The following is a 144,179-nucleotide window of genomic DNA, read 5'->3' as shown; positions in this document are numbered from 1 at the left end:
AGCAAATAAATAAATAAATAAATAAATAAATAAATAAATAAATAAATAAATAAATAAATAAATAAATAAATAAATAAATAAATAAATCCCCAAAAAGAAAAAGAAAGTAAAAAGACAATCCCCCAATCACAAAAACAAACAAAAAACACAAACAAACAAACAAACAAAACAACAACAACAAAAAACAAAAAAAAACACAATAAAAAAACACAAAAACAAACAAACAACAAACAAAACAAAACAAAAACAAAAAACAGTAACAACAAACAAACTAAAAAAACACACAGGGGTAAAGTCAATCAAAAAAAATCAGTCTGAGTTTTGACTGAAGTTTTCACTCAGATTTGAGAAGACGCAGGAAAATATACATTTCTCAGAATGGACTGGAATCGATAATAGCGACATTTGGGACGCTCCGAAACCAGGCTTACAATATTGACTTGGGCACGGTCTCGTTACTGCACTAGAATAATCAAGAGGAGCCCACGGCCGACTGGAACCCCGTGACGTCAGAACAGGTGATGATGACGTCATGACCATTGTACCAGAACCTTGGTGCGGTGGCCGGTAAGAGCATAACTTTGTGTGAACAAATTTCAGACGCGAGGCACGCATTTATATAGACACGAGGTGATTGACTTGCGTGGTCCTGAATCTGCGTACGGCAATAAAATTACACAGAAATGTATAATTTGGAGATAAACCTACTGTGTTTGAAAATCAGAGATATGCTGTACTGAATTGATGGCGACTAAACTTCAATTGGAACCGAAGCGCCGTGAAATCAGACGCATGTTCAATCCAAAAATTTCGAACTGCATAGATCTATGTGTCAAATTCCAGAGTCAGCGTCAAAATCGATAGAGTTGTTGTTGTGACCCACCATCATTGTGATGAAATGGAAGTATTTCTCACAATAAGACTTGTTAATGCGCCGTGAAACGGCCTCAAATCAGATGGCGTCAATGCAGAATTGATGCCGTCTCAATTTTCTGAACAACCAATCAGAATCCAATATTTTCTGGAGTCATGGTAGAATATGCAATGGACGATATGAAGAGTAACTCATGTTGGTTGACACATGTCGTCGGTTCCCCACGCAGATCGATGTCCATGTAGTTGATCACTGTATTGTCTGGCCCAGACTAGATTATTTACCGAGCCTGTCGCGATGTAGCTGGAATGTTGCTGGGCGCGGCATAAAACTAAACCCCTTCATCCATTGAATTAATACTATAGTTGTGACGTTAAATATTAACTCACTCACTCACTCACTCACTTACACTATAGCTGCAATGAGATACCGTTAAAACGCCGCCGTAAAACCAACGCTCTCACATTGGTTAATAACAACTGAAATTATATATATCAACCTCAATGACAAACGTAAGCCCTGGAATGCCCCCCATACCGTCAGGATTTTGAAGCATAAAAGGAAAAATTAATCTACTAAATTTCACTTATAATTGTTTTTTTTTTCAATATTTAATTCAGTTCACACGTGTGTTGTTTACTGAAGTGGATTCTTCAAGGAGATTAGATTCAATTTCCATTGCAATAATGACACCAAGAAATAACCAAAACACCGTTATAAGTAAAGGGAGCAGATGGTCGTAATAAGCACGTTGAATTTAGCTAAAGAATAAGTCGACGACAAAAACAAAATTAAGACAATTTGGACAATAATTGAGTAGTCATACCTTTTTTGTAATATTACCGATGTAAAATACAACTTTGCAACCATGTACATGCAGCTATAAATCACATTATATTTTCAATGTTCAAACGCCGAGACCCGTGAAGGTTCCGGGGTAGAATAGGCCTTCAGCAACCCATGTAAGAGGCGACTAACGGGATCGGGTGGTCAGACTCGATGACTTGGTTGACACATGTCATCGATTCCCAAAATCGATGCTCATGTTGTTAATCACTCGATTGTCTGGTCCAGACTCAATTATTTACCGAGCCTTTACGATATAGCTGGAATGATGTTGCGTACGGCGTAAAAATGAACTCACTCACTCACTGAAACGCCGACTCGTGCAAACTTATACCTCCAACGGAACCATGGTCAGATCAAACGCAGTGTGAACTCAGTTAAGGTGTGATGAAAGGAGTCCAAAGAAACGCACGTAAAATATTGCCTAGTGGCGCCTTCCTCAGTCTCGTTTGAAGTTTTTGAAGCTGCATTTTTAAGAGGTTGTGCCGGCAAAGTGGTGCCTTTATGGAGCATCTTAATACTTTCAGTTTGAGGTTTTTGTTGTAAACAGTCTGTAAGTCCAACAGTCAGCACGTAATAAATAAAGGTTTTAAACCATAACATGAAAGAACAAAAACCGTGAAATTTAAGACAATTTTGTCAGTATCTCAATCTGTGATCGACCACGTGGTCACTTTAATTACCGGTAGCCTTAACAACATGTGTCTATTTCCTATGCTAATATCATCTAAACAATCAAAACCTTTCAAAGAATAAAAACGCATACCCTATAAGTAGTATAGGGAATAGGGGTTCTGGACCACTTTCAAGAAATGTCTCTACAAAGCCTTATTTACTAAATAAGGCTTTGGTTGGGCCCTTAGCTCTTGCTACTATTACCCCTACTACAAAAAAGTTGGCGGTAATTACTATGCCTACTTTGTGTTGGTAGGAGGTAACACTGTGCCGTACGGTACGATCAATAATTCTTCTCTTACAAATCCCCTACCCGGCCCATCCCTCAAGTAGTACAAGTTAGGTTCGTCGGCTTTTATATCCACTTTATCTATGTTGTAAGTTTTGACTGACCATATAGGATCGGTGGCTCGCTTACGGCTATCGCCCTCGTGTTCCCCCGGCTGGTATAGATACCTCACTTTGGCGGCCTATGTCATGTTTATATCGATGAAACAGTTTAACGTGAACCGCCTACGATCTCTTTGGTGTTCATAATAAAGGCTTGCTGGGCTTTTTGTATCCCCTGTTCTATGTACTTTTTTTTCTCGTCCTCGCTGATAGCAGACTTACGAGACTTGGATCGAATATCTTGTTTCATTCCGTTATATTTTTTGAGTTCAGATAGGATTGAACGAAACTCCTCTTCTGAGATCTTACTGTCAGAGAGTGCCGTGGAAATTCGCTCACTCACTGTGTTCAGCTTTGCTTTGGCCAGGACCCTGATCTCGTCGTGTTTCAATGCCTTACGATTAAGTCTGTGTGATACTAACTTAAGCGCCAACCCTGCCAACCCTGCCACCCCAGCCGTTATTTCAATACCTAGCACTATAGGTGCGGCCACGATGGTAGCTAACAACCCAATGCCTGCCGCCCCTAGTCCCATGCTGGTTGCCATAAGGGTAGTGTCAACCCCGTCCACGATATTGAAAGTTCTATTGTACTTTTTACATAGTGCTTTCCGCGTGTCACGGTCTTGTTCTAGTTGACGTTTCACATCACATAACTGCCTCAAGCGGAACCCATCTACGGTTTCCAGCGTCTTCGCTACTTCCTCTACGACTGGGTACAGACCCATCTATAATATATATTTTGAAAAATATTTTAATTGGGTTTCAGTTAATATTTCACGAATGAATTTGAAGCCTACAAGGGATAGATCATAATTAAGGATAATAGGTGTGAAGCCAATAGACTTTTCTGTTGTAATAAAAACCCCAGGGAGGCTTATTAAGCGGTTTATAGGACCCGTGGGGGTATCCCGTTGTATAACAATACAGCAATATTGACCTACGTGTTCGTTATACCAGTGTATTGTCAACCCGGGTAAAATTTGGCGTCCTTTCGAGGAGTTTTCCTGGTTAAAATACGTAAAGACGACTTCTATGATGATTGTGTAGAGGTAGTTTATTTGATCAAGATGCTCCTTGGGTAAAAAAAACTTACTGCTAAATGTTAATTTACTTTCTGTGTCAGAACTTAACCTACTTTTTTCTCCAATATAATAATCTATCGAGACTGTTGCGTTATTCTCCATAATGAAATCCCCGGGCAAGATACCGTTATTCCTAATCTTAGAGATGTACCCCCCCTTTTCTTCTTTTAATGTGATATAAGGTGAGGTGATTGTTAAGTTGATCAGCCATTTAGGCTCTTTTAAATCTGATAACGACACCCGTCTGTACACGTTGTCTTTGAAGTGCAGGATGTATAATTCATCTTCCTCACCAGGCTGATCGAATCCCTCTGTATCTCCTAGGTCGTTAAGCGTAGCGTTGGGATGATGACTGGTCATTATTATACTATTACGATATAATTTCCAACTGGTTTTCTAATAATAATTCAGGGGTTAACTTCATACCTATGAAGTGTATGTTGTCAGGCAGGAAGATATTGGTTAGTGATATCTTATTTTCCACGATCACGTTGACCCCCTGCAGACTGGTCTTGGAGTCGACACCCGTCCGCACGTAAACATTGCAAACTTGAAACTGATGTTGTTTGCCCCACCCGAGTTTGATCCCCTTCACGATCTCGACATCATTCCCCGATGGTTCCCCTAGGTAGACTTTGATGATCAGTGTTCCGTTTGCCGGTAGACTCTCTAGTGCCTTGACCACGCCTTCGAATTCAGACACCAACTGCAATTTCACGTTTTGTATGGCCGGTTTACTCGATAGCATGTGGGCTGCTATAGTGTTGACTGGGCTGACGACTACGCTACGTCTCTGAGTTGGGACGTAAGCCACGAGCAGGGTTCCATTGTTCACGACTTTGTTTAGGTGGTTGTCTTTGTTATCCGTGAACACGTAAGGGGAGACGAGTCTAATATTGAGAAACCAGTCGTCTTTATCGGGTAACAACACCCACTTGTCATCTTCGGTGAAGACGAGCATATATGGCTTGTTTCGGGCGACGGTAGTGCTCTCAACATCGTCTAAGTCGAACAGTTTACCACCGAACGATGGGTATATTACCCAATTATTATTACCGGTGTTGACAAGGGCGTACTTAGTGTTGACTGTTGCTCTTGTGGTATCTATCATATCACTTAGGGTTCCACCGGAGGGGATTTCAACGCGTTTGTAAATGTTGTTTTTCAGTTGCAAGGCGTACGATTTACCATCTACTCCGGGAGCGTCGAAACCGCGCGTGTCTCCGAGGTCGGAGATCCCGATATTGACGCATTTTTTCACTCCGGGCCCTTGTGTGCTGGTCATTTTACATGAAGCGTTAAGCTGAGGTATCCTATATTTACAGGATTATGATTTATATCTAACACCGATATTGTCAGCTCAGGTATGTTGCCCTGGGTTAATCTCTTATACTGCCGTGGTGAAAACGACTCGGTTCTACCGTCGTTGAATTTCTCAGTTTTCACCGGCACTGCTCTCAGTATAGTGGAAGGGTGACCTCCTTGAATGTTATACGTTGTGCTCACCTGACCGAGATGAATGTACAGCTCTCGGTACGGTACTAGGTCGGGTAACTTCGTGCCTGTGACGGTTGTTGTTGGTTTTATCTCGTCAGGAGACATACCGAGTATCCTCGCTAATGGTCGGCCGAGCCTCAAGGAGGTTCTTCCGTTGTTGATTAACACCACTGTGCCGTTTGAGTCGTTCATCTTGAGTTCGGCTCCCAGGGGTTTGAAGACCTCGTCGTTTAGAGAGCACACGCTGTAGTAGCCGTCAGTTATCTGGCTGCGAGTTCCACTGACGAACAGCTTATTGTTGCTGATATTAATGTTAGTCCATTGCGGTAGGTAGGTGATATCGCAGAGTGCGACTTCGAGTTGACCTGACGTGTTATCGATCGCGTGCGTCAGCTGAACGGCTTCACCGCTCGTTATTCCTGGAAGTGTTATGTACATATTATAATATATAAATTATATATTATAATATGGATTTAGCACACTTGAAAATCGTGGTGAATGCAGATGGTACGGGGCTTAAAACAACCTTTATTGATATCTTTGAAAACTATATCGTGTCCGTTAATAACGCGCAGGCGGTGGTAAACTGGAATCAAAACCCAATGCAGTTTTGGCAGAACCAACTCAACTTTGCTGTGTGGTGTGCGATGACAGGGTCGGGTGTGACACCAGACTACGGTATAGACGAACTGAGTAAGGCGGTTATTTTGTTTCATATTTATTATCAAACGAGACGAATATTGAAGGAAATAAGTGCTCCTCTTCCCCAAGATAAAGCGTGGAGTATGACGAATAACCCCTATGATAGACGCGCTTATGAACGTGTTTGTGGGGAGTTTGAGATTCCAACGAATAAAGACTTTCGCCTTCCTGGTGTGAACCATGGTCTCGGTATAGTTCTCGTGTACTTCTACAGGTCCGGAACATATTATGCCGGTTCTAAAGATGGTTCATACAACCCAAACCGACATACATTTACAGGCCCCACAACGAATGAAAAGATCCATGTCAGCTGTATAAAGCAAACCAATCCTGATGCAGCCACAGCCTGGACTAAAATGATTTCAAAAACATCGAAAGGATTCACTCGTGCTGGTACAATACGCTTGAACGACTCGATTCGAACGTACGTGTGGGCGCTGTTGGGTGCGCAGTCGATGACGCGTTCCAACATCCTCGGTAAGGGAACTGCTTACGACGCTCAGACACAATTCGTTTCCAACGTTGAGGATGCTATCAATTCTCCAGTTGATCTCCCGAGGGCCATCGACCGTTACCAAAACGTGTTAGAATACGCCAGATCGAAAGTCAATTACGTGTTCGGCGTGGGGTTGTACATGGCTCCCAGTGATATGCAACTGAGAATAAAAAAAGTGGTGGGTTATAACAACAAAATAGTCATAGCCACGGCGGACCAAAAGTTGGGTATCAACCCCGATATTAACACCCCCTATATCCCACACATCCCACCACGTGAAACGGGTATAGTGGCGCCACCCCCGGAGTCTAAAGTTCATGTGCCCCCCACACACCCCCATATTCAGGCCTCCAATCATATTGATAATAAAACGGCCCTAGTGGTTGGTGGGGTAACTTTGGGACTTATTTGGTTAAAGATTTCTTAGCCGCTACGTACACCAGACCCGCCACGGCGACGATGGCTGCCCACAGGTTTTGACTGAGCCACATGGCAGTTTTAGACAGAGCGCTCAACAACCACGAGACGATGCTACCCAGGATGCCGGGAAGGGCTTCGGCGGCTTTACCAGCCAGTTTAGCTAGGCCTTCCCCGAGTTTTTTTTATCCAGTCTTTAACACCCCCACCGCCACTTGGAGTTCCCCCGCCGGCAGGTGTGGGGGTTCCTCCCACCAGTGACACCACCAGGGTTGATATAATGAAACCCAATGCAGTCAGAATGCTGGCGATGGTGATCCCTTGCTCCCGGAACAATATCTGAATCCTGTTGGCTAAAGTTGTATCCTCGTTCAGTATTCTATCGATTGTTTCCCGAATACGACTGATCTGGGATCGAAGCTGTTCACGATTCGAGGAAGCGGATTCCAATCGTGTACGTCTCTCGTCTTCTAAATCACGTAGTCGTTCATTGATACGACGCTTCATATCATCGTTTTCAGTTTCGTTGAGTTTGGTTTTTTCCCTAGCGATGTGCTCGTCGATTTCGTTCAGTTTCCCCATGTTGTTCACGAGTTCTCCACGCACGCGTTTCACGGCTTCGTCTAAGCCGCGCAGTTCCCTTACCGGAAAGTCAAACCCCGGTAACGGTTTGTCCCAGTAGGTGCTCAACAGTTTTTCTATGCTGTCCGAGGCTTCTGTAGCACGCTGTGGTGTCATTTCATCTCTAATGGTGAGGTGGGATCTGGTAGCTTGCAGATCTTCAACAACAGCCTTAGGTATTGCACCACCGTAATCATGCATGTTTAGATTTTTACGGATAAATTCGACACCATGGCGGCTGGCTAGAGTTGACAAGGCCAGTGGTTTTTTATTGCTCTTGTTAAAGAGGTCAACCCCTGGGTCAGACTTAAGGCGTAGAACACCCTTTGTATCAATAAAAAAATTCTTATGGTATCGACCCTGTGGTTCAACGTAGTTTTTATCTCTTCTTAAACTTTCGTAATAATCATTTACCGTTGTTTCCAAGAGTTCTTGGTTCAATGGTGAACTAGTAAATGAGGTCTCCTGCTCATCATCGAATGCCTGGGCACTAGCGCCCGGCATCTCCGTCATATCTATGTCTTCGTCCATTAGTATTAAAAATATATTTCTTTTATATAACAATGTACGGCAGAAAATTAGATCCTTTCAGAAGATTGAGAGAGCCATTAGGAGCCAGAGCCGTGCGCCAGTCGGTGACCATCACCAACAATCCCAGCAAGATAGACCAGAATCAAACTCTGCTGGTTAGATTTCCAAACCTTGGTGAGAATGACCTCATTGTACCAGGCACTGTTCGACTGGCGTTCAATATCACGTTGACCTCCGACAACGACAAACGCGAGCTAGTGCGGAACGTGGGTTGAGCTATCATCAAGAAAACGACCGTCAAGATCAGCGGTAACGAGGTGCTGAGCATCGACGACAGCGACGTGTTTCACTGCTACAGGGATCTCTGGAAAAGCAAGAGAGAACGAGTCAATGATGTGTACCAGGGTATCAGCAAATCAACCCGGGCGCGCATAGGATACGTCTTCACGCAAGACCAGCAAGACAAGCTATCGGACGGTGAAAAGGCCATCGCTCTAGCATACGGGAATCGATTCTGCGTGCCGCTCGACTTCGAGTTGCTCACGGGACACGCGCCGTTTTACCAGGCCGCGCTGGGTGATAGGCTCGAATACGAGCTCACGTTTAACGACTATAGCAAAGTAGTGCGTACGCCGAACGGTGATGAGGCCAGTTATACCATAGACAACATCTCTCTGGAGTTCGACATGGTCACTAGCCCGGAGCTGGCCAGGCAGGTTCGAAACCAGTACTCTGGGAAGATGGCCATTCTGTACGATCGCGTACTGAGACATAGATCAGTCGTGCGAGATAAGAGCGACACTGTGTGGAATATCAACCTGAACGTGCCGGCGCGATCGATGAAAGGTATCCTGGTCGTCCCCGTGGAGGATTACGATCCATTCCGGAGGGACAACGAGAAGTTTTTCAACCCCGAGATTGAAAAGGTGGAAGTGACCATCGAGGGCGTGCCCAACCAGCTGTTCAGTCATGGTATGAGACCACACCAGCAGTGGGATGAGATAAAAAAGCTACCAGTGGGGGATTATATAACAAAGGACCTGGACCTCGGCTCCGTGCAGATCGGTGAATACTTGACCACCAAGTACGCCCTATGGTTCGACATGCGATCCACGGATGATGATAAACTGCACGGTAGCGGGCGTCGTATAGATAACGGCAGCGAAGGGATAACCATCCAGATTACTAAGAAGGCTCAAACCGCTGGTAAGTTGAAATTATATCTGTACGTTATTATGGACGCGCAACTTAATATAGACAATGGGAGATTCGTGCAAGCCATCTACTGATGGGGGAGACCCCCACACCCCCCAGGGGTACCCACAACTACCCACTGACCCACACTGCGCTATCATATGCGGGCAGACTGGCTGTGGGAAGACCGTTTTCGTGTTGGATATGTTGGAGGGTTACTACAAGGATGTGTTCGATAACATCGTTATCATGTGCCCTACTCTGAGCATGAATAAAACGTACGCGCGACCTTGGGTGATGACGGACCCGGACGTACACAAAATCGACCCTGGAACACGCCTGCAGGACTGGTTGAAAGCTCTTCACGAGAAATTTAAAGGGAACCGACGCTGTTCATACTGGACGACTGCAGCGCTAATCGCGAGATAACAAAAAAGAGAGACATGCTATTGTACTTGGCCTTCTCCGGCCGGCATGCAAATCACAGCGTCTGGGTGCTAACGCAGAAGTTCAACTCGGTGTTGAAAGACCTCAGGGAGCAGACGCGATGGGTGGCCTTATTTCACTGCAAGGACAGGGATTCGTTCGAGGAGTGTTTGAGAGAGAACGATGTGATGAGCAAATTAGAACGGGAACGGGTGAAGAAACAACTCGCTGAAACTAAACACGCTAAACTCGTGCTAAAGACCGACCAACCAGTAGCATATATAGTATGCTAAGCAAAGCTAAGCAAAGCTAAGCAAAGCTAAGCAAAGCTATGATATTTGAAGTATTTGTCGTGTGCAACTTAACCTTCATTTCTCTGTGTTTTGTCTGCATCGGGTATTATATAGTTAAAACTAAATCTTACTTGTTATATTATAAGATGGAGTGTGAGGAATTGCTCGAACAGTTGGGGGTCTCCCCAACGCCACCGGCAGGCCCCACTGGGGGTGTGGGGGATTCCCCCAAGCGAGAGAAACTGGTGGCGTTGGCTGTTGGCGGAAAAGCCAAACATTACTTTGGAGACTACACTCCGGATAAAATTCACAAAATGTCAGCCGAAGAAATCGATAAGCTGTACGCTAGATACGAGTCCCGGCTCGGAGCAGAAATGACAAAGACAATAGGATCGGCTATGACCCAGATATACACCGGTATTGTGTCACATTTCCTTCCCATTCCACCAGAGCGCCGACTTTACCTGTGGGAGGACCTCGAGAAAGACCCTTTTATCGAACACGCCGTGAGCTCTATCAGCTGCGGGCTGTACCACAAATATGGTATGTTGTTGGCTCCAGTGACGGCGGCGATTATCACGGCAAAACATTGTCAATTTGAGAGAAAGAATAATAATAATAGTATAGATGGATGCTGCACAGGAGGTACCCCCAACAGTGGAGGAGACCCCTTCACAGGAACCAGTGAGGGAAGTGACCAGGCAGAAAAATCCTAAGAGAGTAGCTGCCGGTAAAAAACGGTGGTGTAACCAACATAAAGTGACCAACCCAACCCGACTGTTGTTGGCTGTAGGCGTAACTGCTGCCGTGGTTATAACATGGTTATACGTGGGGGTACCCTCCCACAGTGAGCCACCACCCAACAGTGAGGTAACCCCCAACAGTGGGGGTGTGGGGGTATCCCCCACTATTGACCCGCATATCATGTTATAATTTTAATATTTTATATCATATACATAATGTCTGAGGGGAAAACGTTCGTCAACGACGCATACCACGCCACAGTGGTCGCCAGTCTAGCAGTAGGGTACGCTCGGTTGACTAAAATGGTGCTTAAACAACCAACTATCAAGCTAGATTTCAACCTGCAGGATATGGGTATGCTCATAATGAACCTTGGTATGGCGATGGCCACAAAAGACATCCTAGTAAAACAAGGAATAATACCTGATAATATAATGAAATAAATATAGGGATGGCCACGATAGCTATGATGGTCGGTGGGGCGTTAGTGAATGCCCTGGCATTTTCCGGGAGTAATTTCCTCTTCTCTAAACTACGAGATGATCACGCGGCTGAAATACAGGAAGAAAGGAAGCGACACGATCTCTCTACTGAGAAATTACAAAGAGCACAGGACGAGTACGTTAAAAAACGCCTCCAGAGGATCGATTTTATTAATGAACAACTCAAGCGTGAAAACCATGCCATTAAAACATTCTACGATGTCGATGAAGCAATGAAAGAATACTACCTACTAACTGGTAAACAATTGGAACCGCTCAATAAACCCACACTCGCTCAGTACTACACACCATCCAAGGGACAAATGAATCGTGAACTGGGCTTCATAGTGTTGGGTATAGCAGCTACTGCGTTGGTTGCGAAGCAATTAAATTAAAATACCTATATAAGTAAACATGAGACCCGCTCCATACCGATGCGAATATATACTTATGGGGAAGACCGAGGCCTGTGGTAGGAAATGCAGGAATCAGGGGTTCTGTTGTTTCCATATGGGAAGTCCTAACTACACGTGTTCTGTGTGTGGTATCGGGGTTAAAGGACACTACTGTCTATGTAAAGCTCACGGAGCGAACGTAGTCAGACATCAACTCATCTACGAGAATAAAAAAGGCTACATAAAAGAACGTAGGCGACTGCTCAAGATAGCCACTTAAGGGTTACCTCCCCTTACTGTGAACCAATTAGACATTGGTTCTCTTAGGTGTAAACACGATGTCTACTGTAAGCGAGCTCAAGCGGGTCGCAAAACAGAGAGGTGTGATCGGGTATTCTAGAATGCGGAAGTCAGCATTGTTGAGATTACTAGGTTTAGAAGCCCCTCCTACAGTAAAACAATTAAAAGCTCAAGCAAAACAGCTTGGATACACGGGTTATTCAAACCTGGGGAGAGCCGGGTTAACCGCATTGTTATCACATGCTCCCGTAGCAAAACCTCCCACTGTAAAACAACTGAAAGTCGAGGCACACGATTTGGGTTTAGGCGGGTATTCCCGTATGAGAAAACCACAGCTTGTAGAATTATTACGACAGATTAGAGCTATTGACCTACAGTTCGTGCGCACTGAGCGCGCTGTAGGCAACTATTTGAGAGGTTGGCGCATGCACGTTGATAGAAACATAGACATTACAGATATCAAGCCTCTGATAGCTGATAAGGTCAACCAGGAACTAAATAATCTAGGAAGTATCAAGTTTCAGATCACAGTGAAAATGTCGCTCGATAAGCAGGTTGGGGGCCCCACAGGGGCCACTGAGTATGTTCAGCCTTACTTCCGAGGTCAACAAGAGGTCGTCACACATACAGAGACCATTGATACATCAATCGATACCAGTTTTCAGCAGATACGAGAATGCCTAGAACGCTACACACACTTGGGGTCCGGGTGGGTTGTAGATAAAATCGATAATGTCTATCTAGACATAGCTAACTACGTGCCGTTCAGAGGCGGGTCATACCTAGCCTTGCCTCCCTACTATAGAAACAAACATGCCATAGTAAACGTTAAGAATAGAGGAAACGATTGCCTGAGGTTAGCTATCAGGTCAGCCTTATTTCCAGCTGGCACTCATTCAGATAGGCTTTCTAGCTATCCCCAAGACGATGGGCTCAACTGGGATGGTATAGATGAACCCACCCCCATATCCCAGATCACTAAAGTAGAAAAACAGAATAATCTGGCTATAAATGTCTTTGGGCACGAAGGTAACACAACAATAGTACACAGGGTCAGCCCGGTGAAGGATCGCCAAGTTATCAATATATTCATGATCCAGCGAGGTGACAAGTATCACTACACATGGATAAAACACTTTAGCAAGCTGTTGTATGACCAATCAGCATACAAAGGAAAGACCCACTTCTGTGAACGATGTCTACATGGCTTCACCCGAGCTGATTTATTAGAATCCCACCGGGATGATTGTCAAGGTGTGGGGCAGACGGCCATACGAGTCGACATGCCTAAGGAAGGTGACAATATCCTAAAATTCAATAACCACAAGAACCAAATGTCTGTGCCTTATATTATATATGCCGACTTCGAAGCCTTAGTGGCTGCCGCCGGCGAGGCTCCCAGTGGTGCCTTTACCCACAAAACACAAGAGCATAAAGCCTGTTCGTTTGGATACATTGTCGTCCGTTGTGACGGGGAAACGAAAGCTCCGGTAGTGTATAGGGGGCCTGACGCGGCTGAAAGGTTTCTAAAGTGTTTGCAGGAGGAAGAAAAAATTATTAGGAATGCATTGTATAAAATCGCTCCCATGCGTCTGACCCGAGTCGACAGGCTAGCCCACGCTAGTAGCACTAACTGTCACGTGTGTGAATCACCACTTAACGGTGATTCGGTGAGAGATCACTGTCACATAACTGGTAAGTATAGAGGCGCCGCTCACAACGCGTGCAACCTCAAGCTTAAAATCAACCCTAAGACAATAAACATCCCCGTTGTCTTTCACAACTTGAGAGGGTACGACTCACACTTGATCATGCAGGCCATCGCGAAAATCGATGGTAATATAACGTGCATCCCCAACAACATGGAGAGATACATCTCCTTCAGCTTAAACGGACTTAGGTTCATTGACTCGTTTCAGTTCCTCCTGTCGTCACTCGACAGTCTGGTCAAGGCCAACAATACCTTCCCTATCACCGATCGATACACAGACGCCGAGACTAGACCTCTGCTTATGAGGAAGGGTGTGTACCCCTATGAGTACATGGATAGTTGGGCTAAGTTCACCGAGACCAGACTACCCCCTATTGACTGCTTTTATAGCAAGCTGAATGAGGCGTCCGTCTCACGAGATGATTACTCGCACGCGACTAACGTATGGAATAAACTGGGTTGTAAGAACCTGGGTGATTATCACGACCTGTACTTGAGGACAGATATACTGCTGTTAGCCGACGTGTTTGAAACGTTTAGGCGGACATGTTTCAAGCAGTATAAACTCGACCCCGCATGGTATTACACCAGCCCAGGTCTGTCGTGGGACGCCTTGCTTAAAAAGACCGGAGTTAATTTGGAATTGCTCACAGATTACGACATGCACCTATTCATTGAGAAAGGTTTGCGAGGTGGGATTTCCATGGCATCCAAACGATACGCGAAAGCAAATAATCAATACGTGAAAGGTTACGATCCTAACAAACCAACCAATCACATTCTCTACCTCGACGCAAACAACCTGTACGGCTGGGCCATGAGTCAGTATCTACCTACAGGGGGATTCGAATGGGTACCCCACGTTGATGTTATGGGGGTTGCACCAGATTCGAACAAAGGTTATATCCTCGAGGTTGACTTAGAGTATCCCAAGGAATTACACACATCGCACAACAGCTACCCCCTGGCCCCCGAACGTATGAGGGTTAACCCAGACTGGATGTCTGAGTACCAACATAACTTGTCAGGTGGGCGTGTGACAGACGTTGAAAAACTCGTGCCTAACTTAATGAATAAGACCAAGTACATCGTTCACTATCGCAACCTACAGCTGTAACTGTCGTTGGGTATGAGGCTGACCAAAATACACAGGGTGCTCATGTTCGACCAGAGTCCATGGATGGAGCCCTACATCAGAATGAACACAGACCTACGAAAAAAAGCCACCAGTGATTTTGAGAAAAATCTCTACAAGCTCATGAACAACTCGGTGTTTGGTAAGACTATGGAGAACCTGAGGAAACGCGTGACCGTGAAGCTGGTTCGGTCGAGTGAGGAAGACAAGCTCAGGAGATTGATAGCCAGTCCGGCATTCAACCGTAGTAAGATATTCACAGACAACCTGGTTGCCCTACACATGAAGAAAAGTCACATAAAATTCAACCGGCCTGTTTACGTGGGGATGAGCATCCTCGATTTATCCAAACACCTGATGTACGACTTTTACTACAACGAGCTCAAGAAACAGTACGGCGACAGGTGTGAAGTGCTGTACACTGACACGGATTCCCTGCTGATGGAGATTCGAACCGAGGACGTGTACGAGGACATGAAAAAACACCTCGATTTATACGACACCAGCGATTACCCTAAGACCCATGCCATACACAGTACTGTAAATAAAAAGGTCCTAGGTAAGATGAAGGACGAGTGTGCTGGCACGCCCATAGCCGAGTACATAGGTTTGAGACCTAAGATGTACTCCATACTGAAAGCCGACAATAGTGAGATCCGGAAGGCTAAGGGGGTTAAGAAGTATGTGGTGAAACAACACATCAAACACGCCAGATTCAAGGAAGCCCTGTTCAAGACCCGTACCTTTAGACATAAAATGAACACACTTAGAAGTGATGGACATAAGATATACGGACTGACTATAAACAAGACGTCCCTGTCGCCTATGGACACGAAACGTTGGATAGCTATTGATGGGATAAACACATACGCGTATGGACATGAAAAAATTTGAGGCTATTTACTACAGCCCGCGTGGGTACTGGAAAGGAGCTAGCGCAGTAGATAAGCTAGCTAAAATAGCGCGAGTACCCCCGGAGGAAGCCAAAGCGTGGCTTGAAAAACAAGCCCTGTGGCAGATCTATTTGCCGGCACCACGCTACGTGCCTAGAAGGAGGTTCGGTATTAACATACCTAATAGCGTTCACCAGGCAGACCTACTGTTCCTACCCCACGACAAGAGGTACAAGTATGCCTTAACCGTAGTGGACGTAGCCAGTCGTTACAAGGAAGCCGAACCCTTGACCACGAAAGATTCGGCCCAGGTAGCCAGAGGATTCGAACGCATATACAAACGCAGTCCGCTGACGTGGCCAACAGAGCTGCAAGTTGACCCCGGACGGGAGTTCATGGGTGCCGTGTCACAACTGCTAGCCAAACACGATACAAAGGTCAGGCGTGGCACGGCCGGAGCCCATCGCAGCCAAGCCATAGTTGAGAGATTTAATAGGACTTTGGCTGAGCGCTTGTTCGGCCATCAGTATGCTAGGGAGATGGTCACCCCTGGAAAACGATCGACTGAATGGGTCACGAGGTTACCCAAGGTGGTGTCGGCAATCAACCATGAAGTCACCCGTCTCACCGGTAAGAAACCGGCAGACGCTATCAAACTAAAATCAATAGTTGCAGAGTCGGCCGCTCCATTGCGTGGGAAGGAGAAACAGATACCAGATAGGGCCCTAGTGAGGTATCTATACCAGCCGGGGGAACACGAGGGCGATAGCCGTAAGCGAGCCACCGATCCTATATGGTCAGTCAAAACTTACAACATAGATAAAGTGGATATAAAAGCCGACGAACCTAACTTGTACTACTTGAGGGATGGGCCGGGTAGGGGATTTGTAAGAGAAGAATTATTGATCGTACCGTACGGCACAGTGTTACCTCCTACCAACACAAAGTAGGCATAGTAATTACCGCCAACTTTTTTGTAGTAGGGGTAATAGTAGCAAGAGCTAAGGGCCCAACCAAAGCCTTATTTAGTAAATAAGGCTTTGTAGAGACATTTCTTGAAAGTGGTCCAGAACCCCTATTCCCTATACTACTCTATATCTATGTATGATATGATGTTGAACAAGGCTAAATGTAGATAATGAAATCAATTTCAGGAAAACACATCTGAACGATACGCAACATATACATCACAATACTGAAAGTGTAATCGGAATGTGTAGGGCGATCAATTCGTGTGTACTCTTGTTCAAGCGATCTTCAACCTCAATAAATTGATATGTGCAACAATGTTGACGTAAGACATCACATCCTCTGACGGATTTCTTACAAAATGGCGGCTTCGCTGACAAGGGCACACGGGATTTTGCGAGGACTCTTCCCTTGGTTCAGGGATCGTTTGTACATAATTGTTAGATCTAAGTAACCATAATCACTCTAAATATCTGTGTATTGTTATATGTTTTATCGTTTACATTGTAAATTGCGGAAGAAGCCAGAAAAGCTGATAAGTTTGAGTGATTCTGAGTGATGTTGCGTCAGTCATGGCATCACGCGCTACATGAAAACTTTGACAATTTCTTAGCAACTATCAAATCAGTGCATTGTATCTATTTTTATTTTCCCATTTCTTCCTACAACAGTCTTTCCTTGCATATCATTAACTTACTGAGACACTGATAGCAATGATTACATATCTGGATGTTAGAAAATTTCCGAAAATGCTAGGTAGTGTAAAATCGGAATTTTTCTTAGTTTACATTTCAAAGAATAATCTTCGGAGCTCAGTATCTCGATCGTTTCATTCGGAGCTCCAAATAAGCTTTTGACCATGTGTGTGATACCCATAGTTATGAAACTAAGTGGGTATATTTCTATTTTCAAGTGGGTATTTATACTTTTAATCCTAAATGATAGCAGGAAGCTAATACACGTTAGCCACTTGAGAAATAATATGTGCCCCAGTCTACATTTATTTTGCTGTTTAACAAGATACCAAGATGAATATTAGATGATATTACAACCATGTTTTCACACTAAGAGTTATTTGGTTTTTTTTTAAAAAAAACACTTCCCTTCGTGTTGTTTCACTTTCAAACCCCGAATATCACCTGCAGTTGATTGACCTGATTGTGAAACACAGTACTTGCCTTTACACCCGGCAGTCCTCTAGGGATGTATTTATCTGTTATAAGCGTGAAAAGTACATATTTTACTTCGAGCGTGCTGAAGCTTTCTACTGCGCTTTCTCACCATTATCGATTAGTTTCCAACAGGAAAACAACTATTTGATTGGTCGCTTTTAATAGATGGGTCACGACTGGGATTCTGTATATGTTGCACATTTTATCTGCAATAATAAGCTTTTTAATCGCGAATACTTAGAGATGGAAAAATGACTTTCACGAGGCTTGAGTTGATACGATGATTTTGATGTAATGGGTAAATACGCATTGGTATTTTGACAAAGCGTAAACGTAAATATTTAGTGTTTTTTTCATACGCAGGCATTTCTTTTTCTCGCGTATTTAAACTTTTCTATATTGCGTTATTTACGCATTTACGCAGCTCGTCTGGAGCTCTGAGGTTTCATTTTATCTAGACAGTAATTGGCGTCAAAGACCATACGTAATCTGCTTCTAAAATGTATGGGGAATTCAGTGGTTTATTTGTCGTATTCGACAAATACATCATGTGTTGCGTCTCAGTACTGGCCTTCAGGAAACATGATTTTGTAAAAAGTATCCAGTATACGACCGAAAGAACACTTCGGCGTTCGCGTTCGTTGTGCAAATGCATTTCCGAAAACAAATCCCAACGGTTCCATGGTTAGATGACCTTAGTTGTTTAGGTTATTTCAGAAACGCAGTTCAGTTGAAAATTCAGCTGTTTCAAATTGCCAAAACCCGTTTGAGTAAAAACTTCAGTCAGTTTCGAGAAATCGAGGCAGTTGACGTCTCAACACCAAGAAGGTCACGCTCCATAATATGACGTCATGAATCTTGTTCCATGACATATGCATGACGTTCCATGTATTGCTTGACGTAAACTTACACTGAAATCAGTTATGCTGTTTTAGTTTTCTTTTGGTTTTTGTTTGCTATAAAAGGAGTGATACTTTTTTCAGGTATCATTTGCAGGAGCCAAAAGTCTTTTCAACTGCCTTCCTTCGTCGGGCAGTTAACTGAGGAGGGCTTCTACAAATGATGATGCCCTAGGCCCAGATTTTCGAAGCTCTCTTAATTAGCCCTAAGATAGTCGTAACAACCTTTCATTAACACTAACTTACGACTAAATGCTAAGAGAGCTTCGATAAGCTAGGCTAGCCTGACCACCCGATCCTGTTAGTCGCCTATTTGGGCAAGCATGGGTTAGTAAAGATCAATTTTAATCCTGATCTTCACTGGTACGAGTGGGCTAAGGAAGATCTCAAATAAATATATTGCCGTATTTGGCAGCTTGACTCCTGAGCGTTTCTAGGACTTCGATCAGTCCAGCCCCAAAATGAAGAATGTGATACACGTGGTCTGATCTTATCGTTCAAAACTGCCTCTATTCACCCAGCAGAAACATGGAGAAAATGGGTACCCGGTGACATAAGTCTTAACCTTCTAGCGCCTTACTGGCAGCTTGGGTTATCAGGGGTAACCTTTGTGTAGCTTCGAGTGGGATACCAGACGGCATAGAGATCTATTAGCTATTATATATGCCCGGTGGTTTATTGGGGGATATACAGCTTGTAGCCCAGTTTGACTGAAATGGAGGTTTATATGTATTAAATAGAGGATACAAAACGACCTTCCGTGTAATACCATTTTTATTAAACGAGTTAATGATTTGGTACCAAACGAGCGAAAGCGAGTTTGATACTAAATCTTTAGCGAGTTGAATAAAAATTGTATTTCAAGGAAGCGAGTTTAGTATTCTCTTTATTACTCGCCAACATTAATTGACAGAAACTGCGGCGAAATCTCCAAGGTGTGAGGACTCTCAGCTTTCCGCGAGTCAAGCAAGGTCTAGTAAAATTGCGACAGCGACATTAGCATTGTGACGTCATACGTCAAGCGATATTACACTAATGTAACATTGCCGTAAAAATATTACACTGCGGTATCTTCAACGGGCGAGTCATAAATCATAATATGACTAAAATAGAGTAATGAATATGAAATACAACAATCTGACCTATATTCACTGCACTAAAATCTTACTGATTCAATAATACAACATTAAACTTTCGGATTTCAGTCGGAAGTTTCAAATTTCTCCTGAAATTTTTTCTTCAAGAGCACATATTACCCTCTGTTCCTTGTCATAACGCCATGATCATGCACCAGTGCGAGGACTATTATGGTCAGTATTATTACTGGTTTCCCTAGCCGAGCAGACGTGGTGGGATATCCGATTGGTTAAAACGTCATCTAGACACGCTGAAGACCCGGGTTCGATTCCCCACATGGACCTAATGTATACGAAGCCCATTCCTGGTGTCGACCGCCGTGACGGTTCACTCCCATTGGACAGACTCAGTGAGTACACTAATTAGCTGACCCATGCTGTCCACCCCTGTTTACTTAAAGGAGAATACTAACGTAAAACTATTTTTGATATATGGAAAAGGGCATCCTAAAGATCACTTTCAGTATCAAAATGTCTCAAAAAGTTTGTAAAATCGCAATAAAAAAAATGAAAAACGACCTCGGATTTCCCATTACCACGCGAGAATTAAGTTTTAAATTGGCACTGATGCGGAGGAATTTCCGTGGACTGGTTTAAACTTTTGTTATTGTTTTTCTCCCTTGAGTACACGGATGATATCCCAGAATTCGTGACTGGTTCGTGACCTCTGCTGTGCAATTTATAGTTTAATTATAGACAGATTAACTAAGGTGAAGTAATTTTTACTTCATTGCAAATGTATTATGAAAACAAATGAAACACTTTGAAGGTTAATCATCTGCCAGTGGTAGAAATGGTAAAAACTATTAGGGTGGAAAAATAACGCAGCCAATGTACGTCTCTATATTTTGTCTTATAACCCTAATTAGTTTATTGTCATATTTGTATGATCTTGAAAATTAATAGAAGAACACACAGTCTGCTTATATACTTACAGTAAATTTCTAACATGACTGTAACATTTATACATCGTATAGATTGCCAATGTGGATCCTATTTCACACACATACGCGATCTAGTGCGTGTTTTCTGTCATATAGATTCTGCTGAATGCTACAACAAATAAATTAAAACAAAATGCAAATAATGAATGTAAAACAGACTAATGTTATAGCAACAATGTCAGACTACTACCTTGTTCAGGAATGCATCCATCAATATCCACACAAAAGAACGATATTCCAAGCTGGTAAATAATCCTGCTCTGTGTCTAATTTGCAAAAAAGTAACACATCGTTTCACGTCTTTCACACTGGTGAAAACCTGATAAACCTCTCATTGGTCACCCAAGATAGCACACCTGGCAACTAATTGTATGATCTCATTCTAAGTAATTTAGTTAACCAATAGTGAGCAATCAATCAATCAATCAACGCAATGGTGGTTAATTCTTTGAAGGGAGGATGTTGTTTTTTCACATAAAATGATTTAATATCGAGGATAAAATCACAGAAATAGGATCAAATTGGATCAGTCACTATACCATCGAAGCATCCGAAAAAAACTACACTGCTAGGATATTTTGTTACGATCAGACAAGGAATACCATAAGAATGAAGATTTTATGGATATCAACTTCTTTATATGAGAAGACAACGTTTCAGAGTTAATGCTTACTTTTTCATCAGGTGGATATTTTAAAATAATGGCATATGATGGGCATCGGGCCTCCTGACTGTTTAGGTGAAGAAATTCTGCTAATGTGGACCGGAGCTCAGTCCCTTTCTCCGTCACGGTCGAGGCAGCGGGCGCTGACCAATTCGCAGTTTGGTTTCGTAATTGGACCGTTGGCGAGAAACATTATTCGCTCCTCATCAGTGCCCCTTTAATGACCAGAGGCGGTGTCACGTGACATGACGTCGACTATAGCCGGTGGCATCCTGTTTGGTTGTATACCAAATACCAGCTGATTTTACATCGTGCAGCATCATACAGCTACCATAGCGCAGATATTTGTTGAGTACAGAGCGCTTGAAATGGTGACTAACAATTATAATAAATGTATTTATACAAGAATAAACTCTTTTAGAAAATAAATGTATTAGAAATGTTTATCTAAGAGGGACATCCTTGAATAACATTTTTCTTTTCCTAAGTTCGTCATATAAACAACTGTCGAATAATCAGTTTTATCGGTTCAGTTATATTGTTAAGGTGCCAAACTGTGATATATATACTTTATTCATGAAGTACTAATTAATCTGTCTAAACAGATGAATTACATAAATGATGGTATTACAGTTCAAACACACAAGGTTGTTTTCATTGTACTTTAATATAGTATGACTGTGATGAGGGCATTCCGGTGTCAGCTGGTGTTGAAAGTAAGGGCTTCTGACTTGGAATGATCGGAATATTTCTATCGCCTAAATCTGTCTTTATACTTGGAAAACGGATGAAATGGTGGCTCTTTTCACTGTTCGATGATTCTATTCATCCCCAGGCAACTGAATAAACTATCATACCATTTGCTAAAACGACAGAAACAACACGACTTGTATTACTGGAGCGCTTGGTCTTTGGAAGCTAGTCACATTTGACGTGATGAGCGGAAAGGTCACGTGACTCCCAGCGGACTATGCATAATGGCTGAAGCTGAGATAACAGAAACTGTTTTCGCGGTTAGGACGTAAATATTCATAATTTGTTCTTGAAACTTTGGGTATATGTATTGATAACGCTATCTTCCACACAGCAAATTATTGAAATTCTCTCATATTCCCCTTTAATGAGCTGACCCATGCTGTCCACTCCTATTTAGTTAATGAGCTGACCCCGCCATATACAATATTGATGAGTATGGCGTAAAACTAAACTCACTCACTCACTCACTCATTCACTAATGAGCTGACACAGTGTCGCTACAGAATACAGTATCACACTCTTCTATCTCCTGGGCCCTTCTCCTTTTACATCACTAGTACTGTCAGAATCAGTTCAGTTCAATTCTTTTGGTTACCTAGCTGGTGATGAACATGAAAGTGTACATTCTTAGTACAGACAGGGAGGTTGATTACATACATATATAAGTATAAGGATAACACATTTTACAATACGTTTAACCTTAACTTTAAAGCAACTCGTGAAGGTCTACCCGGGGTAGAATAGGCCTTCAGCAACCCATGCTTGCCGTAAAAGGCGACTATGCTTGTCGTAAGAGGCGACTAACGGGAACGAGTGGTCAGGCTCGCTGACTTGGTTGGCACATGTCATCGGTTCTCAATTGCGTAGATCGATGCTCATGTTGTTGATCACTGGACTGTCTCGTCCAGGCTCGATTATTTACAGACCGCCGCCATATAGCTGTAATATTTCTGAGTGTGGCGTAAAATTTAACTCACTCACTAACTTTTAAGCCTTGAATAGGAATTTAAAAACCTCGTAGAACTGCTCTCAAGAGCTGGACAAGATGAAAAAATGATGGCTTTATCCCACAATAAGGCTTAAGGTATAATTTCCTTAAATCTTGATAAATAGGACATTTAAAAACAAAATGGAATTAATCCTTTTTGTAACTGGAACACGCATGTTCTATATTTTATGACAATATTATAATACCTGCATGTTTCACTGTACACGTTTTGAGAAGAGAGTTTGATTTTTACAACTATTTTGTATAAATTGCAGGAATTGAGTTTTTTTTAGATAATTAGCAAAGTGAAAGCATGAATAATATGTTCACACAGTCTACACTTAGGAAACTGTACAGCTGTCTTCCAATAAACTGGAAATCGTGATCAATAAGTCTTTGTTTAATGACAGGCTGATAAGAAACATTCAATTCTTACTCATGCAATATATCACCAAAACCAAGAGTTGCAATATGTCTTAATTTAAATGTCATAATTCATTACATGAATTAATAAAACTATAGTTAATGCCTAATGTCGTCTTTTATATCTGGGCACATACCATTCATTTTAAGGGTACACCAACCGCAAAAGCTAGTCTTGTTTTTTCAGCAGGTTGTCTTTTGGAGGTCTAACAGGAAGATACCGCCGTGCTATTGCCGAAATATTAATCTTTCTGAAAGCGGTGCAAAAATCAAACTCATTTACTCACGCCCAGCCGAGAAAAAGAGAATGAGTTTAGTTTTACGCCGCTTTCAGCAATATTTTAGGATGACAGCTGACAGCTCTGCTTCCTTGTTGAAATATGCGAGCGACATTGCATTCGACTGGATGCGGAGTGCCAAGGGGCGAAGAGAGGTGACCGGTTTTCACTGACGTCGCGATGAGAGCGCAAGGGACTGAGAGGCTGAATCGGGCGTTGATGAGACATTTATTTATGAGCCCAAATCCTCACCAGTGAAAGATTGTTACTACTGCCGAGGTTACATTGACATTGTCTCGTTTGTGGTATCGAATGCTCCGTTATAACGACAGACAGGGTCGTGCAGTGCTCCAGGAACTGAGTCAGTGAGACAATATCAGGTCAGCGCGCACGAGCTGGCCATTCGGCTATGGACGGACTGACAGATCGCTCTCTCTACGCCAGGAGCGAAAATGGATACTTGTACGACGTGAAAAGGGTAAGACCATTCAAAATAGTGTGTTTATATATCACAACGCCGTCCAAACATGTATTATGATAATCTAGGTTCTCATTTCGCATACAATATGTTTTGAGTGTTTGAGTCACCCGAAAGGTTTCTTCCGGATTTTAAATACCGAACGAGGGGATGGTTTGGGATGAGTGTAAGTCACACGTCACATCAGCTTTGTTTCATCTATATGGCGACTGATGCGGTCAAACTGATTCCTGATCCGGTCGACAAGTCAACTGTTTTGTGTGAGTTTTTTTTTAATGAACGGATACGCTATATCTCATTCACCGGTCTGTAGTAAATATTATGAGACTCACTTTACCGGACCGCACCGAGCAAAATGTGTGACATACTCTAAAATATGATAAACATGGACCAAGGCACAGACTTTGTGTATTATAATTTTGAGGGAAACAAATAACTCCCTTGCATTGAAAAGTAACATAACTGAAATTGGAGAATGAGAACATGAGGAAATCTAGACTTGCTTCATGTAGGGCTGTAGTATTGCAGAAAGGGTTGGATGGAGGGATAATATTATTCTTTTCATGGACTGATTGAGAGACCAACTAGGTTAAACCAAATACATGAGAACGAATTGGCTCAAATTATCAAATTTTGTGTTTGCATGTTTCCGGATTAAAGAAACAGGGTACAGTACGTGAGTAGTGTCATTTGTACTGTACACCCCACAATAAGCAGTGTGTTGTTTGGGTTTGCCCTCTGCATGTTTTAATCAACTGGGTACATACCTCCCAATGAAATGAAACAAAATGTAAAATTCTATGTATTTCTGCATGCAGCTTATTTGAGCTTTGCGTGTGCCTAATATTTTGGCAAGAAAACATAGACTTTCAGCCAGTTCATTAGGCTACTCAAGAGCGTTTAAATTTGCTGAAAGTGTGGCGAAGTATTTAACAGGGATGGCAATTTTAGTTGAGTCTGCGGAAATCCATGGACCTGTATTCAAATCAATCAATCCTGGACCCTGTTGGGGGCCTGCGGTACACAGACTCACAGCATATTTTCAGCTAGAAGCACTTTCACCTTTTGCCATCCCTGATTTAAGTATTTAAAACGAAAGTTGCCATCAGGTGACAATCAGTGTTTGGACGTTAATGAGACTCGCTGACTTGGTTGACACATGTCTCCTGTTCCCAGTTGCGCAGATCGATGCTCATGCTGTTGATCACTGGATTGTTTGGTCCAGACTCGATTATTTACAGACTGCTGCCATATAGCTGGAATATTGCTGAGTGCAGCGTAAAACTGAACTCACTCACTCACTTTTAGTTTGTTGTATGTTAATTTACTGTCTGATTTTTATCATAGCGCCATGAGCATGCGCAGGTGCTTGTATGCAGGCTCATTTGTACATTATTGTTATCATTGTTGTTATGGATTTCACTAGCTGAGCTGGGGCTGTGGGATATCATATTGGTTAACATGTCCACTAGTCAAGCTGAAGACATATCATTTATCATCGCATCCCATTTGGGTAGATTAGTGCACATGCTGTTGATCACCTTGACTGTCTGCTCCAGACTTGTTTATTACAGACCGCTGCCACCATAATACTAGGTGCAGTGTTCCTCTTCACTGCACCCTGGTTTGTTCTGTAACCTGTAGGCCTGTGTCCGAGTGCTCTGGTAGCCCAGTGGTTAAAGTGTTTGCTCATCATGCCGAACACCTGGGTTCGATTCCACTCATGAGTATGACGTAATGTGTAAAGCCAATTTCTGGTGTCCCTCCACCGTGTTACTGCTAGGGTATTGTTAAAAGTGGCCTAAACCATAACCACTCAGTCATTTATTTACTGCAGTTTTAGATCCGTGAGGATCTGGGGTAGATAGGTCTTCAGCAACCCATGCTCTTAATAAAAGGCGACTATGCCTGTCGTAAGAGGCGACTAATGGGATAGGATGGTCAGGCTAGCTGACTTGGTTGACACGTGTTCTCAATTTGCTCAGAGTGATGCTCATTGTGTTATCACTGGATTGTTATCGAGGCTCATGGTGTTGATCACTGGATTGGCTGGTCCAGACTCGATTATTCATGGACAGCCGCCATATAGCTTGAATATTGCTGAGTGCGGCGCAAAACTTAACTCATTCACTCACTCAGTAACAGTTTTACATACAGACAGCTGCTGTGCATTCACTCACAAGTTATCATTTATGTTTTATATTGATAGTTTTCTGCGGATATTTACTGTGTTTAGTACAGGTAATCATACAAGGGTGTTAATGCAGCAGTGTGTTACTAGTTTCCATGTGACATTGTGATGGGCGATGTGTTATCTTCTATATTGACACACGGCAATAACCAAAAGGTATTTTTTCAATGACCCTGCAGAATTTCAGTCACTTAAGTATTAAGTATTGTGACTACTTTTGAGTTCAGGTTTCAATCGTCATTCAACAAAATTTCAGAGTAAAAGCCCCCCACACCTCCCCTATTCCACTTATGGAGTTAAATCATAAAGGTATCTGCCATGATCACGTGTCATGAGCTAGCTCATTCTCTTGTACATTTGTTAAGAAGTTTTCAAAAGATATGATGGATGATCTACACAGGTCTGAGTACAATATATACCGTGGATAAGTAGGTCGATAATTTAAGTTTAAACTCTTGAGGGTAAAACGGTCTGATGTATGCCTTTTTGTATGAGCATTACCGGAGCAGGTAGCCAAGGGATGACACTTCTAGAAAAGGGCGTATATCAGATTACATTATATTACACGGGGGAGAAGTATACAAGGTATTCATCTTACTGCGGTGTTGGAAAGATCCAAGAAGGTGAATTTTGTGGAGGACGGGTAGAATCTACTGCGTCCACATAACAGGTCAGTTTTTGCAAACCTATGATATATATATGCACCTGGAATGTAATTAAGCTCCCCATGATATATTTCATGATAGCAGAGGAACTGTTAACCATCATTCAGCATGAATGGGACTTTCTTGGGCGCCGTGTGAGATCGAGAGAACCCCCTCTCCAGGATCTTGCACTGCTGGAAGATGCTTTGCATGAAGAATGGCAGCAACTGCCACTTGATCTTATCAGATGGTTTAATAGTAGCATGAGGAGGAGGAGGATTCAAGCCGTCATCCAAGCACGTGGGGGACACACGTGCTACTGATGCTAGATCCATCAGATGTTAACATGTGACATTCCTTGTGCATAGCAACCATTGACAATGCTACGACCATACTTGTTCAGTGACTATATTCATCAAAAAATCAATAGTGACCCAATCACATTGTAACGACCCAATCACATTGGTTACACAATTAAAACAAAACGATTTGGAATCATTTTCTTCTTTTTCATTTGCCAATAGGTCATATGTTTCACAATCGCTAAGGTTCCATCTTTGGAATAGTGAGTGACTTACAGTAAGTTTCGTTTCTTATCATCCTGAAAATAGGGGTGGATGGGTGCTTAATTACTTTCAAGGTGTATATGTAACTATAATAAACTTTTTGAATATCGAAATCTGCTGTACAACTTGTGGAAGCGTTTGATGCAATGTATGAGGCAGTGTAGGAACAGGAGTGTACTGTTGTTGAGCCTCCTGTTGGATGTCCAACTGGCAAGGATGCAGATTCAGACTATGACTCTGAGTTTTCAGATCTTGATAGAGATGTTGAGGACTTGTCTGAAGACTAGCTCTGTAATGTTAACCAGATGATTCTACTGGGAGAGATTTAACACTCCAAGCTCTATGTGTGAATATTAAATGATAGCTTAAAGTAGAACAAACCACTTCTAGGTCTTCTATGTATATACTAGGCACATAAAGAAACTGTGCATACAAATATTTAAAATTAAATTTATCAAACCTGTGTAGACGCATAAGGATTTAAACTCAGAGGTGAGTGACATGTATCCAACATGAATGCCCTGTGTCGTCAGTGGTTTCGTCTTTGAGACATTGAATATGTTGTTCCAGGAAAGAAAAAGAGAGCAAACGAATGCCACACAATACTATTTTGGAAAGCTCAACCCTTGCCCTTGCGATCGTTCAAAAAACGTCTTCCGAAATGCATAGCATGCCAAGGCTAACGTCAAATGGCTGTACGTTTCCACTGCCACTGGAACACCATTTCTGCACTGGTGAGGAGCTACCAAAACACAAATGACGTCATGGATTGGCCACTTTCTGGACATCCACGTGTAACAATGCCCAGACAGGACAGATAGATAAGGGTGACACATCTTCACCAGAGGTTTCAGACTGCAGTGAGGACTGCCTGGACCATCCATGAGTCCAGGTTTAACGTGCCTATAGACTTGTGGGAGAACATTATGCACAGGCCTATGTCTTGGAGAGGAATCACTTTGGTGACGGTTCCAATGGATTTATGGTGGAGTAATACTCCTTTGGTGATTTTTTGTGGCAACTTAAATGGTTTGGGCTACAGGGATCAGATTCTTTGACCTGTGGCAATTCCTTTTCTGCAGTGTCATGACCCAGGTTTAACGTTCCAAAAGGACAATGCCCGCCCTCACACGGCAAGGGTTGCTGTTGATCTCTTGCAACACCACAACATACCTTGGCCTGCAAATTCACCTGATCTTTCCCCGATAGATCATGTCTGGGATGAGATGGATCTTCCTCATCAGCCAGATAGCATCCTTGACCTTGCAACAGAACTAAGAGAATCTGGCGTGAGATCCCGCAAGCCTTCCTTGCAGGTTTGATAGGCTCTATACATTGTTGATGCACTGCTGTTCTCAATGCCATACCTGTTATTGAGCTTGTGACATGGCCGTTTGCCCCCCTGTCCCACTTTTGGACTGGTGATGTCATTGTGATTGACTTTTTAAATGAGAGAGAGAGAGAGAGAGAAAGAGAAGAGAGAGAGAGAGGCGTAACAAAATGTTTTCCCATAGTGTGGAATCTATACTGTTATAAAAGTTGTTTTCTGCTCCAAAGAGAAATGACAACATATCTTGTTCATCTTGCATTTCAAATATTACCTAAGTTTCAACGTCAAGTGTATCAATTAAGTATTCAAAGAAATCATTTCATTGTTGTATTAGATTTTCACAGTGGAGGAGTATATGGAAGTCGTAGTCAAATATTTGTTTTGCAAAGTTCTTACACTCAGTGTTACATAGTCTCCCAAGAAATAGTTGTTTACATTTATCGATATAGCGAATTAGTGACCATAATCCTAAGTTTGCAGTGGTAGATATTGATGATGACCTCTTATCAAGACCTTGCACAAGGCGAGCAAAGTACCTTTGTGTTTGTTCAAAGGTGTCAGCTTGTTGGCCTTTAATGTTTGGTAGTACTTCATAGCCGTAGAGACTGGTTTTAAGGATCATCCTGAGCCATATCTTAACACAAGTGATTGGATGTAAGTCAGAATCGTTCAGTCCATCAGACCTAAGTGAGTTTACATCTTGTCTTGCTTTCTGACAGTACTTTTCACTTCTGGATTTTGTTGAGAGGTTACATGCAATGAGTACTCCCCCATATGTGGTAGATTCTGATACAGGGTTTGGTATGTTACCAAGGCTGAAGTGGTAGTTTAGATTATAGTTCTTTCTTTTGCTAAAAACGATGAATGTACTTTTTGACGGGTTATATGTTAGACGCCATTTAGAAGCATATGAGTAGACAATATCAAGTGATGGCTGTAGATCATTAGGGGATGCACTTACGAGTGTAGTATCGTCAGCAAGCAAGGCAGATAGAACATCCATGCCGTAGACACGGATACCACAGTTCGCATCTCTTAATGATGCAATTAGGTCATTAATAAAGATGAGAAAAAACCAAGAGGATATAACCCTTCCTTGTCCAACACCTTGTTTGATCAAGTACATTTCTGATCTCTAGCCATGGTATGCAACAAATGATTGGCTATTGGTATAACAGTGATGTAACAGTTTCCAAGTACTTCCTCTAATACCAACTTCATGAAGCTTATAGAATAAACCATCGTGCCAAATTCTGTCAAAAGCTTTTGAATTGTCGAGAAAGGCTGTGAAGACAGGGGATTCTCTATGGTTAAAGTATTGTATACTCTCCATGAGAGTAAACACAGACATAATAGCACCATGCTCTTTTCGAAATCCAAATTGTAGCTTATCAGGGAAGTCCGGATTTGATTTGAGCAGTTTATTTTCAATTCGTTTGAGCAGGAGCTTTTCAAATAGTTTACCAAGGCAAGATGTTAGTATTATACCCCTGTAGTTTCTAGGGTCATTTTTGTCATTTTTACCTTTGTATGTTGATATTACCATTCCAATTCTATATTTGTAGTGAGATGATTGAATAGTTTGCATAAATGATTAATGAATGCATCACCTACATATACTATATGTTCGTTTGTTATTTTGTCCGGACCTGGGGATTTGTTTTTGCTAAGAGCCTCAATAGTATAGTTTGTTTCATCAAATAGAAAGTCTCTTTCTAGTTCTTCATCGTAATTGTCATTGCTGCTATTGTCAATTTTCTGGACTAGCTGAGATATGTGAATTTTGAAATCATCATCAAATGTTTCTGATTCATGTGGTTGAGCTAGATCAGCATAATATTTGCCCCATTATAATTTTGCATACTTCAGAGGGCGTTGAGTCGCTCTTGCCTCTGGAATCAAGTGTAGATACATTTGTGATTACTGCTCTTTGTTTTCAGACAGTTTTGTAGAAGGTGTGTACGTCCATTTCATCAGATAATTCGATGTCTTTTGACATTTCTTTTTTATGAGATCTTTTTGATTTCCGAAACAGACATCGAAATTTTCTTTTCTAATCTTTATAGGTCAAATGTTGTTCAGAGTCATATATCCGAGGTTTACTGGAATTGACCCATGCACGCCTGGCTACTCGCATATCATAATGAGCATCATTTGGGCAATTAGCTTTCCAAAACGGTTTTGGACATGGCCTGTAGTTCCTGTGAGGGTTGGAATTTGAGGAAGCATGCAGTAGAGCAGAGCTTTCATATCGTTGTAGCAATATATACTGTCTTGTTGGTTAAAATACAGCTAAGAAAAATTCTGAGAAAACATAGCCTCCTCGTCTTTGGTAAGATTTAATGTCAATTTCGCTGGCTAATTTCCATTTTGGAGTGCCATATGGAGCATTGCTCTGATACTTACGGATATAGAACAAGGCAGGTGATCTGAGAAAATGGGCACGTTTTGTCTATCATAGCACTGGTGACACATGTACTTAGATCAGATGGTATAAGGGTGTAGTCAGTCATACTTTGGAACGAATTATTTTTTTACCTACAAGTATATTTATGTGAGTCTGAAGGCATAAATTTGAGAGCATTTATGAGGTCTCTCTATCTGACAAGGCACACTTTAAAGTTTTGTCCCTGTGTGATAGGATAGGCTTACATATGTCAAAGTTTAGATCACCCAGAATAATGGTTGAACCTTTTTCAGATAGATAGTCATACAAATCTAACAGTTCACTGAGAGCACTACAGTCAGTTGCATGCAAAACATTCGTTGATGCGAGACGATAGATAGATATCGTCAATAGATAGATAGATAGATTGCGCACATATCCACGCACTAGTGCATGCTCAAGGCACTGGTATTTTCCCCTCGATCACTGGATGTCAATCTCAACAGCACATCATATTTCAATCTCAACACCCTGGGGAGTATACAACTCTTCCTGCCACTAGGTGCATCAAGTTTGTTGTGGCTCTCTCGTCCTAATGAGGTACCCAATTGACAGCTGGGTGGACTGGGACACATAGTCACAGCACTTTGTCCAAGTTTAATGCACGTTGCTGTACCTGCAACTCGGTGTATGCACATGTTCTTGTGGCCACCATCTGGTCATATACCAACGGATTTCTGGGTTCTCTTAAATGCACAGGGTTGTGTACTGTACACTAGAGATTGTGACAACACTGAAAGAGTCTGCACACAAAGTTGACTCCAAGGTTTTTACCCCCGGTCACAGGTGCCCTCGATCCCGAAACCTCAACCTCGCTGGATCAATAGCAAGCAATGACATAAACAACACAATGGTGGTAACAGCTAAGCTTGATTGCTATGACATAATCAGAATTGACTGTAATACCTTCAGCTTTCCATGCTGAGTTTGAGTTAACTAACAGTGCTAGGCCGTGTGATCCACGTGAGCATGACAAGTCTGCTTTCACACAGTTATATGTCACAGTGTTCAGTTCACGAAACGCATTCAGATAATGCAAGTTACTTGATGTTCCAGTGACCCGTGAAGGTCCTGGGGTAGAATAGGCCTTCAGCAACCCATGCTTACCATAAAAGGCGACTCAGCTTGTCGTAAGAGGCGACTAACGGGATCGGGTGGTCAGGCTCGCTGACTTGGTTGATGCGTGTCGTCGGTTGCCAATTGCGCAGATCGATGCTCATGTTGTTGATCACTGGATTGTCTGGTCCAGACTCGATTATTTACAGACCGCCGCCATATAGCTGTAATATTGCTGAGTGCGGCGTGAAACTAAACTCACTCACTGATGTTCCAGTGTTCCTGAACAGCAACATCATCAACAGGCTGTGATAGTGTCTGATTGATGTATTCACCAGCATGAAGTAGTCCACGTTAACAGAGAGAGGGCCATTATGATGACAGCGTGGAATAATGGTATTCTAATAAATCTGATAGTGGTCTTGTCCAACATAATATTAATAGTTGTTACTGTACGATTCATTTTTGTCATTGTATGATCTGTTTTTAGGAACATAGCCTCTCACGCGTATTCCAGGCGGCCAAAAATATCTGTTACAAGAGACATAGTCCTCATGATTGTCAAGATCGAGATTTACTTGTATAGTGTAGGTATCGCGATGGTTGAAATGAACATTTTTCTTCATCAGTCTCACAAATGTCACACGCACATTTTGCTCATTTGTATATTCATGAAGGAGTTCCTCTACTGAATCAAACGATTCCTCAGCACTTGCGTCATACAACACAAGGTGTTTAGTTTTGACTGTGGGAACGTCTTGCAGAGCATGATATTGTTTAGAGAGTGATCTGATAGGATGTGTAGTATTGTCTTTTACCTTATGAGTGCATGTCTGGCTTGCTTGTGTGTTGTTTCCGTAGTGGTTGATGTTCAGTGTCGTTCCAGGAATCTATGTCGTCAGTTTGTCCTAGATCCATTGTGGGGAGGTTGGCGTGGTGGTTGTTGTACACGAAGCTTATGGTGTTGCTGTTGTCCTGTAGTTGCTGCACTCTGTTGTCATTGATCTGGCTTAATATGACTGGAATGGCTGCTCACTGTTGTCACTGATCTGGCTTGATATGACTGGAATGGCTGCTCACTGTTGTCACTGATCTGGCTTGATATGACTGGAATGGCTGCACTCTGTTGTCACTGATCTGGCTTGATATGACTGGAATGTGATGGGGTTCAGTGTTAGGCATAGTAGTTTTGTCCTTCTCTAGATGCGGCGGCTGCACCTAATCTGTTTGAGTCTGCTCTGTTGCTGGTGTCGTTACTGTAGAGGCCTTGTTCATGGTGTAATCACTGTAAGGAGTTCTGCCTTTTCTTTTCTCTGTACAATTCTTTATTTGGCTAGACAGACTTGAGAGTTTTGCATCCATTGTTTTTAATTTGGCATCGACAGAATAATTTGTCTTTAATAGTTCATTTTCTAGGTGCAGAATGTGATCTAATATCTTGACTATATAGTTTCAGTTCCAATCTTAGTTCTGGCTTTCTACCTTCAGATTCACCGAGCTTAGATTGTAGGTCGCTTATAGATTTATCCTTTTCCTGAATAATTTCATTTAGTTTCTTAATGTGATCAGAAAATCTCATTTCCACACATTTGAGCTTTTCTTCCAACTTACTTTGTCCTTGAGACACAATCTGTTTCAGCTGTACAATATGGCTAAGTATGGAGCAAGCTGAGTCGTTTGTCTCACCTGTATCTTGATCACTGGAAGTAGTCGATGATGAAGATGTTCTGTTGATCTCGCCTGGTGTATTGATGTTGGTGACGTTGTTGGCTGTTGATGGCGTACCTGGTGTCGACATAGATAGATGACATACACTTGCTCTGCTGAGCACCTTAGTTTGCAGAACATGTTCAGGAATAGTACCTTTGATGTAGTGATACAGGTAGTACACATCTTGGGCACACTTGCAAATTGCTGGCCCTGTTGTTGTTTGAGTCTTTTTTCTTCTCACATGTAGACCAGCTGGAAAGTTTACACACGTCTGCTTAGCGTAGTCATGCAAGCTCTCTCTTACATCATTTATCATTTAAGCTTGTCTTGTCCTTAGATCCAAGTTTAGCTTTTATTTCCAAGTAGATTGACTTGTCGATCTCATCACATGGCTGGGTAGTGTATATTTCTCCATTGTCCATGTCATCATCCTTGTCTTTTGTTTCACACACATTGTTCTCGCTGATCGAGTTCTCCATTGTTGTATCTTGAATTCAAGCAAGTTCAACACATGTTTCAAACTACAATTTTCACTAGAAATTTCGCTTCCCACTGTTCATATTTTCACTCATCGCCATCAAACACCTTTTCATACTTGGAGGATATTTTCCCTTCCACTAGTTACTTGTGTCTGGGCCATGACCTGTCAGAAGTCTTGTGGCTAGTTTCAGTCCTCAGAGACAACATCAACATGTGTCATTCTCTTAAAATGGCGGAATACACTGCGCATCTTTTATTGACATTAGGATACAGTAAAATAATTCATGCAATTTCCACAAACGGAAAATGATACAGTAAACAAAAGGAAATATTTTATGTTCATTCCATGTCATAACATTAACACACACCCCTTGGACTTAAAATAGTTCAGATATGTACCTTTTTCAAACAAAAGTTACTGTAGTAATATTAACTGTATTCTCAAGATTCAGGTCTGTGTGACACTGATAGTGTTCAAACTGACATAATAAACTGAGGTACTTTAACTATACTGACAATCCCAGATCGAAATAAATTGTACATGTACAGTCTCATTCCTAACAGTTGTACTAACATATCTACATGTCTTTATCAAACACTTTCTCTCAATCTAGCCCTTAAGGTTACTGACAAGCTTCTTCAGTTGGACTTTGCTGACCGACTTGGTAAACATATCAGCAATGTCCTCTCGAGACTGAACGTATAACAAATGTACTCTACCACTGACAACTTCATATCTGATAAAGTGATATCTGACATCAATGTGTTTAGATCTGCCGTTCTGTACTGTTCTCAGCAAGAACTATTGCACCCAGGTTATCACATTTAAAGAGGCACTGATGCGAAACAATTTCCGTGGACTGGTAGTTCCTTTTGTTATTGTGTGACTCCTGTGAGTACCCGGAGGATATCCCAGAATTCGTGACTGGTTCGTGACTTCTGCTGCGCAGCCCGTATTTGCAATTGTGAGATTAATTATAGACAGATCACGTAAGGTGAAGTCATTTTTACTTCATTACAAATGTATTATGAAAACAAATGAAACACTTTGAGGGTTAATCGTCTGCCAGTGGTAGAAATGGTGAAAAAACTATTAGGACAGAAAAATAACGACGCCAATGTACGTCTTTATATTTTGTCTCATAACCATAATTAGTTTATTGTCATATTTGTATGGAATTGAAAATTGATAAAAGTACAATGATCTGCTTATACTTATAGTAAATTTCTAACATGACTGTAACATTTAAACACTATATAGACTGCCAATGTGGATCTTATTTCCCACACGCCCTATGCGTGATCTAGTCTGTGTTTTCTGTCATATGGATTCTGCTGATTGCCACTTGTACGGTCATGCAATCTGATGTAAACCAGTTTTTAATATTGTGCTTGGGTTGCTTGCCCGTTATAGTCAGTTTTAATGAGCTCAGTTTAGTCGTCAGCCAATTACTGCCACTTACCCACTGAGCCAACACTGTTCTGCTGAACATAGAAACATGGTTTGTATGGAATGCTGTGATATTTAGGGAACACGAAAAGAATGTTATCATATTTAGGTGTCATGATATGGAACTCGGGTCCAAGTGAGGGTACCAGTGAAATCCCTTATCTAACTGGCGTGCTGGTTTGCTTGGGGGAATTAACTCAGCAAAGAGTCCGAAGTCACAAGAAGCTAATTAAAATTTTATTTACAAGAGACAGAGTAACAAGGGTGGCCACAGAGAGTTGGTACAACCCTCTGGGCTGAGGGCTAGAGCTGACCTGTGTTGGGAGTCTAAACCCTACTGATGGACAAATGAAGTTGGAGACTATTTAACTACAATTTAAACAATACAAAGATTCTGATTTGCTGACTGATACAAAAATGGGTGTAACCTACAATAGCCAATGAAATACAGAATAAACAAAATGGGGTGTGTCCTATCATTACAACTTCAGTGACCAGACAGGGGGAGTACTTAATCTTTTAATCCTATTATCTAAGTGACATTAATCTTGTTGGCACATTTACTGGATGCTTGATTGCTTACTCAGGGCTGGATCTTTAACGACCCTTAACTGGTGTTTGCATAATGTTATTTTACTGTAGGTGATGGCATGTTTACCTCATCAAAGCAGTTTATTAACCTGTCTAGACATTACCCTTGTCTTAGTGAATGGTTTGTCTTACAGTGGTGTTCTGATTACCTCAGGCTAGGATTTTAACTATGAAATTGTGTGGTCATAACTTATACCTTTTTCAATAGAATGTCTGTGAGATAAGCTTTACTACTTTTGAGAGGAGTCTTGTCTAAGCTATTACTGATACAAGATGAAACTAATATTCTATATTCATATTTTCCTAATATTTGAATGCTAATATATTTGCTTGTACTGGTTACAATTTATAATGAATTTTGGTATGAATTATCATTTCATGATAACTTCCCCTCTGTCTGAAAAAGTTTGGTCCCAAACTTGTACAAAAGAAAATATGGACAATGGTGAAAATTTAGTTGATGGACACTTGCATCATACAAAACAAATGAGAGTTAGTTAGTGGCAACGATATACATGTAACTTATTTCGATTTGTGCAGAATATGTACGTAAGGATATTTTGCCCTGAAAATAAATTGTCTGTTAGTAAAATGTCTCTTATATGAAGTGAAGACCTGGAATCAGGCATGGGCAATGTACATGGATTAGTAAGTATCTCATGTTAGGAGAGAAATGTTATGTAGAAGCAAACATATATATGTGCTTGTACATTTAACAAGTGCATTTGTTCATTGAGCTCATACAAGTACATTTTGTTTGGAACCATTAGTTACGTATTAATTTGAACACCTTTAATTTGTTTAGTGATTTTTAGTTCTGTTCTATTTTATTTTATTTTGGCTTTGGTTTACTTAATTGAGTTTACTTCGCTCAATTTGGTTCATTTAGCATCAGTCCAAGCTGTATACTGGCTCATTTTCGGTTCAGTTTAGTTCCGTTTTGCATTGGTTTTGTTCATTCCGTTTTTGGCACGCTGTATTTCGTTTTACGTTTTGCATTGTTTAAGGTTTGTTCCATTACGGTACGATGTATTTCGCTGTCGTTTCGCAATAGGTTTGTTTCGTTTCAGTACGGTGTACTTTGTTTTCTTTTCGCGATAAGTTTGTTTTGTTTCAATACGGTGTACTTCGTTTTCGTTTCGCGATAGGTTTGTTTCATTTCTGCACTTCAGTACTTCATTTCACTTCATTTCATGTTTGAGATTGGTTGATCAGAACAATGCTCAAAACTTTGTTGTGATGCAAATAACTCAGGTGATCAGGCTGATGTCATTTGTTCACAACTAGTGTCTTCAGGTAACACAATGTGAAATGACACGACAACAAACCTTAATATTATTAACAAGGAATTAGCTCTTATTTGAGATGGTACTGTAAAAGAATATCCTGTACTCTTCGCAGAAATATTGATATCTCACGACCAGATGTGCATGTCGCGCACACTCCTTGGAATGGTCGGGAGATTCTGTCATCTGTTGTTGAATAATAAAGAAAGTCTGCGCTTCTAGCGAAATTTCCGTAGAAAGTTGGATCTTGGCAGGGGTGGTACGATATAGTCCTTCAGCTGGATTTGAAAATTGGAGAGTCATCATCTTGATAATGTTCTTCAGGGGTGGCGGTTTTGAGCATAAATTTGACATCTTCGTAGCTCTCATTGAGGTAGTCCTGCATGAGATGGAGAGGAACACATTCACAATGAACTGTATCATAAGTATAATCATCATGGACATTATCAGGCTCATTACAAGAACAATAATAGTTGTTGTCAATAGTGACCGAGACAAAGCACTCTCCTTGACTTATTTCAATGGCCGAAACTTCCGTTATTGCCTCATGGACTTGGCGTGTGTGTTTCGGATATGGGTCTGTATTCAATCCTGGGGCTGCTATGGTCGATTGCTGTTTGGCTATGGTTGAGTGCCATTTGAAGTTCTGTGACAGAACATTTACTGATTGATTTCTTCTGCTGATTCTTTTTGATTGAAGAATTTGTGATTTTTCAGTGGACGTTTTCGCCGTTTTCCTGACATGTTTTTCTTCACGTGAAATTCTCTTCGAATTGCATCTGGAATGCTGCTGCCATATTCCCATGTATTTCCTCTTTCTGGATCCTTCCATTTCACCCTGTAGTAGATTTTGTTGTTTGCTCTCTTGGAAGTAAGAATTGAATGAATGTCATCAGGATTGAAAACCTTGCCTTCTTTGCTTGACATTGGTTGTTGGGTTGGTTGTTCAATCTGATTTGATTCTGATTGTGGCCTTGAGAGCAAATAGGACACATGAAAAAATAATGCAGTACACCCTCTGGACCTTGTGAGCAGGAGCAAGAAGTATTATCTGAGATGAATTAACTATACCTGTCACTGTTTAAGTCACTGCATCCAAATCTAAGGCGGCAGTGAATTATTTTACAGAATCAGCTACCAACATTTAGATCGAAGATTATGTTGGTATTAATTTATGGTTTGATCAGATTCTTAAACTGTCCAACAGAGGAAGCATTTTTAACATTCATAGGTAGTTCATTCCACAGTTAAATTGTGTCGGGCAAAAACGATTTGGCAGTTAGTAGATTTGCATCTTAATAATAGTCTGATAGTGTTCGTTATTCCTCAGATTGTAGTTACTGTTATCAGAAACATTCCCTGGAGCAAGATCACAAGGATATTCAGGAACCATATGGCATGATATGGTTTACCATTTCGTAAAATAATGTTAATTTAGAAATTTTTGCATATATATATTGTTATGAATGTCAACATATCAAGTTATGTAGCATTGTTATTTAAATGCAGTATTAAAATGTTAAAGTTTACCTTTTTAACCTTTTAACCCTTAAAAAGATATAACTTTATACTGCTCACCTTGTCCAGTATTCGACTTTCAAATACAGGCTATAGTTGGTACATCAAAGATAAGACGGTAATCCCCTGTACAGGATTATCTGTCGGCACATCAAACAAACCAGACAGGTGGGACTTAAACCTGTGGAAGTAATTAATCAATCAGTATGTCATCAGTTTATCCTTTGATCGATGTTTGTTTCTGTAACTCAGCTGATAAACCCTCTTGCATCACTTACATGCACATATTACATAACATACAATACATTTGCCACTACAGACCTTAATTTATAATGTTGACAATTTATTCCAGACAGGAGGAATGCCAAATGGGAACCTTTGTTGAGTAACCTCAGATTCCTCTACCAATGGCAAAGTCGTTGTTTTTAGTTTACGAATTCAAATAGATCAACTATGAGTTTTGATTATCATAATGAACTAGGGTAGCTACCATAGCCACTAAAAATTAGGTATGATTTTTGCTATGACATCTTGGCTAACCCTCAAAACTATCAAAATATAAAGCTTTGCAATCTTTCGGACTTATATGAAACAAATGGCTACATGCCTGTAGACATCATATTTTCACATGACATGATTAAATATCAAGGTAAAAAACACAGAAATATGATCAAATTGGATAAGTCACTATACCATCCAGGCATCAGAAAAAAACTACACTGCTGGGATATTTTGTTACGATCAGACAAGGAATACCATGGATATATTTATATAATGGTAATAGGCATCCAGCCTCCTGACTGTTTAGGTGAAGAAATTCTACTAATGTGGACAGGAGCCCAGTCCCTTTGAAAATTATTCTCTCTGCATCAGTGCCCCTTTAAGTGTGACACACTGATGATCTGTTTTTGTGTCAAGGTCATTAAGCAACTGCTCTAAAATGAGTCCCACTTGTGTGGCTGATGATGTACTCAGCTTCCACGACAAAAGTGCAACAGTTTGTTGTTGTTTACTCTGCCATAATATGACAGCAGTCTCACAACCTCCAACACTGAAACAATATCCTGTTGTACTTCTATCTTCACCTGATGACCAATCTGAATCCACATATGCAACTAACATAACATCGTCACTCGAACTTCTGGAACACAGTCCATATTTTAGTGTCCCCTTTATGTATCTCAACACAATTGCTTCACAGCAGCGTGATGTTCACTTGTTGGTTTAGATAGATACTGAGATAGCTTAGTGTAAAGTCCAAGAAAGATCTGGTCTAGTACATATCAAAGCATACACAAGACGTCCCACCATCTGTCTATACTTTCCAACATCTACAATTTCCCCATTTTCAGAAAAGCTTAGCTTTTGCTCACACGGATTACCTCTAGGCTATAGCCCTTAGCTACACATCTGGGGCCCGTTTCACAAAACGCTCGTAGCCTAAGATCTCGTAAGTTTTCTCGTAGCCATTGTACGTCCTATACTGTAACACAGGAGCTATGGATGCTACGAGAAAAGTTACGAGATCTTAGGCTTACGAGAGTTTCGTGAAACGGGCCCCTGGCCTTGTATCTAATTGACCCATCCGAGTTGCCTTTGAGAGCATATACCCAGCATGCCTCTATAGCTTCTCTATACTTTAGTAATGTGGTAACGGACAATGTGTCATTTTCAACCAATCATGATGTACATTGTCGTCATGTGTGTCATCATGCATGTCATGTACACTGTTCTGATCTATTTCTGAAGTCTTATCCTTGTCAACACTAATTTTCGATTGTTTTGACTTCTGAACAGTCTCTTGTCTGTCGTCCATGAAGTGAACAAGTCTGCATCTCTTAACTACCTTTGTCTCGGGGAAAATACACACAGTAAGCCGTACTTCCTTTATCATACCCTACAAAAATGCCCGTCTGCTATGAGAATCTAGCTTCTGTTTAGGCAAATTCTCATACACATAGAACACTGAACCAAAGATATGCATGTTGCTAACATTGTTTATTTTTCCCCGTAAACAGTGTGGTAGGGTGTCTGATTTGTACGCTGACTATAACATCTGTTCCTGATGTAAGTCGATGTCATCACTGCGTATGTCCACAATTCTTTTGGCAATTTTGATTCAACCAATAGACGTCTGGCCATGTCAAACAATGTGCGCCAACTTCACACCGTAACACCATTCTGATGTGGTGGGTAAGGTGTTACTAAGTCTTCTCATGTCTAATTTTGTTATTCATCAAAATTTCCTCAAACTCTCAACATGTAAACTCTGTTCCATTGTCACTTCTAATAATTGTAACTTTACCAGAGGGAGCAGAATCAGCTAGAAACTTTTCAAAGCTTTTACTGCGTCATTTTGAATTTCAGAAAATAGACAAATTTCAGACCAGAATAGGAGTCCGTAAATGTGATGACATATCTACAACCTTCTCTAGCTGTTGGGGTACTGGGACCTACTAAGTCAGTATAGAGTAAGTCCAATGGTCTTTTAGCTTTGCTTCTGCAGACACTGTTCTTTGTCCTAGTTTGCTTTGCCTCTACATGTTTCACATGTGAAACTGTTTTTCCCACTTATTTTCATCCCTGAAACAACTTTTCCTAGTTTCATAACATCAGATTGATAACAGTGACCAAGAACACTATGCCATGTGTACATATCACAGGCTTTTGTACTGTTAACATTAGAGTTGAGACGATACGCCCATGCCACGATACGATACGTATCACGATACTGGTAGTCCGATACATACGATACGTATCACGATATTTTGTCCTTGTATACAGAAAAATAAAAGTACTGGAAATAATGTGCTGTTCTGTTATCATTTCAGGGAAGGTAGTCTTCTTCTAAGAAAAATAAAACACGTCATCATGGAAGACATTTTATTAAAAATGTTTAGGTAAAGTGTCAGTAAAGTTGTGTTTTCCCAAATAATGGAACTGCAGGGATCAACATTGGCACAACTGGCTTTTTTGCACAGGTAACAAAATAGATTTGTGAAAATTGTCTCAGTCGGAGCATATCCATGGCAATATTTTCCACGAAAATCTAAATAGAAGGGGAAACGGTGTTTTCGTAGACTGCTAAGTATGTAAGTATCGTGTTGAATCGATACACAACAATCGTATTGATGTATCGTATCATGCAGCTCTTGAATCGTGATAACTTGCGTATCGATTAATCGTCACAACTCTAGTTAACATTGTCTGTATAATCACACCTGAAGAAATAGTCTTCCTGTCTTCACAATGTTGAATTTTGTACCCTCCGGTGCAGTCATGTGTCACCTCTGTCTGTTTCAGCTGTCACTGAGAAAATGCATTGTGGAAACGATGGAATGTTAAAAGCCTTTTTGAGTGTAGCCTTAACATGTCGGCCATGAGAATCACATAATCCACAATGATAATGTCACAACAGCATCACCACTTGCCTGTGCCAATCCACTTGAATGTTTTCCATCCGCAAGTTAAGTAGAATGCTCATCTGGTCTGAATACTTCATCACAATATGTGTACAAAGATTTATCATTAATGATATTAGCCATGGCTCCACAGTCAATCAAGATGTTGTTTTTCGCATTAATGATGTGAGCCATGGCTCCACAGTCAAGCAAAATGCTGTTCCTCAAATTGTAGTTGTAAACTTGATCAGCATCTACTCTGAATGCAAATGAATGACCAAGGTCATCGCTTACTGTCTTAACTCCACCCTTTGATTTCTTTCAACATGTTAATTCTGTATGTCCACATTTCCTGCAATATTGGCAAAATTTTGGATTCATTTGGCGGCTCTTACGCTGCCCTACTTTCTTCAAATTTAAAAGACATCGTCTTTGCATGTGTCCATACTTCTGACATAGAAAACACATTCCCTTGAATGTTTTCACAGTAGCATTCATGATACCATCAAACTCACATGTGTGAAATTTTTCTGTGTCCTCAAAGCTTCTCAAAGTCTTTAAATGTAATGTCTGCATCACTTTGAGTAATAACAAATGAAAACAACGAAAATGACTTGAAGCTGTCTGGCAAGCCTTTTAAGACAATAGCCACCATTAACCCATCAATAATAGTCTCACCTGCATTTCTCAGAGCAGTCACAATTTTCTTCGTTCTTATTATGCAGTCGTTGACAGTTTCTTTGTCCAGTTTCAATTCAGTACACAATGAAATTAATCTTGCTTTTCCGGTTCCTGCATAATGTTCTTTAAGCATCTGAAGCGTTTTTCTGCCATCATCCACAGCCTCCTTCATAACAAGCGCCAGACTTTTGTCATCTAAGTACTGAATCAACCCAGCAAATGCTTTGTCATTTTTTCTTGCAAAACCTTGCGTTAGTGAGTCAGTCTCATTCGATAACAGAACAATCTGTTCTTCAATTTTATGTACCCAAGAAATTTCGCTTCCCACTGATCATATTTTTGCTCATCGCCATCAAACACTAGCTTCTCATACTTGGAAGATATTTTCCCTTTAATTAGTTACTTGTGTCTGGCCCAATAACCTGTCAGAAGTCTTGTGGCTAGCTTCAGTCCTCAGAGACAACGTCAACACGTGTCATTCTCTTAAAATGGCGGAATACACTGCGCATCTTTTATAGACATTTGGATACAGTAAAATAATTTTGCAATTTCCACAAATGGAAAATGATACGGTAAACGAAAGGAAATATTTTATGTTCATTCCTAGTCATAACATTGACACAATTCACCTGGTACAGTCTTTTCTTATATTTTTTTCAAAGTTTCATTTACTATTCAATCTTTCGACGTTTTGTCCAATATGACAGATTGTGAAACAATACTGTAAGCTGGGCCATATGACTGAGTCATGTCAACAGGTTTTCCATGATCTAACAACATGTTTCAAATGCCCATGTCCCATTGAAATTCATGCTGCATGTTAGTGTTCAAAATTTAGCATAACAATTAACCTTAGTTGAAAGTGTAGTCTTTGTATGGGCTTCTCAACAACAACAAATATAATTACTTTTTAAAAAGTACCACATGAAGTCAATTTTCTTTCACAGATGTAGAAATTGTCCCTCTTTTGGCGATCTCTATCATGTTTTGCCTGTAATGGACCACTAATGGAAAACAATCATTGACCCAAGTCAGGCTCCATACAATCGTACATTAAGCCAGTACCAAAGGTACAGTAATGTGATGTCAGGGGTGTGTGGTGGGCGAGCTGGCTAAGGCGCCAGGCTAGTGATCCAGCGAGGTTGAGGTGTCGGGATTGAGCCCACCTGTGACCGGGTGTAAAAACCTTGGAGTCAACTTTGTGTGCAGACTCTCTCAGTGTTGTCACAACCCCTAGTGTACAGTACACAACCCTGTGCACTTAAAAGAACCCACGAATCCGTTGGTATATGACCTGATGGTGGCCACATGAATATGTCCACACACCTAGTTGCGGGTACAGCAACATGCAGTAAACATGGACAAAGCACTGTGACTATGTGACCCAGTCCACCCAGCTGTGAAAGGGTACCTTGTTAGGATGAGAGTGCCACAATAAAACTTGGTGCAACTAGTGGTAGCAAGAGTTGCACAGTCCCCAGGGAGTTGAGATTGATAATACGATGTGCTGTTGAGATTGACATCCAGTGATCGACAGGAAAATACCAGCGCCTTGAGCATGCACTTGTGCATGGATATGTGCGCTGTATAAATATGCTATATCATATCATATCATATCATGTTAGTTGGGGAAACAGCAGAAGATATAGAAAGGAGTGTTTCCGCAATACTTTGTCTGAAGCATATCTCTTAAACTATTCATGATAAGTGAACCAAACTTGGTACATATGTCCAACATGATCCCAAGATGTGCCTTTTGGGGTTTAAACCCAGGTATGAATTTTATGTTTTTGCGATTCCATGGAAAACATGACATAGACTGTGACTGTCTGGAGCAGATTTTCTAAACTATACATGCTAGCTTCATCAGAGTTGGTACACATATCAAGTATGAACGATGTATGTGCCAGTTTAGACTCAGACCCAAATATGGATTTTGGGGGGTTTCCATGGAAATGTGACTTAGGCTGTGGCTATGAGGATGTCATCTTGTCCAGAACAGAACTTTAAAATCCTTCAGTATTTCACCAGACTAAGCACATAAATAGGTCAGGTGGTGTATTGGTACCCTTAGGTAGTCTTGCATTTCTGAATAAAATGGTTTTGGAGTGTTTACATGGGTTGAATGGTTGACTGAAATTTGTGGTAGTGCGCTTTTCTGGAGCAGATCTTTAAAACCTTTCAATATTCTCTTCCCACTTTGTAACATAGTCACAGACTTGCTTGACACATCATTGTATCCCATTTGTGTAGATTTATGCTCATGCTGTTGATCACTGGATTATCTGGTCCAGATTCTGTTAGTTATTAGGCAGCTGGAATTTTTCTGAGTGTGGCATAAAACTCATTCTTCTATTTATGATGGCTCAATCATGCAGGGTAGAGATCGATTGTATCATGACCTTGTACTTCTTAGGTATCGTGTATTGTGTATTGCCTGCAGTGGGCCTATTAACTTGACCTCTACGCTGTGACATGTATTATGTTACTATATGGGTCGAGTGTTGCATGTCTAAACACCTGTGTGAGTGCTTCCTGCAGTCAGCAAGGACAGGTGTGTCCAGACATACAGGTGTGTTGCGGTGTACATGTATGTGAGAAACTGTGCTGGTAAATTATACAGTCTTTATTTAATATTTGGTCGTATAGATTTTGCGTTTCGAGGCTAAATGCTACCATTTTGACTGGTAATGTTTGACAAAGTGACACGTACGGATTGTTTACTGATATATGAAATGATCTGGATTGTTTCTATTAGTGTTAAATGAAATGACATGGATTGTTTTACATTTTAATAACATTTCGATTATTTTATTATCATCATCATTAACCAAGTTGGGTTGTTTTAGTGAAAAGAATTTTACTGTTAAAATTCTACAAATGTGTTATGAGATGAACCCTGCGATTGTAAATTTCACTGCATCGTCATGAAACAATACTTGATCTGTTAAGGCATTGGCTTAAATATTAAACAGATGTGATGCAACTTGATACTTTAAAGTGATGACTAACATGCCATGACCATACACTTTCACAAGTCAGAGTAGAAGAGGTCTTCAGCAACCCATGCTTGCCATAAAAGGCGACGATGCTTGTTATAAGAGGCGACTAACGGGATCGGATGGTCAGACTGACTTGGTTGACACATGTCATCGGTTCCCAATTGTGCAGATCGATGCTGATGATGTTGATCACTGAATTGTCTGGTCCAGACTCCAGATTTATAGACTGCCGGCACGTAGCTGAAATATTGCTGAATGTGGCATAAATAGGGTAATGGGCTGGCCTAGTGGTTAAAGTGTTTGCTTTAAGAATCTGGGTTCGAAGCCCACATGGGTACAATGTGCGAGGCCCTTTTCAGCTATGCCCTGCCATGATATTGTTGAATAATTCTGAAAGAGGCATAAAATCATACTCACTCACTCTAGTAAAATACTTACATAAAATTTATTGCTATCACAAAATATGTTTCTATTTAATGTTTTTCTTCTTCAGCACCATGCCTGAAAAGATAATGTGGGTCCCAATGAGGTGAGAATTTTAAGAATTGTTAAAATACACCTGTTGTGAATATTGTATTTGATACTGTGAATAGTGAAGTCCTAATGGGCTGAAAAATATGTGAGATACTTTCGGCCCATTGGAGTGACCATTGTAAAATAAACACAGTAAAGATGCAGAACTGGCCTTCAGTAGCCTTACTTGTCGTAAGAGGCGACTAACGGGATTGGGTGGTCAGACTCACTGACTTGGTTGACATGTCATTATTCAGTTCCCAATTGCGCAGATCAATGCTCATGCTGTTTATCACTGGATTGTCTGGTCCAGACTCGATTATTTAAAGACTGCCGCCATATAGCTGGAATATTGCTGAGTGTGGCATAAACTAACTCAGTTGCGGTGCGGTAGCCTAATGGCAAAACGTCCGCCCGTCACACTCAAGACCCGACCGGATTACTGTCCCCGACATGGGTATAATGAGTGAAGCTCAGCGGTCGTGATATTGTGGCGTAAAACAGAACTCGCTCGCTTACTCACTCACCCATTCAATGACAGTCGAAGGTTAACAGAGCTGCGTCAGTACTTCAAGTTATGAATAAGGAAGACACAAGCACCCAAAATTTAGTTCGACTCATCTGTAAGTTCGACAGAGGAGTTGACTAGTAAAGTTTCTTTTGGAATAAATATTCAAAGTGTCTGACTTGTACTACCTTGAGGACATGCATAATGGCTACCAACCATACACCTTGAAATACTGATTTCTTCTGCTTAATCCGTCGTGAACAGCGCTGACAAGCTTAAATAACTAATTTTCACATCTGATTACCAACTATTGCTGAGTGTGGCATAAAATTAAACTCACTCACTTGCTCTTGGTTCTAAATCCCAAATAATTGTCTTTTCATATGTAACATTTTTTGTGTGAAAATTAATTTCGTGAATATAATTAACTTGCGTCTATATATTCGTCTTGACAAATATATTGATGGATGCATTACTGGTACATTACATACAGCTTGTTCAGCTTTATCTGAGCTGTTCTACATATGCATGATCGTGTAGGTCAATTGGCACAAATGGCAAGTTGAGTTAATTCATTGTGAAGGTTAAAGGATGGTCTTGCCTCAGCTTATCAGACATATTGACAATCAATTGATAAAGGCACACCCATTCACAATAATAGACCCAGTCAGTTGTGACACGGTCATGTAATACAAGCTGAACAATCCGCAGTGTGTACATAGTAATTTAAGTTTGTGTGGTGGAGTTAAATGTCAGACTGGTTGCCATAAGCAACGTATTATCAATGTGATCTGTAGTCTGTATGATATTTCTTTTGTTCTCTTTTCTTTTTAGACCGTTTTTATTTTGTACTGTCTGTAGTGATTTCATTGTATGATAGCGTACTCATAAATTTTAAATCTGTGATACTCTAGTTGTTTTTGCTGGTCTTTGATGACAGTTTTATACATTCTAACTTTATTGATCATCATATTGATGTAAATTTCATTGTTCTCGTCATGATATGGCTGAAGTATTGCCGATGGGACACTAAATAATAACTCACTCACTCACTCACTCACTGTTATTATATATACTCACTCACCCACTCACTCACTCACTCAGTTATTATATATACTCACTGTTATTATATATACTCACTCACTCACTGTTATTATATATACTCACTCACTCACTGTTATATATACCAGCCATCAAAAGTGTACACTCACTCACTCACTGTTATTATATATACTCACTCACTCACTGTTATATATACCAGCCATCAAAAGTGTACACTCACTCACTCACTCTATGTTAAGTATACTGAACAGCAAAGAAACACAGTTTTTGAAATAAATGTAATCTCATAAAATTAAGTGTTAATTTGTATGTTCATGTTTACCAAAAACAGTAGAGTCTCTTTGCTGTTCAGTATATATCTCTACATGCATGGTTACAACCAAGGTTGAATTCTCCACAAACTTGTGGGAGCAGCTGCAGACCTTATGCAGATGAACAGGGCTAGCATTTTTTCGTGGGTACGTGGATTTCCACCGATTTTATTTCACACCGATCAACGACATTCCTGTTGCCATCCCTAGATGATTTACGTGAAGATCATTCCTGTTGCCATCCCTAGATGATTTACGTGAAGATCATTCATCAAATTACTGAAAAGCATGTGTAAATATCATGCATATGAACAGCTGCATTTTGGTGTAAAATTTTGTTGCGAGTTTGCCAATCTTCACTGTTTTTTATCATTTATTGCCATCATGACAATGAATTTGTAATACATAAGTCCTTGTGTGAACAGTACCTATAAACTGTATGGAATATTTTTGCAAAATTTAGTAAGAAGAGTAGACTGATTCAATCATTAGTGATGTTACTAGTATATTTGTCCAAATTTGTAGAACATGACTCATGAAGATCTACATGAGAATTGATCTTCAGTAACCCATGCTTGTTGTAAGAGGCGACTAACGGGATCGGGTGGTCAGGTTCACTGACTTAGTTGACATATGTCATCGGTTCCCAATTGCGCAGATCGATGCTCATGTTGTTGATCACTGGATTGTCTGGTCCAGACTCGATTATTTACAGACCCCGGCCATATAGCTGGAATATTGCTGAGTGCGGCATAAAACTAAACTCACTCACTCACTCAATTGCATAGATTGATGCTCCTGATGTTGATCATGTTGATTGCTTGAATATTGCTGCATAAGACTGACAAATATCAAACTTATCAACCATACTGATGAGTTTTTCCAAATTAGTAGAATTTTTCTCCATTTCAATTTCCATTGTGCACAAATGCATAGGCTGGATGAAAAACAGTCTATATTTTGCATACTACAGTGCACACTTTAATTCAGCCCACCAAGGGACCAACTATAAAGTCCAAGTTAAACAGCAGTCTGAGTTACACAGAAATTTCCTATAAAGAAGGATTATGTCGGGACCGTACCTTCAGTCCAATTTATACAGCAATCTGACAAAGACAGAGTCTGAGTTGGACAGTGATACGGTTAAGAATTTACCGAGACAAACTATGTAGGAAATCCCCTGTGAACCAGCAAAACAGAACAAAGACAACTTTAATATATTCAAATCTTGTATTAAGGCAATGAGAGCAAGTTATACAAAGTCACAAGGCAATTTTACAATGCAGATTTCAAATACAATACAAGTGAGACAAAATCTAACGCAATGGGGCACAAAATACTGTAAATCACGAAATGTTTGCGTTATGATATTTTGTGAGACAAAAACTGTAACGCAATGTAAATACTGTAAATCATGTTTGCGTCACGATATTTTTGCTAGTGGCGACCAACAGACGTTTTTGCATCACAATATTTTTGCGACTTTCCTAATTTTGAAAACATAGTTCAGTTTGACAGTTTCAAAGCTTACTTGCATCTAAAAGTTTTATCTGAAGTAAATCCAATCACATATTAAAGTTTGCCGCTAATCATGAACACCATTTAGTGGAGTACTTCCGCATGTATGCAATCAGTGATGTTTTCCTAAAAACAGCACTTGCTGCATAGGCCATACAAGCTTGAAACAGTTCAAAGGGATTAAATTAAATGGAATGACTCTAATAAATTGGCACTGATGAAGGACCAGTTTAGTCAGTGTGGGCGAAGCTGTTGATCTCCAGATAAGTGTCATGAAAGCTGTCCACGCCCGCTGGATGGTCTTGGCCTTTCAAACAGTCTCCAAGAAATGTGTGTTGTGTGCTTGGCGCCTTTCTAGAGTATCGGACGTACTGATTGAGTGACTTTTGTTCAGGTATCCATTGTTTGACGTGTGACATGTGAGTACGAGTAATGCTAGTAATTAGTTATTCCTCATGTTGTCGTCATTGCTTAATATGTGTATTGTCTAGATCTGTTATACGAAGTGGTGAATAATAAAGCGAAAGTAGGACAGGTTACATTCTACCAGCAAATTGCGTCATGATATTTTTGCGGGCTTAAGTCATTCGCAATTTTTGCAAAAATATCATGCTCGCAAAAATTTCATGATTTACAATATATAGTATAGCAAACTCTCCAAAGTCTAAATGCGAGAGAGAAACAATTGTGCAGAATGTAACACGGCGAGTGGTCTGACAGCAGTAGATGAAGCGCTGGTCGAGGCAGAATGATACACTCCAGCGAATGAATATGAATGTGTGTATCTGTGTCCGTGTCGCTCACAACACGGCAGCTAGCATTTATATACATTTTCAGGTGTTTGCCGAAAATATGAGCACTTACTGCCATCGCCAACACTGTAGAATGCCCTAGAAACAAATTTCTCCCAGAAGTAAACAAACAGGAAGTCAAGTGCAGATAATTTCCGGACAAGCCTACTGCCAAAATCCTAAAAGTGTGGATCATTGATTATACGAAATGTGACCCACCATATTTATTATTCAAAACACTAAACACTGTGACCCAATAATAATTATTACTGAATTAATAACAAAATATACAGAAAATATACACTTGTAACAACAGAGTGACATAGTATAGTATAGTATAGTATAGTATAGTATAGTATAGTATAGTATAGTATAGTATAGTATAGTATAGTATAGTATAGTACAGTACAGTACAGTGTAGTATGGCATAGCATATCATAGTATAGTATATAGTTATGTAATATATAGTTATAGTATACTACAACAAATTCTTGACACGAAATAGGAGTGAGTATGGTTTTACACTGCTTTTAGCAATATTCCAGCAATATCATGGCAGGAGACACCAGAAATGGGTTTCAGACATTGTACCCATGTGGGGAATCAACCCTGAGTCTTCAGTATGACGATCAAATGCTTTAACCACTAGACTACCCCGGCACCCACTGTAAACAACACCATTTCATTGATTGAGACCCATGAAGATCCAGGTTAGACTGGGTCATCAGTAACCCATGCTTGTCTTAAGAGGCGACTAAGGGGGTCATCAAATTGCACAGATAGCTGCTCATGCTGTTGATCACTGGATTGTCTGGTCAAGACTTCATTATTTACACTCTTCCACCATATTCCTAGAATATTGCTGAGTATGGCATTACACAACCAAACCAATGCATCTCAAGACCTTCATATTACCAGGGGTGGAGATAACCCATTGCCCGACGTCCCAGTCGAGCATTTTTTCTGTCAGGCAAGCTAATTTGTATATCACGCTGTACCATTGTCCAGTGGACTTTCCATTGTTAATTATATTGTTTATTTAAACAGTCAACAAGAAAATCACCTAGTATAGTGGAAAACTTATCATGGCAAGTGATTTTACAAGTAAGTGCCACTGTACCGGGGTACATTAGCAATTCAAGAATTAGTTCCAACCCTGATTACCTGTAACGACCCTTGGAATTCATGAATTTTGTGTTGTAGGTCAAGGTCAAAGCCACCAGGGGTCACTATGATAAATATCCCATGATTGTCAATAAACATTGTGCGACACAGGAATTTATACAGGCTTGTAGGCTAAATGACTAGGGTTGAGTATTGCAAACATTTTCTTATTGTTGTGTGTGTCAGGGTATTGCTGTATGTTTCGCAGAATTTGGTGAAAGTGGAACAGATGGTTTGAGGTAATAAAATTATTGTTGCCTTTCTTTTGAAACAACAATATCTTCCAGAATACCAGATGACAGCCCTATTATTGCAGCCGAAGTGAATGTAATATTGACAGTCTTCAAATATATTAATATATAAATATACTTAGTATATAATTTACTTAGATTCTCTTTCGTGTCTTAGGCTATTAGAAAGTTTTTTTGCAAACATCCACTCTTAACAGAAAATGATTGTATTGTATAATGATCTTCACATCTCCAGATAAAGCGCGTATGTGCGTATTTTATGAAATAAAAATCACATTTACTCAATTGATCACAAATCTGGGACTACAAGAAGCGTATAAGAATCACCTAAAACCCAATAGCTCTATAATACCTTGCATACTGTACTCAGTTAACTAAATTGGCTTGCGTGTGATAATTTCGTTGTGGGTCAGCATTCGCAAATGTTAAGTGATGCTTACATATGCATATACTAATATAACCGTAGACACTGTAGTAGACACTGGAGTAGACACTGTAGTAGACACTGTCTGTAGTAGACACTGTCTGTAGTAGACACTGTCTGTAGTAGACACTGTAGTAGACACTGTCTGTAGTAGACACTGTAGTAGACACTGTCTGTAGTAGACACTGCCTGTAGTAGACACTGTAGTAGACACTGTCTGTAGTAGACACTGTAGTAGACACTGTCTGTAGTAGACACTGTAGTAGACACTGTCTGTAGTAGACACTGTAGTAGACACTGTCTGTAGTAGACACTGTCTGCAGTAGACACTGTCTGTAGTAGACACTGGAGTAGACACTGTAGTAGACACTGTAGTAGACACTGTCTGGAGTAGACTTTGGAGAAGACACTGTAGTAGACACTGTCTGGAGTAGACACTGTCTGGAGTAGACACTGTAGTAGACACTGTCTGGAGTAGACACTGTCCATGTTGGGTGTTTAAAAATGGCTGCCAACTGTTTAGTAATTACTAAAATTATTGAGAAGCATTTTGTTCATGTATCTATGTGTTAATGGATAAGAAACATTGAATGAAAGTACTCAATTAATGGCAGTAGACAAAATGCTTGTTAGTCCTCAAAGCATGCAATTACACTTACATATACACACATGAGAGTAAATACTCAATTGCTTGAAAAATTATCTGTAGCTCTGGATCCTATTATTGGCCAGTATGACATTCTTTTGTTGGTTACCTTGTTGGAATCTCTGGTAACATAATGGGACAACTGGTTCGCAAAAGGTGTACCACAATATATCGTATTGATACAGGTTGAAGTGTTTTATCGCCCACCCTCATAAATAATCATGTCAGTTAAAAAGCGTTAAAAAAATTGGGATTCTTAAAAGTCCAATATTTCTCTAAACGCTTTGGTATTTTGACATTGTGATGTTGTTTTCAATGCAATATTGTGAAAAACCTTCCACATCAATGTTTTTCTACCTCCTCGTATGTTCTCAAAAGTCTTGGGGTGGTGGAATTACTTAGTGGTTAGAGCATTTGCTCGGTACATCAAAGACCTGGGATCGATTCCCCACATGGGTACAATGTGTGAAACCCAATTCTGGTGTCCCCAGCTGTGATGTTGCTGGGATATTGCTAAAAGTAGTGTGGAAACCAGTCTGACTGACTCACTTTGAATCCTTGTCTGCGTGTGCTTTCAAGTGTCGATAAAGTCCACAAATGTTATCTTTATGACCTGATTATTTATTAATGTCTATTTCTGGTGTCCCTTGCTGTAACATTGTTTATTGCCTATTATTTATTATTTATTATTATTATTATTATTTATTATTTATTATTGCCTATTTATTTATTATCTGTATGTTGTAGTATTTCCTGTTTTGGATGATAAAATGATATAATAATATTATTATCATGTTTGGGTTTATACTTTCTCAGTAAAGTACAAAAACTTTTCTTTTGACTGTTGAGTCACAAATGGGATTGAAAGTCACCTGTTTGACTCTGAGGGTTCAAATCCCATGTGGGTCTCAACGCAAAATACTAGATAATCTACTTCCCTAATGAAAGTGTAAACTCAAATATAATGTTACATTTAACCACTTTCTAAATGACAATGTGTATTGGTGTAGTAACAGACTGTTGCAAAACGTCCTTGTGCCCAGATGTAATTTATCCATGGCCCGCCCGGCAAACCAAGGACTGTATTGCTCCGCATTTTTTTGTAATGAGGACTTGTGGAAAATACGGAACTACACGATACACATGAGCACTTGTATTTTTATTTTGCCTTGACAGTGAAATTCTATACTGTTGACTTAAAGGTGACATGATAGATTTTTCACGGACACTGTAATTTTATGCAACTATCAGTATCAATATGTGAAGTAGCCAATGGCACACCAGCCTGTTGATCTACTAAATTGCCACAGTCAATGGTTTGACTGGCTGGTAAATTTTCATGCAATGATTTTGTAATATGTCCTGATGGAAATGCTTGTTATGTTAGCAGTAGTAGACGTAGTTTCAGTGTTATTCATTACTCTCCACCACTGAGTCTAACGAACCCTAGTAGAAGGTTGCGTCAGGTAACCTTTGAGCAACCCATGACCGTTTCATCAAACGCAAGACAGTTAAATAGATTTAACTAATCAGACAACAACTACTATTTAGGGATTGGAGGGACTTGCGAAATATTGGCAATGGCACAGATCTCTTTCAAATAAAAATCCACATATAACACAGTTATTTGACCTGCAGTATATACACTTTTGGGTTTCTGTTGACATGGTTGCTATTAGCTAATATTTCCACTACATTACATCCTTGAATATTGTCAAAACACTATTTTCAGTGACTATTTACTCACTGTTGTCATGGTTGTAATGTGCGCCATGTGCATCACCTGGAAGCAAGCGTATGCTAAATTGCATTTGGAATCGTTCAGGTACGACCCTTTTTGAGATAAAATGTTCAAAAGGTATTTCGCGATTTGGTAAGCTGTGTTCTGATTGGTCAATCTCAAACGTTACCTGACGCAACCTCCCATAAGGTTTTGTTAGACTCAGTAGTGGAGTGTAACGAATATACACTGAGACCAAGTTTACTTAAACTGGCTAGTGATGATACCAGGTGTCCGTGAGAAGGTGTCCTGGGCCTACATTTTGTTAGCATCTTAATGCTGAAACCTGTGTCATGCCAACAATATCATATTTTCATCAGTTTTAGTATTCTTTCCCACAGTTTTTACGTTCAAATTTTGCACTAGTGACTTATTTTGTGGTCTGCTAACTTTCAAGTACAGTGGAAGCTGTCTAAAGTGGCACTCATATGACTGAAGAAAAAAATCCGGTTTAGACAAAGTGCTGGATGGTAGAGCTGTTGGTAAATGTTCAAGCCATGGATGGGGCTTGCCAGACTGGACAGATACCGGTTTTGACAGCTTCCACTGTATAGCCTGTCTGACTGGTTAGCAAAATTTGGTAACAATTTCGCATACTGATCTGTATATACTCTTCACATAATGTAGGGCATACTCCAAATAGTAGAGCTGTGATGATGTATCATAGTATCGATAATCATGATACTTTGTCGAACGATAAATATATTGATACTTTTTCGTATCATGATACATATTGTTGACCTCAAAATAGTTAACTGTCTCTAGAAATTGGCGGTTATATCAATATTTGCACTGTTACTTTACGTGAAAATATGTGTTTCTAAAGAAAAAAAAATTGAAGATAGTATATTGTGATGTGTATCGAATCGTTCCAAGATATTGCAACCCGTGAAGGTCACGGGGTAGAATAGGCCTTCAGCAACCCATGCATGCCATAAAAGCCGACTATGCTTGTCGTAAAAAGCGACTAACGGGATCGGATGGTCAAGCTCGCTGACTTGTTTGACACATCATTGGTTCCCAATTTCGCAGATCGATGCTCATGTTGTTGATCACAGGATTGTCTGGCCCGGACTTGTTTAAATACAGACTGCCGCCATGTGGCTGGAATATTGCTGAGAGCAGCGAAAAACAAAACTCACTCACTCTCTCAAAGATATTGTGATATGTATCGTGAATTACATGGTGGGGGGATATAGTCAACGCCTTGTCCGTCCGTCCATAATCATTTTGTTTCTGGAGCATAACTCAGAAACCGTTCAATATTTTTAGACCAAACTTGATAGATATAATAATCTCAACCTGTAGTTTCAGAGTTTTGGCATTTTTATTTTTTTCTGTTTTTCCTTGGAACATTTTGGTGTTAGTCTAATGGTGGGGTGGGTTTCGTTTCCAGAGCAGAACCCCAAAACTGTTCAATATTTTTCTGCAAAACGTGGTAGATATATCAATCAGAACCTAAAGTGGTGCCTTTTGCTATTTACAGGTTTTTGTGGTTTACCATTTTCTCGATTTCCATGAAAACATTTTGGATTTTGTCTCAAGAGTTAGAGGTGTGTTTCGTTTCTGGAGCAGAACACAAAAAACTTTCTATATTTTTCTGCAAAACTCAATAAATATATGAATCAGAACCTGAAGTGGTGCCTTCTGTTATTTGCAGGTTTTTTTTTATTTATTAGTTCCTCCGTTTCCATGGAAACGTTTTAGACTTAGTCTCAAAATGTAGGGATTGGCTTCGTTTGGGGAGCAGAACTCAAAAACTTCTTATTATCTGTCAGTAGAACTTGGTAGATATGTGTGGCCGATCCCAAAGTAGTGCCTTTTGCTATTTACAGGTTTTTGTGATTTATTATTTTCTTGCTTGCATGGACATGTTTCGGACTTAGTTTCAAAATGGAGGGATGGGCTTCTTTTCTGGAGCACTTCGTTTCAAAATGGAGGGATAGGCTTCATTTCTGGAGTGCAACTCGAAAACCATTTCATATCTTTCAACAGATCTTGGCCGATATATGAGACAGATCTTGAATGGTGACTTTTGCTAATTAGAGATATAAGGCATTTATATTTTCCATGAATTCCATGGAAACAATTCAAACTTAGTCTAAAAAAACAAACATCAAGTAACTGTCAGATGATTTGTCCTGTGAAACCTGTTGGGGTCGGGGGATATATCATCTTCTGATGACTCTTGTTTGTATCATCCCACCTCTGCCAAATAGTATTACCAATGTCATGTTTCTATTAATAGTTCTGTGATAACTGGTAGCGAAGTAATACATGTAGATGATTTGTCCTGTGAAACCTGTTGGGGTCGGGGGATATATCATCTTCTGATGACTCTTGTTTGTATCATCCCACCTCTGCCAAATAGTATTACCAATGTCATGTTTCTATTAATAGTTCTGTGATAACTGGTAGCGAAGTAATACATGTAGATGATTTGTTTGAGTGGAAGGCTCTGTGTACCACTGGCTTCTATGTTTATCCTGGTATCCATTGTTACCCTCCTTTTTTGTTATCATCACTTGTTAATTCGTTTTCCGTTGTATATATATCGCCTGTTCTGTCCCTGCATCATTTACACTTGAAAACGATACAAGATCCTGTATCGAGACGTAGTGTTCCAGTATTAAAGAAGTTGTCATCCATATACAGTATTCTAAGTAATGTAGATGCTGTAATCGTCAATGGTCTTGAAAAAGGATGGGAAATTTCAAACTTGTTGGTTTTGGAACAGTAGTGCAAAACTATGGCATGATTTGTCCAACATTTGTGCACTTCATGTATCTCAGTTACAATGTTTAAGTGTGTCTCATGACAGGGGAGAAAAGGTGCAGGCTTGTTGCTAACCATAGCATTTGATGGATGCCTTAGGGGGTTGGGATGAGTGAGTGAGTTAACTTTTATGTGGCACTCATCAGTATTCCAGCTATATGGCAGTGGTCTGTAAATACTCAGATCTGAATTGAACAATCAAGGGATCCACAGCATAGAATATAGATCTGCACAATTGGGATACAATGACATGTCAACCAAGTTAATGAGCCTGACTACCCAATCCCCTATAGCCACTATACTAAGCTACCCTCACTTGATTGCAGAAATTATTTTACAAGTATCTGATACTTGTTTTACGATACACCCTGTCAAGTCATCCATGGCTGACATCTCCTGTTTGGAGTGTGAAAGGTGTTGTTGGGTAGCCTAGTGGTTAAAGTGCCTGCTTGTCAAGCCGAAGACCTGGGTTTGATTCCCCACATGGGTACAATGTGTGAAGCCCATTTCTGGTTTCCTCTGTGGGATAGTGCTGGAATATTGCTAAGAGCGGAGTAAAACTAAATTGACTGAAGATGAACAAGGCATGATTCGACAGACGCATGATTGTTCAAGACCTGCTTCCTTGCTCAACAGGACCTGGGTTAAGAGGAGCGTAAGAACTAACTTCAAGGAGTCTTAAGAGATAAAATGAGGGTCCTGTATAGTTGTGATTGAGTTAGTGAGTTTACTTTTACGCCATACTCAGCAGTATTCCAGCTATATGACGTTTGTAAATAATCGAGTTAGACCAGAAAATCCAGTGATCAACAGCATGAGCATCAATCTCTTCATTGTCTCTTCACCGTTCTCTTCTGTGTCCTCTCTTCCTGTTGTTTGACTTCTTCTTTGTCTTCTCTTCCTTGTGTTGCTTGTTCTTTGTCATTGTGTCTTTATCCTCTTCCTCCTTGTCTTCTTGTCCTCTTCTTTGTCTTCTCTTCCTTGTCTCACTTCACCTGTGAAGGTCCCGGGGTAGAATAGGCCTTCAGCAACCCATTGCCATAAAAGACGACTCAGCTTGTCATAAGAGGCGACTAACGGGATCAGGTGGTCAGGCTCGCTGACTTGGTTGACACGTCATCGGTTCCCAATTGCGTAGATCGATGCTCATGTTGTTGATCACTGGATTGTCTGGCCCAGACTCGATTATTTACAGACCGCCACCATTTAGCTGGAATATTGCTGAATGTGGCGTAAAACTAAACTCACTCATCTTCCTCTTCAGTGTTTCTTCGTATTCTTCTTCTATGTCTACTCTTCCTCTTTTTGTCTTCTCTTGTCTTCAGCCTCTTCCTCTTCATTCTCTTCGACCCGTGAATGTCCCGGGGTAGAATAAGCCTTCAGCAACCCATGCTTGCCATAAAAGGCGACTCAGCTTGTCGTAAGAGGCGACTAACGGGATCGGGTGGTCAGGTTCGCTGACTTGGTTGACACATGTCATCGGTTCCCAATTGCGCAGATCGATGCTCATGTTGTTGATCACTGGATTGTCTGGTCCAGACTGGATTATTTACAGACCACCGCCATATAGCTGTAATATTGCTGAGTGCAGCGTAAAACTTAACTCACTCACTCACTCATTCTCTTCACTGTCCTCTTCTATGCCTTGTCTTTGTCCTCTCTTCCTTGTCTCACTTTATCATCTTCCTCTTCATTGTCATCCCTTTTCTTTGTCTTCTCTTTTTTGTCTTTCTTCCTCTTTTCCTCTGTTCTTCATCTCTTTTCCTATTGTTCCTTTTCCTTCTTCTGTGTTATTGATATTGAACAACCAACAAACCAAGATGGTAATGACAGTGTGTTCCTTCAGGAAAATCAGCGTGTCCCGGTTCCTGCGACTGTTTCTTGTCCTGGTCTGTGTCTCCACCCTGTCATTCCTCTTGTACGGCCATGACATCTGTAAGTATGACAGTAACTGATTGTCATTTCTTGTTTTTCCAAATGATATTTGTTGTCATGGTGACATATGAAGACTTTAAATTTCAAACTATTGCAACTGAAGCCTTGTGTTAATCAGACAAAAGGGTTGCTCAAGTTTTTACTTCAACTCACAAACATTGGGTCCGGGTACCCCCAGTTGTTATTTTCAAGGATCCTTGCTTTCAAAATGAGGGTCCTGCAACGTAACAGTGTAGAGAACTGTAGGCTTTGAGCCTTAAATGAATCATTGATCATGTAGACTGACAGATGGAATGATCCAAGTAACTGCTCTGAGAGAAACAAGCAAACTCCTAGGTAAGTCATAGATGTGTTATGGGTAGAGAGAACAATATTATTTGACGCTCTGGACACACATTGGTACTGGACGTATATTTGTGAGTCGCGTAAAGTTGCCTTGTCAGGTTTGCTCTTTTAACAAGATGCAATTTTCAAAGTAGAAGCGTCCCATGTGTGTCTTCCTGTGGAACCTGTGAAGATCCAGGTTAGACATTTGTACACATTAGTGGACAATTGATTGGATGGGTCTTCACAGTTCATAGAGGAGATAGCACAGTGATTATAAGCTTCTTTCCTGGGATGGCACACCGACGAACAGAATGTAACGTCAGAGACCATATAATAGAGGGACGGCCCTCTCCAACAGTTCATCATTAAACATCAGCGCTACGGTCTGGCATGTAACCGATACACATCGACACCCTGCTGCTAACTTCCGGTTACCGGAACACATGCGCAGCAGATGCACAGACATTCGCAAATGAACACTCTGGTAACCATGTAAACAATATTGCGTAATATCCGGACCGAGAGTTAATTCCTTAGCTGGATTTCATCGGTTGCGACTGACAGTCAAACATTACATGAACAGCTCCAATAAACTGATTACAATAATCGTAATCTCTATCTTGTCTCTCACAAGATGTCAACTTTTCAACTGTCCCACATGTCAACTGACAAAATCGCTGAAAATGTGTATCGTTCGCGAAATCCGTGCCGTTTTAGGCCAGTCACGTAACAGTACTGTTGTCAATATCCCCGATGTTCTCTGAACTTCATCACATAACCTCTAGATTTTGTTTTAAGTATCCGTTGCCACTGGTTGGTGGTTCACTAAATGACGCTATTAGTCTCTGATTTTTATTTCATATTAATTTGCGTAACTTTATGAAGCTGATAGTCCCAACGAAACATGATTTCACGTTATCCACGAACGTTACAGTAATGTTTGTTTGAATGCCAGTTTGAGGCTGACAGTGATAACGCTTTCGGAGCCGTACGGAGACATACGCACATTATAATATGGTTTTTTTTGCAAAGGAAAGCTACTCAGAACTACTAAAGCCACGAGGACCATTTTCACAAACGTCAATGTACAACATTACATACAGTAACCGCGTATAGTTGAGTTTGTGACCATTTGACCGTTTCTTTCACAGTAGATTGAGAGGGAATGAAGCAATGACTTGAGAACTTGAACTTGTCATGATATAAAGGTCGTGAGGCATCCCCCCAAACACACCACCCAATGAAATTAATTATTTTCATAGGGTTCATAACTTTAATTTTATCATGACACTTAGCATGAAAAATTTGTCACATACCTTTCCGAAAATACCGGAATTGCAACTGATTGGGACTGTGCAGGTGTGATTGTGATGTTATGTTATATGTTTTATAAAAGAACAATAAATGTATATGTATTGCTAAATACAACTATTTAGATAATATTCTTTCAAGCTTTCATTAAAAACAAATATGAATGTCAACTGTTTGAAATTGAGACTAACACTAAAGAATATACTAATTTTTTAAAATACATGGTATTGTAAATGAAAAATATCAAATCTGTACACAACTTCGTCCACGGATATCTTTAAGAGAATAACCATCAAACCACAGTTTCAAACCTGATGAAAAACACAGTTCAAAGGTCTTGCCTCTTGCAAGTGATGTTCAAATGATGGATGCCTGAAAGATAGTGTATTTGCAACCCTATGATGGATGCATCACAGTCAGGTTCAATACTTGGTCATGATCTGATTCAAACTGTAAACGCCCTTAGTAGAGATTCCCATGTCACAAACGATTTTATAGTTGAAGACAAAACCAAGTTATCGGGACAGTCAATTTCTTTTTTTATTTCATAGTTATTGTGACAATAAAGTTACACTATGTGTTCAATGGGTTTTGCCATTAAAGCTCATTATAAACCTAATTCTGATCACTGCCTTTAATGGTCATTATCCTTTCTACTTGCACCAATACCCGGTAAGAGGTTTTACTCCCAATGTAAAACCTGGGAATAGGTTTAACTAGATTTAAGTAAAACCTATTCCCAGGTTTTACTAGGAGTAAACCCTCGTCCCGAAAGTACCGGTTTGGAGCGATCAGCCACCGAAATCTGCATTCACAGGAAAGGAAAAACAAAAACTCTGACAACAGTGTTTTAATTGAAATTGAACGTCATTGTAACACTTCCGTGAGCGACAGTTTGTGTTGTACCGGAATCTCCCTCTGAAGTAGGAACCGACACTGTCGCAGACGTCTGAGTTTTCTTTGGAGCTGAACATGAGAGAACATCTGACGCCATTGCTTGTTGTTGATCACTGGTTCTCTTGTAAACCCTCACTGCCTCGCTTTTGTGACCTACAATAAAAGAATTCATCTTGATAAGTCATTTCAAATTGTACATAACCGTTTGAAAAGCAATTTATATGATATTGTAATCGCTTTGCTTGGGGCCATCATTGGGATTCGAACCCGGATCTTGGCATGTTAACCATAACACATGTTGACATCACAAGTTCTAGCATTTAAAATCGCCAAATTGCAATTTGGCCCAGTCACTTCAAGTTTCATTCGTGTTTTGCAGATATTCATTGAGTTACATACCAGTTTGTTCACAAATCTGTTGCTCGCTTATGTTTGCCTCGTAGAGACGGGTAGCAGCAGTGCATCTGAGCGAGTGGTTCGTTTTCCTTCCTTCAATTCCGGCTTCAGCACATATTCTCTTCACCGTTGTCTGGATTGTGTTGTGGCCCATGGGCGACTCTAGGTACCATTTTCCATCCTTAGGTTTCTTCATCGGGGTGAAGTAAAACGCATTTGCTCGAGTTGAAGATGGTAGGCTGGAAAGTTAAATTGTGTTGACATAGAATCAATTAAGTATGAAATGTTTGCATTTGTCATTTATATGCCCCTAAACCAATGCGTGCAATCATCATCAGGGAGTAAAATTATAAGACAATTTACATGCAGTATGGGTCAAGTCACCCGCATGATGTGATTAAATGAGTGGTATATCTAAAGAATGTATAACATGTATCAGAAATGTATCAGAAAACATCTAATACATACCAAAGTGACTTGTACTTCATGAAAAGGCGCACATAACATCGTTCCGGGTTCTTGGTATTTTCATACGCTCGCACCTTTTTCTTCTGCAGTTTCCTGTCTTTCACTCCCCCGGCATTTGTCTTAGAGACGTCTTCCACATACTGCAGGTACCTGCGGCCGTTCTGGTCTGTATGTGGGCCTGTAATCTGAGGTTGTTGGTGTAGTCTTAAACTCCGATGTTCCTTTCCACCTCTCAAGGCGAAGTTAAGTCCTGGAAAATAAAATTCCGTACACAATTATATAATGTTTATCTATTTTGGTCTTAACACGGGATTCAAAATATCCATCCAAACTTTGTTTGGTTTGGTTTGCCTCAAAGTGAAGTCGGGCATTTTGTTCCAGTTAATCACATTTATTTTCGATGTGAAGGTTTGATTGTAAATGCCAAAATTGCTAATATCCGACTTTTCGACAGGGAAATCAAATGCAAAATGCAACTCACCAGTTAAGTAGAGGACTGTGTCCAGGAGTTTTTGCGGCGTGCCTTCTCCAAGAGCCCCCTTCTCCCACAGAGTGTTCTCCTCGTCTCGAGTTATCACCTCTGTAGGTTTTCTCACGTCTGCTCCAAGACCAGCTGTGGACCTCTCACGCATGCATGCGTCCAGTGCCTGTCTGCTGTCCTGGAACTCTTCGCCTTCCATCAGATTGTAAGGAGATTTGTTAGCTTTCAAGTGTGACGCTATTGCCGTGAATAGCCCATACACAGTAACAGCTGGGTAGCAAGTCCCGTCCACTTTCCTCGCCTCGAATAGGAAATACTTTAGGGCTGTATTTATATCTTTAGCAGTCATATCCAGCAAGTCTTCAGTCAAGACGGACGACGACAGCGCGATGTTTGCATCCATTGACCTCGTCCGACGCTCTTCTTGCCATCGCCTGAATACTCCTTTCGCCCAATCATTTTTGTACCTTGTCGTTCTTGGAACACATCGAGATAATTTCCTTTCAATATCTTCCTCAGTCAAAGGTGCCGCGAAACGGAACAGAAAATCATCATCATCATCATCATCATCATCATCATCATCATCATCATCATCATCATCATCAGCAGCAGCAGCATTGTCATCATCTTTCTTAAACTGCGACTGTGTTAAAAACATTTCGTCTTCGCTCTGGTTTGCCATGGTTAGCAATGAGCGGATTCAAGTAACCACGTGGTATATAACTGACTCACTCACAAAAAACACGTGCACTGCGTGAAAATCCCGTGCGTTTTCTAACTTGTGCATTAGAGTTGCGACATTGCTGTCATTCCGAATGTTCGCGGTATAGTGAGGTCCTAATTCCTTATAACGCAATATTTAAAATGACGGTTTATAAGCAAGAGAAAAAACTTCTCCTCAGTTTTGGTAGAGAATGTAAACCTTCGGGGGTCGGGAAATCCCTCGGGGCTACGCCCCTCGGGATTTCCCTACCCCTCAGGTTTACATTCTCTACCAAAACTTCGGAGGCGTTTTTTCTCCTATACTTATCAAGCACTCGAGAGGTACTTTGGATCATATATCATCTGATGTGCATACAGGAAGATTTTATTTAGGGTATGCACACCTGTATAGAAAGTCAGCAGCCATCACAGACTTATTCACATCTTTGCCCAGTTTTTGCTAAACCGCAGAATTAATGGCAGAACAGCCATCATAATCTGTCTGTTCCTGCTGGCATGGGGTGTCTGCGCGTTCATCGGTGAGGTCAGTGAAGAATGACTTCCATTGTTTGTCACACAGTACATCTATTGAACTGAAAAAAGGAGAGGAACAATTTTGATATTAAAGAAAAAATAACATGAATTCAGTGCTCTAAATACTTGTTGAAATTATATGATAGCTGGTTGTCAATGCTCTTTCAAACAAGATCTGTTTACTTACTCTCAAGATGGGAATATTGCACTTAATTAACACTGTATCTTTCCTTACATAAGAAAAGAAGCAAAATTAATTCTTGACTGTGCAAACATTTTGTTATTTCAAACTTTTTTTCTGCAGATAACGGATAATACAAATACCTATAGAATAAATAAATACCAATAACTACAAATTATCAACTTTTTATCAACAATTTTTCATCCAATGAAATGATTTCTTTGGTGTGCACCCTTAGTTAACAGAGACACCATTTTGAATATTACTTCCATTATTACTTACCTGCAATCAAGAACTGTTTATTGAACTTTCTTTTTCCTGGGCATCTACAAGACAAAATAATAAGTTTATGCAATGATTGGTGTAATGATATAAGTATAAAGTTGAATAAGGTACTTTAAATCATAATTAAACTTCATTAAGAAGAAAAATGATCAAAACAGAAAAATATATTATTTCATGAAAAATAAGGATATTTGCTACAAGCATAATCATCACAATGAACCAAAATGGAAATATGTACAATTATTTACAACCCATAAGTGCTCGAAACTTTTGAAGAATTGATTAAACATATATTCGGGTCATACTAATAAGCAAAACTAATGTTGTGTCGTCTGCTACATGGTATCTGAAATGTGCAGTACATGATGCAAATGCGGGTTTACGTAAAAAATCATAAAAAATAAACTACCGATCATAGCCATATAAATTTAGTACCAAGCAAAAGAGGAATTCGCCGTAAATGTTCACATACTTATTTTAAAAATGCTAGTAGTAAGCTGTTATTGTGAAAGCATGCGGAAATCAAGTGTTGTGGAGTAAATATTTCAGAAAACATTCACATTTCGTCGTATTGCAGGAGTCAAAATAAGGAATTATACGTCCTCCACAGATTTATAAATACCACTAAACCAAACTTTATCTAATCTGCTTTTATTACATCCCGGTAACTAAGGATTGGTATTGAAAATTAGTAGCTGTTATTGAAAATCAAAATCGGGACTTTCGCCGATTTTGCACTGCCGCCATTGTCCTCACAGACCAACGATCACACATGACAGCATTCATCAAATACAAAGACATGTATACGCTTTAGCACCACTAAAAACCTCAGATGCACTCTTACAAATATATGTATGTACATGAGAATAAATGAGAAAAACTAAATCTTACCTTTGTTATGAAAATACGCAAAATCTATGACTGAGGTGAACACACGTTCCTCGAAGCTTCCAGGCTGCCCAGTACAAGCTGTAGCGCGGATGGTTGCGCGCATTGGCTTGAGGGCTGTCCCTCTATTATATGGTCTCTGGTAACGTGAAGTCTGTCATCCTCGCTTTTGGCTGTCACTTTTTAGAGAATTCATATGTGAAAATTAGATATGTTATATATATGCTTTTGTATCATTTGACTAGAAAAAAAATCAGTTTTAAAGTTTCTTGTCGTAAAAGATGGCAGAACGAGAGAGAAGAGAAAGAAAGGGGAGGGGGAGAGAGGAGGAAGAGAGGGGAGGGGGAGGAGAAGAAAGGAGCAGATGAAGGGAAATGGAGGAATGTGGGTAAAGATGGGTGAGAGAAGGAAGGAGGTGTGGAATGGGGAGAGGAGGAATAGGGTGGAGAGTAGGGAAAGGGGGAGGGATGGAATGGAGAGGAATGGAAGGGGCTGGGTCAATCGGGAGTGGGGAAAGGGGGAGGGATTGAAGGGGCTGGGTCAATGGAGAGTGGGGAAAGGGGGAGGGATGGAAGGGTCTGGGTCAATGGAGAGTGGGGAAAGGGGGAGGGATAGAAGGGGCTGGGTCAATGGAGAGTGGGGAAAGGGGGAGGGATGGAAGGGGAGGGATGGAATGGGGAGGAATGGAAGGGGCTGGGTCAATAGGGAGTGGGGAAAGGGGGAGGGATGGAAGGGGCTGGGGCAATAGGGAGTGGGGAAAGGGGGAGGGATGGAAGGGGAAGGGATGGAAGAGGGAGTAGGGGAAGGGGGAGGGATGGCAGTGGAGGCATGGAATGGGATGGGTCAATGAGGAGTGGTTGGAGGGAAGGAAGGGGGAGGGGCAATGGGGGAAGGGAGGAATAGGATGGGGCTAGCGGAAATGGGCAAAGGGAGCAAAAGGCATTGGGGCAATGGTAAATGGAAGAAGGGGTGGAGGAAGGGGGTGGGGCAATTGAAAATGGAATAATGGGGTGGGGGAAGGGGGTGGTGCAATGGGAAATGGAGCAGGGGGTGGGGGAAGGGAGTAGGGCAATTGAAAATGGAATAACGGGGTGGGGGAAGGGGGTGGTGCAATGGGAAATGGGGCAGGGTGGGGGGGGAAGGGAGTGGGGCAATTGAAAATGGAATAATGGGGTGGGGGAAGGGGGTGGTGCAATGGGAAATGGAGCAGGGGGTGGGGGAAGGGAGTGGGGCAATTGAAAATGGAATAATGGGGTGGGGGAAGGGGGTGGTGCAATGGGAAATGGAGCAGGGGGTGGGGGAAGGGAGTGGGGCAATTGAAAATGGAATAATGGGGTGGGGGAAGGGGGTGGTGCAATGGGAAATGGAGCAATCGGTGGAAGAAGGGGGTGGGCAATAGGAAATGGAGCAAGGGATTTAGGAAAGGGGTTTGGCAATGGGAAATGGAGCAAGGGGTGGGGGAAGGGGGTTTGGCAATGGGAAATAGAATAATGAGGTGGAGTTAGGGGTTGAGGCAATGACCCTGACACTGGGTCACCTTGTGAAGACTCAGGATTGACTTGGTATTCAGTGTTAAGAGGCAACTAATGGGATGAGGTGGTCAGTCTCACTGACTTGGTTGACACATATCATTGTATCCCAATTGTGTAGATCGATGCTAATGCTGTTGATCACTGGATTATGTGATCCACACTTGATTATTTATAGACTTCCCTTTCACAGCTTGAATACTGCTTTGTTAAGCGCTGAAACATTCTCTTCCCACAGAGGTTACTCCTGTCATATCTTCCTACATAACCTCTGTCCTAATACGTCCATATTTCCTGGCCATTGAGAAATCCCCTTGAGGCAAAATATCGCAACAGGAATTAACTCCCTTGTTACTATCCAATCAGAACATGCGTTAAATAGACTTAGCTCCAATATGGCAGCCCCATCAACAACATGCGAGGAAAAGATTCAGTATTTCATGTTTAACTGAAAATCAGAAACTGGGAATAGAGAGTGCAGGGATCAATCACCAGGATGTATTTGTAGAAACAAAAAGTGGCAAGTTTTCCTGACGCATTTGGAAATTACCGAGATCTTGCGAATGATCACTCTTGAAACAATGCCTCTGATTGCACAACTAAATCTAAACGCCTCCAATCGCGAGTCTTGAACACTCGCACCATGAAAGGGCCGTATTAGAACAGAGGTTACGTAGGAAGATATGACAGGAGTAACCTCTGTGGGAAGAGAATGGTGTTGAACAACAAGCAAACAAGATTACTGGTACTTGTAATATATTTAAAGAAAGTTGTCTCCCTGTATACTATAATTCAAGGTGAGATAAACTTTTGTATGTTCATTCTTAACTGGAACAGGTCAAAGATTTGTGTCATTCTTAATTGGAACAGGTCAAAGATTTGTGTCATTCTTAATTGGAACAGGTCAAAGATTTGTGTCATTCTTAATTGGAACAGGTCAAAGATTTGTGTCATTCTTAATTGGAACAGGTCAAAGATTTGTGTCATTCTTAATTGGAACAGGTCAAAGATTTGTGTTTCTTTTGCAGTGATATTTTTGGGACTGAGGGTCCGCGACACAGCTGGAATTACATGGCGAGACTCATCAATGAGGAACAGTAAGTGCATCATCCTCACTTATCAGGGGCATTGTTTTCACTTTTGTAAATGTATAACCCTGTATAAATGAAACAAATAGAGGATACTAAACGACCTTTCACGTAATACCATTTTTATTAAATGAGATAGATTTGCTATCAAATGAGCGAAAACTTGATGGGCACTAATGTGGAGTGATTAATGTTTCTCGTGAACGGTCCAGTTACGAACCCAAGCTGCAAGTTGGTCAGCACCTGCTCCCATGACCGTGACGGACACGGGGACTGGGCTACTGTCCATATTGGCAGAATTTCTTCACCGTAAACAGTGAGAGGGGTGGATGCCCATAACAAGCCATTATTTGAAAATATCCCCATTATTCCTTGTCTGATTGTAATAAAGTATCCCAGCAGTTGGAGGTTTTTACCTAATGCCTGGATTGTATACTGACTGATCCAATTGGATCTTGTTTCTGTGTTTTTTACCTTGATATTAAATCATGTCTTGTGAAAATATGATGTCTGCAAGCCATTTATGTCGTATGAGGCCAACAGATTGCAAAGCTTTATGTTTAGATAGTATTGAGGGTTGGCCCACCTTTCATAGCAAATATCATGAGTAATGTTTGGTAGCTACGCCCCTGGGGTGTTATCTATGATAATAAAAACTCACATTTGATTTATTTGAATCAGTAAACTAATAACAGCAACCATGCCATTGGTAGAAAAATCTGAAATTTTTTTATGTAAAAACCGATAATACTCAAGTACACAGCAAATGCTTTTATGTGCTCATATGTATTTTTTATAACAACAAAGTTCTGTTGGTACCCTCAAAACAGTTTCGGCCTATAAGTATTTTAAGGCTGCATGCAATACAGTGATTACTTCCCCCTTCCTGTAACCGGTGTATGTTGGTATAAACCTACAAATGTTATTTGTTGTCAGTTCCCATTTGGCATTTTCCCTATCTGGAGTAAATACTCAACGTTAGAAATTAAGGTCTGATTAGGCAGATGTATGACATGTATGTAAAATGTACATACAAGTGATGCAAGAGGGTTTATCAGCTGAATTACAAAAACAAACATCGATCAAAGGATTAACTGATAACATACTGATATCAAACTAAAATTGCTTTATGGTTCAACTTCTTTATTATACTGTCACAACGTTTCGAGACAGATTCTAGTCTCTTCTTCAGGTGAAGTGAGGGTAAAACTAAAGGGTTGTTGTATATATACACATAACAGTAGACTGATAACAATGGGTAACAAGATATACAGGTTTGTATTAATTGATGTACAGGCTTCGATTGATAGATGTACAGGCTTCAACTTATGTACAGGCTTCTACTGATTGATGTGCAGGCTTGTGTTGATTATGTGAACGAGTTACAGGTAAAGATGTTTGGATAAAGATTAGTCACTGAGGATAAGGTGGTTCCATGCATTGGGTAAGTAAACACCTCCGTCTCTGTTGATTGAGGGATTGTTCCGCTTGATTGCAATGGCTTCTAGGAGCTTCCGTTTTTTTAAGTCATTAGCGTTCCTAACTAATGTCCTGGTGTTGTCCCAAACAATCTTGTGATTGGGGTTGTGCATGATGTGTTCACATACAGCAGACTTCTGATCCAAATTTTGAACTGATGTTTTGTGTTCTTTTAACCTGATAGCCAGTGGTCGACCAGTTTCACCTATATATGTCTCTTTACAACTGCATTGGATCTGGTAGATGCATCCTGATGGGTTGTTGCATTTAGGTGTTGTTGGCCCACGTCCATTAGCTGATAGTAGCGTTTTCAGGTTGGTGTCGCTACGGAAGGTGACGTCTATTCCTGTTGTTTTCTTGATGAGACGGCTGATGCGATGACTTATCTGGCCATGGTATGGTATGTTAATCCTGATGGGGGAAGGTTCTGGTTTAGTTGACTTGGGAGTTTCTTTCAGGGTCTTGGTGATGGTGTTGCTGACTAGATGGGGTGGGTACTCGTTAAGGTCTTGGAAGGTTGTTGCAGCAGGGCCTCTGGATCTTGGTTGTCGTCCAGGAGAGCTAGGACATCATCTACTTTGCGGAACCAATGCTTTAGGGTGAATGGTGCAGTTTTCAGGGCAGTGTCTTCAAAGGCAATCATGTATATTTCTGTCAGTAGTGGTGATAGAGGGGATCCCATTGGCAATCCATGGATCTGTTGGTAGAGCTGGCCATTCCAGTTGAAATATGAAGTCTCGAAGCATTTACTTACGAGATCGACGATGCTTTGGGCTGTGAGTTTGGTGTCTAGGTCTGGTAGAGATGTTTCCAGTTTAGTAGATAGGATGTGAATGGCTTCTTTGATGGGTATATTGGTAAATAGGTCTACCACGTCGTAGCTGACTAACTTTTTTGTGTCACTGGTGTTTCTCAGTTGCTGTACGAGGGATGCCGAATCTTTCACAAAGGAGCTGCCAGTTTTTCCCAGTGGGGCTAGGATGCAGGATAGATGTTGGGCCGTGTTGTAGTAGACAGATCCTCTAGAGCACACAAGGATTCTAGTCTTTACAGGGTTCTTATGTATTTTGACAGTGGCACGGGCATATGGCGGTTGGGAGTTGTTGGGATTGAGGTGGTTGAATATGGAATCACTGATTTCTCGGTTGGTATGGAGGGTCTTCAGAGTTTTCTTTAGCTGTCTCTCTAGTTTGGCTGTAGGGTCTTTCTTTAGAGGTTTGTAAGTTGTGGGGTCTTCCAGGGTCTTGTCTACTAGCTGTGTGAATTCTGGAGTGTCCATGATAACTGTGGCTTTCCCTTTGTCTGCAGCCGTGTTTACTTACCCAATGCATGGAACCACCTTATCCTCAGTGACTAATCTTTATCCAAACATCTTTACCTGTAACTCGTTCACCTAATCAACACAAGCCTGCACATCAATCAGTTGAAGCCTGTACATAAGTTGAAGCCTGTACATCTATCAATCGAAGCCTGTACATCAATTAATAGAAACCTGTATATCTTGTTACCCATTGTTATCAGTCTACTGTTATGTGTGTATATACAACAACCCTTTAGTTTTACCCTCACTTCACCTGAAGAAGAGACTAGAATCTGTCTCGAAACGTTGTGACAGTATAATAAAGAAGTTGAACCATAAAGCACTTTTAGTTTGATTCCTCCAACTTCTAAATGCCTTTGAAACAACATACTGATAGATTTATCTTCCTCAGCAGATTTGTCAAAAAGTGGTGTTTATGTGTGTATATTACCATTCTATATTGACTACACCCTCTCGTAAAGTGCGAGCATAAAAACAACAATTTTTCCTTATCCTGACTCATGCTTAATTGCTTATCTCCTCCTCCGTGGCGAAGGTAATGGAATACCTAAAATCCCTTGAAGTTCCCTTCTAAAAGAAGCGGACGTAAAATACGCTAGCCCACTAGTAGCCCCCCTTTACAGGCGCACATGGTCAGCTGATCGGCCATGATTGTCACTCTCTCCATATTAATAGCCCGACACGAGAATTATAAGAATTCAGCGTGTCTGTGAGGGGCGGCTGGGGGTGCTTTCGGTCTTTTATGTGGATATTGATGGATACATTCCTGAACAAGGTAGTAGTCTGACATTGTTGCTATAAAATTAGTCTGTTTTAAATTCATTATTTGCATTTTGTTTTAATTTATTTGTTGTAGCATTCAGCAGAACCTATATGACAGAAAACATGCACTAGATGGGGCGTAGGGCATGTGTGAAATATGATCCACATTGGCTGTCTACACAATGTTCAAATGTTACAGTCATGTTAGAAAATTACTATAAGTATAAGCAAACCGTGTCTTCTTTTATTAATTTTCAAAATCATACAAATATGACAATAAACTAATTATGGTTATGAGACAAAATATAAAGACGTACATTGGTTTTGTTATTTTTCTGTCCTAATAGGTTTTTACCATTTCTACTACTGGCAGATGATTAACCCTCAAAGTGTTTCGTTTGTTTTCATAATACATTTGTAATGAAGTAAAAATGACTTCACCGTAGTTGATCTGTCTATAATTAAACTCTCAATTGTGCATATGGGCTACACAGCAGAGATCACAAACCAGTCACGAATTCTGGGATGTCATTAGTGTACTCACAGGAGTAACACAATAACAAAAGGAACAAGCAGTCCACTGAAATTTGCTCTGCACTACTGCCCCTTTCATGGAAATAGTATTTCATGGAGGCGAGTTTAGTATTCTGTTTATTTCTCTCCAACATGAATTGGTAGAAACTGTGGATAAATGACCTACAGTGTTAGGACAATGACTGTGAATCATTATGACGTTATACATCTAGCAGTATTACACGAGGGTAATATTGCCGTAAAAATATTCGACTGCACTGTATTCTGCTCTTGCATGCTATGTTAGGAAATCATTTCACGTCACCATTTCTCACTTCACTGAATCACATTGCACCCCAAGTTATCTCACCTCAACTCATTGATGTTAAAATCACATATCTCATGGTTTATGTACACGAAGTCGACATTTTAAAATTTTGCTATGGACATGAAGGTGATGTGCGGCTAATTTTGACGCCGAAGGTGTTGATAGCGTCATGCTAGTCTGCTAGTACCTGTTTTGTTATAAGATTGTTAAGGCTAACTTTGACGCCGAAGGTGTTGATAGTGTCATGCTAGTCTGCTAGTACCTGTTTTGTTACAAGATTGTTAAGGCTAACTTTGACGCCGAAGGTGTTGATAGCGTCATGCTAGTCTGCTAGTACCTGTTTTGTTATAAGATTGTTAAGGCTAACTTTGACGCCGAAGGTGTTGATAGCGTCTTGCTAGTCTGCTAGTACCTGTTTTGTTATAAGATTGTTAAGGCTAACTTTGACGCCGAAGGTGTTGTTAGCGTCATGCTAGTCTGCTAGTACCTGTTTTGTTATAAGATTGTTAAGGCTAACTTTGACGCCTAAGGTGTTGATAGCGTCATGCTAGTCTGCTAGCACCTGTTTTGTTATAAGATTGTTAAGGCTAACTTTGACGCCGAAGGTGTTGATAGCGTCATGCTAGTCTGCTAGTACCTGTTTTGTTATAAGATTGTTAAGGCTAACTTTGACGCCTAAGGTGTTGATAGCGTCATGCTAGTCTGCTAGTACCTGTTTTGTTATAAGATTGTTAAGGCTAACTTTGACGCCGAAGATGTTGATAGCGTCATGCTAGTCTGCTAGTACCTGTTTTGTTATAAGATTGTTAAGGCTAACTTTGACGCCGAAGATGTTGATAGCGTCATGCTAGTCTGCTAGTACCTGTTTTGTTATAAGATTGTTAAGGCTAACTTTGACGCCGAAGGTATTGATAGCGTCATGCTAGTCTGCTAGCACCTGTTTTGTTATAAGATTGTTAAGGCTAACTTTGACGCCGAAGGTGTTGATAGCGTCATGCTAGTCTGCTAGCACCTGTTTTGTTATAAGATTGTTAAGGATAACTTTGACGCCGAAGGTATTGATAGCGTCATGCTAGTCTGCTAGCACCTGTTTTGTTATAAGATTGTTAAGGCTAACTTTGACGCCGAAGGTGTTGATAGCGTCATGCTAGTCTGCTAGCACCTGTTTTGTTATAAGATTGTTAAGGATAACTTTGACATCCCATAACTTTGTTCACCCATGTAACTTCTTTGAGGCATTTTAGAAGTTGTAAAGATGAAGGAAAACCAAGTTATATGGATAGTCAACTTCTTTATTGCAATGAGTGAGACGTTTCAGTGTAGGCACTGACATCGATAACAAGCATATAATACGACAATTTGAAACATGGAGAATATATACATTACTGCCTGCTGAGTAAATACAGTTAACAAGGTTGATGTACATAGGATATGTGAAAGTTATTGTAGCAGAGAGGGCTGATGTAAAGAGTGATTGATTGTGATTAGAATAGCGTTTATACAATTTGTGAGTTTGATGTTCAATAAGATGATAATTAGTAAGTAAGTTTTCAGTACACAGGGTTTGAATTAATGCCTTGAGGTAGCAAATTTGCTATTTCAAATCCTATTTTGTTAACTGAAAAAAAACACAGTAGCAAGATATTACTACCTTCTTTTACTCGTAAACTTTTTGATACTGGTATTTTAATCCCCCCTCCCTCCCTCGATGTTTACCAGGTTATGAACAGATCAGATAATGTATTTTGTGTTTGTGTTTTCGTATCAACAGTACATCAATCAAAATGAATGTTTCATTTGTTAATGAAATTCAATTATCCTGTTTTTCTTCACTGTGAAAATGAAGGTTCAATGTAGTCGTGAATAAAAATATTAATTATCGGAAGTAATATGGAAGAATGCTGCTGCCAGGTAAGGGATTTTGTTGTTTATTTTTCAACCTGGTAGCAAGTACCTGCTACTTGATAAAAAAATTCATTTCGAACACTTACTACACAGCAGCATTGAAGCTAGGTGAACAAGTTCTACTGGGGGTGACTGGGTGGATTACTTGTCAGTGGAAGTCGCGGTGGCTGAGCGGGCTAGGCGGCTGACTTTGTGTGCTGGCGATTAGGTGCCTGACTCTGAGGGTGCGGGTTCGAATCCCGGATGGGACTCAACCGAAAAAAGTACTAGAATTTGTACTTTACTAAGAAAGTGAAATCCCAAATATGACATATGTTGCAAGATGAACATTAGATTGACGAAGACAAATGAATATGTTGATGAAGACGAAGGCATAGTTTAGTTTGAACTTCTTTAGTTGGTTTCATAAGACATGACAAACAAGTATTCATGAATGAGGTGAGGGGACTTCCAGCTTAACCCCAGGGCCTTTCCTGCAAGCAGCATATCATGCGTGCGGTCGTCCCTACACAGACAGTCAGAATACTGGATTCCACACTCACAATCAGTACAGATGTGAGCTCATATATACAGTTTTCAACAACAATGGACAGGCACAGATTCAACAATGGACAGATAGAGATACAATAGCACTTCCTTCTACAGTTGCTGTGATGACTGACACAGCCAAGGAGGATGACCAATAAAGGCCATAAATGTCGTATATATGATTAATGGGTGTGACAAAGAGGAACAAGATAGCTGACAAAACAATGTACTCTGCGGTAGTGATAAGATCAGGATTTGCAGATTGAATAATAATAACTAAATATCATATAGCCTGGCTACATAGTTTTAGTCTTTAGAAATATTTGGACATGGCTGTCCTGAAGTAGAATCTATAACAGATTTATGTACGATGTGGATAAAAGGAAGTGAGATTGATATCACAGGAAAGAAATGTAACTCCACTCTGTTCAGCTTGAAATCAGCCACTCTACATGCACAAAGGGTTTCGTTAGAGAACATGTCCTGGAAAACAACTCTTCTGAAAAAAACACAAAAAGTTGATGTTTTAATTGAATGGGTTTGCAGTCATAAGCTATCTAGATTGGTTTACTAACTTTACAACGTAAAGTCATAGAGGATACTAAATGACCTTCCGTTTAATACCATTTTTATTAAACGAGTTAATGATTTGGTATCAAATGAGCAAAAGCGAGTTTGATACTAAATCTTTAACGAGTTTAATAAAAATGATATTTCACGGAAGCAAGTTTAGTATTCTGTTTATTACTCGCCAACATAAATTGACAGAAACTGCTGCGAAATTCCCTACAGTGTGAGGACTCTCAGCTTTCCGCGAGTCAAGCAAGGTCTAGTAAAATTGCGACATCGGCATTAGCATTGTGACGTCACAAATTTGAACCATTTTGACGTCATACATCAAGCGGTGTTACACTAGTGCAATATTGCCGTAAAAATATTACATTGCAGTATCTTCAATGGGCGAGTAATAAATTTACTTTCAGAATCCCATTCACTGCTGCTCCTTGCTGCCTAAAACACGAAATAAGAAACATTAAACCAGCAGTATCAGGCTTGTATTGATTAGGTTAACGAGTTACAGGTAAAGAAGTTTGGATAAAGGTTAGTCACTGAGGATAAGGTGGTTCCATGCATTGGGTAGGTAAACACCACCGTCTCTGTTGATTGAGGGCTTGTTCTGCTTGATTGCAATGGATTCTAGGAGCTTGCGTCTTTTGAAGTCATTTGCGTTCCTAACTAGTGTCCTGGTGTTGTCCCAAACAATCTTATGATTGGGGTTGTGCATGAAACATTAAACCATCAGTATCTAACTGTTTAAAGGAAGCGTAGACGTTGCTGACAATTTTTCGACACTGAGATGTCAAACAGCAACCTTGTCCTTGTTTTGGCTGTTTGGACATGTTGACATTCACCTGACAAAGGTGCGCCACTTCAGAATAATAGACGCAAGCAGTTGTGACACTGTCACGCAATGTATTCTTAGTATTTGATCGGGTCAAGCTGGACAAGCTGTAAAAGGCGATTCTTCTTGTCGTAAGAGGCAACTAATGAGATTGGTTGGCATGTCATCGTCCCCCTTTAGTCACCTTACCCCAGTGATGTTAGAGAGTCATTTCACTTCACCTTGTCTCACCTTACCCCAGTGATGTTAGAAGGTCATTTCACTTCACCTTGTCTCACCTTACCCCAGTAATGATAGAAAGTCATTTCACTTTACCTTGTTTCACCTCACTGATGTTAACATCCCATTTCACCCCTATGTATCTCACCTCACTTTACTGATGTTTGTCACATTTCACGTCACCTTATCTCACCACAATGATTTTGGAATCCCATTTCAAGTTATCTTACCTTAGATAATCCAAGATTTGATTTCCTTGCAGTTTTGATGAATGACACTGTGTCACGGGGCCTACAGGAAAAAGTTCGCATTCTTTGTCTTGTACCAACAACTGTGAAGAACGAAGATTCAAAAGTTTATGCAGTGAATGCGACGTGGGGATCACGATGCAACAAGCTGCTGTTCGTGTTTACTTATCACCGTTCCAAGTACCCACATATATCGCTGAACATCTCAGATGGTCGGTCACACCTCACTGCCAAAACCATGCACGCCCTGAAACAAGCATACAAACAGTATGGAGACTCTTATGACTGGATTTTAAAAGCAGACGATGACAGTTTCATTATCATGGAAAACCTACGTTTTCTTTTATCCAAATTTGACCCAAATAGCTCTGCATATATTGGATACCATTTCAAGGTGCTTGCTCACAATGGTTATATGAGTGGAGGTGGAAGCTATGTGTTAAGTAGGGAGGCGTTGCGCTTAGTGGTAGAGAGAGGTTTCAGTGGAGGATGCGCAACTGATGGTCCTGATGAGGATGTGGATGTTGGCCGATGCATGGAAACGTTAGGCGTCAAAGCCTATGTATCATATGACAAGTTTGGAAGAGACGCGTTTCATCCTCAAAGTATCGAACAGCATCTGATTGGCCCATTACCTTGGTATCTCAAGGATTATCCTGCATCACCAATTCAGGCAGTAAGTATGGACTAGTTCCAGGGTCCATAGGAACATTGTACGGTATTGCTGTCTCGTATTGCTGTCTGTTCCAGGGTCCAGAGTGACACCGTTGTACAACACTTCTCTGTTCCAGGGTCCAGAGTGACATCGTTGTACAACACTTCTCCGTTCCAGGGTCCAGAGTGACACCATTTGTACAACACTTCTCTGTTCCAGGGTCCAGAGTGACACCATTGTACAACACTTCTCTGTTCCAGGGTCCAGAGTCCAGAGTGACATCACTGTTCAGTACTGTTGTCTGTTCCAGAGTCCAGAGTGACACAACTGTACAACACTTTTGTCTCTTCCAGGGTCCTGAGCGACGTAATTGTACAACAGTGTTGTCTATTCCATGGTCTGGAGTGACATCACTGTATAACACTGTCATCTGTTCCAGGGTCCTGATTGACATCACTGTATAACACTGTCATGTGTTCCAGGGTCTAGATTGACATCACTGTATAACACTGTCATCTGTTCCAGGGTCCTGATTGACATCATAGTATGACATGGCCATGTGTTCCAGGGTCTAGATTGACATCATTGTATAACACTGTCACCTGTTCCAGGGTCCAGATTGACATCACTGTATAACACTGTCATGTGTTCCAGGGTCTAGATTGACATCACTGTATAACACTGTCATGTGTTCCAGGGTCTAGATTGACATCACTGTATAACACTGTCATCTGTTCCAGGGTCCTGATTGACATCACTGTATAACACTGTCATGTGTTCCAGGGTCTAGATTGACATCACTGTATAACACTGTCATCTGTTCCAGGGTCCGGAGTGCTGCAGCCAGTTCTCCATCAGCTTCCACTATGTCTCCTCCCACATGATGTACATCATCAACTTCCTCCTCTACAGGGTCTCAGTCTACGGCATCGGAGACTTGCCAGCAGACCAACTTCAGGATATTTTCACAAAGAAGATCTCCTTCATAAAACACCAAAGTAAAGATGAGGTGTTTCCAATACATAAATATTTTGCTGCTCCTAACTTTGTACCTCAGGAGGATCCTGAATATAATCACAGATGGACATGATCGACTCCACCCCTTTCCCCCATTAAAACACATTCCAGAGCCCCATCTAAAGCCAAAACACATTACAGTATGAGTTGGGGGCAGTTGGATTGCCTAACTGCTTAGGCGTCCACTCTTCAAGCTGAAGGCACAGGTATTATTGTCCAAATGGCAACAATGTGCAAAGCCCATTTCTGGTGTCCTCTGCCTCCATATTGCTGAAATATTGCTAAAAGCGGTGTTAAAACGTAGTCATCCACCATTTCACCCAGAGTAGTTGGATTCGGGTCACGCTATGTTCACAGTATATGAATGTTTGGGTGGCTATGCTCATCGAGATTGTTTGTTGTATGTCGTCTTATACAAAACAGAAAATAGGATATGTGGACATAACTCTCTTTGGCCTAACTGGGCATTCAATGGATAATTACAATGTACATCATCATTTCATGAAGCTACATAACAATAACTGAAGCACACATAAAATCAATTCAATTTAATTTATTTAACTATAAATAGATAATTTAACCCCTCCACCCTCGTCGGCCCGATGGGCGTACGGTAGAGCGTCTGCCTACGGATGAGAGAATTGTGGTTCCCGCTTCAGAAAAACTTTGTATTGTGATTTTAATCTTGTATGATATTTTTCAGTTGATTTCAAACACTCATGTATCATTTGAATGTTGATGTTCATCTAAAGTTAGGGACAGTAAACCCCGGGAAGCGGCCTTACTAACGAAAAGTAAAACCTGTCCCTCCAAAACAAAAACCTCAAATGCGGTTACACTGGGAAAACAAGAAATGACCTAATATATAGTGAGAAGCACACTTTAGGTTTATAGTAGAAGGATTATGTTGGTGGTTGGGCCAATTTCTGATGAGTGTTATCATGTTTGTTGTTGAGTGTTGAGTGAGTGGATTGGTGGGCGGATGGGCTTTGGTTGGTTGGTTGGTTGGTTGGTTGGTTGGGTGGTTGGGTGGTTGGTTGGGTGGTTGGTTGGTTGGTTGGGTGGTTGGTTGGTTGGTTGGTTGGTTGGGTGAGTGAGTGAGTGAGTGAGTGAGTGAGTGAGTGAGTGAGTGAGTGAATGGTTCGGTGGCTGATGAGTTGAATGAGTGACGTTTCCAACTGGTTCTCTTAATATTCCAGCAATGCTATGGCAGGGGACACCAGAAATGGTCTTCGCACTTTGTACATGTGCAGAATCAAACCTGGGTCTTTGGTATGATAAGCAAACACGTTCATCACTATGCTACCCCACTGCCTAGAAAAAATAATAGGAAAAACATGTGTCTCTGTGTAACCCCCTCACCCTCACCCACCCATTCCCTACCCATAGTTCTGTCTCAGATGTCACAGCCGAAACCACCACAGACACAAACCCCACTTGACAACATATGAATCAGAAAATGAATAAGGTCACAACCTTGCACCTCTGGATCTTGTCTCATTCTTGATATCACAAAACTCAAATGACCTCACACTCTACATTCACCACAAACTCAAATCAACATGAAAACTAGTCATGGTGGTTTATTGACAATCAGGAAGATCTCATACAATACTAACCCCCTTGTGATTTGGTTGGAAAAGATCCCTACCAAGCTTTTACAACCATATGTATCCAACTTGCTTCAGTGCAGCATTTGAGATAATCATCGGCCTGGAGACCCAGTGCTGGGCCCACCTGCACAAAGTGATCTTAACGCTACAATGATCATAACTCCTTTGCTCCAGCATAGGGTTAAGATAGTCGTAGTGCTAAGATTGCTTTGTGCAGGTGGGCCGTGGATGTTAGTGTATGGGCCACAGTTTCAAACATTTGCAGGCCCTTTTGGCGTTCAGTAAATTGTTATTTGTATCTTTAACTTTTTCCATATTTTTGTTTTCTTTTTTATCATATGTGACTCACAAATGATCCTTCATGTCATGATAACTTCCAGTTTCACTTCCTGGTATTTCAGCGCTTTGTGCATGTGAATGTCAGCACCAGTTTTCAACAAATAGAAGCTTATCTGTGCTGTAGGCTTGGCAAACTGACTTTGTAGAACCAGTATGAAGTCTAGTTAGGTTTGACTTACACAAATTGGGCCTGCCGATTTCATTCAGGGCCTGTTTTAAGGCCTGAAGGCAGCAACAGGCCCTGATGGGGAACTGGCAAATTAGTCTTGCAGTCACCTAATGATTATTGTGTTCCTACAATTTCAATTTGTTCAATATCTTAACCATGAATTCAAAGAAGTGACTCTTAGTTTTGTCTAAATCTTCAAAGGCAGTGTACCCTTTTAAAAATGAAGGAAAAACATATTACTTTGTTTAATCTGCTAGTCATGTGATCATGATATATATATCCCGGGTATATCGAGGGTATAGTAGTACATTTATAACAAGTAGTTTCCGAATTGATAAAACCACGAGGATCTTCTCCTACATGTTTCAGTATTGTATCTTGAGGGTGAAGTGATTTCAGTTAAACAGAATGTTATGACGTCGCTTCAATCTGTTTAACTGTATACACTTCTCCCAGAAGATACAATATTGAAACATGTAGAAGAAGATCGGAAACTACTTGTTATACATATCTTGGTCTGTTGTTTCACTTGTTTGTGTTATGTGAAAGAGCAGTGATAATCATGATATGTGTCCCTGGTTGTAAATTAAGTTTTGGAATATTCCGATGGCTAGGGTTCACAAAATATCTAGTCTATAAAGTCTAGTCAGGGCTGCCTTTTCCACTGTCTAGTCTAGACAGTGGAGCTGAGATGCTTTGTGAAATGGGGCCCTGCTGATATCGTTTTTAATGCAATGATATTGTAAGTATATGTAGTGGACTTTGAGATAAACATAGCCCCACGACTGGTGTGTGTTACAGACAACAGGGCTCACTTGCTTGAATATAATACCCATCAAAGGTTTAGACTCACTAGTGTAGATATAGCCACTTACTTCAATCTAATGTTCTTAACTAGATTCTGTAAACGTTTACACATGAACTGAGTGAGAGTGGTTCGACCCACTGAAATCCCATGCATTATTCTGGGAAATGACTTCATATTAGACAATTCAGGCAGTGAAAAAAAAAACTATTCCAATTGTATTACATATGTACATCAATGTATACATATACGTACCTGGGGTACATATCTGTTGTACCCATGCCAACAACGACCCCTCCTGCCTCAATAGGCACGCCTACTTGGCACACTCAGGTAATTCAAAATGTGATGAAGGTTCTTGATGTTTGCCTGCCCGTTTCACAAAACCCTTGTAAGCCTAAGATCTCGTAACTTTTCTCGTAGCCTTCGTACCTCCTATACTGTAACATAGGAAGTGGGAATGCTGCGAGAGGAGTTACGAGATCTTAAACTTACGAGAGTTTTGTGAAACGGGGCCCTGGTATTTAATTTATGCTGCATGATTGTATTCTTTTCTCATTCCGATGGGTCGCGTGTTTTTCCTTACTGCAAGTTGTATAATGTCTGAGTTGTCGTTACTATTCCTTCAGCTTCCAACCCATGCTAAGCACATTTTACGGCTCTTCTCAATCCTAGCCAGTAGCGAAAAACGTCTTTTTAAATGATTCGAGTCTGACGTGATCTTGATCACATGTTTCAACATATCGTTTTGATCTTTCACTCGTGTGTTATAATATGAATGTCTTGGAGAACTATCTTGTGATCCCCTTTTCCATGATTCATTACTTCGGTCTCAGCCCTTTAACCCCATAACCCGTGAAGATCCAGGATAGAGTAGGTCTTCAGCAACCCATGCTTGCCTTAAACATCCACAATGCTTGTCGTAAGAGACAACTAACGGGATCGGGTGGTCAGGCCCGGTCACATGTCATCGGGTCCCAGTTGCTCAGATCGATGCTCATGCTGTAGACCACTGGATTGTCTGTTCCAGACTCGATTATTCACAGACCATATAGCTGGCATATTGCTGAGTGCGGCGTGCACCCCCGCACTAACGACCTTGTCGTGTTCTTGTCTGCGTCTTCCTGTTTACCTTTCTCATATTCCCGATTCTGTATCTCCAATAGGTGTTTTACCGTTCCCTTGACCTATAGGTTATTGGTCTTTAATGAGACTTCAATTATGTATACGGAATCTGATGTAATTGAGATTAATCAGGGATGCATTTCCACCTCACATCAGTTCCATTCGTCATGTAATTATGATCATCAGACCAGACCAATTCCATTTCTTGTTTTACGGATTTTTGTAATTGGAAAGTATAAAGCCAGGAAAGAAACTGTTTTTAAAAAATCACCTGTCAGTGCAAAAACTCTTATGAGTTTCCATGGTAACTATTTTACTTTGTGTACACCAACTAACTGTAAGTTGAGTGAGTTTAGGTTTCACACTCAGTTCAATTCTGACTTATTTTTTTTGGTATCTCATTTAAATTAAGATTTATTTTAATGAGCGGGGAAAATTAATTTTTGGGGTTTTTTTTACCTACTTTTGAAAAAATACGACCGGTGGATCCGTAAAAGAAATTAAATTGGTCGGGCCTCATGGAGCTATGACGATGGTCGTCCAGCTCCACAAAGTGTTCGTCTGGTGTCGCTGTCGTAAGTGTTTAGATATTGTATTATGATTGTTCTAAAGCTGGAACTATTTAATTTTACTTTACGCGGTTTACACTTTCGTTTGATGTGAACTTCATTGACACGTGTACACTGCAAACAGACTATAAGAAGATGTAATCCCAATGATAGCGGGTTACCAAGAGTACATCGAATTCAAACTGACAATGGGATTGAATCGCATGCATTACGAAGCTGTCTCCCGTATTTGTGTCAGGATTCTCTGTATAACCCTCTTGATTCAACAAAGTAGCACACCTCTACGACATTCCAGGTATATTACATTTAAAGTATTTTTTATTCTTGAAATAGTGCTGTTTTAGCAGCCACAAAATATACAGTATTACCCTACTTCCAATCACTTGGTCAAAGTCACATATTACTTTGACTCTAATCGAGCTTCCACATTCTGCCAATCAGTATCAGACTAGCCTCATAGGTAGACTATTGGTTTGTCCATGTACATGGCCAGGTTCGATTCCCCTCATAAGATCTATGTGAGCCAATTTTTCGTGTCTCCGCCGCGCTGAATTATTTCTAAAGGTGTCGTAAACCTTTCCTGTAAAAACCCCAAAATATCAAATGTTGTCCCGAGGTAATACGTGTAAACTTAGTAAGGTCTTTTCGGGCGCTTTAGCAATGGTTGAGCAATCCGTGGTGGAGGACATCAAATATTCCAGTGGTTCTGTATTCCGGTATACACCTATATAAAGTAGAATTGTCGGTAATTCCAAATGCTGTCGTCGAGTCCGGCAAATTTAAAAGTTAATTTCTAATTACAGCCGTCAGTTATATGACAAAAAGGACAACTTTTTCACAACAACATCGAAATGTTGTCAAATATAAAATAGTAGTTTTGGAAAACCCCAGTCTAATTATAGCGACATTGACGCACGGCGGTGTCCTCTACAGTTCTGATTGGTTGTTCGAGTACATGGTCCCGTGCGCAGTGCGTGATAACTTGAGCGGTACAATCGAATGACCGGTATTGAAGTTCCAGCCGGTCGCAGTATCCAGATGTTAAAAGATGCCAACGTAATCACTGAAAATTGTCATCACTGATTGTGCTCCCACGGGGAATGAAACCTGGGTCCTCGCTGTGCCAAGCAAATACATGCGCTTTAACCACCAAGCTGCCCCTTCGATCTGGTCACAAATATTGAAGGATGCCACTCAAAAGATGTTAAGCACTCTGGCCTTTCATATCACCCCGGCGTATCTGTCCCTATGAAAGAAGACGGTGATCCTTAACTTTTGTTGAGTAGTATGTGTTATAATCAATACTCGCACCAAAGGATTTTCTTGCCATGGCTTATGTGGTTAAATTTTCATATTTAAATTGTTATATTTATACACTCATTTGTCTCACATTGTATTATGGAGTTTACACGGATGTGTTAAGCAGTGTGACCGAACAAGAATTATGTGTTAATAAAGATACTTGCTTCTTTATTGTTTAGCCTGTTTGTTCTCAAGCTACCTACGATGTCCTGCTACAGGTGCAACTACAGCGGCACTGTCACTACAGCTACACAACTACACAACTACAGCGACACTGCCACTACAGCTACACAACTACAGCGACACTGCCACTACAGCTGCACAACTTCAGCGGCACTACCACTACAGCTACACAACTACATCAGCACTGCCACTACAGCTGCACAACTACAGCGACACTGCCACTACAGCTTCACAACTACATCAGCACTGCCACTACAGCTGCACAACTACAGCGGCACTACCACTACAGCTACACAACTACATCAGCACTACCACTACAGCTACACAACTACATCAGCACTGCCACTACAGCTGCACAACTACATCAGCACTGCCACTACAGCTACACAACTACATCAGCACTGCCACTACAGCTACACAACTACACAACTACATCAGCACTGCCACTACAGCTACACAACTACGCAACTACAGCGACACTGCCACTACAACTACACAACTACATCAGCACTGCCACTACAGCTACAACTTAATTATGTCGTTTGCGAATGAACATTGAACAACACTGGTGAACAATGAACAACACTGGCTGAATTTTATGAAATAGGTTAAAATGGCTTTTGTTTTGATCTTAAATTGTTTTATGATTGGTGTTAGAATGAAAAGTTTTAGTATCACGATACCTATCGTATCGCCCTCCTTAAATCGTGATTCGGCACAATACTTTGGCAGTATGTCGTCATGACTACAATTTTAGCATCGTGGTGTATCATATCGCTTGTATGCCAATACCGGCACTGATTGCTACTTCAACCCTGTGATGATTTCAAATTGGAACAGTATATTCTCCGACAAGGAGCCGTTTAGGATAATGACCTATGGTATCATAGGAAGAACTGCACAGCAGGAATTAAGGGGATGGTGCTTTTTTCACCAAAATTTTAAAGTGCGTCATGCCACTCTTGTTCAGTAGATGTACGATGAAGGTTACGACATTCAAGGCCCCCGTGAAGATTTCAAGAATTTTTGTAGCAGTCACTTGAAGGACATTTCGAAATTCGATGCATCAGTGACCAAACTGACGTCCGATCTAATTCCCTATTTTGACTTATACCATGCGTTCCCAGATTATTTCAGGTGAAATATTGACGAGTCTTTGCATGTATTTGTGACGGATGATTTTCGGAGTTCTCTTAGCACAAAGATCGTCGTAAGTTAATGTTAATCTGTAGCACTTGCGGCTATCTTAGCGCTAAAACAGTTTCGAAAATATAGGCCCAGGACACCCCCACCTTCTCACGGACACCTGGTATCATCACTAGCCAGTCTAAGTAAACTTAGTCTCAGTGTATTTCGTTACACTCCACCACTGAGTCTAACAAAACCTTATGGGAGGTCGCGTCAGGTAACCTCTGAGATTGACCAATCAGAACACAGCTTACCAAATCGCGAAAGTAGACATTGGCACATAACTTTGAACTTTTTATCTCGAAAAGGTTCATACCCGAACGATTCCGAATGCTATATAGCGTACGTTCGCTTCCGGGTGATGCACACGGCGTACGTACAACCATGGCAACGGTGAGGAAACAGTTGCTGAAAATAGTGTTTTTGGCAATATTCAAGGATGTCATCTTGCAGAAATATTAGCTAATAGTAACCATGTCAACAGAAACCCCAAAGCGTATATACTGCAGGTAAAATAATTGTGTTATATGCGGATTTTTTATTGTGGAGAAATCTGTGTCAGTGACCTGAATATTTTGCAAGTCCCCCCGATCCCTAAATAGTAGCCGTTGCGTGATTAGTTAAATCTATTTAACTGTCTCGCGTTTGGTTGGACGGTCACTGGTCGCTTAAAGGTTACCTGACGCGACCTTCTACTAGGTTTTGTTAGACTCAGTGGTGGAGTGTAACGAAATAAACTAATACTACGTTTAGTTTTCAGTAAAATTGTAGTCTAAAATCAATCATAAACCAATGTGGAGTATATTTTCTTTGTGACGTTAAAGACTTCAGAAAGTCTCAGTTCTTAAAACTTAAGCCAAATAAGTCCGTACATGCCCCCAACTCATCCACTTAGAGTATACTGTAATAGCTTCTGCCAGCGTCTTGTAAGCCAGACGGTATCAAGTACTTTTTTTAAAAATGCGCACTATGTTTTTTTTCCTAAGGAACACAAGTAAGTGCATTTATGAAAATTCAACACATTCAAATGAACAGTTAATTATGTTAAATTTTGATAGAACGTCATGCCACAAGTGCATGCCACTGTTGAAAAAGTCAAACAAATCTGTTGCAGTGAATGCATCCAGAGGTTTCGAAAACACTCAGTCAGACCTATTGTCGATCGCATGAAAAATATTGTGACCAAAAACGATAATTTGAGAATGCTCATGATATCACTCACCCGTCTGTGTGGCACCGACTAGAATATACTGACAGGATATCGACTTCCAGCTTTATATTCCTCACAACAAAACAAAGCGTAGGTTTGTTTTGAGTCGGGCAGCAAGGATTTAATTAGTCTCACTCAGTCCCTGAACCATAATACTTTCCCCACTTCCAAGCCCTCTCTGCAATGCTAAAGCCCAAAATGAAGCAACTATAGAATTCCTCTGGTCTCCTAGGGGATCCTTTACAATTTATACGGGTTTTCTTGTATCAACGTTATCTATATTCAGAGATTAGGCATTAGTCTAGGATTTGATTACTGGTGTTGATTATCAGCATCTCCCATGGATCGGTTGGTTCCTGGATAACCATGGATACGTTATTCAGAATTGTATAGGCGGAATACTGACTCCACAATGAAAAGAGGAACTGGTAACACAAAGAAAATATGATCAGTTAAAAGAATGCAGTTATGTTGGCCTGCATTGATTTCCACGAAAGGAAAGATGTATAGCTTGCTATGGAAACCCTTTTTATACGTGATCCATACACAGCGACACAGACGTGTATTGGCAGCGATTCAAATAATGTTAAAATTCACTAGTCGTTGAGATTCCTCGGTTGGGAAAGTGCTCGACAGCAGAACCCTTAACCTCTAGGTCTCCGGTCCTGCTCTACACCGCAACACATGGCAAGTGACTTAACGCTTTCTTAACTCTCACCAGCAATGAAAGGGTACCCGGTTGGGTAATGCTATTATGTGACTCTTAAAAGCATGGCCTCTTACCTTCATTACGTATCCACAGGGAACTATAACTAAAATTCGATTGACCTGGGTATTCTTCCTCTATCGCGCTAAGTATTCACAAGGTGAAAGGAATTTGCTCTAAATGAAATTATTAAATATTGTTTGGTTCTTCAGGTGGAAGCATGTGGTGTGGGTCGAGTCTGGTCATTATCGTCGCCATGAAGCCGTTGCTAGGATACGTCCTTCATCCTATTGGTGTAGAGATGTGTCGGGAGTTCTGTTGCGGGGTTACAGGGAATTCTTCTTGTATCTATTTGCCAGCAGCATTGTTGTGTCAAGTGACTCGCAGAAATCGACTTCAGGCTGCTGACGACTGGATAATTCTCGAAGTATCAACAAGAGTAAGAATCTAACTAGGAACTATTACTTATGGTATGGTATTATATGGTATTTATTTATTATTTAGGATAGATGGGACCTGCTCTGTATATTCTTATGGACTTGACCGGAACATCTATCTGAACTGAAAAATATTTTCTCTCGGGCCGCAATCAGCGACAAGAGTGAGTGAGTGAGTGAGTGAGTGAGTGAGTTTAGATTTACCTCGCACTCTCCAATATTCTGACTATGTGTCTGTAAATAAGCGAGTCTGGACTAAACAATCCAGTAATTAAAAGCATGAACATCGATCTCCACAGTTGGTCACAGTTAGAGGTACAATATTTTTTTTACATAAATCGTCATATGTAGGTGTACAAGATTGGCCAATGATAGCATTGACAACATACATCTAAATAAAATATTCAACTGTTCATGTTAGATAGGAACATGATGGTTTTACACTTTTTTTAGATTTCCTAGTTTTCGACTATTAAAAAGTGCATTCATCTAAAAAGGTTTGGTTTTGCGTTGAAATATTTGTCAGTCACCTGATTTCGTTGATTGTCCAAAGACCGGGGAGATTAATGTGTAATGAAATTCATCACCTAAACCGCGTGATTTACGACCCGTGAAGGTCCGGGGTGGAATAGGCCTTCAGCAACCCATGCTTGCCATAAAAGGCGACTATGCTTGTGGTAAGAGGCGACTAACGGGATTGGGAGGTCAGCCTCGCTTACATGAATGACCCATTTGCGCCGATCGATGCTCATGCTGCTTATCACTGGATTGTCTGGTCCAGACTTGATTATTTACAGACCGCCGCCACATAGCTGGAATATTGCTGAGTGCGTAAAACTAAACTCACTCACTCCGAAATGGCGTTGTACAGCAATCCATACATGAGAATGAGTGAGTGAGTGAGTGAACTTAGTTTTACATCTCTTTTTAGCAATATTCCAGGAATATCACAGCGAAGGACACCGGGAATGGGCTTTACACATCGTGCCCCTTTATGGGGAGTATATGGGTCTTCGGCGTGACGAGCGAACGCTGTAACCACTAGGCTACCCAACCACATGTGATACATGCAATTAATGTATTTCCGGGTTGTCATTTTGCTGAAACATCATAGAATTCTAGTTTTAAGTAAAACTGTTATATAGAATCAGCCAAATCTATCATGAACAATGCATTGTGAAGTGTTTATTCTGTGTGAAAGCGCATGTGAGGTTTCGAATTTTTTTATTTCAATTTTTTCTTTTTTTTTTCATCCTTAGCTACGGATGCATAGAAGGGCCACAATGATTCTTTTTGTTTTGGGTGTCACAATCTCCTACGTAGGACATAGCATCTTCTGCGTAGGACTTAGTATCTCCTACGTTGGCCTTAATATCTCCTCGGTAAGACTTGGTATCTCCTACGTACGATATAGCACTTCCTAATTAGGAGACAATGTGGCCCTAATACGCTTCCGTACTTAGCACATATTCATAACAGCTGCATGTTTATTTTTTACTTGTCAACTGTCAGAGAGTGGCCACATGCGGAGAGTTTCTGGACGTTTGTGAGTCCAGAATTAAATTGTGACGTACCGCGTGTTAGTTTCTTCCTCTTTGTTCTTAAAAGTCCCGATGAGCCAAATAGGTCGCACTGAAGTAAACTGTTTGCTTTCCATTCACAACTCAAAACAATTCTACTTTCTCCTAATAGTTTCTAAGTGTTATACACACTGAGCACCAAACATGGATGTACCTATTTTTATGGACCCGCGAAAAGTAATATTGACCGAGGAAGAAGTAAACAATACATGGTTCCGACATTCGCACCAAGCTCCGCCCACCTTGGTTACTGTTGCTACGTTCCCCAAGCTTTCGGATGCTGAGCTGTCAAAATGGTGGATACACCTGCAGTCACTGATTGCCTGTTAACAGTCCCGAACACAATATCTATTGTATGTTTGCCAGATCACGCTACTTAACGCAGAAATCGGAACAGAAAGGCTTGAACTATTTCTCGCAGGGTTATGTCCATTACAAAGGAGTTTAGAGCCGTGACAACACCGCTGACATTGATGCCAAGTGTTGGCGGTCAATGTTGAAGAATATTAGGGCTCGCATATCCTCCATTTGCGGCTTGACACAAGCTTCGAGAAGATTGTTGACAGCTATTTTTGTAAAGCTGGGTAAGTATGTCATTGATAAGAAATCGGTAATTCCTCACAGAAATCACTTAAAAATCAAAGTCACATACATCAAGAAACTGTCGCTTGTTGACAATGTTATGATCGTGTATATGCTCTTCTGGTTATGACTGTTATCTTGATTTATTTCTAGTTCCATCGAATTTCGGCAGCAGAAATATCACGACCGTTTACACTTTTGGATTTACGTATACTATCAGCAAGAATGAAACTTTTTTTCCATTCAGTAGGTGACATAAACCGGTCCATAAAATTCAATTGCTCATTTTTCGATCATCCTCTAAATGATACACATAGGCCTGGTTTGAGATGTAAACTTTATTAACGAAACACCACACCTAGCACAGAATCATGAATGTACAATTTATTATTATTCTAATAACATCAAAAATTAGGATCTAGTGGAAACATGATACTGGATTGGATGTTTTTCTTGATGCAATACTATTTCATTTTGATAAAAAAATTCTTTAGATTCATTGCACCAGAATGCATTTTTGTTTAGTCTTGGTGGAAGATGTCCCCGCATCATTGGCCTTGTGAAGACACTTCAGGACTTGAAGCTTCACAATTTCACACATGTTCCTGAACAACACAGGTGCACCATACTCATTCAACTGTGGCAGATATCCAGGGGCAACAAGATCAGTCCAGTGCCAATCAACCAAGTGATTGATTTTAACACAAGGTATGGATGTTTTGAAAATACTTTTAGATTTTCAAATTTGTCACTTTTGAATTTTCATAACTGCACTTAATCACGAAAACAGGTGCAATATAAAAGTTGGTCTTAGTGGTCTATAAAGAGTATACACGCACTGAACTAAGGATTAATTTTGTAATTTTCAGAAACTCTATGTATGATGACGATTCGTCAGATGAATTAATTTGGAAGAATATTAATTGTTGCTGACTTCCAAATGTCAGCAATGCTGACAGCTGAGTGCCACAGGAGCCTGAGGGCTTCCCACTGCAGTACATGTTACAGAGAGATGCTCCCACTGTAAACACTCCACTCGAGATGTCCAGCTGGGATCAGTCTTTTCATATCAGGTAATATTTTAATCTATGAGAATTTGGATCATGTTCCTCTAAACAGACACAGCATTACAATCGTTAAATCTTGTTTGTAGTAACAAGTCTAACATTTCATGAAAATGAAATTAGGTTTATTTCACATGCATATGACAGTATGCAACAACATATATTCTTATCATCTGTACAAAACTACACCCTTTACTGGCTTCAGAATGGACAATTCAATTATACATATGTTGCCTATTTTGGCTTAAGATGGTTCAAGTATGAAAACATCTTTTGAGAAGAGTGAAACAAGTGATTGATCAGTTAAAGCTTATCTGAACATGAACCGGTAAAACAATTCAGAAACAAATGTCAATGAGCCACAAGGGTCACAACCAACAAGACACTTTAAGGTTGTACTTGACTTACAGTCACTGTATCACTGTGATTGTAACCTGTAAGCACAGGGTTCTTGAGTTTTCAGTTCTGTCTCATCAATAATTACCATGGTCGATGGATATTCCTTTCTAAATTCTGCAGGCATATTTTAAAGAATCATACTTGTATGTTGCCATATATACATTGTACTTAATTGGCCCACTTCAAAGTACGTGTGTTCAGTCCAGGTATTAAATATTTCACTAATTGATTGTGACAAATCAAAACACATAGCAAGGTCTTTTAATCCAAAAACCGTGGCACAGTGGACATAGAGTCAGGAACAAGTCTGTAATATATAAAGACCTAATTTCATGGTGACCTTTCCCATACTGCAAATGTGATGCATCAAAACTTGGCAGACGGAAGACCAATAAGTCAAGAAACCTGACTTCAGTAATGCCTGCGTAGTATTTGACAAACCCTTGAGTTTTCCTGATCCCTCTAAGACACTGGTCACATTACATCTTTAACATTTCTTAAGTTCTTCCCTCAGCTCTACAATTTCCTTGTCTTTCTCTTTCACAGTTTTCTTCAGGTCCTTGATCTGTTGCCCCTGATCTTTTACCTGGGATCTCAGATTCTGAATTTGGACTGTCTGGTGTTGCTCAGGTGGAGTGATGACTGAAAAATAAGAGACTAATAAGTAATTTGGAATGAAATACATCAGAAGAATGTGTCAGTGCTTAAAGTTATTAGTTCTATTTATTTAATTTCTCATTTTCAGGATAAAGCAGAGATCGCCTGCAGTATCAAGTATGTGTGCCCCTATCAAGTTTCCAAAAGTGTGACCCGTAGAATTCCCCCCTAGGTATGAAGATCTTAATGCCCAGTATCAACTTACAGATCTTGGGAAAGTAGAGGATGAGACAAAAGGACAGACGGAGAGTTGGTTTTGGAAAGAGATGAGATCTAATCGCCTTACAGTTTCCAATTTGGGGAAGGTTATAGAAAGAAGAAACCTGCACTACCTTTTTTCAAAAGTATTTCCATATACATCTATCCACTCAGCATCTCTTTCCTATAGGAAGAAGAACACAGCAGAGGCCAAGAAGAGATATCTAGAACACAAAGACTCAACCCATCTAGATGAGAGTGGACTAGTATTCAACGATAATTTCTGCCTCCTTGGAGCCTCTCCTGATTGCAAAATATGTTGTCCTGAACAGGACAACAGAATTACTGAAATCAAATGCCTGTACTCAGTTTGACACTTCACTAAGAAAGTGCAATCCCAAATAATACATGTTACATTTGACCACTTTCTAAATGGCATTTTGTAATCAAAATTTCAGACAAACAATTTCTGAATTTATGTGTCAATATTTATTTGTAGTAAATATGTAACAATATTTACATATATAATGTGTAATGTGTAAATATATAACAATACAGATCAATTTTCTTCACATGCATCAAATTATTTAATAATGTAATTTTAGCTGCATAATTTTGAGGTCAAACATTTTAAGCGTACCTCATATCAGCCTCCATTAAGTTTGTGTTGTTATTTTTTTGTCTTATGTTGCATGAATTTTTTCATATGCTGTTATTATCACACCTATTAAAAACTGGGTTACATTATTTTAGATAGCTCAATTAATGCATTAATTTTTTTTTTCTTTTTCCAAATTTGGGGGTGAATAAAATCATCATACACAGACAAGGGACGACAAAATAAAAATAGATGATGTACCATTCTTTTGTTGTGTGGTATTGTTTCTCACATATCGGTGTTTTTCACATTAGCAAACCTTTTTTCAAATAATAGTAAAGTCTGTGATGGGAGCATAAAAAAACATTTAAACAACTCTTATAGGCATTCTAGAATTTATCACATATGTTTAAAGTGTGCAAAGTCAAAAATTGATTTTGCTAATATGACGCAGAAGCACACTATCTGCTGGCAGTACCTCAACTTGACAATTCAACATATATATATTTATTGATCATAATAACAACTTCCCAAATGAATCATTGAAAATCTGCTTCTAAGGATAGAGATTAAAATTGAAAAAAAAAATATAATCGAATATCAAACAAAACAAAATTAATATTTGATATGCTTCGCTAGCTGTCAGTAGGCTTACATGCAATAGATCTACAGTGACGCGCCATAAGTATTGCAACAAACATGGCTGACGTCACCAGCGTTGAGCCAAACGGGCTAAACAAAAATACGTCGTAGAATAAAAACAGAAGCAGTGGCTTATCGTAACTTGTTAATATTTGGTAATAAAACCCTTCTGGATTATAACACTTCGAATTCTCTTTGGGATCGACTGGTATAAACTCCGAATGTACACTTGTTGAAGAGTAGCCCAGATTTGCTGTACAGCAGTTATTAAATCCTCACGGGAGTTGACATTTTCACAGGGTTTCTGAAGTTTAATTTTTACACATCTCCGCACATTTTCTATTATATTAATGTCCGGGGATTGTGCAGGCCAGTGCATTTCTGGGATGTTATCATAAGTTTTCCAACCCGTGAAGGTCCCGGGGTAGAATAGGCCTTCAGCAACCCATGCTTGCCATAAAAGGTGACTATGCTTGTGGTAAGAGGCGACTAACGGGATCGGGTGGTCAGACTAGCTGACTTGATTGACACACGTCATCGGTTCCCCATTGCGCAGATCGATGCTCATGTTGTTGATCACTGGATTGTCTGGTCCAGACTCGATTATTTACAGACCGTCGCCATATAGCTGGAATATTGCTAAGTGCGACGTAAAACTAAACTCACTCACTCACTCATAAGTTTTCCAGGAAGTGGTCTTACGCGATCGGTGTACAGGCGCATTGTCATCTTGATATATCCAGGGGCCGTCTCCGAATTCTTTAGCTACAACAGGCAACATATTGGTATTCAGTACATCAATATACTTGCCAGAGTTGATATTTCCCTCGACTGGAGTCAGTACGCCAACACCATTGTAACTAATACATCCCCAAAAGATTACACTCGCCGTGACAGGACATTTCAAGACGTTTAGGCATTCCGGTCTCCACATTTCGTCGGCCTTTCTCCAAACAGAAATAATTTTACTTTTTCCCCAAACAACTTGTGTTTCATCAGTGAACAATACTTTCTTCCACCTATCAAGTCCCCACATCAATTTACCCCTACACCATCTGAAACGCTTCTGACGGTTGACCTGTGAAATGGTGATAACCTTTCTTATCTTTCGTTTTTTAATGCCAGCATGATGTAAATGTCTCTGAATTGTCCTTCAAGAAACTTGATTGTAATGTTGAGAATTAAATTGTTCCGTTACATCTGTCAGAGAACGTCTCCTATTCTGACGAACAACGCGATGGTCTCCTGTTACCCCTCAAGCCAGTCATACGAGGCTGACCATTTCGAGGCTTGTTTTCTAAGCTTTCACCGTTGCCAAACTTTTTCAAAATTCGTCCAATAGTTGACCTGTGAAGAGCTAGCAATTCTGCAATCTTACTATTTTTCAAACCTTTCTGATGTAATTCAGTTATCAATTCTTTTTGCCCTCCAGTCAGTCACGCGAAGGACATAAACAAAAACATAAAAAAACGGTGTCATACGAAGAAGCAGCCTCTCAAATATGATCACTCCAAATTCTACAGGAAAACATTCAGTGGTTTTCCAAACAGAGGCTTTTATTTGCGGCAAATATTTCCGTGGCTTTCACTGCTAATGCGTTTGTTGCAATACTTATGGCACATCCCTGTATATTGAAAAAAGTAATATGTAATTCAAGCATAGACATGTTATAATTCCAGTAGACCTTATCGAAATCTTCCCCTTTTGACAATTATTTCAAGGGTAATGATTAAATATACCTTTGAAGACTCATATCTTAGTTTGTTGATGCTGGTATTCAGCCGATGATGGGGTCTTCAACAAGCCCGACTCCCTCACAATAACGACACAAAAACGGTTTCCAAACGGGTCTTTTGGTTTCGGAAATTGAATGAAGTCTTGATATCTCCCATCAGAACTGCAAGTTCCCCATGCACACCGTTTCCCCATTATCAACAACAACCGAAAGCTTGGCGAACCTAATGGCGCCAGAGCAACAAGCTATCCCGCGGTGATGGAAAAACGCGATCTGATTGGTGGACGGGCGATCGGTCGGAACCATGAATAGATTGACGTCATAGCTTGACGTCAGAGTAACTCAAGTCAGTATTACTTTTGGTCGGACCTTAGTTGGAGTCAATATGCTTTCTGTCGACGGTCAGGTGACCGCCTCTAGACCAATCAGGTAGCCGGAAAAAATAACATTTTATATTGTGAACGCATATAATTTCCAGCTCTACATGCTGGGTGCTTGGTGAAAACCTTTTGCATGAGGGAACCAATAAGTTTTAATAGTTTATGTTGCTGGTCTCACAGATGTCAGGTGCTTGGGAAATGGACAGAGGCCGTTGTATATGAGGGAGTGCATAACACTCTATAACCTTAACTTGTATATATTTTATTCCAAGTGCCGGACTATATACGAATCAAAGACCACAACATGCGTGGTGCATTCTCGGCTTCATCGGAGTAGAACTGAGGGCGTAAAATGTGTAGCGGGTAAGTTGTTTTGTGCTGTTGTCATAGTTATTAACTAACAAACTAAACATAAACCAAACCAAACTGTAAATAAACTGTGTGACTTCAGTTTTAGCTTTACGTGCAGAGATATTCAAGCAGTCTTCTGCACAGCTTTCCAGGTACAGTTCAGCATAAACCGGACCGTTTCAAATGCTTGTTTGATCAATCTTACAGCATTCAAGGCTTTGAATAAAACTTTCAAAAAGTTTTATCGATAGAATGATAAGATGACTCATCAGTGATATCTTTCCGCTACCATTTCCTATTTTTACATGAACCAGATGGTGCTGTGATATTCACAGATGCACCATTGACCTGCCTTTGCACGTGTGTGTGCTAGGTGCAGTTAGTGCGGCATGCTTGCTCGTACTGTTTTCAGACGCCTGGTACATTTTTCATGTTCTTGTCAATAATCAAGGGTTTCCCCTGTACCTACATGCACGCTCTTAGTGACAATAGAATCTTCCCTTCAAGGTGTCAAAGATTCTTTAAAGAACATTTGTCCCGACTGTGTTGGGAGTTACCCAACGGGACCTTTGCAAGAGAAAAACACAGGGAAACATCCACCGGCCGAGGGGAAACGAAATGGTTGGACTAAGGGTAAGCTTTTAGGGGTCTTGACCCACCGGTTTTTCTAAGGTCAGTCCGTTCTGGGAAAGGGGGACTTTGGACGGCAGGGAAGAGGAGTGTTATATGTATGAAGTCTGTTCTGTTATTGTATTTTAGGCACAGGTGGCTATTAATGTTTCACAAATATATCTGCAAGTTTCACACATAGCACTTGGGTTCGCCTGATATTCCTAAAATAAACACTGATATATACCATTAAAAAGTAGGGGCTGTTCCATTTTGCAAGGTTTTTGTGCAGGAAAACGCAGAAACGTCCACATTAATCGTGGAAATAGCAATGTAAACATAAAGAGTAACATAAATATTACCTCGCTATTAAACTGTCAAAATGTGTCGAAACAATTACCCTCAATCATTTCATACCAATGGAAAGGAAACAAATTAAGTGTGCACATACTTTTGAAAGGGAATGTAACTTTTGTTTAAACTAGAAAATGGCAACATGCGATCGAGAACTTCCTCTTACATCTGCGCATGCACAAAATCGAATATGCGGACTTTTCGGTTTATTTAATCCAGTTTTAGCAATTTAAAGGTGCCGGTTTTACTGTTTCAGTATCGAGAAACCACGATCAGTGTGGGTTTGTCTGCGTTTTTCTGCACATTGGGAAAGTTATCTTTGGTAGGCCTAATCAGGGATACTCTATATAGGCTCCCTGGCCTAATGAAGCATAGGCAAACTGTAGTTGCGCAACATACAGAAAGTGATCAGTCTTCCTGCATGCGAGCCAAAGGTTGGCAACGTACTTTCCTCGCTTCGGCTCGAAAAATATTTTTCATGTGAAAATAAAATATCGCCACTATCAAAGGTATACACCCATTTCTTCACTGGGTTGATGGTGGCGATATGTTATTTTGATCTGAAAAAGTTTCTTCGATCCGAAGCGAGGTCATTACCTTGCTAAATTTTGCTCACTTCGCGCGCATAACAAAAGACCTGTCATATTAACTATGCTGCGCAACCCCATTTGCGCTACGGTGTGCCTGTGGATGAAGACAATCCCAGAATCCTTTGCAGATTGACCTCATGCATGTGTTATTCGTTAATATTCGAAATCTTTCTTGTTGTAGAACTTACAAAAGATTACCGTAGATGTACAGTTGGACGTGAGACGATCTATATTAAAAGGATGAATGATGCAGCAAGTTGGGATGGTGCAAATAAAATGTGTGAGCGTGACCGAGGTCAGCTGGTCAAAGTTGACGATAAAGCAACATTGGCACACGCAATGAAGCTCTTCAACCCTCTGGATACGCTAAGAAGAGGTGTGTTCACGTTATCATCTCATTGTCTCTGCCAAGTGGAGTATTGTAATGTTCACGACAACAAAATACTAGGTATCCGACTGTGCATTGGGTAGTGAGTGAGTTTACTTTTACGCCGCAATCAGTCCTATTCCACCTATGTGGTGGCAGTCTGTAAATAACTGAATCTGGATCAGACAATCCAGTGATATCGAGAGCATCGGTCTACACAGATGGTATACGATGATGCGTGTCAACCAAACCGGCAAACTTGCTGACATGATTTCGTTTTTTTTATTGCAAAGTAAACAAAGCCATGTGTACGTCCAGAACTTGAAACAGGATTCCATTTTTTAGCAAAGTCTACCATTCCAAATAAGTAGGAAATATTGGATTTACAAGAATGACAAAATGCAAATGACGAAGTCAAGGGGAAACAGACGATGTCGAGAAAGGGGTATTGTGAATATTTATTCCATTCCTTTGGAAAGGTTTCATCTGTATAGATATATATTACTTTTTCTTATATACATTGGCATTTGCTAGAGGCACACCTAGGAACTGATTATTCCCTACTTTTTGAAAAGTATCTTCAAAGCCATTTGTATTTCTAGAGCAATAGATGTAACTTTGTATAAACTAGCAGGGATTCAAAAATGCTTTAAAAGCCACTGGGCGCAGGGTGAGTGATTGCATGAAAGTAACTTGTTCCTATATTAATTTACCACTTGACCTGATTTTCAGGACACAATGTTTGATGTTAATGTTTACATTAATTTTGCGAAATTTAATAGCTACATTATGAGCAGATGTAAAGTGATATCAAAGTATATTTGCAGTTTGAAACCACAGTTGGAAATAGTAGACCAAGGGCAAGTGAGATACCATTATTCGATTGCCCGAAATGAAAACTGACTTGTCCCGGGCGACGTGCAATGGAATTTTTGAATCCATGGCTAGTTGTATGTATTTCGGTGGACAAGGCAATACTTAAAGTATAATTCCGTTGTTTATTTTTTTGTAGCTCTTGAATCCACGTTTCAAGTTCAGTCCATGACATGATGCATGAGGAATTGAAAAAAGTATACTAGATATATATGCTGAAGGAAAAAAAATAAGGGACCGCATGAAAGGACAAGTGTTCCTTTGTATTTTCCAATGTTTCTTAGCAACTTGTGACGAGACCTGAAAAACATAAGGATCACTAGAACTTTCATGTGAGGTCTTGTTTTTTCCCTCAGTATATTTGTTTGGTAAGAACTGTGTAGCAAACCATATTTGTCAGTCTTTCTCCATTTGGTCGATTTATAATTCAAAGGGACCAGAGCCCCGAAAGGGTTTCCAAATTAACCAACCAACCAACCAATCAAGTTTATCCAGTGCTTTGGCCACAGCATACAGCTAGGTCATGTTCGTGACCTTGTATTAAACACATGTAATAATATAACAGATTGAACAAAAACTTGCCATACTCTGAGTGGCAGTGACAGAATTCTTTGGCCAGAATCTATTCCTGAGATGAATACAGACAAGTAATACATGAAGCTCATCTTCCCTACCACAATAGCAATGAGGACTAATTGTATCTTATTGATTTACAGCTTTCTCCCGCCTTTTCCTCTTTGGGAAAATCGTGGAGTGATATTCTCATTTTACAGATGGTTCTTCTCAGGTCTCTATCCTTTAGCGATGTTTTATATATTTTTGGTTGTAGAAGGGATACCTATACTTATTTATAGAGCTCAAGAAAAGATGAAGCATTATGATATATACTTGTATATATACTTGTATATATATACACTTGTAAACCAGCCAAACATAGGAATATCCATTTGCACACAATAAACTTCGTACATTAGGCGCCGAGGTATGCCTTCCAGGATTTTTGAGGTGTTAAGCCATGTGGAGATAACTGGAGTTAAGCAGAAGCTGTATAAACCGCCACTCATTGGGACTGAAGAAATATTCTAGTTTAGACAATGTGCCATGTTGTAGAGCTGATGATTTATGTACAAGCCATGTTGGGGCTGAGATTTCCAGACTGGACAGATGCCGGTTTTGACAGCTTACATTATACTAATGTTGACTGTCCTGTTTCAGTCGAGGTCTGGATTGGGTTGCGAGATCTGTGCAATAACAACACATGGCTGTGGCTAGACGGGCATACCCCTACCTACACCAAGTGGTCTTTGGAAGAAAGAATGGGTTTAACAAGGGGTCGTCATGGAAAATGTGTCAAAATGCGTGCATCACTGATTGGTATGGAGTGGTTGTCGGCATCTTGTAATACCCGACATGGATACATCTGTCAGCTTCTATCACCAGACAAGCCAACGACCTTTCTGAAGGGAAAGATCTGTAAAGGGGCCTTGAAACAAACACGTGATAACGCAACGTTTGACGTAAGGGGAATACGTTAAACAATGACTAATTCTTATTCAAATGCTTTCATTAATATTAATTCATTATATACTCCTCACAAAAAGCAAGATGTATTATTGAGTATGTATACGTGCTGCTTAATTTTTTGTGAGGGGTATGACTAAAATGTGCCCCTTTTAACCAAGACTGAAGCTTTATTCTTTTTATACGTCACTTAGTTATATAAGCAACCCCTGCTTGCCATAAAAGGCGACTATGCCTGTAGTAAGAGGCGACTGACGGGATCGGGTGGTCAGGATCGCTGACTTGGTTGACACATGTCATTGGTTCCCAACTGCGCACATCGATGCTCATGTTGTTGATCACTGGATTGTCTGGTTCAGACTCGATTGTTTACAGACCGCCGCCATATAGCTGGAATATTGCTGGGTGCGGCGTAAAAATAAACTCACGCACTTTAAGGGCACACTGGCATGTTAAGTCTTTGAAGGGCATTTAGAAGTGAAATGCATAAGAATGAAGATTTTATGGATATCAACTTCTTTATATGAGAACACAACGTTTCGGAGTTAATGCTTACTCCTTCATCACGTGATTGAGAATGGGGTACAGAGCTATATTTATATGCACAGGTAAAACAATAACAAAGTAACAAGTGGAATGACTTAACGAAAGCTGGAAGCCAATATAAACAAGCGCTGATTGGAACCCGACAGTTATGATAACAATGATAGAAGCCAATGGTAATACATTACAGATGATGGGATATGTTTACATAACACAGGTAGGGGGTAAGGACGATGTACATGATAGGGGAAAAGGATGGAAGCCAATGGTGGATGATGTTTACATAACACATGATTGGGGATTAAGGATGATGTACATGACTGCATGAGGGTGATGGGCATGTTTACATGGAGGTTGATGATGTACAAACACAAGTAGATAAGGATGCACTCTTTTCGTTAGAGCTTTTTACTTTACACCAGGCCAATCATTACTGAGTCACAAGTGAAAAATGTACCATCAGCCATACAAATTGCATGCTTGTCATCAACGTAAATGTAACTTGTACCAAGTGATGACTTAAAGTGGATTTCTTGCTCGCTATGCAGCATAATAAAACCACTTTGAAAGGTCCAAGGCTACCGTGGAGTGGACGGTGAATTAGGCAGTGAGAAGAGGCTGGGGAAAATGACTGCAATGAATGAGGGGTGACGAGATGAATCCGAGAATTAGGATTTATCTGAGATAAATGAATCTTGGAATAGTCTTGGCTTAAGATCAGCTGTGATGTTGACATTCAATCCCTTCGTCAAGAAGAAGGGGCTCTAATGAGAACTGACCATTTCTACACGTTGTGCACTGCTTACCACTTGTTTCTAGGAACAATACTTGTATGAGTAGGAATTATTTACAGTGCCATCCAGAAGCAGTTAGAAACAGTAAGTATCTGATCACGTGAAGAGGGAACAGATGAGTGTTACAGGAAGCAAGCGATCACCAGCATCGTCTACGTCTGTACGTTTAAAGATAGAAGCTGTCAGACCAGATCTAGAGTGAGTGAATGAGTGAGTTAAAATGTATCGTCATATCGGCAATATGACAAGAACAAGTAATTTTAAACATAGTAATGAATGATAAATGGTAAAAAAAAACCAAAACACACACCCCCCCCCAAAAAAAAAAAATAAATAAAATAAAATAAAATAAAATAAAATAAAATAAAACACACACACACACACAAAACAACAAACAAACAAAAAACAACAACAACAAAAAAACAAACAAACGAAAACGAAGGACAGTAAATTATCTAGAATATCTCATATGTAAATTTAAAACTAGTGAACAGATCTAACACAATAAAACTATAGATGACAAAAAAACTAGGTAAGAACAGGCTATATATATTGCAACAAGTAGATCACGATACTAAGACTTATGAGGACTATACACATGCTTCCTTCATGGACCCTAGCTGGACCTGGATCTAAAATTTACAGCCGTATAAAGAAGAAACAAACTTTAATGTCAGAGGAGTGAGTGAGTGAGTGAGTGAGTGAGTTTAGTTTTACGCCGCACTCAGCAATATTACAGCTATATGGCGGCGGTCTGTAAATAATCGAGTCTGGACCAGACAATCCAGTGATCAACAACATGAGCATCGATCTGCACAATTGGGAACCGATGACATGTGTCAACCAAGTCAGCGAGCCTGACCACCCGATCCCGTAATGTCAGAGGAGGACAGACATCTTTACACAACAGAGGACGCATGTTCAGACGGAGCATGATGTTTTGAGGCGTGAACAGGTAGTGGTGTCAGGTATGGCTGATGTGAGGGCGCATGCAGAGATTGCTGTTTGTCTCTACAGGATTTAATCGAAATGACTTGGCAAAAAACAAATTTACTAAGTCCTACCTCCTTTATACCTTCCTCCATAATGAGAGAAATACCGCTGGAATCATTGAGAAGTTTGCTAAAAGTCGAGAAAATTGCATCATATGATGCGCAACCAAGAAGTTCTGTCCTTGTTGTCCTTGTACCTAATGAAGGTTGTAACAGGCCACAGCTTACTGTTCTCAGAAGGGGGTAAGGGACCTGACAATGAGACCTGTTCTCTGAGAACATACTTTACACTGAACAGAGGGATTCTTCCACCTCTATTGTCTTGCATCTGAAATTGTCAAATGAGAAAATATATCAACCAATAGAAGAACTATCAGGTTTGTAGGTAACACTCTTAGGAGCTATGTCAAGGGCCTCAACATGAGGGAAATACCCAATAAATAAACAAACAAACTTTAACCTCAACTGTTTCAGTGATAGATTGTCAGGCCATGAAATAAACAGATTGTGGAATGCTGAAACACGCATAACCTCTGAATTGTTTTATACATCTTGCAAGATTTCATCAGTGCAAAGGCTAGTCATCTAATATGAGCATCATATCTATCAGACAAACTGCATGAACATGACCCAGAGCAACTAAAATTGTATTAAGCATACGTCATGGTCCATTTGGAGCATCTGATACTTTCTGTCTCAGCCTTAAACGGGCGCCCTGTTTATCAAGTCTTTTGTAGCTGCAGTGGAAATTGCCATATCCGGCTTCTGTCCTTTCCGGTAAGTTTTCAACACCGGAATAAAATATCAGTCCCATTTGTGGCTTGTACATTCATTATCAGCTCTCCAGTCCGGCATGTTGTCTAAACTGGACAGCTTCCAGAGGAATCAAACTTATTTCGAAACAAAACAAAAAAGAGGTTCTTTTATCCAGACTTTGCTTTAGGAATTGTGGTCTTTGTGTCTCAATATTACTAATAAAGATATTTCTGTACATTGAGTAATCACCTTAATAATGTAGGGCATTATTTACTGCATTGCCGAAATATATATATGAAGGTGAGACAACGATGAAATCTGACACAGTTATAAAAACCTGAAGCGTGCTTCTCACTATATATCAGGTCATCTCTTGTTTTCCCAGAATAACCGTTTTGAAAGGACAGGTTTTACTTTTCGCTAGAAAGACCTCTTCCCAGGTTTTACTTTTCCTAACTTTATGTGAACACCAACATTCAAACGATACATGAGTGTTTGAAATCTATTCAATTTGAAAAATATCATTCAAATTTAAATACAAATGGTTTCCCTAGTGGGATTGGAACTGCGAATCTCAAAATCGCAGACTGACGGTCTATCAGATGACCAGGGGGCATGGACCAGAAGGTGTTGGGGTTAAATTATCTACTTATAGCTGCTGTCATTAAATTGATTTTACGTGCGCTTCTGTTATTGTTACGTCTCTTCATTAAATTAATGATCATCTGCATTGTAATTCTCCATAAATGACGGTATATATGTTAGAGAAAACACATCTCCTTGGTTGTGGTAGAATTTGGGTTTGGACCCATTGGGGTCGGGAAATTCCTCCCCTCCCCTCCCGACATCTCATTGGCTGGGCTATTGTTCTCAAGGAATATCGTTTGAGCCATGTGGTTCAGAATTTCATTCTTGGAAATATTAAAGCGTATAACAGCTTTACTAGTGTAAAGATGTTAATTAATTTAGCAAACCTTTATGATGGGCAAGGTGTAAATGGGTCTAATTGCCCGAACACCTATTAAACTTTCATTAATGAATCATCAATCAGTGTTAACGGTCTTGATCACTGGATTGTCTGGTTTAGACTCAAATATTTACAGACCGAGGTTGAATAACAAACACACATCTATGCACATCCTAAAATCACAGCAGTTGTAAGTCTTGTGAAGTGAACAGCCCCATATGAATCGAATATATTTTAGGACGCCGTTACCTCACTCCTGGGTGAGTGTTTTAATAAAAGGGTCACAGTGTGTGTGTGTGTGTGTGTGTGTGTGTGTGTGTGTGTGTGTGTGTGTGTGTGTGTGTGAGTGCGCGCGTGCGTGCGTGTGTTTTGTTGCGAATTTGCCAATTTTCACTGATTTCCATTATCTACAGAAGTCAGGACACAATTGTTTTCATCGCCATGAGTTCGCCTTACGACAAACTAGTAAACTGTACTTTCAAAAACGATGGACAATTTGAAGAATCTAGGTTAGAAAATTTGACTGAAATGAGTGAGACAAAGAGAAAAAGTTATTTATTGTACTTAAGGCCTCCGGTCCATATACAAGTAATACAAGTATATCATTAGCACATGTTACAGACTTTTCACGAAAGAAATTACAGTTCAGGTAAGATATTGCTTCTAAGAAAAAGAGCATGTTTTACATAGAGGGCAAGATTACATATTAGTTATTCGGGATATATTTTTCCTTAAATCAGCAGAATGTGGACATACAAAAACAGAAGTGGATTTCGTCTTCTATTGCCGAATTACAATATCCTGTACTGATAATTCTAATAAGCCGAATCGAAAATTGACAAATATGCGTCTGATATTTGTCAGTACAGCCAGTCTGGTTGAATTAAGCTCCTATGTGATCTATACAGCTGAACTATTGTCTAGACGAGAATGCCATTCTTGATGATACATTCTAACAGACTGTTCTCGAAATTGCTTGAGAAACACATTGATATTACCAACTGTTTGATTCAGACACACAAATCCAAACCCATGAGAAAATACAAGGTTTCTAATATGAGACGCCCATGTTGTCGTACCCCTATCGTCTTAAAGTACAAGCTTGTTATAAGCTAGTTTTGGGATTCTTTGCTCGTGCATTCCAAGGATCTTTAACCAACATTTTCAAAATCTGATTTGTGAATTTCTAAATAAGGGGCATCTACTGCATTCTCCATAAACCATACAAGCTGGTGTTGCTTGCACTACATTTAGAAATCTTTCAAAAGCTAAAAGGTGTAATTTCTCTAGACATTTCTGACGTTGAAATGCCCAAGCTTCACACCCATAGAGCAAAATCGTTGGATTTGCGCATCAAACAATTAAAAATATACTTTCGGGGTTAAGATTCCGAAGTTCTGGGAAACTGATTAATAACAGCTTTCTTAGCAGGTGATTTCAGATCTATAACACTTTTTTAAAGTTTCTAGTATGGGGATACACTAGTCCAAGACACGTATAAAGATTAACAATAGACAATGCGTTGCCATTCAAAAAACAGTTTTCTTTAGATTCGACCTCTTCAAAAGATTACTATGTTTCTTGTGTTGAAAATTAACAAATAATTTCCATTCATTTGTATGTCGTTCCAAGATGTTCAGTTGGTTTTGTGGACCAACAATAGTATCTGGCACTAAGATTACATCATCGGCGAAAAGGAGGATAGAAATTTCAATTATATCTGGAATCATTTGCACTCCATGTTTACCTGAATTAGAAATATCATAATACAGTTCACTGAAGAAGGAAAACAATATAGGACTTAAACTACACCCTTGCCGAACTCTCATGGGACCTACCAAAAATGGGTCACATTATCACCACATCGAAAACATGATTAAATATTCAAATACATGGATTTTAAAATAGAATAAATTTTCATGTGTAAACCAGACTTTCATCAGCAGTGAGATAATTAACAACGATCCACAGAGTCAAAAGCGTTCTTAAAGTCAACAAATCATACATAAAGTTTGTGTTTATTGCGCGATAGACGATTTTGTATTGTTGCATATAGTGTAAATATATGGTCAGTAGCTGAATAATCTTTTTCTAAAAGTCGCCTGGCATTCAGGAACTAAGTTTCTTAGATTTGAGATTCTCCTGTTTAAAACAGTTGTAAATATTTTCCCAACAATACTCATTACATATATGCCTCTACAATTATCTGGATTGTCTTGAGCTCCCTTTTCATTTATAGGTACGATAACTGAGCGAGATCAGTTTTCTGGAAACGAACCACTTTCGAATGCAATATTAAAACACTTATGGACAAAGGGCATTAACTCGGCTTGAGCACATGTAACCATTTCGATTATAATATTGTCGGGACCTGCTGCTTTTCCGGTCATTAAGTTATTTGCAGCATTCTTAATCTCATCTATTGACATTTGTTTTTCCAAAATTATTTGATCAACAGTGTCATAGTCATTTGGAGGGATAATATCTTCATCAAAGGAATAACCATCATTTGGACAAATAGCGTCATTAGACAAATTCGTGTTGAAATATTAATTGTAGAATTTGAACTTTCTAAATGAACCAATTTTCTTCCCGGGCATAGCAGGATTGTGAGTAGAATCATTCAATCTGTTCAATCTTTGATGACATAGATTAGATTTGAATTTTGTGGATGCAGCTTTGTGCTTCTTTCTCATTTTACAAAAATACTTTCTGTTGATCTCTGAGGGTCTACATCGTGCTTAGCGCACGTCTGATCGTGAGTGGCTACATGTTTCCTGAATTGAGTGGAGATCAAGAGGGTGTGCAAGAGCCGTATATTAAAAAGTCGCCAAAGTCATGAAATTCTATTCAGTGGAATTTCACAAATATAATTTGAATTTTCTGCTTTGTATTTCTTTCTCGTTTTAAAAAAATAATTTCTGTTGCTCTTTTAAGCACTTTTAAGTGCTTTGTGTGCGTCTCGTCGTGAGTGGCTACATGTTTCCTGAATTGAGTGGAGATCGAGAGGGTGTGCAAGAGCCTTATATTAAAAAGTCCCGAAAGTCGTGAAATTCAATTGAGTGGAATTTCACAAATGTAATTTGAAAAACTTGAACACGGTGCATCGTTCCACCAGTACTGACGCTTTCTTAACAGATGGACGCATCTGCCATCCCCACTGGGTTCGTGCTGTCCCCAAGGAGGCGATGTGACGGTAGTCTGGTTAAGCCACAACCACTCCCACTTCTTCTTATCAGTCCTTTTGACACCAATCCAAAATGCCACTGCAATAAAAATTGAAAGTCATCAAGACAGTATCACACTTCGTTGGTTGGCTTCCACCAAAGCAGTACGCGCATGTGGGCTGTTTGTTACCGTGTCGTACAATAAGCAAAACACCTGTCAAGATCCTGTGCTTGGTGTGAGAGGCGACTGACTGAATTGAATGGCCAGGCTTATTGACCAGAGCCTCCTGTCACGGAGCAACCTTTACTTTAAGGTTACCCTTAACTGCCATTCTTTAACACTACACTAAGATTACAAGTCTTTACCTGAGTGACTGTGGGTTACCTTAGTGATTTGTGAAAGGAGGCCCAGGTTGATAAATAACGTCGCATACTAGTGATGTAGATAATATCACTACATCAATCACTACATCAATCACTGCAGTCTCGATTACTTACAGACTCGATTACTGGTACAGACTTGATTACTGGTACAGCCACGATTACTTACAGATGCATATCGATTACTGACAGGCTCGATTAACTAGCAGAGACGCGAGTACTTACATAATCAATCAGTTGTAGGGGCTCAGTTACGTGCAGACATGATTACTGATACAAACTCGATTACTGGTACAAACTTGATTACTGGTACAAACACGATGACAGACTCAATTACGTGCAGACTCGGTTACTTACAGACTTGATTATTCATACAGTCTCGATTACTGGTACAGACTCGATTACTGATACAGACTCGTGTTGTTAAAGATGTGAATACTTACAGATTCAATTGCTGGTACAGACAGTGAATAAGTGGGCACAGCAGCGATTACTTACAGGTTCGATTACTTACAGATTCATTTACTTGATTTCTGGTAAAGACGCGATGGCTTACGGACTCGGTTACCGGTACAGATTCGAGAACTTAAAGACTCAATTAATTACAGACTCGATTACTGGTACAGTCTTGGTTCCTGGTACTGTACTTAAAGGCTCGTTTTCTGGTACAGACTCGATTACTGGTTACTCACATCATTGATTACTTACAGATTCAATAATTTACTGACTCAATTGCTCACTAACTTGATTACTTACTGATTCGATTACTTACAGACTTGAGTACTTACCGACTCGAGTACTTGGAGACTCAGTTTCAGGTACAGACTAGAATACTGGGACAGACTAGATTACTTACGGAGTTAATTACCGGTAAAGACTCGATTACTTAGAGACTCGAGTACTTAAAGACACAGTTTCTGGTACAGACTAGATTACTTACAGAGTCAGTTACTGGTAAAGACTCGATTACTTACAAACTCGAGTACTGAAAGTCTTTGGTTCTGGTACAGGCTAGATTACCTACGGACTCAATTACTGGTAGCGACTCGACTACTTAGAGACCTGAGTACTACAATTCGGTTCTGGTACAGACTAGATTGCCTACGGACTCAATTACTGGTAGAGACTCGATTACTTACAGACTCGAGTACTGAAAGTCTTCAGTTCTGGTACAGACTGGATTACCTTCGGACTCAATTTCTGGTAGAGACTCGATTACTTACAGACTCAAGTACTGAAAGTCTCAGTTTCCGGTACAGACTAGATTGCCTACAGACTCAATTACTGGTAAAGACTCGATTACTTACAGACTCGAGTACTGAAAGTCTTCGGTTCTGGTACAGACTAGATTACCTACGGACTCAATTACTGGTAGAGACTCGATGACTTACAGACTTGAGTACTGAAAGTCTTCGGTTCTGGTACAGACTAGATTACCTACGGACTCAATTTCTGGTCGAGACTCGATTACTAACAGACTCGAGTACTGAAAGTCTTCGGTTCTGGTACAGACTAGATTACCTACGGACTCAATTACTGGTAGAAACTCGATTACTTACAGACTCGAGTACTGAAAGTCTTCGGTTCTGGTACAGACTAGATTACCTACGGACTCAATTTCTGGTCGAGACTCGATTACTTACAGACTCGAGTACTGAAAGTCTTCGGTTCTGGTACAAACTAGATTACCTACGGACTCAATTACTGGTAGAGACTCGATTATTTACAGACTCGAGTACTGAAAGTCTCAGTTTCCGGTACAGACTCTGTCACTTCGATATCATTCTATTCTGTACTGTAGGCAATAGGCCCATAATTATAGCAATTACAAGTTTTAAGCTTTCTCTTGGGGGGACGTATAACAGGTAATTACGGATGTACCATCGGAACTGTGCAGAACGTTTTACATGTGCATAGTAAATATACAGGATACGGTGTTTCTACAGTATTAAACAGTATATACATCGCACAGTTTTCAATATTTCATGATGACATAAGTATACTGACTTTATGTAAAGATGGATACTGCAATATAACTAACCCTTAAGTCATAATAATAATAATCACACACGAATAAAAATGACATTCATTTTCAATACTTTGTCTGTTACAACATCCACACATTCTCCTATCAGGAGGCTCTTTACTGTATCTTGCAGACACTTTTGCTACACATTTGGCGATTGTTTGAACACAATAGGTAATTAATAGATTTTAAAAAAATAGGTATTTCAGCGCTAGTCACGCCTCCTAAAGGTGATACTGTATGTAAATCGGCAGCCTAACGTCAGTGGCTTGTTAACTGTGGTGTTTCGGTAACATTTGTGTCTGCGGCTGCTTCTGGTATTGCTGGTGTAGCGGTGCTGAGTCAAGTGATCCATGGGAAAGAACGACCTGTCGCCTTTTGGTCTAGGACTGAAACAGAAAGGAAGTACTCGACAGGGGAGCGTGAATCCCTTGCTTGCATATATGCTTGTGAACACTGGCATATCTACCTGTTTGGTAAGAAGTTTGTGCTGCGTACTGATCACTGACCACTCTACTAGCGACATCGGGATCAGGTCATCGGCCATTGAGGATATACAGGTGGTCGGATCGTCTTCACCAGTACAACTTTGTGCAGTATGTCACTGGGAAGAACAATCAAGTACCTGATATGTTAAGTAGGCTCGTCAAGGACGAGATTTCACCGGCAGTGGATGATCTTTCTCAGGAGGAGGAGAAAAGAGTTATGTCAGTTCTGTTAGATTCTCTTGACCAGCTGGTTACTCCTGCAGAGCTCAAAGAGTGCTCAAAGTCTGATGACACCCTGTGCACACTGCGGGAATTCATTGAACAGGGTTGGCCAAGTAGGTGTCCTGAGAAGTTTGCATAATTATTACAAGATGAAGGATGAACTGTTTATTTTTTATTCCTACTGCGTCGGACGAGGATGTCGAGCTGTTATCCCCGAGTCTCTTAGACAGAGAGTATTGAATATGGCCCATCAGGGTCACCCAGGCATTGTGCGTACAAAACAGAGGTGTAGAGAATCTGTTTGGTGACCTGGCATTGACCGCCAAATAGAACAGTTTGTGAGGGATTGTGAGCCTTGTGTACTCAGTGAGAAGTCCTTGAAGCCAGCGACTCCACCGGCGCAGTCCATTCCATGTCCTAAACAGCCATGGCAACAGTTGCAGATCGACATCTTTGGCGAAGTCCAAATTGCTCCTGAGAACAAGAGATTTTTAGTCGTGGTTCTGTTAAACTACAGAGCAACAGCTCACGGCCTAACACACAGAACTCCCTCGGAGCTGATGATGGGAAGAAACATTAAGCTGCCACTTGACAGACTTCGCCCTAGCAAGTCGTCAAACAACCCTGACGTTCTGGCCCGAGATATTGACAACAGACAGAAGAAGTCTGAGAGTTACACTGACATTGCACGTAAACCTACAACCCCGAAGTTCAAAGTAGGTGATTGGGTTCGAACTTCAAGACCGGTTCGAAGTCACAAGCTGAGCTCAAGTCTGTCCCAGCCTAGACAGATCAAACGCCGGTTAGGGAAGTATTCCTATCAGCTACAAGATGGTACCTGTTGGAATGCCCGACGTCTCATTCCTGCTAGAGGCCAGCCATCATCACTTGATTCAGCTGTCGATGTGCTTCCTGTTGATGAGACTCGACCCCAGAGAACTCGCAGACCTCCCGTATACTTGTCTGCGTATGATTGCACTGGAACGTTTGAAAGAGGGGAAATATTTGGTTTTTGGGTAATTCGCATTCCATATTTCGCATTCCGCATTCCGCTTCCAAGTTGTACTTTTACGTGTAACCAATAATACGCGTTTCGTTTCTGTAGCCGGAAGGCTTGTTTTTGTGAAAACAGAGAAAAAGGGAACCACGTGTGTGACCTAACGGACTGAAAAGATGTTAGTCCTTTTCTTCTACATACACAACATTAACTTTTTTGAAACCACCAGGATGTATCGAATCCCCGTAAGTTATATCCAGCAGAATTATTAACATTAAAAATCTGGAATCTGCCTCACCCCCATCCATGAAGTACCATTTACGTTTCATATTTGACGCTTACCACTTCATCTGAACGTCGACGTCTGTATATCCTTGTTGTCAAAGATATAGTGGAAGTGATGTCATGAGCTATGTTTATCTCATTGGGAATTAATTTTAATGTTTATCGCGATACGATGGAGTTTTCTCCTTTGGCAAATATTCAACAGCTCCGTTCGTCTAATGGCTTTTTCTGAAATACTATCAACGTTAAAATAATCATTTTTTCACGGATGTGTTGATTAAATGTCATGTTATTCGGATTTCACAATACAATATGCCTCATAAGTTCAGAATTGCATTTCCGATTACGGATATGTGAAGTACCGCGATATAACGATGTCGCAGATGACTTTCAAATATAAAAGAGTGCCAGAGTGCCAGAGTGCCAGAGTGCCAGAGTGCCAGTTGTGCTGACAGCAAAATTGTAATCTTGAATCGAACTCTGAAATGAACTTTTGTCCGTTACCAATATTATCCGTTCCCCAGTATACCCATAACCGAGAAACTAAGTCAGATGTTTAACATTAGATAGCCAGTTTACATTACCAGCATATGCTAATTTTAATAACATAAAATATGCTAACTTTCCATATCTATTTTCTTGGAGAGATACGCTTCGTACCCAGAATTTAATTAATCGTTCATGAATAAGAATAGGGTAGCGTCCACATTCTCCACTTACAACATGATTTGAAGAATTCCTTTTTGTTCCTCATGATCGTTTACGAAATTCTAGGTGAACCGCTTCTGTCTCATTTTTGTTAGCAAAGCCCCAGACTTCAAACCCGTGTAGTAATGTAGGTATTACCTTAAAATCGGAAATGTTGAAAAAATTGAAACATCAAATGCTACTGGCTGTAAATTATGCATTGATCTGAATAAAACAGACTTTTCCACCCCAATCCAGGAGAATGAACAGCATTATTCCAAGATAATGTCCTAGAAAAAACTACTCCGCGATACGTACCCACACACTGTAATCTATGTACCACAAATGTCACTTTTCTAACTTAGATATAATTCCTCAATTTTTAAAGACGACTATCTTCGTTTTATTTGAACTTACCGTCAAATGATATTGAACACAACACGTATCTAAAGGATTTATTTTTATCTGGAGTCCCACATCTGTTGCAGCTATTAATATTATATATCGTCTGCAAACATAACCCTAGAAAGCTCGTTAATTAAATAACACGAAAAAAGGACCTAATATCCATCTTTACACCTGTACCACAATCAAAATGTTCTGATAACTAATTTCTTTGTTTTAACACAAACGTTAACGCAATTATAAATAGAATCCCATACAACTTAGATGATAGATCGTTTCTGCAAAGGACCCTAAATAACTCTTTTCTATTGACAACAAAATCAAATGCTTTTTTAAAAAAATCGACAAAAAGCGCACAAATAGTGCCAGTTGTGTTGCAAAGATACCGTTCAAACATAGAATGTAACACAGAAATGATATCCAAATGGTATAGTCCTTCCTAAAGCCATCGTGGGACTCGTCAGTTCTTTTAATAAGCGTCTGACCAAAATTCTAATCCACTATGCAATACTTTTGTATAAATCTTACGTTATACACTAACTAGAGTTACTCTTCTAATAATTATTCGAATCAGGCTGACAACCCTTCTTATGAATAGGAATTATAACTCCAACAGGTTTTACACACTCGAATACTTGCAGACAGAGGCCTGTGAAGGTCCGGGGTAAAAATGGCCTTCATCAACCCATGTTGACCATAAAAGGCGACTATCGTAAGAGGCGACTAACGGGGTCGACTAACACACGTCATCGGTTCACAACTGCACAGATCGATGCTCATGCTGTTGATCACTGGATTGTCTGATCCAGACTCGATTATACACAGACAGCAGCCATATAGCTGGAATATTGCTGAGTGCGGCGTAAAACGAAAGTCACTCACTGACTGTTAATGTATGTTTGCGGTCTTTGTCAATGTACCTTCACGACCTCTCTCCAAGAGTCCAGAGTCTGACATAGGATGTGTCCGGGACCCGCTGCTTGCTCGTTACATGGCGGGCTTACAACTTTATTTTATAGTCAGCCCTGTGCGCCAATATATTTCACAACGCTACATATTTTACCAGTCATTGACTATAGGTGATATTTCAAAAATAGTTCACAGTCGCGGTAGCTAGACGACGTCTTTGTGTATAGTTCATGATCAATTAAATCATAACATCCACAGATCAGCCTACACTTTTATATAACAATAAACGTGACTGGTCTAGAGAATGCTTTCGGTGACCAAGTTGCATTGTATTTGTCAAATTTGCAGTTGCACATGTTTACTTTTCATAAGGAGAGTTACAAATGCCCTGTGTACATCTATAGACCATTTTGGCCAATAAATGATTTCTGCATTTGTACTCTCCTTGAATATATGTGATCTTTAAATTTTCCTCACTACAAGTAATTCATTAACTACTTTAATTAACTCCATATCTCAATTTCATATTTTTAATACAGGGCTGGGTTCATGTTGATAGGGAGGCAACATTTTCAGTTATCAGCCCTGTGGGTTTTCTGAGATTTTAGGAGTTTCATACACCACCAAGAGTGACTCATTGTGTATTCACACCTTCATATACCGCCAAGAGTGACGATGGGGTGATTTCACACCTTCATACACCACCAAGAGTGACACAATGTCAATGTATTTTCGTCTGCTCGGTTGTTTGTGTTACTATAAACAAAACAAACCCTGAACGGATAGATGATGATTCATGCGTAAACCAGTTGGTTTAAGAAGTGCCCTCAGTTTACTATTCTTGGCCTGGGTGTCCGGTTCGATTAGATGTCCCTGTTCTTTGGAGCAGCTCCGCCCAGCATCTTCCCAGTTTCTTTGCTCTTTTGTTTCGATCCTGTAGCACATGTTCGTGTCATCATCTAATGTGTAGCCAGGTATTGATTCACACAGCGCTGAAAAGCAGAACAAAACATGCGCTAACCCATCAGAGATTATTATCCCTCTTTACCGTGTTTCATATACAGTAGAAGACATCTAAACCGAACCGAAGAAATAATCCGGTGTATACAATGTGCCAGATTGTAGAGCTGATGATAAACATACAAGTCCTGGATGGGACTGAGATTATGTGCCAGTGATGACAATTTACCGAATAGGACAGATACCGGTTTTGACAGCTTCCACTGTATATAAATGTTGACACTTAATTATTGGAAATACACCTGCCACGTAATGACAATGACTTACACGTGGAAGTATACATGGAGAATAGAGGACTTTACACATATCGTTCACTGTTAAGGTACAACATGGAAGCTTAAAATGAGGCGTTGTCTTTTGATGAAAGTGGTCTGGGAAACAGGCATTTCGAAATCTGGTCAAACTTAGCGACTGTCTGTTTTAATATAAGTCAGCATGCGGAGATTTCCAGCTAATTGATTCGGGGAATAGCCACGTTCATCAGGTCGCCCCGAAGTGCACGTTTAGCAGGTCGTTCGCCAGGTCGCTCCATATTCCGAGATGATAAGCACAAAATTAACACTGCGTTACGTCAGAGATTCCTTAGCACAGCAGATCGTCTGAGAGGAAATTTCACTATTAACAATTAAGGATCTGCATGAGCACAAGTACAGTACGTTGCTGTAGACGACAGGCACGTTCGCGATGGAGTAGACATCATGGCCGATGGAATCAACATCGGTAGTCTCGTGTGCTCTTTACAGATGAAAGCGTTTGGTAAACAATATGTACATATTATGACAAGGGGTGCCAAAGGACAGTGAAACAACAAGACAGTAGTTTGAATAGTAAAACTGTCATGTAAAGTTAAACCTAATATATACTCTGTAAAAAGGTAGGGGATAATGAACTTTCAATTTGGATAAGAAGTGTAAACGCTAATAAAACGTTTCAAGATGACACACATCTTATGAACGCACCACTATTTCCCTCTATTACCACCCCTAAACACAACGCGTGATTGGCACGTGCACAACGCAGTCGCCCCATACACGTGCATGGGGTCCCATTCTTGATTTTGACGGGTTTTTTTTCAAGAAGATCGAGAAATCACTTAGAACATTAACTTTGACACTCATCGTGCATCGCACATTTGCTATTGTTTGTTTCTAGTCGTTTGTTTTAAAATGAAAATCGTATACTTTCAAATTACATGCCATACACCAGTCACGTTTCAAAAGCGACTACATTCCAAATAACTATGGTTGTATGGAAGTGCAAATGGTGATGCACTCTCAAAACATTCAATATGTATAATATCATATCAACATTGATTGACTCCGATAAATCTCCAAAATATTTATAATCGTAAAACAACCCAAACAAAACAAAAGGAAGATCCCCTACTTTTTTAAAAGAGTGTATTATGAACTGATGGTAGATCACTATAATCAGTTGAAGGTAGATCAATTGAGTGTAGAGATATAGAGCAGATTGCATGAGTGCCATGTTATCCCCCTGGATGCCGAGTTTTTTTTCAGGCGCACATTTTCATAAAGTTTGAAAAGTGAACGTTGTGCGAGATTTGCGATCGCGTGGCCCAGGTTCTGCGTACGGCTATGAAATTGCACAGACATGTAGAATGTTTGATTTCCTATCCGTTGGTATAAATATAATTGCGGCTACCTCAGGGGTTTGAGAAATCGACACTGCTAAAAGTTGTTCAAAACCTTTGTGTGTGTTCAAAAACAGTAAATTTCTCAGTTTTTTTATCGTGCACCAATAAAAGCACTCTGCTACGATTTTTTTAATTTGGCATCTTTACAGAAAGTGTGAGCGAAGAAAATACAGCTTGACATCTGAACGACATGAGTGTATATGAAATGGATGTATGTGCCAATGCATAACGTCATACTCACAAAATCAGAAATGACCCGCAATAAATGTCAAAAATCGATTTTCTACTATGACGTCAAACGTCGACAGAGAGGTCATGCACGTATAAAGGTAAGGGGGCATAACTCAGCTATGGTTAACATTAGGTCAATGTAACTCCGATCACATGGAGAGAATTTGCTGTGGATATGGACAGTATATTTTCGTGATGTTTTGTTCACAGTGAACCAAACTATTCCAATACAAATTTCCCCAGTGTGAGAGGATACCTTTTGGTAGTTTCACAATTTGTAAGAAAAGATGCAAGTGTACTACATCAAAAATCAGGCAATAGCGATTTGGATGTCCTTATCCGATACATATTTTAGTTCTTAGATTCCCATATTCTCCTGTTTGTGTATATGTATTTTTGTTAATTTTCCATCATTATTAACGGAGTAACAGCCACATTTTCAAACGTAATGAAATAACTGAAAATAATGCGACATTTTAGTTGACGTCACAGCATGTTTTGTGCATTTTGTGACGTCGGAAAAAGACTACTCAGGTTGCTGATTAGTATATATCTAACCTAATTTCCATTCAATGTGTAAAAGATATCGGCTTCTGTGTCAGAATTCAACACTTTTTAGCCAAAATATAAAATGAATGGTATTATCACTGAAATAGTGTCCTGAATATATCAACAATTACACGGTTTTACTACATATCTTATTGTGAGCAACACGCGCACCTGCCTAGCATCAATTTAGCATAAATGAAAATTTCACAACACCTGAATATTCATTGAGTATTCATTTAGGAAAAAGACTTTTCTTCTCATGATTATGAAATCAATTCCCTTCATAAGTATGCAATGAAAGGTACAAAGAGATCGCTTTTTCAGTAAAGAAGTATTAGAAAATGGACGTAATGCTTGTCGAAATTAAGACTTGACCTGATGTATATATTTTTAACAATTTCCGTATAAATATTGTTTGAGTTAGACATTCTGCCATTAGATATATTTCATTCGCATTTGAATTGACTTTATTATCGAAAAACAATGATAATGAATCATGAAACGTTTTGACAAAGTCGCACCTGGTCAATTAATATTCATAATAGTTTTGTCTATAAAAACGACACAAACCAATACAATGAACAAGACAATTCCTTTAAACAGTAGTATGTGTGCCCCTACATTTGATAAAATGTACAAATCATTTTCATTAATATTATCCGTTTTACTTCTAACTTGGAATTAAATCGCTGTTTATCAACCTGTTCATATGTAACTGCAATATTTGTCCCAACGTATTGAATATTGCACATCACGTGAACTAAAGTACATGTTGCAGTAATGGCTACGTGTGATCTTCCAACACTTGTGTAGGGGCTTAAAATGTGGTATAATACACTTACTGAGTCAATTTCCCATGTAGATATTATTCAAACAATCAAAAGCTTTCAAAGAATAAAACGGATACCTTATATCCACACATGATATGGTGTTGAACATGGATATATGTAGATACTGAAATCAGTTTCATGAAAAAATATTTGAACGATGCGCAAAATATACATCACAATACTATAAGTGCAATCGGAATGGTATGGGCATTGTGTTTACTCTTGTTCAACCGACCTTCACCTCAAAGAAATTGCCTAATATGTGCAACAATGTTGACGTATGACATCACTACCGATGACCGATTTCTCTCAAAATGGCGGCTTCGCTGAGAAGGGTACACGGGATTTTGCGACGACTTTTTGCTTGATTCAGGGATCTTTTGTATATAAATGTGAGATGTAAGTAATCAGAATAATTCTGACTATTTGTGTATTGTGATATGTTCTTATCGTTTACATTGTAAATGACGGAACAAGCCAGAAATGCCGATAAGTACCGTTGTCGTTCTGCGTGATTTTGCGTCAGTCATGGCGTCACGCTGCACTGAAAGTTTGACAGTTTCTTATGAATTACCAAATTATTTCATTGTATCTATTTTCAATTTGCTATTTCTTGATACGATACTCTTCCTCTGAATATGTTAAGCGTATTGAGCCTTTGTAAGCAATGATTAGAGGGCTGGATGTTGGGAAATTTCCGAAAATGCTACGCAGTGTAAAATTGGAATTTTTCTTTGTTTACATTTCAGCCAAGCGCTGTCTTTCGAGCACAGCGTTCGTTTTCATACTAAATATATTTCGTTTCGTTTTGTCTAGACAGTTGGTATTGGTGACAAAGACCATTTGTAATTTGATTCTAAGATATATGGGGAATTCAATGATGCATTTGTCGCAGCTAACTATGAAGTATACATGATGTAATGGGCTTCTCAATACCGGCCTTCTCGAAACGTGATTTTGTAAACACTATCCAATATGGCGGAAAGCGCACTTCGGCGTTCGTGTAAGTGTATTTTCGAAAACATCCCAACCGATTCTGGGTACATCGGTGACGTTTCAGAATTATCATTCCTGGTTACATGAAAAGTTGATATCAGTGATCATTAATATCCTATTTTTGAAATTCATTACTCCCAGTAATTATCCGATTTTCACATTTCAAAACATACTGCAAATAACGCTGTGAATCTCGATTTTGTACAGTTTGAAAAATGGCGACATTTACGATGAAGCCTATTTTGAAAAGCGATTTTCAGCACTTTAGCTTGGTCTGAGATGATAGTGGATGGTATCAATAAACTGGGAATTTTCCGCAGAATTCAAAACTGTGTAGTATTTATATATGCGTGGTATATTTAGAATTTTATTGGACTTCCAAGTGAGGTATGTAGAGGAAGGACATATATGTCCCTGTGGCATCCAGGGGGTTAAACTATGTTTACGTGAAGAGTGCCTAAATGCATTTCATGCATGAGAGAGAGGGATATACCGATATTTAGACACGAGTGTCATTAGCATTGTATGATATGTGCACGAATATAATATTCTGTTTATTACTGAGTCGTCAAATTGAATAAAATAATCCCAAATGTACTTTCAAACACAAGCTGGCTACTCTAACCGTCGCCTCAAGTAGAACTCAACGTCATAGAAGAACCGTGACGTCATGGCATTGTTCATGACGTCACGTTACCATGAAAAGTGATATTTTGCTACAGGGCATCGTATGAAAAAAATATGAACCCCTATCTTTTGGGTAATAATCGTGGGTAATAATTATATAAAGGTAACGCTATTTTTAAGGGCATTATCATTTGGAGAAGTCCGAGGTCTTTCATTAACTATTCGAAAATTGAGCCCAAATTGAAACGAGATTGAACTTCAATTATGATGTCACCTAACAACGGGCTTGAATATGGCTTGTCGTGAAGGATTTTGCGGGCATTGTCAAGTTACAGTGGCCCACCCATTTCTGTTAACGTGTGGGCGTTTTAATGATAATTCTAGCTGTGATATAATATATAATCAACTGAAGGTAGATCTCCATGCTAGAGACGATGTGGACTGACATTTAGTTACATGCATGGACCCACGCCGGACTCAGACCATCCCTCTTTACTGCAAGACGACAACGTTAAGAATCACAGGGTTGGGATTGTAATGAATTCCCTAGACAGTAGGATGTAGAGCGGATTGTAATGGAATTCGGTAGACAGTAGGATGTAGAGTGGATTGTAATGGAATTCCCTAGACAACAGGATGTAGAGCGCAATGTAATGGAAGTCCCTAGACACCAGGATGTAGAGCGATTGTAATGGAATTCGGTAGACAGGAGGATGTAGAGCGATTGTAATGGAATTCCCTAGACAACAGGATGTAGAGCGGATTGTAATGGAATTCCCTAGACACCAGGATGTAGAGCGGATTGTAATGGAATTCCCTAGACACCAGGATGTAGAGCGGATTGCAATGGAATTCGGTAGACAGCAGGATGTAGAGCGCAATGTAATGGAATTCCCTAGACACCAGGATGTAGAGTGAAAGGTAATGGAATTCGGTAGACAGCAGGATGTAGAGCGATTGTAATGGAATTCGGTAGACAGCAGGATGTAGAGCGATTGTAATGGAATTCCCTAGACAACAGGATGTAGAGCGGATTGTAATGGAATTCCCTAGACACCAGGATGTAGAGCGGATTGTAATGGAATTCCCTAGACACCAGGATGTAGAGCGGACTGTAATGGAATTCCCTAGACACCAGGATGTAGAGCGGATTGTAATGGAATTCCCTAGACAGCAGGATGTAGAGCGGATTGTAATGGAATTCCCTAGACACCAGGATGTAGAGCTGATTGTAATGGAATTCAGTAGACAGCAGGATGTAGAGCGGATTGTAATGGAATTCCCTAGACACCAGGATGTAGAGCGATTGTAATGGAATTCAGTAGACACCAGGATGTAGAGCGATTGTAATGGAATTCCCTAGACACCAGGATGTAGAGCGATTGTAATGGAATTCCCCAGACACCAGGATGTAGAGCTGATTGTAATGGAATTCAGTAGACAGCAGGATGTAGAGCGGATTGTAATGGAATTCCCTAGACACCAGGATGTAGAGCGATTGTAATGGAATTCAGTAGACAGCAGGATGTAGAGCGGATTGTAATGGAATTCCCTAGACACCAGGATGTAGAGCTGATTGTAATGGAATTCCCTAGACAGCAGGATGTAGAGCGGATTGTAATGGAATTCCCTAGACACCAGGATGTAGAGCGATTGTAATGGAATTCAGTAGACAGGAGGATGTAGAGCGGATTGTAATGGAATTCCCTAGACACCAGGATGTAGAGCGATTGTAATGGAATTCAGTAGACACCAGGATGTAGAGCGGATTGTAATGGAATTCAGTAGACAGCAGGATGTAGAGCTGATTGTAATGGAATTCAGTAGACAGCAGGATGTAGAGCGATTGTAATGGAATTCCCTAGACAGCAGGATGTAGAGCGGATTGTAATGGAATTCAGTAGACACCAGGATGTAGAGCTGATTGTAATGGAATTCAGTAGACAGCAGGATGTAGAGCGATTGTAATGGAATTCAGTAGACACCAGGATGTAGAGCGATTGTAATGGAATTCCCTAGACACCAGGATGTAGAGCGATTGTAATGGAATTCAGTAGACAGCAGGATGTAGAGCGGATTGTAATGGAATTCCCTAGACACCAGGATGTAGAGCGATTGTAATGGAATTCAGTAGACACCAGGATGTAGAGCGGATTGTAATGGAATTCAGTAGACAGCAGGATGTAGAGCTGATTGTAATGGAATTCAGTAGACAGCAGGATGTAGAGCGATTGTAATGGAATTCCCTAGACAGCAGGATGTAGAGCGATTGTAATGGAATTCAGTAGACAGGAGGTTGTAGAGCGGATTGTAATGGAATTCAGTAGACACCAGGATGTAGAGCGATTGTAATGGAATTCCCTAGACACCAGGATGTAGAGCGATTGTAATGGAATTCCCTAGACACCAGGATGTAGAGCGGATTGTAATGGAATTCAGTAGACAGCAGGATGTAGAGCGGATTGTAATGGAATTCCCTAGACACCAGGATGTAGAGCTGATTGTAATGGAATTCAGTAGACACCAGGATGTAGAGCGGATTGTAATGGAATTCCCTAGACAGCAGGATGTAGAGCGATTGTAATGGAATTCCCTAGACACCAGGATGTAGAGCTGATTGTAATGGAATTCAGTAGACAGCAGGATGTAGAGCGGATTGTAATGGAATTCCCTAGACACCAGGATGTAGAGCGGATTGTAATGGAATTCCCTAGACACCAGGATGTAGAGCGATTGTAATGGAATTCCCTAGACAGCAGGATGTAGAGCTGATTGTAATGGAATTCAGTAGACAGCAGGATGTAGAGCGGATTGTAATGGAATTCCCTAGACACCAGGATGTAGAGCGATTGTAATGGAATTCCCTAGACACCAGGATGTAGAGCTGATTGTAATGGAATTCAGTAGACAGCAGGATGTAGAGCGGATTGTAATGGAATTCCCTAGACACCAGGATGTAGAGCGGATTGTAATGGAATTCCCTAGACACCAGGATGTAGAGCGGATTGTAATGGAATTCCCTAGACACCAGGATGTAGAGCGATTGTAATGGAATTCCCTAGACACCAGGATGTAGAGCTGATTGTAATGGAATTCAGTAGACACCAGGATGTAGAGCGGATTGTAATGGAATTCAGTAGACAGCAGGATGTAGAGCGGATTGTAATGGAATTCCCTAGACAGCAGGATGTAGAGCGATTGTAATGGAATTCCCTAGACACCAGGATGTAGAGCGATTGTAATGGAATTCAGTAGACAGCAGGATGTAGAGCGGATTGTAATGGAATTCAGTAGACACCAGGATGTAGAGCGGATTGTAATGGAATTCCCTAGACAGCAGGATGTAGAGCTGATTGTAATGGAATTCCCTAGACACCAGGATGTAGAGCGATTGTAATGGAATTCCCTAGACACCAGGATGTAGAGCTGATTGTAATGGAATTCCCTAGACACCAGGATGTAGAGCGGATTGTAATGGAATTCCCTAGACACCAGGATGTAGAGCGATTGTAATGGAATTCCCTAGACACCAGGATGTAGAGCTGATTGTAATGGAATTCAGTAGACACCAGGATGTAGAGCGGATTGTAATGGAATTCCCTAGCCACCAGGATGTAGAGCGGATTGTAATGGAATTCCCTAGACACAAGGATGTAGAGCGGATTGTAATGGAATTCCCTAGACAGCAGGATGTAGAGCGGATTGTAATGGAATTCAGTAGACAGCAGGATACAGAGCGGAATGTAATGGAATTCGGTAGACAGGAGGATGTAGAGTGGATTGTATTGGAGTTCCCTAGACAGCAGGATGTAGAGTGGATGCAGTGGCCCGTATGCTCGCAAGACGTCAGTGCAACTCAGTGTGCCTGGGATGAACTCGGTCGATGTGTGTACACACGTCAGCCAGCACCAATGGATCTGCCAGGACAACGCATGGCTCTACAGGAATGGAATGCGATAATTTCTGGAGCTTTCGTTATGAACTTGATAAGGTACATGATAACAAGGTACACCTGCATCATGGACCCTCGACAAAGGTACACAAGGTACTGATTGACCGAATACTTCGTATTTGTCATTTGTATTTTGGGATTAGGCAAAACAAGTGATGTTTGATACTTAGTGATGTTTGAAATTTAGTCTGTATGTCACGATGAGTCACGTTTATCAACACAGTGACTATTATGATGACACTTTTCGGAGATAAACATCACGTGTTGGCCAATTTCCGGGAATTTGAGTATTTGAAGCACGGGAACGCATTTGGAACCGACGGTGTTAGCCGGAGGTTTCAAATGAAATATTCCCGTGCTTGTAAACAGAAACGTAAACCAAAGGGATTTTACTGTCTGCACTCGTTTACATCGAGTATGAGTACAGCAGTGAAGTGTCATCAGCTGGCCGTTTCAGCTGGTTCCCATGGCAGCATCTGGAGTTGCTCATTTGTGACGTCATTCTAACTTTACGTCACAATATGCTTTGAATGACGCCACCACTGTTGATGACACAACAAAACAATTGTTTACGTGTCAATACGCAGTGAATAGTCTTGCAGTTTCCGGGAGTCTAATACCATTTGATCAGGTTTTTCAACCAATCAGATTACAGAACACAGTGACTTTTGGTTTACAATTAGTCGTATTATGTCTTAGAAACCAATCATCACATGTGCTATGTATGATTCGACCCTTTATTAATAACCCCGAGCATACTTTAACCCAATAATACTTGAAAACTTTGAAAGTTAACCACCGGAGTCTAAACATTTCCATTTGTAATGATATTCAAATAGTAAGTCACTTACTATGTGAATATCTTTACACACAACACTAACAAGTTCAATCCCAGAAGTTGCTCATTTTTGTCGGTAATATATAAGGCCAGAACACGGTTAAAAACCTTAGACTGATAAGAACTTTCAGACTTTAAGAGCCCGAAATAATTCCCTTTCTTGACAGTGCTCCTTTTATGATGAATCTGTGAATCCTGAGATCCATTTTTATGTTCGAGGGAAAGTGAGATAAGTGTGATTCTAATTCAACTTAGTATGTAACATGGCTTCTGATGGGTCATTGTTATAAATTTCCGACCGTATAATCAGAATGTACAGTCGCAATTTGAAAACCGACTCACCAAAACCTTTGAAAGTATCCCTACACTATTGGGAAAACGCTGTTTTTCCAGACATTGCCGTTAGCAGACGCCCTAGGTCAATTAACTCACATATCCCACAAGAAAGATGGAATTTGTGCTAAAAAAGAACCGAACAGTATCATGAATTTAGTTCTAAGATCAAACAACTTGGCCTACCCTTAGAATACAGCACCACAAACAAGGCAGAATACTCTTAGGTGATTTTGTTTACAGGCACGTTCTTGAAACAATGCAACAAGGCCGTCAAGGTGCGTATAAGCTCCGCTCACTGATGTTTCATCTCTACCAGCCATGTCATTGCAGAAACCCGATGTTTTGAGTTTCCTGTAGTAGAGTACCGTCGGATGCACAAATTTGCGCAAGCTCCAATTTCAAATGTTTTTCTTTTTTGACTAAAACGCTAACATTCTGGGTTTTATTTGTTTTAAGGTTTTGACTTGCTACATTTTGTGTATTTTAATATTTTGTTTGTTTTTTTTAAATTCCCAGTTTCTTGATACCATCCACTATTATCTCAGACCAAGCTAAAGTGCTTAAACCCGCCTTTCAAAATGGCTTTATCGTACATGTCGCCATTTTTCAAACTGTACAAAATCGAGATTCACAGCGTTATTTGCAGTATGTTTTGAAATGTGAAAATCGGATAATTACTGGGAGTAATGAACTTCAAAAATAGCATATTAATGATCACTGACATCAAGTTTTCATGTAACCAGTAATGGTAATTCTGAAACGTCACCGATGTTCCCAGAATCGGTTGGGATGTTTTCGAAAATACACTTACACGAACGCCGAAGTGCGCTTTCCGCCATATTGGATAGTGTTTACAAAAATCACGTTTCGAGAAGGCCGGTATTGAGACGCCTTTTACATCATGTATACTTCATAGTTAGCTGCGACAAATGCATCATTGAATTCCCCATATATCTTAGAATCAAATAACAAATGGTCTTTGTCACCAATACCAACTGTCTAGACAAAACGAAACGAAATATATTTAGTATGAAAACGAACGCTGTGCTCGAAAGACAGCGCTTGACTGAAATGTAAACAAAGAAAAAATCCAATTTTACACAGCGTAGCATTTTCGGAAATTTTCCAACATCCAGCCGTCTAATCATTGCTTACAATGGCTCAGTACGCTTAGTATATTCAGGGGAAGAGTGTCGTAGCAAGAAAAAGCAAATTGAAAATAGATACAATTAAAACATTTTTATCATAAATGTTTATATCCTAAATGAATATTCATTTACGCTAAATTGATGCCAGACAGGTGCGCGTGTTGCTCACAATAAGATACGTAGTAAAGCCGTCTACTTGTTGATATATTCAGGACACTATTTCAATGGTAAACCCATTCGTTTTTCGTTTTGTCTAAAGTGTGTTGAATTCTGACATAGAAGCCGAGACCTTTGACATATTCATTGGAAATTAGGTGAGATATGTACAAATTAGCAAAGCAGTGTCGTCTTTTTCTGACGTCACAAAAAAGTCACAAAATGCACAAAACATGCCATGACGTCGACTAAAATGTTGCGTCATTTTCAGTTATGTTATTATATAATGTCATTACATTTGAAAATGTGTCTGTTACTCCGTTAATAGTGATGCAAAATTAATCAAAATACATCTACACAAACAGGAGAATTTGGAAATCTAAGAACTAATCGGTTTCTCATGTAGTACATTGGTATCTTTCTTTAAAAACTGTGAAACTACCAAAAGGTATCCGCTCACATTGGCGAACTTTGTATTGGAATAGTTTCATTCACTGTGAACAAAACAAAACGAAAATATACTGTCCGTATTAACAGCAAATTCTCTCCATGTGATCGGAGTTACATTGACCTAAATATAATGTCACTAATCCGCTAGGTGCGCTGACGGTCCCAGCCTTAAACTGACAGCGCATGTCGTATACGCGGTGTGAGCCGTACATGTTACCATTACACTTAGAGACAGTTTTGTTCAATATTGCACGTCCCATTAATATGTCCGGCAATTCCCACGGCCACGACCTGCTGGAGATCTGGTCTAGAACGGGCCTTCGTCAACCCATGCTTGTCATAAAAGGCGGACCGTGAAGGTCCCGGGATAGAATAGGTCTTCAGCAACTCATGAAGGTCCCGGGGTAGAATAGGTCTTCAGCAACTCATGAAGGTCCCGGGATAGAATAGGTCTTCAGCAACTCATGAAGGTCCCGGGGTAGAATAGGTCTTCAGCAACTCATGAAGGTCCCGGGGTAGAATAGGTCTTCAGCAACCCATGCCTGCCATAAAAGGCGGATCATGAAAGGCAACTGTGTTAGTCGCAAGAGGCGACTATGGGGATCGGGTGGTTAGACTCACTGACTTGGTTGATCCATGTTATCGGCTCCCAGCTGCGCAGATCGATGCTCATGGTGTTGATCACTGGATTGTGTGGTCCGGACTCAATTATTCACAGGGCACCGCTATATTGCTGAAAAGCTCATTCATGGCAATGACTTGCAGAAAATTAATGCTGTTACCATAGCCTAAAAGAGAAAGGCGCCAAATATAAAGTCAGACATGTTGATGTCAAACTTGTTTTAAATGCGCAGTTTCAGAGTGTCTTAAAAAGAAACAACATATGAGCAAAATATTTAAATATCCATACAACAAAATGTATACACACGTAAAATTGTATCGCAACACCCGTGACTATTAATCCCAATAATATAATAATGTTAATATTAATAATTAATATTCACATTATATTTACGTTGATTGTCTAAAATTCATGCGTAGATATGTGCTTGCTATTATCAAAGACTGGATATTTTTACTCGCCCGTTGAAGGTACTGCAGTGTAATATTTATACGGCAATATTAATATTGCAATAGTTTATAGCTAAAATGGATAGAATTATCATTAAAACGACCGCACGTTATCAGAAATGAGCGGTCCACTGTAACTTGATAACGCCCGCAAAATACTTGACGACGGGCCATTATCAAGCCCGTTGTTAGGTGACGTCACAAGTAGCTCAGCTGTTGAAGTTCTATCACCTACGGTTCGAATGAACTTGGATTCCTTATTGACCATATATCTGGTTCACATTCGTCACATGTGCCTATGCCATTATGCACTTTCCTGCCTGTGCCAACCATAACAATTGTAACCATAAATGACAACATACTGCTATGAAAATATCAACTTGAAGTCTACCGTTGTCGATGACTGAAAACAATGGCGGCTGGTAGTATGAGCAAAGGTCAAGGTCGAATGTCGTCACTCTCAATAGTGACGTCATTTGTGTTGTTCTATGACGCGTCTATATTTGCAAAATGTGTCAGTGACCTCCGTCGTTTTGTTTTTGGAAGTAAATGCTTCTAAACCGATGCCGCTGTTTTTATTCTTATTGTATTAAAATTCTATTCATTTTAGCTATAATAACGGTAACGCTATTTTTCAGGGCATTATCATTTGCAGAAGCCCTCGGTCTTTTCAACTGCCTTCCTTCGTCGGGCAGTTAATGAAAGACCTCGGGCATCTGCGAATGATAATGCCCTCAAAAATAGCGTTACCCTTATAGTAATACCGCTTGACGTATGACGTGAAAATGGTTCAATGTTGTGACGTCACAATGCTAATGCCGATGTCGCAATTTTACTAGACCTTGCGTGACTTGCGGAAAGCTGAGAGTCCTCACACTGTAGGGAATTTCGCGGCAGTTTCTGTCAATTTATGTTGTTGAGTAATAAAACAGAATACTAAACTCGCTTCCGTGAAATATCATTTTCATTAAACTCGTTAAAGTTTAAGCATCAAAATCGCTTTCGCTCGTTTGGTACCAAATCATTAACTCGTTTAATAAAAATGGTATTACACGGTAGGTCGTTTAGTATTCTGTATATATGCCCAATATATGTCTCTGTCATACAACAAATATTAAATTGTATTACCCATACGGGTGAGGAGGCCTCATGTATGTGCAATTTTGTGATTCTTGACGTTGATTGGGGATGTCAGAACTATATACTTTTACATCACTACGTTCATTCACAACTACTTCATCGATTCACTGGTGAACTGACCACGCTGTAATCTCCCTGATATTAAAATAAACAGATTACAACAAAAAGACATACAGTGGAAGATGTTTAAACCGGCACTCATTGCGATTGACGTAACAATCCGGTTTAGATAATGTGCCAGATTGTAGAGCTGATGATAAATGTACAACTCGAGGATGGGAGTGAGATTATGTGCCGGCGTTGTCAACTTGCCGAACTGGACAGATGCCGGTTTAGGCAGCTTCCACTGTATGTGATTTCGATTTTGATGTTTTTCTAATGCATCGGTTCCTATTTCAATAACAATATGACGTGATTAACTTGACATGTTTTGTAATGAAAATTGTCAAATCGTATTTTGTAAGCAAACATGTTTAGCCAGGCAAATGAAATTAACATGCGTGACCTGGTCAAGGTTGATGGATACATTATTGGACGTGTAACGAGAATAATACAATCTCCTTTCACGTGAATGTCATAAACACTGAACATGGTGAAATGGAGGTTGCCAGGTTTAAACTGAAAGTGTTGCCGGGAACGATATGGAGCGAGTCGGCATGTCGCCACAGACCCATGTTACTAGAGACTGTCATTAATGACTTCCTTGCAGATGTTCGCTGTTTCAAAAATTAACGTTGAAATAAAATGATAGCTATTGCTGTCCTGTATCTAACAACGGCATCCACATTCTGACACAAGTAGGCAGGATCAACTAAATATTGAATATGCCATTGTACTCAAGATTGTACAGTTTACATTGAAAGTGAAGCCCTTCACAAAGTCACACATTTCCTTGCATTAAAGGGGATTGAGAAAATCAGATCAGCCTCCACCTCCTCGTTTGTTCAACAGAAACATCTACTCTATTTGCACTGAGTCAAACAACGTTGCTGTCCTTAGAGCACATCACTACACGACTAGTTTGGCGTCAACCTCACCGTTGCCAGAATCATGGGGAACGCACCATAAGAAATCAGTTTCTTTTGTTCATGTCAGATGCCCAGATCGTGTTTGTTGCCAAAGAAACACTGCAAATGCACATGGGAATATCTTACACCAAGTATTGTTTGACAGGTGTTCATTGACGGTGTTCGGGTGTCCCTCACATGAATGTAAACTTGATCTTGTGATCTTGTGTGTGATAGACTTTGACGGTCACTTTTTCCAGATAGAAAGTGAAACTAAGATTGGGGCCAGTTCCTTTGTTATGGTTAATGGTAGCAAATGATTCCTCAACAAAAAAATCAGATTTTCAAGTTTCCTCATTTTGTAATTGTGTGTATGGTAGGTGCTCCCGGTACCCTCTTTTGGCAAAATCCGGTGCCTTTTACACCAAATGGAATATTTGCTGAGGAAAGTCAAGACTGATTTCTCTCACTTGCGTTTTCTTTGTTTGTCTTATAGCAACCTCTTCATGTGTCTCTCCATCATAATGATAAATTAATAATAACAACGGAGCATTTGTGTAGCGCCTTTCCAGGCTAGATATCCTGCTCAAGGCGCCTAAATTGCCATTACAGTCAACAGAAATCTTGTTGGAAGAGATGAGTTTTCAGGAGATTTCTTAATCTGAGATAAACAGAGCAAGAACGGATGTGGGTGAAGCAGATCATTCCACTCTTTAGCAGCAGAACAAGAAAAGGAGCGTTGTCCAAATCTTGTCTCCAAACTATGAACAACGACGCACTACAAAGGAGTGTTCAGAGAGACCAGATTGGATTTTTATGTTTGGAAGACTGCGGAAATAAAATCATACTTACGTTTGTCAGTCTGGAAAAGCTCGTACCCAGCGACTACAGCTGTGGTCACTGTAAAATGTTCAAAACGTTCTCGTAAGGTGACACACTTTGCCGCATCAGAATAGAAGAGAAAACTTAAACAGGGTTTTTCTCTTCCACATACTCTGAAACATTCGATCCTTGTCACATTTGTGAAAGTACGTATTTGAGATTGTAGTAGCTTTTTCTCGTCATAATCCCCCAGACGACGCGCATACAAAAATTTGTATGGTTTGGAGGCAGCGATGTAACTCAGTAGGGAAAGATTCACAAAATAGACGGTGAGTTTAAACAAAGATAACACCTCCATGGGTCAACAAGCTATCTCAACATATCGTTTCTAAATTGAGGCATCAGTTTTCTCACAGCTATGTAGAAATTCACCTGACTGACAAAACACCTCTTTACGCCAATATGCTCAAAGTGAAAATGTTGCTTAAGGACAGGCGCATTTATATTCCTTGACGCAATATATTATACATAAAATCAATAGAAGTCACTGCAAAGGGTATTTAGCCTCAGTACGAAAGTTATCATGTATGTATATATTAGTAACAATGATTCGATATGTTTCTACTTTGTATAGACCGGTGTAGTTCTAGGATGGAGTACGTCTTCAGCAACCCATCCTTGCCATAAAAGGCGACTTTGCTTGTCGTAAGAGGCAACTAACGGGATCGGGAGGTCAGGCTTGCTGACTTGGTTGACACATATCATCGGTTCTGAGTTTCGCTGATCGATGCTCCTGCTGTTGATCACTGGATTGTCTGGGCCGGACTCGATTATTGAAAGACTGCCGTCATACAGCTGGAGTATAGCTGAGTGCGGCGTAAAACTAAACACACACTTCTTTGTATGTTTCTGTGTTATGTAATAGTGTGAGGACAGTCAGGTAGTTTCTGTTGGTTGAGGGGAACTGTTTCCTTCTGTGAAGTTCAAGGTTTTCCGCGATCATGTCCATGTTTAATTTTGATCACGTTTTAACAAGAGAACGGTTGAATTTGAATATGAGCGTTATTTTGCCATAGCAAGTGAAAAATGTAATGTATCCAAGTCATGTAGGTTAAGACTGAACACACGTATATACTACGGAACATACGATTAGACTCATGATGTGTTCAGTTAATGCGAATTTCACATGAATTAACTTTTAGTTATTCAGGGTCACAAAAGTGTATATCGCTGAATGTGGTTTTGAACTCGCATCTTGCACTTCAAAGCTATGTAATTTCACTTGTTAAGAGTAAGCTGAGGAGCTACACTCAGAGTTACCTCCACTTTGTTGATGATTTACTTTCGGTGGATGCTGTTAGCTGTGAGTAATTTCTATATGCCCGTGGTCTCTACTAGAAAAGTGTGAAAGTGTGTGACAGGTATATAAGCGGTGGTAGGTGAGATGTCGGCGAGGGTCGGGCACACTACGTTCGTCTGTTTGCTGGCATCGTCTAGTGTTGTTGTGGCTTTGTATTGCCGTGTAAGACACGTTGCAACTGCAGTCATTAACAATGACCTACGTGTAGACGTCCAATGGCTTCTTGTCATTGGATTCGTGAAGGTTCAGGGTTGAATGGGCCTCCAGCAACCCATGCTTTCCATAAAAGGTGACACTGCTTGTCGTATAGGCAACTAACGGGATCAGGTGGTCAGACTCGCGCACTTTCATGCTCATGCTGTTGATCACTGGAGGGCCAGACTAGATTATTTACAGACCGCTTACATATAGATGGAATATTGCTGACTTTGGCGTAAAACTAAACTCACTAGTTCATTCTTGTCGTTGACCCCCAGTTAACCTACCCATAGGTGCTATGTTCAGACAAGAAAGTACATGACTTCCATTTATGCCGGCAATTTATGCCTGAATCCATGCATGATGCATGCGCATCCCGAGTTCAATGCTGTGTATCTGCGAACTATTCCCTTTACACAAGCAAAAACATTTCAGACCTCTCATAGATCCAATCTGACACAATCAATCCACTGATTAACATAACGACGATAGTGTGTCAAGATCACGTATGCACATGACAATCCAGTGATCATCACGAGCATCGATCTGGGCAATTTGGAATTGGATGACGTGTCAAACGAGCCTCCTACAACAGGTATGGTTTGCTGAAGTCCAATTCAGGGTGCCTGTACTAGATAGTGCCCAAACTAAGACAGATCCTAAATATTTAGGACCAAACCAATTCTCGAAACGATCCCTGTCCTAACTTCAGCTACAGATCCTTGCTAGGATAGCAAGCTCTTCGGTCGGCGAGATAGAAAAGTGAAGGACATTCTCGCATGACGTCACAGCCTTTTGGTAAATCCCCCAGCAGAGGTCAAAATGTCAGGTTCAAGGATGTCAACAACACGGAACGTGACTGACTGACTGATTTATGAGATACAGAAACATCAGTTGAATTTGTTCAGCTCCTTCTAAGCCGTTGTGACGAACAGCAAGAAGAAACAGATTTAGAAGGACATGCCAAACAGGTGAATGTAATACTCGCAATTATCTCGTAAATGTAAACAAAGCAATGCCAAAGTAGTACTCATTCGCTGCGTTGGTAATTTATGCTAATTTACTGTTTTCACAGGCATACACTGCTTGCAGTATCTCCTTCCTAAAAGATAACTTTATATATCTTTTTAGCAAGCCGACAGTGATGGTTTATGTTTTTGATTAAAATATTTTGATATGTGAATCTCAAAGTGATATTAGACAGTTTATCATGAACTCTCTGAGTAATGGCATCGTTTCACTCAATACAATCCGTTGATAATGAAGCATACTGTTCAACGCTATATTGCACATGCGCAACAGATCCAGGGAACCAGGCTGAGTATATTACAGGCTACAAAATGGTTCATATTTGATAAGAAACGGTTAGAATGTCAGTAACCATGGACACACTGACTTTTGAAATCCTTTTGTTTTTTTTCAAAGTCAGTGCTTGGGGTCCTCTCTTCAGAGGATATGAAGAAATGGAGCACTCTGGAGTAGGAAAACGCCTACGAAAGGCCCAAATCACGTGTAATACTGGTATCACATATTTCACCATGGATAACCATTTTCCACGTCACAAGGACATTTTCACATTCGAATCACTGTACACCGGTTTATCCAGTTTGAAATTCAATGTGCATATTGTGCGGTACAGATTTATGCAGATATCTCTGCTAAAAGCAGAGTCAATTGTAGAGGGCCTGTTCGGGGTTCAAAGAGACTGGACGGGATATGGACAAAATGGCGTCGTTCACGAAAGCGAACCTCTCCTGTAAGCAAATGGTTTGTGTTTGATGTTAGGAGGAGTACAAACGGAGTGCACTGTACCTGGCGTCCCTTCCTCCGCTGTCACCGAACTCGTTCCGCACTGTCACAACGTTACTGTTTCACGTTTCGGTGTCCCCATGATCTTGTCTCCAGTACACGGCCTTAGCAGTTGGATATGTACAAAGTTTGTCATGTTCAAAAAGGGCGCTTGTAGCCTAGTGGTTATTGCGTTCGATAGGCACGCTGATTCTATTCGATTTGGGTTTATTCCTCACATGACAATGCAACATGACAACTCAACATGACAACATGACAACGCAATATGACAACGTAAGATGGAGTTGTGGGGTGGCCTCGTGGTTAAAGCGTTTGCTCGTCCCGCTGAAGACTTTGTTTCAATTCCTCACATGGGTACAATGTGCAAAGTCCATTTCTGGTGTCCACAGTCGTGATATTCCTGGAATATAGCTATTTAAAACTGACGTGATGCCGCACTCACTCACTCGCTCATTGATAAAACTGGCTCTTCCATTGGTTTAGACATGTTCATGTCATGGAATAATCGGATGAAAGTGATATGTTTACGGGAAGTGCATGTCGGCATCTCAGGTGTCGAGATGGCATAAAAATTTGAATCCAAAACGCACAAATTGTTCTGACAATTATCAATATTTTCTGACTTGAGTGTTTATTCAATTTAGATACACGAACTGGCCATGGCCTTAAAGGAAAAGTCATTTTACATTTTCACAAAAGCATTTGTTACAAAATTATGTTGTAATATATAATCTTCACTACCAACACTTTCAATTTGCTGTGTTTATTTGTTTGGCAGGAGTGACGAAAGTGTTTTCGCCTCCAGGGCACAGCTCCATAAAGTGATCGTACGATAGGTCTATGTCGTAAGTCTACGTTAAAGCATTGGATTTAAGATCACCTCATCGCTGCGGCAGTCGTAAATCTATGTTAAAGCATGGGATTCTTTCATCGCCACGACAGTTGTAAGTCTACGTTAAAGCAAGGGACTTACGATCACCTCACTGTTACGACAGTCGTAAACTGATGTTAAAGTAATGGAGTTACGACGATCTTAGCGCTAGTCGAAGGCCTATGTTGGAGTATAGGAGTTACGACTACCTTTGCGCTACGACAGTCGTAAGTGTGTGCTGAAGTACTGAATCGCCTTGTGGAACGGAGCTAAAATAGTTTACGGGCCAAGGGTTTCGCATGAGAACATAGCACAGAAACTGGAAATAATATACCTTTCGAGAATAGTTATTATTTATATTTTGGATGTTACTTCCAAGGGGCAGCAAATATCCTACTAGAAAACGTCTTTGGCCCAGATAGTTTGTTTCGTTTACTGTCACGGTAGAGGAGAGTTTGCGTTCTGCTGTTTGAGCCAGTCTTCAAAGATGCTGTACTTGTCTCGAAGCCACTGAATGTTAGCACATGTCCTGTCCATGGCTTGATTGATGGCGTTCCCAGCCTGGGAGATATCCGCTCCACTGTTCACGAAGTCTTTGATCTGTGAAGGAATTATCTTGTAAGTTGGCAAATCGGTGAGTGAGTGAGTGAGTGAGTGAGTGTGTTTGGCTTTAAGCCGATTTGATCAATATTGTGAGTCCAAGAGCTGACCACCCGCCTCTTACGACAAACACTGGTTGCTGAAGATCAATTCTAACCCGAATCTTCACTGGTGGTCGAGTGAGTGCGTGACTGAGCGAGGTGAAAGATGCTTCGAATACTGTTTCAGTGAGAGAGGGAGTTTAGTTTTACGACGCAATCAGTAATACTCAGGTATACTGGACAAAGATAGTTGCGGATATATGTAAATTTTGAAATTATGAAAAATGATCTATTTATTCATTGACCACCATTGACCATTGACGCTGTCACCACAAGGCTGCGAAACCTCCATGTGAAATCCTGGAGCTGACAAACCTAGATCACAGGTTCCTCCCATTAGAGCCAACTCTGTATAGACGACTGGATCGTTCGCATTTACGAACGAGCACCAGTGAGGAACTGACAAACCCACGATCTACTGTCTGGTACACCAAGGGGCGCAACTCTGCAAAGCAGCTACACATTTTCCAAATGACCATTCGGGTTTTGAAAATGCTTGGAAACATAGCCATACCAGTTTGTATTCCAGTTCAGTGTTGAGTTTGCTAGTTAAATCGCCCACAAGTCATGTGAACAAAACGTCACATCCGTTTTTAACACCCGTTGAATATGACAGATATGAGTGGAGTAACCGTTATATGTCTTTGACATGCCTGCAGCTTTTCCTTCTCAGTCACTGAAAACAATAACCTGTGTGTGTGTCTGAGTGGTGGAAATGTGCCTGCTAAAGAATGAAGCCATTTTGGCCTGGGATTTGTCAGTGTCATGAGAGCGTGACATGAGGATCATATGAATCTGAATCCATAGGACTGAGAGTTGGTAGGTATGCTTATGAAAATGCGCCACTAATTAAAAATCTCCTATTACAACTTTGACAATTTCAACTCTTTCACATTTCATATCATAAATTTTCAGTGGTATTAGTATTTTATCGGTAAGCCTCTAAGGTAGTTCTCTAGAGTTAACTCCCTTTGATGATGTTTTGAAGTAAACACGAGACTGGTCGAGAAAATTCTACGTTGATGGCGATAGTCGTATCTGCTCGAACTTTCAGAAATTGTTGACTCTATATATAAAGGCTAGTTGCCGTGTTGTCGACACGAATGCATACAGATTTACTGGAGTACATATTTTCCAATCTCCGTCAACGCTTGACCTACATAACCTCTGCCTGACCATTCGCTGTGTTACATTCTGCACAACTGTTTCTGACTCTCACATGAAGATGTGGATGAGTTGACGTTATATTTGTGAATTTTATATTTTAAAATTGACTCAGTTGTAATGCACATGAACCCTCTCTTGTGAATCTGTATATTTTTGTCTTTGTTTGCTCAGTACATTCTGCACAACTGTTTGTGACTCTCACATGAGACTTCGATGAGTTGACATTATAATTGTGACTCATTACTTTAGAACTGATTTAGTTAGTTCTCCCACCTTTTGTCACGGCAATTTTTTAACCACAACACTTTAAATAATCATATAATTTTAAACAACTGATTTAGTCACGGTAAACATAGCATAAAGATACATGTGATGAAAATTTAAAACAGAGATACAAAATACATGGAACGTTCTTGTTAAACACTTATTAAACAATGTTCCACGTAAATTGACATATTAAATAAGAAACTAAAAAAACTCATTTGATCTATCACATATTAACAATATGCGAAAATATTATCTGTATTACTAAAGTCTCAAGGGTATTCTATGATGAACTAATTAAGAATGATTCTACATCCAAGTCTTTAAAACATTGGAACACTGTGTTTGAGCACACGATTGACTGGAAAAATGTTTTTCGCTATTATAGGAAATGAACAAATGACTGCATGCTCTTGGTCTTTCAATACAGATTTATAAACAGAATAGTTTATACAAAAAAGAACTATTGAAAATGACGTTAGTTGATGATTATACATTTACATTTTGTAAAACCGCCTGAGAAGATATATCACTTTCTTCTTTGAATGTGAAATTGTTCAGAACGTTTAGCTTAAAGTTGAAGAGTTTCTGAATGATAACCTCCAAATCAATATCAAACAATCTAAATTAATTATCATGTTTGGACTGCCCTGAAATAATAAATAAATCACATTTTACTACTTGGAAAAAGATTAAACTATTCATCAAGCCTTAAACAACAAGATATATCCTATGCTGAATTCTCAAATTACCGAAGGTCATCAGTATATATGGAAAGGTTTATCGCAATGAAAAATAACAAATGTAGCTGTTTTACTAGGAAATGGCAACATTTTGATGCGATACTCTGGCTTGTTAATTTAGCACATATACAGTTTAACATACTCTAACTAATATACCCACTAAAGTAATGATGTTTCCACCTGGCTTCTGTCTGTCTATATATGTACTCCCTCAACAATTTTAGTACAATTTTGTCATAACGTGATCATGTTAATGCCAACACATGTCACTCTACCTTGAAATGGAATAGAAAATAAATAAATAAATAAATAAATAAATAAACAAATAAACAAATAAACAAATAAACAAATAAATAAATAAATAAATAAATAAATAAATAAATAAATAAATAAACATCTCCTTACACTGACTCTGTGTGAACCCTACTATCCATTTGCAATGTGAGGTGAAGGCACAAGGTGAGGGCACATGTCTCTCCAGAAACATCATTTGCAAGGTGTCTCCTGAATTCCCACTGGTTTGGATTCGGCGAAATTTAGAACGCTGATGATGCCTCACCCTAACCCATCTTCAGTATGAATGGATAATTATGGTAGCCGCCCCGTGACATACCTTACCATTAAACGGTGGAATCAAAGTATTTTGTGATTTCTACATTAAAATTCTAGAATTATTTTGCAGTGATTGTCACGTTGGAATTGGGGTCAGGGTAGATCTGCAGCATTTTTGTTACCATGATCATTACTCTGGGAAACCGGTGGATTGGTTGATTAAATGTCTTTGTTACCTGACGGTGAGGAACATTGTTTATGACATCAATCACGATAAGTTTATAGCGATGGGTAGCAGCTGTCTGTACGTCTCCTTACCAATGTCCGTTTCCTCGAGTCCAGCCAGAGAACCAAACATTGCAGTTTAAACGCATCCAAGCCGATTTGTCCTCTTTTTTCCCTTTAAGCCTCGCACCAGGCTCGGTAACAACAATCATTCAGTCTAGAACGTTTGTTCTTGTTGTTGTTCAATATTCCAGTTATATGACGATTTTTTTTCTGTAAATAATCGAGTTGGGACCTGTACTATGTAGTGATAAACATCATTTGCATCGATCTGTGCTAATTGAATAAGATGACATGTGTCATCAGACATCAGCGAACCTGACCACCCGATCAAGTTGGCGGCCTTTTGGGACAAGCCCAGGTTGCAGAAGACCTATTCTATTACGGGTATTTAGAACGTGAAGCAGGTGATGATGGGAGTAGTTTCAATCGCGCTCTTTGTTTTAAATACACAAGCACGAATACATACGCTACCCCCAAGTCAGTGAATCTGTCCTTGAGGAAGTTCCAGGCGAGATCTCGGCCCCAACGGTTGTTAGCCACGGCAGTTATGGTGGTCCTTGTGTACTGGGGTCTAATCTCTTCAGTGTTCAGGGATGGTGCATATTACAGTATTGCTGGGTCTGACATATGGATGAACAATTGTCTTATGAATCGTGCTTTCATTACCTTTTTTGTGATACTGAGGAAGACGTCAATACAAGACCTGAATCTTGAAGTCTTGAACTTCAGTCGTGGTGTGCCTCATCTGAAGACAGATTCTGCCTACCTGTGTAACTACCCTAGCTCCCGGCCGATGTCTCCACTGTGTAAAGACTAGATCTGATTCTGCCTACCTCTGTAAGCTCTCCTGGCTTCTGACCAATGGCAAGTAAAGACTAGACCTGATCCTGCCAACCTCTATAACTCTCCTGGCTCCCGACCGATGACTCCACTGAATAAAGGCTAGATCTAATTCTGCCTACCTCTGTAATTGCCCTGGCTCCCGACTGCATGCCAAAGCTCCTCTCAGTCGCGACTTTTCTGAGCTAGACTCTGCTGCATGGAGCTGTGTACAGGCAAACTCCCACTCCTGGTGTCCGCCATGGCGGACCGCCGTACAGTACACAGTGCTCTGCAGATCTGGGTGGATTCTAGATGGAAGGATTCTAGAAGAAACAAGGCATCCTTTCAGTGTTCTGAGGCATTTATTCGATAATGGCAATCAGGATATATTTAGACTATAGAGCTCAAGAGCCGTCATTCAACTCAAAGACCGGAAGTACTCACGTTTTGCTGCCTGGGTTCTGCATCCAATCCTCGAACTGTTCCTGAGCAAACTGGACACACTCACGGAGGTCGTGTTTACATGCCAACGACGCCATTTGGGAGACAGTGAATCTAGGAAACACACGTTTATACAGGTCAAAATTCATGCAGGTGCTAGTTATATACCTGTCTCTTTTGTCATCACATATTTATCTATGAAAGCTATCGAACAAAGTACAGAGAACTGAGAAGGCCATCGCGAGTACTGGCGTCCTCAAGTCGTGAAGCGCTGTTGTATAAACTCATTATATGTTCTGTACTCTATTTTTACCTCAATGTTCAATCAAAACACTACCAATGGTTCATTTAAAAAGTCGACAAATGCACTGACAACGTTATAATTTGGTTTTTTGCTTTAGTGTTGTCTAGATACCATCCAAGAGACCTATATTGGTTGGAATTAGTAAAACGAAAATAACGGGAGACGAAAAATAGTTTTATATGCTAAAGTTAAACAACTGAGTGAGTAACAAACAACTTATTTCAAAACATAAATGATGAACTTTTAATGGTTGGGTACAATCAGATTCACTTTAAATTTTCGGATACATTTTTCTATGAACATTTTATTTAATATTATGTCCTTGATAAAAAAGGCAATATGCAACTTCAGTAAATAAAATTCATTTTTTGAAAGGGTACTTAATCCTTTTGGGAAAAATAACAAATTACTCTTATGCTGTTTGTTTTTTAGATGAACTTACTTTTCATAGTCTCTGTAATGTTTGTTCGAATGGAGTACTCGCAGAGTTCCGTATGAAGACCTGAATTTGAAGACTCTCATCAAAGGTCAAGGACACATAGCAATATCGGTATTTGAATAAAACATACTTAGTTGGTCTATGTTGTTCTATTTTTTAATACGTATTCTTGATTCTTGGTCTCCAGCAAACAAAGGGGCGATTTTGATGACCTGGCAGTCGTACATGCTGACTTGGTTTACATTGCATCATCGCATCCCGACGGCGCTTGGAACTGTTCGTCATATCGTTAGCACTGGATTGTCTGGTCCAAATGGCTCAAATAATGTTATGCTTAGCGGTCAGCAGCAAATTAGTACTACTTTTATACTGTGAGCGAATAACTGGACGAAAATATGAACACATCAACCGGTAATATGCCATATAACGGAGTACATTCCAACATTGACTCCATGTAGCCAAGTTCCCGGATGAACGTACTCCAAGGGATGTAATCCAGATCTTTGCTCAGGTAGTTGACAGTTCTGAGAGCAATGGACTGGTCGAGCAGCCCAGCCCTGAAACGCAGGTGTGCTTTTAGAGTATAGGCAGGTGGGGGATTTTTACGGTTAAATCTGACTGACGTTGTGATGTCGTAATGCTGACATTCTAATGATGTCACTTCCTGTGAAATTCTACGAACTGAGATTGCAAAAATGAACCAAGACTGGTATTTACTTCCTGCTCCCAAGTATCTTTCGAATAATGCGTTATTGGTATTCTGTAACAAAGATACCGAGCTGCATAACTATATCACATAACTACATGCAACCATAAAACATAACCATACAAGATTCTTCATACAGAACGGTTGACGCAATTTAAATTTCCTTAAATCCTGATACATAGAGAATACTATATGTCCCGTGTAATACCATATTTATGAAACGAGTGAATGGCTTGGGTTCTAACGAGTGTTCTAACATAGTATTTTATTCATTACTCACCCAACATTAGCAAAATAATATCCTAGCAAAGTACTTCTTTTCCTAGGTATTCAACGAGTGTGGTGACACTCAGCTTTCCGTGAGTCAAGCAAGGTCTAATACTATTGTGACAGAGGTGTTAGCTTTGTGACGTCATACGATTGACGTCATACATGCAGCATCACGCGATGTTATTACACAATGTGTAAATAACTTTGTAAAATTTATTAAACAGGGATGTATTATTACCCTACAACAAACTGGCACCACTTCGGGTTGTCCACGAGTGACTTCATTACTACCCAATGTATAAGCATTCTCTATTTTTAGAACCTTATCTCTTACAACTAGCTTATCACTATAGACGCTGAATATCTAAATTTAGAACCTCAAACCACAGGCTGCCCATGTCATCGAACGATGTAATAGAATCTGCCAACTTTGTGCATCATCTGTCTGTGATGAGTCTAGTGGTTTTAGTGTCCTTTGTGGACAGGTTCTTCATAATATGCATATATATTTCGTATTTATGTCACATGTGTTCTCGTCACGATATGGCTGCAATATTGCCGATGTGAAGTTAAATATTAACTCACTCTCTCTGTCTGTGATGAACTTCACTACCTGTAATACTGCCCAGCAGTCAAAGCTCTCAGACATCAATTTCTTCCTCAATATTTCTGTAAACATCCAACTATGGAAAAAGTTGTGTATCTAATGAAATGTGACTATTCATCGCTTAATTCTAAAATT

General features: G+C 40.2%; 1 protein-coding gene across 1 annotated transcript; it reads left to right on the top strand.

Annotated features, from left to right (window-relative positions):
* The first annotated feature begins 24,080 nt into the window (after positions 1-24,080).
* LOC137260471 (glycoprotein-N-acetylgalactosamine 3-beta-galactosyltransferase 1-like) lies at positions 24,081-85,996 on the top strand. Its single transcript, XM_067798137.1, has 6 exons — positions 24,081-24,413; positions 47,259-47,294; positions 60,355-60,443; positions 69,471-69,539; positions 78,250-78,911; positions 79,717-85,996. The coding sequence occupies exons 2-6, from the start codon at positions 47,263-47,265 to the stop codon at positions 79,978-79,980; spliced, it is 1,116 nt and encodes a 371-aa protein (XP_067654238.1). The 5' UTR covers positions 24,081-24,413; positions 47,259-47,262; the 3' UTR covers positions 79,981-85,996.
* Positions 85,997-144,179: the final 58,183 nt, after the last annotated feature.

This window comes from Haliotis asinina, chromosome 13 (genome assembly GCF_037392515.1).
Source record: "Haliotis asinina isolate JCU_RB_2024 chromosome 13, JCU_Hal_asi_v2, whole genome shotgun sequence".
NCBI classification, from domain to species: domain Eukaryota; kingdom Metazoa; phylum Mollusca; class Gastropoda; order Lepetellida; family Haliotidae; genus Haliotis; species Haliotis asinina.
This window is presented reverse-complemented; position numbering and strand designations above follow the sequence as displayed.

Coding starts and splice junctions, on each gene's coding strand:
- LOC137260471 (XM_067798137.1), top strand. CDS start 47,263: ATGCCTGAAAAGATAATGTGGGTCCCAATGAG. Junction 60,444..69,470: donor CTTGTACGGCCATGACATCT/GTAAGTATGACA, acceptor TTTCTTTTGCAG/TGATATTTTTGGGACTGAGG. Junction 78,912..79,716: donor CTGCATCACCAATTCAGGCA/GTAAGTATGGAC, acceptor CATCTGTTCCAG/GGTCCGGAGTGCTGCAGCCA.